At 29.8% G+C, this 144179-nt stretch overlaps 2 protein-coding genes and 1 long non-coding RNA gene across 20 annotated transcripts; 2 read left to right on the top strand and 1 right to left on the bottom strand.

Moving 5' to 3' along the window:
• Positions 1-11: 11 nt before the first annotated feature.
• Positions 12-53268, top strand: LOC107995727 (uncharacterized). Of its 8 annotated transcripts, XR_009831506.1 has the most exons (8): positions 7350-7740; positions 7819-7995; positions 21906-22114; positions 31582-31717; positions 39992-40125; positions 43287-43599; positions 45675-45949; positions 49041-51230. XR_009831506.1 is itself a non-coding variant. In XM_062080754.1 (7 exons), exons 1-7 carry the CDS (start codon positions 7737-7739, stop codon positions 51624-51626), a joined length of 924 nt encoding a protein of 307 aa, XP_061936738.1. In that variant the 5' UTR covers positions 7340-7736; the 3' UTR covers positions 51627-53268. The 8 variants fall into 8 exon arrangements, 6 of the variants coding, with proteins under 6 accessions (XP_061936736.1, XP_061936739.1, XP_061936738.1 ...); XR_009831508.1 differs by lacking the exons at positions 7350-7740; positions 7819-7995 and adding an exon at positions 20-564; XM_062080754.1 differs by lacking the exons at positions 45675-45949; positions 49041-51230 and adding an exon at positions 51514-53268 and having other exon boundaries at positions 7340-7740; positions 43449-43599.
• LOC114576916 (uncharacterized) lies at positions 3581-7274 on the bottom strand. Its single transcript, XR_003696456.2, has 3 exons — positions 6111-7274; positions 5694-5904; positions 3581-3710 (listed from the first exon to the last, which is right to left on the bottom strand). It is a non-coding gene; the product is annotated as an uncharacterized LOC114576916 (long non-coding RNA).
• Positions 53269-54386: 1118 nt separating the features above from the next.
• LOC107993057 (choline transporter-like protein 1) lies at positions 54387-142734 on the top strand. 11 transcript variants are annotated; one of them, XM_062080746.1, is made up of 21 exons: positions 54387-54684; positions 55544-55763; positions 58289-58480; positions 59297-59393; positions 59979-60522; positions 101395-101534; positions 133414-133527; positions 133674-133825; positions 136393-136461; positions 137012-137105; positions 137393-137456; positions 137541-137649; positions 137799-137907; positions 138280-138399; positions 139331-139456; positions 139519-139625; positions 140027-140283; positions 140382-140548; positions 140618-140710; positions 140904-140996; positions 141095-142734. In XM_062080746.1, the coding sequence occupies exons 6-21, from the start codon at positions 101484-101486 to the stop codon at positions 141155-141157; spliced, it is 1788 nt and encodes a 595-aa protein (XP_061936730.1). In that variant the 5' UTR covers positions 54387-54684; positions 55544-55763; positions 58289-58480; positions 59297-59393; positions 59979-60522; positions 101395-101483; the 3' UTR covers positions 141158-142734. The 11 variants fall into 11 exon arrangements, with proteins under 11 accessions (XP_061936730.1, XP_061936728.1, XP_061936724.1 ...); XM_062080745.1 differs by lacking the exon at positions 58289-58480 and adding an exon at positions 54747-54921 and having other exon boundaries at positions 54394-54684; XM_062080744.1 differs by lacking the exon at positions 58289-58480.
• Positions 142735-144179: the final 1445 nt, after the last annotated feature.

Below are 144179 nucleotides of genomic sequence, written 5' to 3'. Positions count from 1 at the left end.
GCGGAGAGATCGGTTGCGAGGCGCTTGCGCGCGCACTCGCACTCGCGCCGCTCCTCGACGTCGTTTTGCAAGGAAATTGATTCTGCGCGAAACGGCAGGCTACGAGGGAGCACCGCCAGAAGAGCCGGGCTCCGCAGACCGCGCACACACCGCACAGGGGGTTGCTCGCTCTCCACGCTCGCCTCCACGCTACCGCCGAGTACGAGACTCGCCGCCTCTCTACTACCCTTACCCGTCGGGGGCACCACGTCGGTCCGTTGCGCGACGCTCGCTATTATGTAAGGGGACGTCGTTTGGTTCGCGTCGTCGACACTGGGGTTAGAGGCAGGCCGGACAACGGTAAAGGACACGCACTGGACACGCGAAGGGGAGAGAAGCACGCGCTGGAAGGGCGACATGCGAAGAGACGCGTCGCGCCGGCCGCGTTACGACCACACACATCCGTGCCACCACGATTATCGTAGGGAGCGACGATCGCAGAAATAAGACGCAATTCGAGGATAGAGGATCGCGGAGGAGAGGCATCGATGGAACTGAAAATTCTGTTGTTCGTTCATGTTGTGGGTGAGTGATCGGTTTATTGTTATCCTTTGGCCCTCGTGGTGTAACGTGTTTCGTCTCGGATCGTTATTGTACTTTTTTCTTTTTTTCTTTTGGTAAATTGATACGGTCTTTCACGGTCACGTTTTGTAAGGGAGGGGAGATCTCCTGTTCGTGCTAGTCTCCCCTTAGAGGAGGTGACTTTCGTCATTCCATCCGCTTGACCCCTCTCGCCATCCTTGCGGACCGTTGCCCCGATGTCTCGAGTCTTGGACTATGGATTAGGCTGCTCCTCCAAGTAGAAGTAGGGGGGAAACGATAGTAATATTTGATGTGTGTTTATTCGTGAAAGTTTATTCATGGTCTAGACAAGTTTGTGTTTTTCTTCGTGCGAGGGATCTTGGATCCCCGGTTAAATTCAACCAATTCTCTTGCATCCCGGCGTGTATCGTCACGTCGATGCCCCTTCGTTTTGTGCCGGTGGTTTTCTCTTTGATAGCGCGAGATTGAAGCGAGCCGGAGGGTGGAAGGAACACCGGGGCTCCCGGATGAGATCAGAGGCATGAATTTTAAGTATGATTTCATGCACCGGAGCAACGGGGTTGTTTGCTTGAAAAGCGTGCGGTCGGCTCTTTGAAGGGATTGAAACGCGATTTAATTTCACCATGCCGCCAGTCAACTTTCTTTCGAGTAGTTTACGATAGTTTGTGTATTTTCTATTTTCCAGTCTTTTGTTGCCCGAGAAAATAACGTTTAAGAAGAATAGATGGGGAACTTGTAAAGAATTTTTTATACAGTGATGCATGAGAAATAAATGTGTGGTTACTAGTCAACTAGTCAAAGAAAGTGTATAAAAATTTCGGTGAAATCGCCGAGATCGGATTTCTAACGGATCGAATCGGTTCAATTAAAAATGAACGCTTGAAATCAAGCTGTTCGTACGTGGACACGAGAGGAAAAATAGTGGGAGAGAAAGAAAAAGAGTAACTCTCGTCGAAATATATTGACGCTTCCGTGAAATTTTGTAATTTCGCCTCGCTTCACGTGTCGCGACCGTGTGTATCGACCGACTCTTTGTTTAGGGAGTGGAAAAAGCATAAAAAAAAAGAAAAAAAAAAAAAAAAAGAAAAAAAGGAAAAAAGGGAAACAAGCGAGAAGAACGAAAAAGTGAATATATACACATGTATGCATATACCATATAAAAAAATACGCAGGGGAAGAGAGCGTAACAAAAAAAGAGTGCAAGGTTGAAAAAGAGTGAAAAAAAGGAAAAACTGCGGAGAAAACTCGGATGTCGAGATCGTTTTCGACGATACAACCGAGAGGGGTGAAGGGGAATGCGGTACTCTCGTCACCACGCGGTTAAAATATTTGTCCTCGCAACTATTTATTCGGCGAACGCGAATTGAGCAGTTCAATTGGCGAACGCGTTTACCAACGAATATCCCATCGACAAACAACGATATCGACTGTCAGGGGAAAAAAAATTACTTCGTAGAGATCCATGCTAAATCGAGATGCAAAAAAAAAAGAAAGAAAAAAAGAAAGAAAGAAAAGAAAAAGAAATTCAAGAAAAGAAAAAGGAGACGAAAAACGAAGATAAAGAAAAAAGAAATAGGGTTGAAATGGTGTATGAAGAAACGTAGACAAAGATGTAGATAAAGATATAGACGAAGACATGGACAAAGTACGAGATACGAGAGAGAATGGGAATCGAAAGGATTCTTATCCATCGGAGCATTGAACTCGCGAAAGGGGGTGGCTTGCGACGTCGAGACGCTGGTCGGCAGGGTCACTGCTCCGATAAAATGATCGAGCAGAGCAGTTTCTCTAATAGAAATTTAGCAAATTTGATGAATAATTGTGTCAATGGATAATTACGTTAAACCTGCTTGAATGGTTTCAGGATGTTCTCACTCTCTCTCTCTCCCTCGTATTTCATTCGGTACAACAAATCGCAATCTTTCCTCCGATTAGTTTGGCCTGATTCTCGACTAGCCACCTTCTGCCCCGTTCATCGTCGGCTTATTTCATTCCCATTTTATCGAGTTCTCCATCTTTTTCTTCCTACCTTCTTTCCTCGACCTCTTTCTCCTTCGTTTCAACCCCCTTCGCAGAAAGCTGAACGCGGAAAAACCGTATCGATGCCGCGGCTAATCGAATGTATCTGCCAGTTTTACGAGTTCACGCGGCGCGCGTATAGAAACGGGTAAGCTCACGAGAGAGTAACACGAACGATTCCAAGTCTCGTGTGGCTCTCAACCGCGAGAACATCCCTTTTCGTCGATCGCCGACGTGAAATACGATCGCGCGGCGTCGAAACGTCGATTCCATTGTAGCGATTCCATCGACATCGAGCTCTCTTCTCCTTCCTCTTTTTTCCGTTTAGTCTTTTTATTCTTTACCCACGCGGCGCCGCTAGATTGTTTTCCTTGCCCCTTCCAACCTTCCATCGTCCCATCCTATCACCTCCGCGCGCGCGCGTGTCTTTTCTTCCACGATTTCTTTCTACTTTTTCCTATTTGCCCCCTCTTTTTTTTTTTTTAATCATATCTCGGTAAGCCTCTCCCAATACACACGTGCACTTGCGTCAAGGCATGAAAGATGCAAGTCGGTCTGTTGGAACGTGTCACAACTTCGTTGCCCAGAGCTTTCTTTTATTTCTCCCCTGTTCTTTCTTTTTTTCTCTCTCCCCCCTTTTTCTCTCCCTCCCCTCACGATCTTATTCTCTCAGTACTGAACTCGGCTCCCTTTCCCTGTTACAGCTTTTTTCCTCTTACAACACAGTTTCTCCCTCTCTTTCTTACTATTTTTCCATTTCTTTCGCAACTATATCTATCGGTTTCTTTTCTTTCCTTTGGTGGTGGTCGGTTTCTTTTCCATCCTTTTTCCCAACCTCCACTAGAGGTTAACGAGTCACGACGATTGTCATCTTTCACGCGGCATCGCTTCCACGTTGGCCGACGTCGCGCTGCCAACAGAGTGAATAGCTCGCCACTCGTGGAACGCGAATCTGTGTTCCCTTTCCATCGTGGGGGAGCAATTCTTCCGGCGAGCAAGCGACCCGATTTATTCACATCCATCCGGTCGCCGCTTCTTATTCCGCTCTTACGCAATCGGCGATTCTTGGCGTGCGAGTGAGCTCTCTCTTACCCTATTTGTTTCGTTCACTGGAATGAGAAGAAAGAATTTTTTGATTCGATTGATTTGTTGAAATGGAAAGGATAGAAACGTGATTAATTATAGTGAAATCTTGATCGATTGATTTAATTGAAAGGTAAATAGGATAGATTAAGCCCATAATTGAGAAAGGAATATATGAAGAAAGGATTAACTTATTATTCGTGCTTTTTTTTTAATTCAATTTATCGATAAATCAAAAATGGAAAGTGAATTTTTAACAGAAATATAAAAATAATGAGATACGTATAGGGATCTAAAGCAGAAAAATTAGGAAATCAAATAACGAATTAAATGTTCTCAGTTTCTTAATAAAAAACATTTATACATATTTGTTTTTGGCATACAATTGTTTTTGGCATCAAATATATCTAACAAATTATTGCAAATGATATTATATTATACTATTATTATAAGATATATAATATACTATTATATATAGAAAAAATAATACTAACAAAAATGTGATTTCAAATGAAACAAATTCAATATGTCTTGAAAACAAATAAAATAGCAAAATTATTATAATAAAAATTTTTAATTTAAGTTTTTCATATCAATGGCAAATTGATTTTCTAATGTGACTTTTTCAAACGGTTATATTAATGTTAGCAAATTTTAGAACAAAAGCATTTAAATTCAATATTAAAGATTAATTCATCACATTCAATTTATTTTTCTATAATAAAATAATAATTGATTGAATACTATTCAAATCGTATTCAGTTGGCTTCAAGCTTTAAACTTGATGTAAATATTATTTAACAATACATTTAGTCAATAAATAATTTTATCATTATAATTATATTATTATTTAATATATAATATAGATATGAAGTCAATATTTTATATAATATAAAATAAGAAATAAGAAAATAAAAATAAAAAAATATTTTAATAAAATTGACAAACAAACGATAAAATAATTTGAAAAAATTGTTTAAATTCTCTATGGATTTTTAATCTTCTAACGAATAATTATTTAAAAATTAAATAAACAATTTAAATTTTTTATTTAAATAATATTCAAGCTTCCGAAATACTGATGATCAGATCACAAAATATACTTGTAGAAAAGAATACTTTCAGAATTGCATTTTCGGTTTGCGTCTCTCGGATGAGAGGACTGCCACAAGATAATCAAGTGAATGAGGAATGAAGGAACTTTGGGGATAGAAGAGGAAATAAGAGAAATCTTAAAAGGACAGATGGATAGATGAGAGAAATAATAAAGCAAAGGAAAAGCAAAAAACAAAGATTTGAAGGAGAGAAATTGCACTTAATAGGACCATTGACCTCTTAGCAAGAAATCATAAAACTCGTGTAACGAGTTTCAATTCAATATTGGAAAATCGTAATTTTAATAAAATTTAGCTTGTATTTTAACTTTACTAGATATCTTTAATATCTTAATATAACATAGCTAACAGAGTGTTGTAAAATAAGTAACTTAATAATTGTAAACTTAGTAGTGACCACTATTTTCAGAAAGGTTTCAGAAATTTTTTGTAAGTTGATTTGTATACAAATAAATATAAAGAAATAGAAGAGAAAGTTAGAAAATATAACTTGCTATTAGTAAAATGAACATTTCAAAAAATATTATATTTATATATTATTTTTTTTCTTATAAACGTAACTTTATTTTATAAACTCAATTTTAAATAATATTTAAAATAATCTTTCCTTCTGTTTTATTTAATTGTTGCTTCTCATATTGTTATATTGTAAATAACAAGATATATATTTAAATGATTATTTTAAAATAAAAAAAAAAGAGATGAAAAGTTATTTAAATATTCATATAAAAAATTATAAATTTTAATCAATTTTATATTATATATAATATGTATATATTCTTATAACAATAGAAATTAAACAGAGATTATATATTTTAATAAACAAAGTTTTTTCTTTTACACATTTCGTATCTTTCTTTTTTGTCACAAGAAAAATGAAGGAACTTTGGTTACCTGATATATTACAGTTCACGGTAACAAAACTGCCAAGATTTACCGTGATTGTAGTACTTAGTCTTGTCGTCGTTAAGACGCTGGGTTGTCGTAAATGCAACTCTCGCGACACCATCCACGCGATCTTGCTAATTTGCATTGGTGTTTATCATCCGGACTGGGTGAGAATTGCCAAGGGTACGTTCTCTCTCATGAAGGCACTACGAAAGATCTGTGTTTCAAGCCGAAAATCAGCGAGACATTCTCGTTGAACATTTAGTATCGCACCCGACAGAAGTAATTACAAGTATAATAGTTTCCGCAATGTGGCGACGTCGTAATAGGGATCAAGCAATCGAACATGTAAACTTCGATTGCTTGAATGAGCCAATTTACTGGAATCTGAGAAGATAAGGATTTCATGAAATTATACGTTACCTCTGGTTGAATTCATGTTGAAGATTGCAGAATGTCACCTGAATAGAATTCTAACTGCACTGCATCAATTGATGTTATTTGGTGCTTCAATTTTAATATAATTATGCAAAAGCCACTATACACTTCTCATAAGTTTATCACTGAGATTTCGAAATTTTATTTTTTACTTTTTATTTTCTATCAATTTTCTTATTGAAAGACTCGAACGCGTAAACTGATGCTAATCGACAAATTTAAAATTACATAGGGACTTCAACGCCCTCTATTTAAAAATATAGACTACTCAGCAGAGTTCTAATGTCACTATGAGAATTGGTGCTGCTATCTAGTTACTCGATTTAGCACTTCAGTATATTTAAAAAAAAAAAAAAAAAAAAAATAGGAAATAGAGAAAGATAAACTTCTCGTTTTTTAATTTGCATATATTTCTCGTCTATAAATTCTTCCATTTTGGTCAAGATTATCGAATAAATATAACGCCTGACTGATTTTATGATTTTGTAGTAACTATTATATTTTAATCTGTTATTGAAAAACGAAAACTGCTGTGTAAAACTTCTATTAGTGCAACGATTAATAAAGATATTCGATAATTTTATTTTATATATTTTTTTATTATAAAAATTGCTATAAATTTTTTTACGTAAGAATGAAAATTTCAAACATTTATCTGCTATCTTTCGTTAATTTATTTATACAAATATTCGAACATAATACGATTTCATGAAATTATATGTTATTTATGCTTGAATTTGTGTTAAAGATTGCAGAATGCAATCTGAACAAAATTCTAACTATGCTGCATCAATTGATATTGTTTGTTTCAATTTTAATATAATAATGCAAAAGACACTATACACAAATTCTTTTTCTCACAAGTTCATCACTGAGATTTCGAATTCTTATTTTTTACAATTTCTATTAATTTTCTTGTCGAAACACTCGAACGCGTAAACTGACACTAATCGACAAATTTAAAACTTCATAGGGATTTCAATGCCCTCTACTAAAAATATAGAATACTCAGCAAAGTTCTGATGTCACTATGAGAATTGGTGCTGCTACCTAGTTACTCGATTTAACAATTCGATATATTTTAAAAAATAATGAGTGATATATTTCTCGTCTTTCAATTTGTATTTATTTCTCGTTTTTGAATTCTTTCGCGTTTTCTGTCAAGATTTTTCGTCTGGCTGATTTCACGATTGTGATTTCACAATTTGCATATATTTCTCGTTTTTGCATTATTTCATAATTTTTGTCAAGATTCGAATAAGTATGACGCCTGGCCAATCTTGTAGTAATTATTGTACCTCAATTTTGGTTTCGTCTTTCATTAAAAAACGAAAAGTGCTATATAGAACATCTATTGTTAGTGCAATGATTAATAAATATATTTGATAACTTTATTTTTTTATATCTTTTTATTATGAAAGCTGCTGTAAATTGTTTTTATGCATGAATAAAATTTCAAACTTTTCTTTTCTATTTTTGGAATTTGTTTGTAAAAATACAGGAATACGACATACTGTCTGATCGTTTTCGTAATTGAATGACGACCATTTTGTTTCGATCTTTCGTTGGAAACTATAGAATACTCAGCAGAGTTCTGATATCACTAAGAAAATGGGTATTGTTATCTAGTTTCTTGATTTAGCACTTCAGTATATTTTAAAAAATAGTGGGTGATATACTTGTCTTCTTTCAGTTTGCATATATTTCTCGTTTTTGAATTTTTCCGCATTTTCTGACAAGACTCGAATAAGTATGATGTCTAATCGATTTCACGATCGTGTAGAAACTGTTATACCTCAACTTCGATTTGATCTTTCATTGAAAAAAGAAGTTTTGTATAGAACTATTGATAGTGCAACGATCAGTGAAGGTATTCGATAATTCTATTTTTTCATATCTTTTTATTATGAAAGTTGTTGTTAATTTTTTATGCATAAATAAAATTTCAAACTTTCATTTTCTATTCTTGATATTTATTTGTAAAAATAAACGAACATGATATAATGTCTCATTGTTTTCGTGATTGAATGACGATCATTTTGTTTCGATCTTTCGTTAGAAACTATAGAATACTCAGCAGAGTTCTATCACTAAGAGAATGATTAATAAAAAGTGCTGCTATTTAATTTCTTTCATTTAGCAATTCAGTATATTTAAAAAAATAGTGAGTGATGTACTTCTTGTCTTTAAATTTGCATTTATTTTTCGTTTTTGAATTCTTTCGTGGTTTTAGTTAAGATTCTCAAATATGAAAATATGACGTGTGATCGATTTCACGATCGCGTTGTAACTATTATATCTTAATTTCAGTTTAATCTTTCATTAAAAAACATAAAATTGTGTGTAGATTTTCTATTGTTAGTGCAACGATTATTAAAGATATTCGATAATTTTATATTTTTACATTTTTTTATTATGAAAGTTGTTGTAAATTTTTTATGCATGAATAAAATTTCAAACTTTTATTTTCTATTCTTGGTATTTATTTGAAAAATAAACGAACACGTAATATAATGTCTGATTGTTTTCGTGATTGAATGACGATTATTTTGTTTCTTTGAAAACTATAGAATACTCAACAGAGTTCTGATGTTACTATGAGATTTGGTGATCTTATCTAGTTTCTCGATTTAGCAATTCAATATATTTTAAAAAATAGTGAGTGATGTACTTTTCGTCTTTCAATTTGCATATATTTCTCGTTTTTGAATTCTTCTCGTTTTTTATCAAGATTCGAATAAGTATGATGCCCGATGTCACACTCTTGTAGTAATTATTATATCTTCGGCTTTATCTTTTATTGAAAAACAAAAAGTGATGTATGGAATGTCTATTGTTAGTGCAATGACTAGTAAAGGTATTTGATAATTCTATTTTTTCATATCTTTTTATTATGAAAGTTGCTGTAAATTTTTTATGCATGAATAAAATTTCAAACTTTTCTTTTCTATTCTTGGTATTTGTTTGTAAAAATACACGAATACAGTATAATGTCTGATCGTTTTCGTAATTGAATAACGACCATTTTGTTTCGATCTTTTAGAAACTATAGAATACTCAGGAGAGTTCTGATATCACTAAGAAAATGGGTATATTATTATCTAGTTTCTTGATTTAATACATCAGTATATTTTAAAAAATAGTGGGTGATATTCTTCTTGTCTTTGCATAATTTTATACTTATGATAAAATGCCTGACCGATTTAATGGCGATCATTTTGTTTCGATCTTTCATTGAAAACTATAGAATACTCAACAGAGTTCTGATGTCATTGTGAGATTTAGTGCTGCTATCTAGTTTCTTGATTTAGCAATTCAGTATATTTTAAAAAATAGTGGGTGATGTACTTTTCCTCTTTCAATTTGCATTTATTTCTTGTTTTTGAGTTCTTCCAAGATTTTTGTCAAGACTCGAATAAGTATGGTGCCGATTTCACGCTCTTGTAGTGACTATTATATCTTCGGTTTTATTTTTTATTGAAAAACAAAAGATGATGTATAGAACTTCTATTGTTAGCATAACGGTTAGTAACATATTCGATAATTTTATTTTATATATCTTTTTTTTTATTATGAAAGTTGCTGTAAATTTTTTATTCATGAATGAGATTTCATACTTTTGTCTTCCATGCTTCGTTAATTTATTTTTTAAAATACTTATGATAAAATGCCTGATCGATTTAATGGCGACCATTTTGTTTCGATCTTTCGTTGAAAACTATAGAATACTCAACAGAGTTCTGATGTTACTATGAGATTTGGTGCTGCTATCTAGTTTCTCGACTTAGCAATTCAGTATATTTTAAAAAATAGTAAATGGTGTACTTTTTGTCTTTCAATTTACATTTGTTTCTCATTTTTGAATTCTTCCGCGTTTTCTGTCAAGATTCGAATAAGTATGATGTTTGACCGATATCACGCTCTTGTAGTAATTATATCTTCGGTTTTATCTTTTATTGAAAAACAAAAAGTGATGATAAAACTTCTATTGTTAGTGCAACGATTAGTAAAGGTATTCGATAATTCTAATTTTTCATATCTTTTTATTATGAAAGTTGCTGTAAATTTTTTATGCATGAATAAAATTTCAAACTTTTCTTTTCTATTCTTGGTATTTGTTTGTAAAAATACACGAATACAGTATAATGTCTGATCGTTTTCGTAATTGAATAACGACCATTTTGTTTCGATCTTTTAGAAACTATAGAATACTCAGGAGAGTTCTGATATCACTAAGAAAATGGGTATATTATTATCTAGTTTCTTGATTTAACACATCAGTATATTTTAAAAAATAGTGGGTGATATTCTTCTTGTCTTTGCATAATTTTATACTTATGATAAAATGCCTGACCGATTTAATGGCGATCATTTTGTTTCGATCTTTCATTGAAAACTATAGAATACTCAACAGAGTTCTGATGTCATTGTGAGATTTAGTGCTGCTATCTAGTTTCTTGATTTAGCAATTCAGTATATTTTAAAAAATAGTGGGTGATGTACTTTTCCTCTTTCAATTTGCATTTATTTCTCGTTTTTGAGTTCTTCCGAGATTTTTGTCAAGACTCGAATAAGTATGGTGCCGATTTCACGCTCTTGTAGTGACTATTATATCTTCGATTTTCTTTTATTAAAAAACAAAAAGTGATGTATAGAACTTCTCTTATTAGCATAACGATTAGTAACATATTCGATAATTTTATTTTATATATCTTTTTTTTTGTTATGAAAGTTGCTGTAAATTTTTTATTCATGAATGAGATTTCATACTTTTGTCTTCCATGCTTCGTTAATTTATTTTTTAAAATACTTGTGATAAAATGCCTGATCGATTTAATGGCGACCATTTTGTTTCGATCTTTCGTTGAAAACTATAGAATACTCAACAGAGTTCTGATGTCACTATGAGATTTAGTGCTGCTATCTAGTTTCTCGATTTAGCAATTCAGTATATTTTAAAAAATAGTGGGTGGTGATATACTTTTCCTCTTTCAATTTGCATTTATTTCTCGTTTTTGAATTCTTCCGCGTTTTTTATCAAAATTCGAATAAGTATGATGCCCGATGTCACACTCTTGTAGTAATTATTATATCTTCGGTTTTATCTTTTATTGAAAAACAAAAAGTGATGTATAGAATGTCTATTGTTAGTGCAACGACTAGTAAAGTATTTGATAATTCTATTTTTTCATATCTTTTTACTATGAAAGTTGCTGTTAATTTTTTATACATGAATAAAATTTCAAACTTTTTTTTTCTATTTTTGGAATTTGTTTGTAAAAATACACGAATACAGTATAATGTCTGATCGTTTTCGTAATTGAATAACGACCATTTTGTTTCGATCTTTCGTTAGAAACTATAGAATACTCAGCAGAGTTCTGATATCACTAAGAAAATAGGTATATTATTATCTAGTTTCTTGATTTAACACATCAGTATATTTTAAAAAATAGTGGGTGATATTCTTCTTGTCTTTGCATAATTTTATACTTATGATAAAATGCCTGACCGATTTAATGGCGATCATTTTGTTTCGATCTTTCGTTGAAAACTATAGAATACTCAACAGAGTTCTGATGTCACTATGAGATTTAGTGCTGCTATCTAGTTTCTCGATTTAGCAATTCAGTATATTTTAAAAAATAGTGGGTGGTGATATACTTTTCCTCTTTCAATTTGCATTTATTTCTCGTTTTTGAATTCTTTCGTGTTTTCTTTCAAGGTTTTTGAATAAGTGTAATGCCTGGCCGATTTCACGATTGTGTAGTAACTATTATACCTTAACTTTGGTTTAATTTTTCAAAAATTTGAAAAATAAAAAGTTATGTGTAGATTTTCTATTGTTAGTGCAACGGTTAGTGAAGTTATTCGATAATTTTATTTTTTATTTTTTTATTATTGTAAATTTTTTACGCATGAATGAGATTTCAAACTTTTATCTTCTATGCTTTGTTAATTTATTTGTCAAAATACTCGAACACAATACGACGTCTGATCGATTTCGTGATTTAATGATATTTTGTTTCGATCTTTCATTGAAAAATGTAGAATACAGTATAGTATCTTGATTGTCACTACAGAAATTTGTTTCGCTATACAATGCTTTAATTTAAAAGCTTTGTTTGATTGTGAAAGCTACTATATTCTTCGCAATCTATGATCGAGTTTTCTAAGCTCTTTCTTTTATGGTTTCTCTCTTGGTCGAAATACTCGACATGTAAACTGATTTTGAATCGATGTAGTGGAGAATGGTACAGTCTGCTACATTTTAGTTCCGGTTTGATTCTGTAGTTAAAAATATAGAATAATATAAAATATAGAATATTTTAATTTAGAATCTCTCTTTTAATATAGACGATAAAATATTTTTTCTACATTTGTTTTTCGATTCTAACCAAACATGGAATGATGAATTAAATTATTGAAATCATATTTCATAAAAATTTTTAATATTTGATTTCTTTTTTTCACAAATTTAAATTTTTTCATTTTTTAAAATCTAAGGAATAATATTTAGGTTAGTACATAAAAATATTTTTCTTATTTAATAAAAAATATTCAATTAATCAGCATCACACTGTCTAATTATTAATTTAAGAAATTTTTTCGATAATATTCCAGGAGATTATTGAAATATTTGTGAGATTTCATTATAAGAAATATGATTCACTGAAATTCAGTTAAATTCGTCAGATTTCACCTTCATCTTATAATCGATTTATTCGAATGAAAATCAAGCTTAAATCTACTAATACTAAGGAAGATTGTTCTTTGGTCTTTTGATAACGTTATGAGTTATTGAAACCGCTCTAGCACTGATGATTTTCTCTGAACATACGAGCTTTCACAGACCCCAAGATTTAATCGTCGCCGCCTCGTAATGAATTCGCCAGGGTTTTCTTAAACGACCGGCACACCCGCCGCCAATTACATCGCCGATTAAATTACGACCGCCTGCTGGAAGGTGAGTTGGTGTCGCGAATGAAATTCCACCGAACCGACTGTTCTAGAAATCTTGATACTTTCGGATATTTGATCTTTAATCTGCTCTTTAATCTGCTGATAATTTAAATAGTTTTTATATTTTTCAAAAATATTTTTCTAAAATCTTTCTTTTTTAGTGTATCAAGTGATTTATTCAAAATAAATTATGAATTAAAAAAATTGAATAAAGTTGAATAATTGATAAAATCTCTCGTTTTTTCCATATAAATATAGTATATTATTAAATAATATTATTTATTGGTAAATCAATTGCACAATAAAATTAAACAGGTAATATTTTAGATTTCTTAAAAAAGAGAAGTCTTATATACTAATAACTAATAAGTTCTTATGACTAGTAATAAGTTCAAATACTATAATATTTTAACAGTATTTTTATGTTTCTCTAGATGAAACTATCCCTGGAAGACTAATTAAATTTCGTCTATTTGAGGTTCATAAAAAATACATTTTAAGATATAAAAACTGGCAAAGTAAAAGATGAATTTAATTATACATTTAATTCTTAAAAACTAATAAGTTTTGTTCGGCTCCATTTCTAATAACAGAAGAAAAATTTCTTCTAATTTCTTCCAATTTATTCATTATCAGGTAAAATGATTTTATCAATAAATATATTCTCTACAATAAATAATAAATCGTTTCTTCAATTAATGAATATAATCAAATTATTTTTTCAAAAATATTTTCTCATATATTTCATTTCATCCTTAAACAATTAAAATATTCCAATATCTAGTACACCATGCAAATTAAGTAACTTGTATGAACTATATTTCATGTCATATATTTCTCTCGGAGAAAATTCACTTCATCAATATCACTTTATCCTTAAACGATAGTAGGTACTACAAAATCTTTGATATACTGTTCAAGTTAACTAACATGGACTATATCTCATGTCAAACACCTTCTGCGTGAAATTCCATTCTCAAGATAAAATATATTTTTGCCAACTTGATGAACATCAAATAAATTACATTTTTCCTAAACAAATCTTTTTTTTTAAAAAAATCTATGAAATATTATCCAAGTTAGCTACCTGAACTATATTTTGTACTATATTCTTTCCTCAACAAATGAATGCTTTTTTGAATTAAGAATATGAAAGATTAATGAATGACATTGTGAAATTATTTGTCTAAAAATATTTTCATAAATTATCCTCATTATCTGATTCTATTTTAAATCAATTTAAATTCTTTTACAGAAAATATCATTCTAAAAAACAAATATATTTTTACAAATCATCAAATTATTGCTTCAATAATTTTATTAATAGACGCTTCAAATTTTCAGATATTTCAATTACTGCAAATTACATCTCGTGTAAAACACACTTCAACAAATTCCTCATTATTCACATTACTTCCTAAAACACGTGATCTCCTAATTACTTCCAACAACACTTCCTTTCGTCCATATCTTCAATCCTTCATCAGAATCCATCTCGTTCCTCCAAAAACATCCACTTACAAGGATACAAGCGTTCATTAAGAATCTTCTTTAAACAATCCCACCTGCGATCTACGATTAAGTTACGAGGGTAAAGGTGTGCAGAGGGTGAAGTCGCAAATGAAATTCCGACGAATGGAATCCGCCAGAAATCTTAACGATCCTCGCTATCTCTTTCGGACAGCATAGCACAGTGACTGGAAAGCGCGGTGGCTCAAGGAAGGGGGTGCAATTTAAATCTGTGCCCACCCGCGACGCCATCCTCTATCAAGCGGGGAACGAGACGTTTAAAATGCCTCTGTGTCCGATTAAATCTTAACAACCTAATTTCCCTGGCGCTCGCCTCTATTCGATGTTCCATCCTTCGATTCCTTCCCGACTATTTTTCATCGTTCCTTCCCTTCTTCCCAGTTTATCTTTCTCCTTTAACCCTCTTTTTCTTCGTCGATCCGTGGGTTACTTTTGATTTTCTTGAATTGAGAGTTGAATTGGAACGAACGAGTGAGAACGAGGGAGGAGGAGAACCTGGTTGTTGCAGTTCATTCAACTGTACGTTGAAAATCGCCTTCCTTTGAGGGTTGAAATGGACCGATTGTGGACACCTGTGGGCTGCGTTTGATTGAGTTAATAGAGAGACGTTCTTCTGAGGTTTCCATTCGCTTCTTGCGATCAAAGATAGAATGATATGGACATTGGTTTGTCAGTGGTAAGATCATGTTCAAAATTATTGAATTGTTTGGGAATTTTGTTCATAGCATGAATTCAGATAGCATGAATTATATAGAATAAGTTATTGATGGAGAAAAGGAGGAGATGTTTTTTTGTTTTTAAAGGAAGAATGACAATGGAAAATAGAAATTTGTATATTTTATTATTAATTTGATTGAAATGTTTGGTTTTGTTTTTTTTTTAATTTGTTTTTCTTAAAAAGAAAAATTAAGTAATTTTTAATAATTGATATTCATTGTTTTTAATTATTGATTATCGATTATTGATATAAACATGGTACTATATTTATATTGAAAATTATAAATTGTTGAGGAGTTATGTTTTCAAAAATAAAATGAGTTATGCTGTTGATTGGAGATATTAATTGATATCTTTTAGAGTTCTATTATTTTTTTTGTTTCCTAAAAATACAAATGGATTATTTTCACTAAGATATTTAATCATTAATTTCTACCGTTACTGTGATTATCTTCTAATCTTGTATCCAATAATTTATTTATCTTAATGTTATAAAATTGGTCATTTCTATTATTAAAATATTTTTTAAAAGTATACAAATTGAATTTGAACATTATTATATTAAATTTTATTATAGTTTAATAATTGAAACAATATTCAAACAATGTTAAAAATGTTAAAAATAAATGTTAAAACATAACAATAAAAATCTTTTCGATCAATTTCATATTTTAATTAAGTAATATTCAAACATGGAATATCCAATTGTTGACTTAATAATGGAAATTTATATATATATATATTACTATATTAGAAGAAATTATTTTATAACATAAAATTATATTACATGATAAATTAAAAATAATGAATACATTATTTTCCTCAATTATCAATTTACAATTTTTAAAATATAAATAATCATTATTGGAAATTGTAATTGTATATTTTAAAAGGAAAATTATAAATATTATAAATATTTATGAATTTATATTTGTTGCATATTTTGCTCCATTATCTAAATTATCATTTGTTTGAAAATTTATTTAAATGTTCTAAGATCTTCAATTTTTAATACAAGTTCTATATTTATACAAATAATTGTTGAAATAGTTAAAACACAACCATGTTTTCTTTATCATATAAAATATTTAATTAAAAATCAACGAATATATCGTTAAATATTTTTTTTTATAATTTATTTTATTATCTATTTTATTTTTCAATTTTATAAAAAAATAAATTTCAAATTCCCATTGTTAATCATTATTTTTTCGAGAGAATAGTTTTTGGGAAAATATTTGACCCATATTCTTTATATTAGTGACCATTTACACCTAGATAGTGAAAACAACTCTCAATGTTGTGGAAAAATAAATTCTCCAATAATTCTCGGGTATTATTCGTTTTGTAAAAAAATTATTTCAAAAATAATCATTTAACAAGTTTAGCTTAGCTGCATAATCCGTTTTTTTAAAATGTCCATTCATTGAAAAAAGTATATTAAAAAATGATATCCTTTTATTAATTTCTTTCGTGATAAACCATTTTTGCATAACTTTATTTACGCAAACTATACATCAATCTAAAAAAAAATATAGATGTTATAAAATTTTACGTTATTACGATATTGGAGTTTTAAACCAAATTAAAATATCGGAATTTTAAATTAAATTACAATATTGCATTTTGGAAGTTTAAGTGAAATTACAATTATTGAAATATCGGAATTTTAAATCAAAATTTCAAGCTGTTAAAATATCGAGGTATCATTACCTCGATTTAAAGTTTTATAATGAGTTGTGAAAATTGGAGAATGAAGATATATAAGAGAATTGTAGACATAATGTTTGTAGAAAGTCTGCATTAATTTTTCACTATTATTATTTGTTAAAAGTATCATAATTTATTACATGTATTGGTGAAAATGTTTACATAATTATGACTTCTGATATAGAAACAGTTTCAGGATAAAATTCTACAGAAAATCAATACTCATCCTTCCTTGAATAATTGCATCTGAAATCTGATTTAGATACTTAAGCAATCAAGATGAATCTTCGTTCATTGAAACTTCAATATCAAATGTCTTTGTAAATAATGCATATTCATCCAAATGCATGGATATGGGGACTATGTTCTAGATTTGCCTAGTTTCAGTCTAGATTCTACGTACTAGACAAAATTTAGTTGAAATCGATGGTCCCGCTACTATAACGTTTCCTTGGGATTTAGCGAAAATATATACTCGTCTTGTGTTAAACCAGTTAAGTTATACGAGAAATAAACTTATCAAACTAATTTCCAAGAATGCGAAAATTCTCGATTACTTCTCCTCTGTATAATTGAGAGGAGGGAAGTCTACAAGTGGCGAGATCTTTAATTTGAAGGAACTATGTATATCTAGTCTGAATGAAATTATAAATTTTAATAGAAAATTTTATATATTTTAAAAATATATTGATAATAAATTTATAAAAATTATATTTTAAAAATTGTAAAAATTAAAATTAGAAATATAAATCGTAAAATTAAAATCATTAAAAAATTAAGAAATTTAAATTTTGTTTAATATATATTATAAAATATATTATAAAAATGTTATATATAAAATTATATTATAAAGGAGTTTATAATATTATAGGAGTTCATGTTACAGTAATTAAAATCATATATATTCTTATATAACTTTTATAATTTCGATCATTTTATAAAATAAATTTAGTTTTTAATATAACGACTTTCATAAGAAAATAAGTTTAATAAATCGGTGAATAAATTTTATATGATTAAAAATAAAAATTAATATTACCAGATTAAACGCACAATTTATAAATGCTTGTAAATTAATAATAAAATTCCTCTAAATACATACGAATCCCCTGTTTTCTCGTAAAAAAAACTCGTAAAAAAAAAAAAAAAAAAAAGACTTCAATCGTTTCAATTTAACATTATTTCATTCCATGTTAAAAATGATCACGTTTGATTTTACATCGTAATACGATAATACATATTTCGATACGACCATAGTACGTGAAATGATTACGAGCATTTGAATACAATAACACAAAAGTAGGATAAATTATCGGAGAAAAAAAAAAGAAATACACGATTATGTATAAACAACGTGGCAATATTTTGGTGCTTTAAATATCTGGAAAAGATCGCGAAAAGATAGCCCGTAGGATATTAAATTCTGTTGGCCGTAATCAGCGAAATTCATTTCGCTCGGCTCATGCGGTATTTGTCTGTTGTGCTTTAAACTGCATTCAAAGTGGTGGATCTGCTCCGGACAGGTCGATTGAAGAGCCTCAAACCCTTTCACGATTTCCACTGATGACAAACATCGATCTTCCTTCAGTGTTGCACGCGAAGCGATGTTCTTCTCTTCTCCATAGACATCGATTATTGTTATGTCAGCTTTTATTGCAGTATTTGGGAAATCGTCTTCTGAAATAATAATTGAAAACTGGGCATTTCCTTCGTTTTTTTTTTCTTTTCTCTTCAGAGAATAAATATGATTAATAATCCAATCTTCTTTTGATAAAGATATTCATCATCGTTTGTTAAATGTAAAATTTAAATATAAATTCATTTATAATTTATTTCAAATAAGTGCAAAATGTATAATTGAGTTCTTATATTTTTAATTGAATTGAATTGCAAATCTTGAATCGAGAGAGATAGATTTAAAGTAATTTTTGGGTTAGTTTTTGAATTATTACATATAATGTAATTAAAAAAATAATTTCGCATCGTGCAGTATAAAGTAACATAAATGCAAACATCGATAAGAAGCTAGCGATTTATTACTTTTAAAGTGTTTCGTGTAATAAAGATGCAAATCCGGTTCCTCCCTTGCATTAAAACAGATTGTATTTGCTTTGATATTTTATATGTATTAAAAGCAATTTCAAATTTTAAAAATTTGCTCAAAATTAAAAGCATAACTTATCAACTAACTAATAATTATTTTTTGAAGAAATATATTTTTTCCATTAATGGTTTCTTTTTTAATGTTAAGTCAAGACAATTTTTTTTGTTAATTTTTCCAAAATTATTAGAAAAAGATGAATTAATTTAACTATTTCCATAATGTCAATATTATGCCTACTAATATCCATTAATATATTTATAAAATAGGATAAAAGTTTCATTGGAAATTAATGATAAAAATTTCAAAGAAGTTTAATTCGGTTATAAAACGATATATTGTTATAGCCTTCGAGTATAATTTAGAAATAAGAATATTAAAAATATATTTAAGAAAGGAGAAAATAGGAAATGTCTTCGATAAATATCCATTGCAAAATTCAACTTCTCTGTTTACCAGTTCGAAAACGTTGAGAAATATACGTAGCGAATGGGTTGACGTGCATTTTTCCAAATAAAGTATTCACGTCGGAATTTGTATTATTCAGCCGCATCGTGGCGGAAGTCGCAATTATCCCCAGAGAAACGCGAGTATCTTGAAGAACGTGGAACGGAAGGGGGTTGCATTTACAAAATTACGAACACGCAACCCGACGAAAAACTTCAACATTTTCAACCGTGTAACTCAATGAAACATATAATTCTCGTAGCGCAATGCATATACCCTGAAACTAAGCTTGCACTTGAATTTAACCTTAAAAAACAAAAAAAAAAAAAAAAGGAAAAAGAAGAGGAAAGAAAATTCAACCCTTGAGCTTCTTGCTTCCATGCCGAAACAAAACTCAACGATAAAATCTCATGCTTTCTTGTCGTTAAACGCATTGCCCTGATATGGATATATGTGTAAAAAATATTAGGATACTTAGAAGAAACGCGAAAAATCATTGGAATATTATTAAAATCTTTAAGAATCATTGTTTTGTTTGAAACTTAAGATTGTAAAAAATCTTACATTCCCTATTTTTATAATAATCTTAAATTGTGAGAAGAGAAATCTCATATTCAATATTATAATAAAAATTGTAAAAATTTAACAAAAGTTAATTTTATATTATAAAGGAAATTTTAAACTTTAAAGAGAATCTTTTCTAAAACAATTTGTTTTTATTTGTATAAAATTGAAGCACATCGTAAGTTTCGAGAGGTATCGAATTAACTATTGATCTTCATTGTTTATTACGTTTTGTTATTAGCTGCTGTTTCTAACAAGAGAATCAACAACATTGAATTTCATGAGTTGTCATCGAAGCGCGAATAAATCACGAATAAATTAGTTTTCCAACAAAATCCATATTCAAGCTTATAATAAAAATGTAAAATGGTAAAGAGAGAATTCATATATTTAATATTATGATAAAAATTAAAATTGTATAAATAATAAAATATTTATTCATATTCATATTAATGTGCATATTTAACATGTTAATAAAATATAATATCCATATTTAACATATGATATAATAAAAATTTCATTCTATTTATGTACACTTTGCACAATAAAATTAATTTCTTTTTTTTTTTTGCTTGTATGATTACTTATCGTCTTTCAATTAATTTTACAAAATTTATAATCTTCCATTCTATTTATTATTTATTTTTATAATAAATATTATAAATGATACCATTTTTATTAAATATACAATTGCAAATATAATTGCAAATATTGTAAATAGAAAAAGTTCTTAACTATCTATGTGAAAGATTCTTGTTTTATTTATATTTTTTTATATCTATTATTATACTATAAATATACTATCTTAATTTTTTATTATACAAAGGAATAGAAATAAAATTATTCATAATACATAGAATAATTAATTAAATTAAAAGTATTTCGTTATTATTATATATTGTATCTTTTTAATGAATTACATCAAAGTATTTTTGAAGAAGCACTAATAATAAAAGTTCCATTTATAAAGATAAATTTGGATTTATAGAGATCAGATAATTTTGAATTCGAATTACAAAAGATTATAAATCACATTTACAAAATAACACATCTATGTTAAATAATTCTTGTTAAATGAAATTTATATTTCGACTTTTGAAGATTTGTGTCCACATTCGTATTCGATATAGAAAATACGAACAATATTCTAGTTTTATAGCAATTTTCATATTAAATAATTCAAATTAAATAAAAATATTTCGATTTCCATAGGTTTCCACAATTCTGGGGAAAATATGAACAAAATTTAACTCTTATAGATATTTTCATAACTAATTCCAATTAAATTAATTTTTATTTTTCAAAGCTCAATAAGAACTGTGAAAATTTGAGCATATATATATCTTTAAATAATCAAATTAATTAAATGAAATTTATATTTCGACTTCCAGAAATTTCCACAATTCAATACGAACAAAATTCCATATCTTACAGATATTTCCGAATTATAAATATTTGATTCTATTTATAAACCAGAATACTTCTCCCTTCCTTCCTTTTTTTCTTTTTTCTCTCTTATTTCTTCAAAAGAGTACGCGAATAATATTCAAACTCGAACTCATCATCTCGAGCTCATTAATTCCTCGTTCAAGAGGGTCGACACTTTTCCACGAGAATCGATTCCCTCTAAAATAGAAAAAGAACCCGCGAATAACGCGCGCGTGTTCGAAAATCCGTGCACGTACAATATAGAAAGAAAAAGAGAAAGAAAGAAAGAAAAAAAACAACGTCGATTGTTTCTGTTCCAGGAATTTGCTCCGGTTTGCGAGAAGTCCGCATCCAGATACCGACGGCCGTGAAGAAAGGTGACTCTGCGATACTGAACTGCTGGTATGACACCGAGGGTGATCCTTTATACACCGTCAAGTGGTACAAAGGGGGTCGAGAGTTTTATCGCTATGCCCCGAACGAGATCCCGATCTTCAAGACTTTCCCCATCGGGAACTTGACGGTGAAGGTGAGCTTTTTTTGTCTATCTCCACGAGGCTCGACCTCGTGCCCCGTGAGCCTACTTTCGTCAAAAGTTTGTTGACCATTTAACAGCACGTGAACCGTGTCGGATAAATATCGAGAAATATTCAGATTTTTGTAAAGGGATATTCCCGAGGGTAATATTGGATCGCGTGGAAATGAATTGTTCAGTAGATATATAGTTCGCGTAGTATTAGTAAATTTCGAATTTGGGTTTATTTCGTGATGTAATGGTATCGTAGCTGTTATTTACTTTAGTTCTCTACGTTTAATTGTAATTAATTTAGTTCAGGATGTATATAAATTAGGGAATAAATGGCTATGATTTTAAATAATTTTTTATTTGCAAAGTATCGTCCAATGAATGAGGTTTTGCAAAGATTCCTCGAAAAGGATATTCTCAGAAAGATTAAAAATATTGATGTAGCAATACAAGATTATTTATATCGTTTTTTTTTTAATTAACTGTTCGTGGAAAAAAAATAAGAACATTTGAAAATAAGAAAATATAAAAATATTTGATCGAAGAAAAATATTCTATTGAAAATTAAATAAAAAAGAAGCTTTCTTTCTTCTTTTCAGTGCTTATTTATTAATACAATACTGATAAAATAAATAAGAAAAAAATATTTGAAATTAGAACGAAAGAGAGACGAATCATTTGGGAATTTATTTAAAGCTGCAGATGGTGGTTGGTTGGAACAATAAATGATCATTCTGAAATATGATGAGGGGATAAAACGTAAAACTTTGAGCCGTTTCTTTAATGAACAGAGAGAGAGACAACGGCTTCAATTCCACCGAAGAATTATTCGAATGTTCGTTTTTACGATCGTGTTCCTAAAAGAGGAGAAGGGTTCTTAAGGAATCGATATATTATCGCGACGTCTTTGCGATTATCCCTGGGGATATCGTAAACAGGGCTCGTTCTCGCCCCGTGTAACAGGGGTGCGTTAATGTTGAGAATAAACCGAGGCTTCTCTCACTCGTAAGAGGAATCCCGTTGAGATATTATTAGTCGTTTCTCTTTTCTTTTAGAGACATTATGTAAAGACATTCCTATATCCCAATTACATTAATGTTAATAAATAAACGTTCCATTTGCAATTTCTCCTTTTCGTATTGATTTTTTTAAAAATGTTTAAATTTTGAAATATATTCTGTTTTTAAATCGGGAGTTGTAAAAATTTGTCTACACGAATTTATACGAACGTTCGAAATACGTTATAATAAATTTTAAAAATAAATTTAAAATAATATTCGCGCAATGATGAACTATTCTTTTATCGATCCATACACGAATAAATATCGATATAATTAATTTCATACGAAAAATTTTAAATAATTTTTGTATTATTTGTGTTTGCATTACGTCTCTGATTTTAGATTTTTACCTGATTTTTATACAATTTCACGTTTCATTTAAAGAATCGTTCTATTGAATAAACACGATCTGCATATATCATTCCACTGTTTGCCTCTTAATGGATCAAATTAGTCGATGAAATTCTTTCTCTGGTGGTACAAGAAAATGAAAAAATATTGTTATTCGTCAGTGATTTTGATGAAACCTCGCTCGATTCCTAAGACGAAGGGGATTAAAGGGCCTTCGGCAAGGGCTCAATAGCTTAGAATATTCGGCGATAAAGGGGGTGTTTTATGCGGTAACGCGTAAAACAGCAACGAGGTGGAACTCCTTTCGAGTGGAATGGCGGTTTAATGGTCGTGGTCTTATAATCGTCTCTGCTCGAATTTTAATCCCGGCGGGATACACTTTTCCCTTTTCGACGGGCTCTTCTTCTCTCCTTCGAAAGCTGGACCGCCTGCAAAAGACTGATTAGATCTCATTTTTACCGTAGAATCCGAGGAAAATTCGTCTTCGTGGGTAAAACTAATAATACGAATTTCTTTCTTTTAATCTAATATACTTTTAAACGTTGAAAAATGCTGTGAAAATTAAAATTTCTCTTTTTATCAATATCGATTGAACGTGTATTTTCTGATTAATCTAATCGAACTGTTGAAAAGATGATTCGATTGTTAAATGAGATTTTATATCGTATAGCTAAAATTAATCGCTGAAAGGGTGTTGTCTTCTTAATTTTTTATTCTTTAAATATTCGATACAAATGAGATTTCGAAGAAGTCAATCGATTAATCGATCAATCACAAAAATATTCAACTACTTCAATTGCCAGTTTTTGAACTTTATTTATTACGTTTTATTTTTAAATTATTTTCTTCTTCTATTATTTTCCTATTTAAGTGTGAATAATACAAAATTTATTAAGAATAGATTTGTCCCTTTTCCTTAATAATATTTAACGATTTAATATTTTTATAGCACAGATCAATATTTCACGATTCTTCATTTTACTTAGGAAATTTTATGCAAAGAATATTCGTGGTTCCCTCGACCAACGTAATTCAACGTTGATAAAAGTAGATAACCAGGTGCTAAATGCAGCCTCCCATTGAAAATGTCGGATTTAATTTAATTCGAAGCATTAAATAGCCGCCATTTTCTGCCAAACGCGGAAATAAACGTTTGTTTAACACGCGGGGAGGGTTTGATCTTCGACCGAGACAATCGAATTAAAACCCTCCCGCCTCTCTTGAAAGTATAAAAAGGATGAAACGCTTTATACAAATATAAACCGGTGACGGCTCGTTGAAATCGAAATTAAATGGGCGAGGAGATTGCAGAATTATAATTTTATTGACACTCGGCCATTGTGTCAACCCTTATGTAAAATTGATTTATCTCGTCTCGATGGAGATCGAAATCAATGTAATTCTTTGAAATTAAATAAAACCACCGGGGAAATTCAATCCTCCGGCCTGTCACTCTTTCACAAACAAGGAATGCTCGCCATTTCGAAACGGAAAAAAAAAAAAAAAACGAATATTACCGCCGCTCTATCCACCCGTTTGCATTTCAAACTTTTTCGAACTATGTGCTATAGCGGGCTTACAACGGTTCCGCTAACTGAACAAATACATTTTAATCCTGTGCAGAGTGGCCTGTAACGTAGAAGTTACGCGTACCCGCATGTATATCTATATTTTTATATTCCTTCTTTTATTTGCTTAACACCGTAATACTGTTGTTTTTGTTATCGTATCGCTGAATCGTTATGCCAAGGAGTTTATTTACGACAATCGTTGCTAATGGCTTTGAATTTGAGTGTGAAAATTTCCATACACCGCATGGATGAGGGAAAAAGAAAGTGGGGAGGGGAGGAACGAGAGTAGATCAAATAGATTCGAATCCTCTGGAGTTTCGGGAAACGAAGTAAAATTGATGTAGAATCGAATGGTAATCGATTAAGTTTGGAACTTTATGCATCTTAATAGAAATTCTCCATTTGAATCAGTTTTCTTAACTTCATAGATTTGATCGGTTATCTTTCGATTTAATCTTTAGGAGAATACGAAATGAAGTTATGTTATCTATATTATTATTATATTATGAAAATTCTTCTTATAAAAAAATTTTTGTCGCGGAATTCGCATATTTTTTACTATAGTTATAAAGCTTAACACGAGCGATATTTAATTTTCAAAATTAAACGTTTACATTCCGATTTCAATGAAAAGTATTTGTGAAACATAATGACAATTGATGAACTGTGTGTATATTTCATTCTTTTTATGCGTTAATTCAATAAACACGTTGCTGAAATTGTTGAAATGCTTTACATTATCGTTAATGACAATATCGTGCTATGTAATACTCAAAAACGAGATAAATACGAGGAAATGATACGATGGAATTTTATTTTAAACGAAAGGCACTGTCATTTTGTTATTTTTTCCCTTCGTAATGTAAAACATAAAAGATTTTTATACCACTAATGACCATAAAAACTTCAAGATTCAAGAACGAAAACAAAAATGGAGAGGTCAGTCATTAACGTCTACACAGAATATTTCTCGACGAATATTTCAAAAACCATAAGCCACAAAAAAGAATAAAATTTTTTCCTCCGACTAATCCATATTAAATTAATCCTAATTTCACTATCTCACAGAGATCAAAGCGAGAAACAATAACCAATTAAAATGCTCTACCCGCGAGTTTCACAAAAAACTCGCAAACGAAAAAATAATACAGGAATAATCCTTTCCTCTAAACTCTAAAAGCAACGAATACTCAAAAATTTGGTATTCCACACTGTGTCATAAACGCAGGATTCATCAGTCCTGATTCTTTTTTCTCGCGGCTTTAAACTATGAAACGTATGACTCTCTAAAAGCAAAAAAAATTTTTATTAAAACTAATCCAATCCATAATTTTATTAGCTCCGAAAGATCAAAGTTTTATTTACGAGCTTCGCGAAAAACGTACGGAAAAAACCAGAGTTAAAAGTAACAAAAAACGAAACATTGCAAATAATTCAAAAAAATCTATTATAGTTATTATCAATATTCGAATTTTCAATATATGCAAAATTGCAAAATTATAATTAATGTACATATTGTGCATATTTTAATTATAAAAATCTGCCAATAATAAAAGATAATAAAAGGATAATCATTCTGTTTAAACTAAATTCCCAAAAAACAAGAAAATGACGTTAAAATTTCCATTAACATTCATCAACATCGCAACGTAACGCAATATAATTAACAATCGCAATTCAAAATTTATCCAATATCAAAGATCGAGAAACGAGAGAATAACAGTGACAAATTAAAACGTACTTAAAACCCGACGAAAATCTCCAAACATTGCCGAAAAAAATAATACGGGGACAATCGCTCTTCCTAAACTCGTTCCCAAAAATGCGACGGACGCGCCGCTGCTGAAATTTCGCATTCCACACCGCCATAAACACACGACGAACCAGCCCCGTTCCTTTTTTTTTTTATCAGACCCACTAAATCCGCCGGAAACCGCGTTCGCCGGTCGCGCCGCCATTTACCCCGACCGAATTCCCGCCGCGCGTTCGGCCTACAAGCTTACGCGCGAATAAATCGCGAGGTGTCGCGAAATTCCGCGTAACTGGCCGACGTACTGCGCCGTTACGAAGCGTAATGTCGCTCGTAAACTGAGCGAAAAGCCAACGTGCGGTTCCGCGGGGGTGTACAAGGGGATGGTTCGAAATCGATATCGCAAGGAGAAGGACTTTCACGTCGATCCATTGGTTGTCTGATCAACTTTTGCATCGCGTAGTTTCTTTTTCTAGTAGACTGAAAAAAAAAGTAGTCGATCTTTTGATTCATGCATGAAATAATATTTGATGTGTCAAAAGTGATCCATCTTGAATGGAGGAATACTTCATCTTTTTTGTAGGTTGATGTAGAGAGCAATTATTGTTGTCGATGGATTCCGCAGCAATTAAGCCGAGTTAAGCCGATGAAAAAGTATCGATTTGATGCAAATATTAAATATTATTCGTGCTGTCAAAAATGATCCATCTTGGATAGGATAAAGCTTGAATATCTCATCTTTTGTACATTGGTGATTACTGTTTCCCCGGTGGGTTCGAAAGTAACGTTGCGACTAATCCTCGAAAATAATTAATCAAAAAGTGAGCGATCCGGATCATTTTCATCGATTGTAGATATTATTCGTCGAAAATAATCCATCTTGAGTGGATGAGGATTAAATATCTCATCTTTTATAAAGTGCATTTTTGCCTCAGAAATAGAATTGGATATACGAAAAGAAAAACGTTTACGTGTATTTATGATTTATTGCATTTTCGAAATGCCCTTTATATCGAACGTTCAAAGGCGAATATTAAGTACGACCGTGGGCGATGCAAGAGCAAAGTGATGAGGAATAGGATGAGCGGAGAGGAAGAGGGATGCCTTGAATGTTGAATATGAAATCCTAGATCTTCTCGTATTTTTCTTTGCTTTTGAAGGCCAGAAATGGAATTGGACGCGCGTACAAAATATCGCATGTACTTGCAATTTGTGATTTGTGACACTAGCGAGATGCGCTTTGTCTCGTGCTTTGCTCCTAGTGTGGCAAAGTGAATGAGCAAGAGTTTTCTTGTTGGCAAAAATCTTGACTATGACTCTCATTCTCTCTTTCTCTCTCTCTCTCTCTCTCTCACACACACACACAGAACATCCTTCGACAAGGATCCTTCTCGCTTGTCCAGGGATGAAACAATGCTACGAGCTGACCGCTAGCCTTTGTCTTCCGGTCGATTGATCGATGCGGTTGGTTCCTCGTTGTTCTCTCTCTCTTTCTCTCCTCCCTTCTTTATTATTCTCTTTTTTTATGTTCGTTTTTTTTTGTACATAACGCAAGTTGTGTATGGACAGGTGAAGTCATAAATCCTCGACTGTCAGAGTCGATTCATAGGCATCGAAGATGCCGGACCGGCCGTGACAAAAGACTAGTCGCAGCGGGGAACATGGTTCTTTTTGTCGCGAATTGTTGGTTGACGAACGAGGTGGTGATATAGTGCGCACGTTTTTGCAACGATGATTAAGCTTGACGTGTTTTGCTTCCTCTTTGGGATTTCTGTTTTGACGGTGACTGGACTACGGATGCTTTTCCAAGCTCGCGCTTTTGTGAATATAAGTAAGGAAATGCTACAGTCACTCAGGTATGTCTTTGTACGTCGCATATAAAAAGGCGACTGTTATTAAAATAAATTATATGCGTAAAAATGATTCGTGTAACTGTTGTCACGATTTTAATGATTTTCTAATAAACTGAGAGGAAAATGTTTTGAATTAAAAAATTAGTTTTTCATCGATTATATGTTGCTATTTCGAAAAAAGAAAAGAAAAGAGAAAAGAATTAAGGTTATATCGGATTTTTTAAAAGATTGTCATTTATTTTTATCTCAAATTCATCAGAAGATTATTTAAAAGACTAAAGATTGATAATTACAAAAGGACACATTTTGAATAAAATTTATTTCTTAATACATAAAGAAATAATAATACAATTCTTATTGTACAATGAAACTTAAGATTTTATTTTAATAAAAGTACTTTTATATATATATAAAATGTACAAAAATTTTCTTACGTAATTTTATACAGATATTTATTTCACTTACTAAATATCGTAATTAGTACGTACTTTTCTTTAAAAGTCGAGTATCTCTTATCCATTCTTCTTTTGCATCTTTAACATTCTTATTAATTTAATTAACAACTCTCTCTCGGTAATGGTGACAACGAGAAGAACAATCCTTCTCGTCGTCTATTAAAAAAGAAAGATTGCACAGTGGCAATAAAACGAAGGGACGATTCTCTCGTTGGTATTAACTGGGGGCATTGGAGTGTGTATAAGGAGAGGAATGGAAGGAAGAAAGACGAGTTGTTCCATAATATTACGGTAAATAGCACTAGTCTGTAGTCTTGATGCGTGACAATGGAGACAAAAGACATTTGTCGTCATTGTTCTTGTCTGTTGCGCACCTGAGCCATCTGACTTGTCCAAACGGACAAGTCCAAATGAATAGAAATCAAACGTTGACAAATTTCTATCCTTCGTGACCGGATATATCACGGTGAAAACTCGCGTATAACGTTACCTCTGCTCGCGATTGGCTAGTCAGGAACAATGTTTAATATCTCTTGCAATATTTAATATCTGTTCGTTTATCTTAGACCTTGCAGTGGTAATGTTCTCGCGGATTAATTATACGCCCATCTCCTTTTGTTCTAAAACTCCTATTGAATTTTATGCTAAGCAGATGGACAAATTACAGTATTGTGCATAAGTCGTGAAGCACTTACGAGTCGGAAATGTTTTGTTTCCGTAAATGAATATACTTAAATATACTTGATATTATTTTAATTCTGTTTTCGTTTTGTCCAAGAAACGATTTAATCCAACGATTATTAATATTTTCCGTGACCTCGTTCCATCCAGAATCGTTATCGAATAATTTTTTAACAAATGTATTCCATATATCGTTTTATATCGTTTTATTGGAACGAATGAATTAAGGATACTCGGTATTATTTTAATTGGATTGTTATTCCTTGAGAGGAATTTAATTCAATTTAATTTTATCGATATTTTTTAATAAATGTATCTTATCCGTGATTTGCCTACTTTATTTATTTCTTTTTTTTCTGAATTTTCTTCAATTCTAACTAAATCTCTGAAATACGTATTTTGTAATGATAAATTTAGATAAGGATTCTATGGCAATATTTCAAAAAGATTTGTAAACCAGGAGAAACCATAAACGAACAACATCATAAAGAGAATATTTAAAGATTCATTTCCATACGAGAGTATGTTGAAACGGTTCCTAAATCTACCTTTAGTTACCATTAGTTACTCAGCAACGTAGATGGTCCGAGACTTTAATGTACGATCATATTCGCACAAGATCATATTCTCGTAGAGTCACTCACAAAAGATCTTGTATGTATCTTGCATAATAGTTATTTTTATTAAAGTAATTCCGTATAATAATATAATTATTTCTTGAACATAATTTTATCATTCTAAGAAATATTATTATTTCATGAAAATATTTGAATAGGACGATGAAATATCTTCTTGATTTTAAAAAATCATTTTTATTTGAAAAAAAAGACCACTTCTTTTACTTCTGAACAATGAGAAAAGTCATTATATAAGAAATATGTTATATAAAATTATAGTAGAATTTCATCCAAACAACAATTAAAGCAAACAATTTATAATTAAAGCTATATAATAAAAGTTCAAATAATAGTTCACGTTCAGATAAATGAATTTAATTGGCAGGATTCATTTAATTGGGTATTAATTAAAATTTTGTGAGAATAATGAAAATTCTACGCACATGGATATATTTATCTGTTTATGAATATGTGTATGTATTTTACATTTTCCTTCTTTTTTTAATAGAAGTCAAAATTGGCTTGGTTAACTAATAATTAGTTTTGGTTAATATTTTATGGAATTTTCACGGATAATAATTAACTTTTATCACTTTGAATTTTTAAAACATATGTTTCATTATTCTCTTCGAGGAATGAATTATTGTAACTTCAAATAAAAGATAGTTTAACATTTAGGAACGAAAATTATTAAACGATCTATTCTACAGATATTAGGAAATAATACGGAATTCTTGTAGATATTTTTAAAAAGTCTAATATATCAAAAAAAATCTTCACAAGCGACCACGTATTTCCATGTAAATAAATAAAATATTTCTTTCAAAATATTGCAAAAAAAAAAAAAAGAAAGGAAAACACAAGAAAAACAAAGCACGTTGCAATACAATTTTCGACCTACCAAATCCTTTATTCTGCAAGGAACAACCCCTTCAAGAATAAACACATCCCCCGAAACTATTTCCTGTGTATCCCTTTCCAAAAGAAACTTCCGTTCCACCAAGTTTTAAAAAAGCAGCCAAGAAAAGAACTCGGTGAAAGGGCGGAGTTGTAACCCTTGCGAAGCCATCAGGAAAGAAACAACCACCGATACACGGCTGACTAAACCGCGGGGTTGGCTCTTTGTTGCAGAAAAGCGAAAGCAACGCGACCCAAGTCGCCCTGACCAACCTGGAGTTGGACGCTGCGGGGGTGTACAGTTGCGAAGTCTCCGCGGATGCTCCTTCCTTCCAGACGGCCTGTGTCCAAGACACCATGAACATCGTAGGTAAGAGGGATGTGTTTATTAGTCCCGAGATGGGGGGATGCTTTATGCGCACCATCTGCGGCGATATTGTACATAGAAACTAAAGTCTTTCCTTGTGTGCACTTGTGTAGCATAAATTTTGTAACTTGACCATCTTAATTACCTTCTACTAATTTGTAACACGTAGGTTTAGGTAGAAGATTATTAAAATGGTGACATTTGATTTCTCCTATTCCTTTTTTAAACAAATGCACATATAGAGGATGGATTATCTAACTTGATCTAACAATTTAATTATCTTCAGTTGCATTATTACAGTGAATTAATGAAAAGAATATTATGTTCAGGATTTTTACTTGATCTTTTTTTAATTCTTTTTTTTTTTTTTTTGAATAAGTTTTCGTAAGATTAACTATTTTATGCATAATCGTATAATTTTGTACGTAGAATAGATTAGCTATGTTTTTGATAGTTTTTATTTCACCTTTTTTGTCTTTTTTTCTTCAAGTTCGAAGAAACAATTTCTTTTTTTTTTTGTGCAGCAATAGATCTCAACAATGCTCAACTTGTGCGTTACATATCTGAATAAATTAAACAATATATGTAATTCTTCAACTTGTGAAAATTTATACTTGAAGAATAACAATTGATAACAAGAGATCATTATACTTCAGATTATACATTGACTTTAAACTTCGATAAAACGCAATAATATTATATCGTCGTAAAATTAAAAATAGGAGAAGAAACGTTTCGTCCAGACGTCTTCAAACGGAATATTTGCACATTTTCGTGGGAGGGTGGCGATATGACCTTATTGATTCAGAATGACCAAACATACCGGCAAAGTTATTCCAGCTTCCACTTTCGAATACCTTCTCTGAAACACTCTGTATACACACGTGCGCGCACACACAAATACACGTTCATATAACAGAGACGTGTTCGTGTTAGCCCGCGAGCGTGCTTTCGAACTGCGAATTAATGCCAGCCACCGGCTCGGTGGACTTAAAGGCTTACGCGAATCGCTGTGGACCGAGCCGAAGATAATACTGCGGGTACACGCGGCGGAATGAACGGGAATTAGGTGTCTTAGGTGCCCTGGGAATGAAGCTACCCCGCGGTTAGGTTTTGCTCATCTCTTTCTTTCTTTCTTTTTTTTTTTTTTTCCCCTCCCCTCTCGAACCCTCGGCTGTGCAATTGGCCGCAGCTGTGAAAATTTATGTCGACGTTTTACCTTCGGTGATTTCCCTTTTCTTTTCTCTTCTCCTCTCTTCTATTATTTTTTACACCCCCTCCCTTCGTTTTATCTCCTCTCGAGGAATTCGCCAAGGGGGATTTTAAAAAGAGGGGGGGAAGGGGTTGGAGGGAACGTTTGTCAACACTTTGCAGCTCGTCGAGCGACAAATTGGAGAGTAACGGGTAACGAAGTTTCGAAAGGGTTGAACACGCTCTCTCTGGGTCGCGCGCGTGTTGCGGAACGGCAAATTTAAGGAACGGTTTCCGTTTGACGATGCATCCTCGCCTCGGATCGAAGGGTAAAGGGAGAGGAGGGGGGGAGAGGGGCGCTGGCGCGATAGCAGTTATCATTTTGCTCTGTGTCCCGCGCGGAAACTTGTTAAATGGTTTAATTGAGAGACTAACAAGACCGTGTCTAATGTTTTCGAAGGAATGTTAAACGACCGAATTGGAGTTTAACCCTTTCGCCGGGGGAATACGGAATACGCGCCTTTATGAAATAGTTGACTCGCGAATATATACGCTCATTGCTGTAAATCGAGCGCAACAATGTGAAAGTAGAAAATAATTGCGAGGAAATAATTCCATTATCCCGAAGTTGAATCTGCACCAATTTTTCTCAACTTTTTCGTCGCGTGACCTGATATTATGTTCAGTGGGAAAGTTTTCGTACGCTGTCCTACCAGGAAATTTATCTAAATCAAGAATCCTGATTTTAATGAAAGTTTTTGTATATAATGGATTGTATATGCTGCAATTTTTTTTATCGACAGGAAATCTCTTTAAGAGTAAGTAGTATCAACTCTCAAATTTTAACATTTTTTTTTTAGTGATAGTATAATAGAAATATCTAATTTTTTATTTAGAAAATATTTTGCACTATTGAAGGAAGATAAAAAGGAAATAATATAATATATATATTAAAAAACGTTAATCTATATTATAAAAATAATTGTTAACGATTATGAAATATTTCAGAGATTAATTTAGCATTGAATAATTAAAAAAAATTTATATAAACATATATTTTATTTAATTATACATACGAGATATAGCAAGTTTTATTATAATTTCGTTTTTAATTATTTGCAAAAGAGATGCTGAAAATGATTACTTTGCGTTTCAATGTTTGCATTTCATTGTTATTGATACAGTTAACTCTTTGATATTTGCGAAAAGCCTTGTTTAATTTTAAGTAGAAATATTTCAATATTTTCAATATACGTATACAATGTGAAGTAATGAAGTTTATTTCAAAAATATTTTCTTAATATTTAACGTTATTAAGAATATTTGATACTATAAATATGAATTATTTTATAAATTTATTATAATATAAAGAAAAGAAATTGTTGAAACACAAATTGTAAGCTGTTACAGTTATATTTCGTGTAGACATTTAGCTTTAGAATATAAAATTGTAATATGTTGAATCAGAATCACTAATTATAATACGAAATTTCAACTGTAATAATCTTTAATTTTAGATTCAAAAGCAAATGGTAGTAATATGGATCATCGTGATTTCAAGATATATACAATAATAATATTCAATGAAAATTCTTGTTGTATTATTTGTTGTAACGTTACAACATTTCACAAGTTACAGTTGTATATTTTCATTAGAATCTCTCTGCGCAATTAATGTTGTTAATGTTGTAACATAAAGTTTGTATGTACTTTTGTTCAACGAAGATTTAGAATAGTTTATTTTGCGATTAAAAAAAACTAAAAAACGTATTAGAATTATAATTTCAGTGATGGAATGTAACAATATGAGCATTTGTGCTCAAACAGTTCTTAAAAAAATTATTGTTAAAGAAAGTTTCAATTAATATTTTAAAAAGGACAAAATGCAAAAATTGTAATTTACAATTTTTTCTACACTTCCAGGATTGAATTAGTATTAGACATATAACGATTTTAATAATTTAGATTTCATATTCTCTCAATTTACAATCAGTTAATTTTAAAATAATAATAGAAATAAAAAAGAAATGAAAATTTGTCTTTTAAGGAAAATAAAAAAATTTCATGTGAAAGTTTTTCTTTTTAAATTATTTTTATATCTTAATTATTCTTAAAACTTCAACTATGTCGTTAAAAAATAGATATCTCATATTACTATTATTTTCTTAAAAACTATGAAATAACTAACTCGCCATATTACAATCCAATTTACAATTTCTTTACTCCCGTACGATCGAGTCAGACAATCGAAATTATCATTTTGATGCATTCATTTATACGTAATTACCGTCTGTTCGAGGAGAATTACAGTTTAACGAGCGTTTTACGACATCGTTAAATCTTCTCGTCCGGCATCAAGTGTAAAATTGCGAGGCCAGGCATTACCGAATTGCAAGGAAAACCCCTGCCAGAGTTGTCCGTATCAGGAAATATGATTAAAACACCGATCGAGGGAAAAGTAAAGCGGAGCAGCTAGTGAGCGTGGTCGAAAAAGGGGGTTGGTTAAAATCGGAATAAGGCTAATGAACTGCAACCTTCCCCGTTTAAGAGAACAAAACGTTTTCGAACTTTACCACGGTGAAGTTTCGTGCGTGCAAATTATTGAATTTTCATAAAGCCAATCTGTGTTTTTGATTCATTAACGATGGTCGATGACGATGGCGGTGTTGGATTGGAAAATTCGCGCGAGCGAAATAACGCAGTGCCATATCTGAATTTCATCCTGTCGCGAATTATCGAATTTCTTTCTTTATAAAAGGTATTTCGCGTTTAAGATGTGTAACTTTGCCAATTATAATTCTAAATGGATCTAAATAAGCAAAATTATAACATGTTTAAATAAACATTTTGCTTGTAGCTTGTTCAATGCTTTAATTAAAACGAAAATATGAAATAAGTTTCCAAGAGAATAATTATTTGCGCGTAGTTTTATATAAATTGTGTTCACTATTCGAAGTTGAATTAATTTTAATACTAAATACGTATATATATATTTTTTATAATATCGCATTAACTACATCTGTTAACAGTCCCTCTAGAATTCCATATTTTTATTTATAACATTTTTATCAAAGCATTTATGAAAATATAATTTATATAACATTTTTGTTTAAACATTTAAATATTAGCAAAGTTTCAAATGTCGTATCGCGCATCCTATTACGATTTATTTTATTGTATCCATCGATTATTTGTATCCAGCTCATTTCAACAAACCGTTTCGAAATCGAATTAGCCGGTGTTTTTCGAGAAACGATACTGTCGTTCGAATTACAAACACGCGAACCGCCGAAATGGTTCAAGAATGACGATTGTTTCGAGTTGCTTCGTGTTTGTATCGTGTGTTTTTTCGAATGTATAGTATATAGTATACGGGAAAATTCTTTGCACTCTTTGAAATTTTACCCGTATTTTTTATTTCCGGCGATTTCGAGGGTGGGATGGAAAAATATGTACGGCCAAATATTAGATTGTACCGTATAAAAGTGCGGTTTCTATGGATTAAAAAAAACACACAGTTGAAAATAATAATTTTTATTCGATTATATATTCATACTTTCAATGACTTTCTTTTTTCTTTTCGAGTTATTATGTAGTTGATATGTATGTATATTTTTTAATAAAAATTAAAGGCTTGTGAAATTAATAGAGGTATTCTTCTGAGAATCGTACAAACGTAAATCAAACTACTGGAGAATAGAAATGTGCATTAGAATTTTATATAACGCGAAAAATCGAAATTATTGTCGAATTTAAAGAAGGAAGGAAATTACAAAACTATTTCATATGTTAAAATTAAGGAAAATTTTGAAACCAGAAGTGAAATTCTTCTTCTAACAAAATAACACGAGAAAATTCTTCCGAAGCTGAAGAAAATTTGACCGACGAAAGAACTGGAGCAGCATGTAAAAAGAATGTTGATAGAGCTTAATTTTAAATGATTCTAACAGTGATTAGATTATAGTTTTATCTGCCTTTCTATTCATTCTATAATGAAAAAATTCTTGCTGTTTTTTTAAAATGAAATGCATATTATTTTCTTCTTATATTATATTATTATTTAAAAAAAAATTTATTTTATTTCAACTTTCTATGTTCCTGGTTTCGTATAACACGAAATCCATATAATACAGAATGTATTTTTTGCGTTATAGAGGATTTTGCTGTAACTATAATTTCACGTTATTTTAACTTACCTAGTAGATACAGTTTGAAGTTGAAAAACATGATACTAAAACTGGAAATATACAAATATATACAAATATGCGAGAGGAATTTTCTTTTTTAAATATTAATTTGTAAATATGAGTTTCCTGAAATATTTCCTATACAACTTACATTATGATTCTCAATTTTCCAATTACAGTTTTTTCGAGTATGAGATGAATTTTATTTTTTTAGCAATAGCTATAGATGAAAGGATGATAATCAATTGAAAAAGGATTCGGTGTAATGATGATTATAATAGAATTTCGTTCAATTAATTTTGTTATCGTCATTTGTATGTAATCATGCATTATAATGCAAATTATAGATTCATATCTATAATTAGTAAGATTTATTTTCCTCAATTTTTGACGTATAACTTGAATTTAATAATAATCGTTATTGATTTTCTTAATAAGAATAACGAGCTTTTCAGAATTTATTCTTATCAGAATCTTTTTTTTTTTTCTTTTTTTGGACACAATGATGGTTTCGATATACGTTCATTATTTTCATTAGCATCCATTGTCTTTTCACGAACAAAAGCGAAATTAATATTTTGGCATGCTTCAGCTGCACTCTAGGGTCTAATTTAAATTCATATAATCACAATATTATTCGTTTGCGAAAAATAATTAAACAATAACAGCTCAATAAATAAAAGAAGCTTAAGAGAAAAATACCAAAAAGATTTAGAATTATTTAGAATTCATCTCATAACATTTTTCCGTCATCCATATAATAAATTCATGAAAAAGAATTTCTCTTACGAAACTCTTATAAAATCGATACTTCATTATCAATAACCTATCGTTAGAGACTATATTAAATGTCTAAGTCTTCAAAAAAATACAAAAGAAGAAACTCGAGCAAACGTAATGCACGAGGAAAAATTCAGATCATTTAGAAGCGACTTAATAATCAGTTTATCGTGAATTCAAAAGTGAAAAATTTAATAAATTCATGAATTCTTACGAAACTCTCCTCGTTTCTATATTCATATTCCGCGTATTTTTATTAGAGACGTATTGAAAATAGTATGGATAGTTCGAGAAACGTCGATAAGATGCGCACATTCTAGGAACAAACGCTCTCGTTTCATTCTATTTTCCCCCGCAAAATCACGCGACGAAATTTTCGCAAGATACCCGTAGGGGAATATGAAATTTCGTTAGAGGTGAGAAAGAAGCTTTGATAGAACAGCTCACGCCCCCCTCGTTCCCATATCCGGCGAAACGTTTAACGAGTGTAACGAGAAACGTTTGCACGTGTGGAGAACGTGGGTTTTGGTATCCTTATGCGGGAGCCAAGGTTTTTTCCCAACTTTTTAATAAGTCCCAAAATTTCGAGAGGAACAGCAATAAAAGGCTCGGTGTACGTGTACAAGGTAAAAGAAAACTTTTTTATCAGCGACGAGTGTTCAACGTAGTCGAGGAAAGTTTCCCGGCGCTCTTCACATGTTTCGTTTCTCGACGAACGCTGGGGCTAGTCACTTGAATTCTTTCTGGCGGAATAACTAGAAAAAAGAGGGGGGAGGGGGGAGGAGGAATAAAAAGGAAGAATACGAAAAAAGACAGGGAAGAAAAGTAAAGACGAAAAATAAAAGGGAGAAAAAGAAATAACGCAACTCGAGAGGCTCTCGCAAATCAGGAAAACGATACGAAACAAAGAAGGGTAGGATAAGAGGGATAAAAAGAAGAGAAACACGCGAACAGGAGATCCCTATGCTTAAACGGTCCCGTTATATTCCGGATGGAAAAACGAAATTCGCGATATTCAAATCTCCTATAATAGTGCAACCGTGTGTACCTGCACGTATGTATATTCTCGTTCGTAAGTACGTGGCCAGTTTAATCGTAACAATTATCTGAAAGAAGTTAGAAAATCATTAGCGAGTTTCGTTTAATTTCATGTATTTACTTTATAATGCGTTGGAGAATATATTTTACCAACAATATATATGATATCTCGTAATGATGAAAAGTAATTAAGGTTTTTTTTTCATTGTTGGTATGTTAATTATATAATTTTAATACTTTTGAATATTTAACTTTTCGTTTCTCGTGCTTTCGAATTCGTTTAAATGGTAAAAAAGATAAAATTAATTTAAAATTATCAGGTACGTAGAATTTAATAATAAACGTTATTTTATAGTTAATAATATATATAATCATGTCATAAATCATACGGAAATTATTTTGATTTTATTCACATTTAGAAATTAATGTTCAAGAAAAGAATAATTTCGTATATTTTTATATTCTCCACTTTAATATCACCCTTAATTTCTAATAAATACATTGAAATATCTTATATACCACGAAATAATATGAAATTATAACATCCACTTTTCTATCGATTGGATTTGCACCATATGATTCTCAACCCCAATTAAAGATAAGCAACATACTTATGTAACCAGAACATACGTATCGCCATATACGTGGGTCTCCGTTATCACACGAAAATTATCAAACGCAGAACACTTCCCCGGGAAATATTTGGCACGCTCTACCCTGAAAATAGGGATCGGGATGACAATACCGTGCATCTCTCTTACGAATGCATTATTCCGATATCGAAACGCGAACGCGAATTGCCAGGCATAAAAGAAGAATTTTTCATCAGCACACGTTGGATCTATCGGCTCGTTCTATGCACACGTGAACACACTGGTTTGGTTGGCGCATCCGGGAATCTTGAAAAGTTCCCTCTACACCTATATCCAATCTCAATATATTATATATGTACGTGTGTATATACATATAATATATATATATAAAATACACATGTAGGAATGGTCGAACGTCAAAGCGGCGTTTCGAACATGCTTTGCATACTTCCGTGCCCCGTGTGTACCTGACGTCTCTTGTTCCGCAGAATTACCCTCTCAAGGGCCGTCGATACTCGGGTTAAGGAGGAAATACCGGATCGGCGATACGCTACGTTTGAACTGCACATCCGGACGGAGTAAACCCGCGGCCAATCTCACCTGGTACATCAACGACCGACAAGTACGGTTTGGTATACGAAATCGTTGAATAGCTAGACTAGAAATTCCTAAACCCCCTACTATCCTGTATGTCTTCCCGCCTTGCCCTCTCGCCGGTATATACCCCGGTTCTCTGGCTCCTGTAAGATGCAACTAGCCCGGTTCGGGAACACGATTTTCAACGGTGAATTGTGGAAGACTGCGTGAACCATTCAGACGCATCGGTGGGAGTTTGGGGAATAGGTGTCTGAGATTTTAGAGATCGAGTTAATTGTTACGGAGATGGGTGGAGGGAATGCCGCAGTTACGGAGTTCGATGGGTTAACACGTTCCTCTAACGAGAACCACGGCCACGGATACTCGAGCTATTATTGATTGCGCTAAATTCGTGGCTCGATTTCCTGGTTTTGTTTCAAGGAGCAGAAAGGGATTCGATTAAGAAAATTGAAATATATTTGTATGGTGCGAGGTGGACGAACGAATTACGATGTTTCGAATGGCGGTCTTGGCGATCTTTGTAACAATATCGCGAGTCTTTGATCTGGAGTTTCTATTTCTGCTCGATTCGATTTGCCTTGATAGGAGGTGAAACTTGGCGAGAGAATCGAATTAATTTCTACCAATTTCTTCTTTCTAACAAACTGGTTAAGCGATCATTAAGGTGATGGACTCGAAGGAAAAGCGATTTTTTAGGCGAAATTTTTAAAATGGAAAGTTCAGAGAAATAGAGAAATTTGTGTGTCTTTCGTATATTCAAAGAGAATTATATTTACGAAGATTTAAAAAATACAAAATAAAAGAATTTTTAGATTTTTATTATTTAGCGAATCAAAAATTATACGTAGTTTATCGTAAAGCAGTGACCTATGGATGGCTGCTCTTATTTTTAATCGATAAAAATTTTCTTATCTTATATACGGCATCACCGTTCAAAAAAAAATTCAAAAATACTGCTGTGAATTATATTAATCTAATTATAAGCTAATATTATAATTGAAATGAAACTTTGACGATATCGACAAAGGCATTAAATATTCATATATTTAGCAGTTCATTCTTCATAATGGATCCAGATGTATCCTCGCTTTCCCATGCCCTATTTCTATTTTTTGTCACCAAGAATTATTCAGCTGATCAAACTCGATAGATAGATTTAAATATCTAATCTCATCCAAACAATCTGTCTATTAATCTAAATATCTCGATCGAGCACATCAAATGTCATCTCTTATATATTATTACGAAACAAATAGAGACATCTATTGATCTAATCATCGAATTAATCCCAGTAATTGATTCATTATATTATAGATAATTTTCACAAATTAATAAAGACAGAAGATAGATTCGAGTTATATTTCCACGAAATACACGATTACTGGAACATTTTTCTCTTCTCCCCCCCCTCTCCCCCTCTTTTTTTATGAAACGCTTCGCAAGATATTTTATTTCGAATAGCTTTGTTCGAGATGAATACACGTGTCCCGATTGGAACGAGGCGCAGAAATTTGATTTCGCAATGAAACGTTACCTAACGAAACCTCATAAACGTGTTTTCCCGCTGTCTATTCCTTTCATGAATGACGTATTATGGAAAAGCAACGTTGCGAGCGTAGCAACGTTATGGAGAGAGAAAATACAAAAAAGGGGAGAAAAGCTGAAAAAGAGAAGAAAACAAAAAAAAAAGAAAACAAAGAGTAATTGAAGTTTCTTGGACGTGTAATGATGGCGTTATCGAAACACAGGGCCCTATTGAATCGGTTGTCTATCAATTCGTTGTTCCATGCGTCCCTATCGATAAAATCTCATTGTTCCTCGAAATACCGATACTTTTGACATGCACGATCCTCTTTATCGGCATTTTGGATCGACAGAAGTTGTTTCGCTTTGTCTTCTGATCTTTCGTAACATCGTGATTGAATTATCCTTCGTAGAAAATATTTACCCTTAAGAATTGAGATATATATATATATAGGTAAGAGGAGGAAAATAGATGTTCTCCTTTTATTGTTTTTCTTCGATAATTGAAAAGGAAAGGGTGTAGGAAGGAAGGAAGGAGTTTATTAATATCTTGGCGATCGAAGTAATACTTGTGCTCACGAAGAACATCTAAGTTTGGCCAAACATTAGCTATAAATGTTGTTATCGTTCGCAAGTGAAACATTTCCTGACATACAGAGGAGTGTGTACACTCGTGTAGCTGCGGCTTTTGTTCGATGCTTGCATTTTATCTTCTGTATTGCTCATTCTGTACCTTCCATGTATTATTGTTGTAGTAAAGGCTAAACATCTTATCCTTTTAAAAGTGATGGAAAGGAGATGTTGAAACGAAATAAATGATTCGAATGTTTCCAAAAATTTTTTTTTTTTAATTTTTCATTTTTTTTTTGTATTAATTCGATACTATTATATATTTTTGCTTGATTTGATAAATCCAATTGTGGGAATTAAATTCGATTTGAGAAAATTTTATTCTTTCAATAAAAAGATCAATTTTTGAAATCTCTAAATTTACAATTTATTTATCGTTTTTTCTAGATTTCTAAATTAAGTAGAAAATTTAGAAATACACGCAAATACAAATATATAAATTTATATATGCATGTGCTTACATTTTTCGAGTGGCTTGGATGAAAAAAAATATATTTAATCCACTATCGAAATCGAGATTCAAATTTATTTTTCGTTCTATTTATTTACACGTACTAGGGAAAAAACCGAAAAAGTAAAAAGAATCACGAAAACATATAATTTATATCCATTTTCGGAGTCATTTATTGAACTTTGATATCATTTTTTCCCTCGATATCAAATTTTCCATGCAAATAACATTCATTTTTCAGAAGACAAAATATTGCCAATATTGTTACGTCTTTGAAACTAATCGATCATCGAGATAACTTATCATAAACCATTAAATTTTACATTATCTCAAACTCATTAACCGGCCCTCGACAAACGACCACCAAGTATCCCCAAACTTCGTAGAAACCTTATTACCCGAAACGCTTGAAGCGATTAACGAATTCCTATGGTTGCGCCTAATTAATCGCCCCCGTATCCATCCTTTAAATCGATCCACCAAGTTTCGATTGATTCACCCATGTCCAAAAATCCCCGAGGAGCCAGAGAATTCTCACGTAACACGTTCCACCTGTTTAACCTCGGCGAATTGTCACACAGCCGCTGAAGCCGCATGTCCGCACGTACAGTCCTTTGGACACGAACGAGTCCGAGTGGCAGATTTCCCAGATCGGCCTTCAATTTCTCGTTACGCACGAGCATTTCGCCGGAGGCAAGTTGAAAATACGTTGCAGCGCCTCGATATACGATATTTACTGGCAGAGCACAGAGGTCAGCTTCGAGGAAGACAGGGCACCGCCGAAGGTGATACAATACCAGCCAGCTGCGACCATTGTGGGTATCGACTATCTACAACCACCACCCAACTTCCAGACCGGTCAGAAGAAACCTGATGGCCATGTTGGAGTGAAAGGTAAAAAACGAATCTTTGCATTTTTGGTTTTTTTTCTTTTTTTTTTAAGAGAAAGGAGAAGAAAAAGAAGAAAGTTTGAAAAAGATTCTTGTAGAGGGGGAAAAGGGGTGATGGTTGAATCTGATAATAGGCTTACCCGAGTTCGAGAGTTTTGGTGTCTTTAAGTTTCGAGGTGTTTACAAGAAGGGAGGGCTTTAATGGGGACTGTCTGTGTCAATTGATTGGACTTTTGATAGTGACGCCGTTAAGGGTTGTTTTTAGATATGCGGAGGTCGATTTGTTGTGTTGCTTTGGGGGATTTTTATCGGTTACTTCGAGAGATAAAAAACATCTTTAATGGTATATATTTTTAGATTAGAAGGATAACAACAGAAATGACAAATAACAATTTTTAGACGAAAAAGAGTAATTTTATTTAATCGTACGATTTCTAATTCTTTGAAAATCGAACTTATATATTAATTTATGATATGTATTTTTCTGATATTTAGGATCAATAAATATATTTATCGTTTATTTAATTTACAAGTTAAAATATTAAATGTGAAAGAAATTTTATTAATTTTTCTTTGATATTCTATCAAATATTAATATTTCATATGAGAATAGAATATAATTTTTCATGATACAAAGATAAAAATCGAATCCAAGTTACATATCTATTTAACTATTGTCGAATTAAAACCATTGTTCGAAGATTGAGATTAAAACGCGAGAATAAGTTTCCCAGATGTTAAGGTTGCTAAAAACTTTTAAATGAATATTTCAAAATTATGAAGTAAAACCTAATATGGGCATAAATCATGTTATTAAATTAACAAGGAGAAGAACCATTTTAATTCGAAATATCGAAAGCAGCTTTGATATTTTCCTTTGCACGTAACTCATGTGCATTTCCGATTCTGAATTAACACAATCAATTAGATATACTTAAGACACGCAATCCATAATGTCAAAGTGCAACGAGTTCATACTGTGTCATTTTCACGTATAAAGGTTAAATATTTGTTTAAAAATAAAGAGAGAATATTTTCAATCGTATTTAACATAAAATAATTATGAATTTTTCGTTAAAGGAAAAAAATCTCATCATTGATCCTGCATGAAAATATAATAAAACGCTGTAAATTTTAAAGAAATTTTAAATATATATTATATCTTAAATTGGGAACTTTGCAGCAAGAGGAAAGGCTAGATTTGACAGTTCCATTTTCGACAGTTCTATTTTCGACAGTTTTTGAATTATGGTATATAACGTACTAAAAAAAAAAAGATTTACATCGTGTGGTGTAGATTTTAGCAAGGAACAAGCGATTTAACAAATATTGGACTTTTTTAAAATACAAATATCCATCATTGCTATATATATATTGCTATATATATATATTTGTACAATGAGAATGCAAATTGATATTTTTATCAAACATATTATTGACTTATAGAAAAATGATAACTCGGTAAATTATACATATTTTATTATTTACTGTTAACGAAACGAACTTTTATTGACACTTTAATTAAAAATTCGTTAAAAATAGGAATAAAGAGTTATCAACATAAAACAATCAATTACTTCTATAAAAATATACTTCTTTTATTAATCTTTTTCTTTTCAACATTAAATGAAAGCAACATAAGCAATTTTCGTTCAATTTCTCTAAAATTGTTACAAATAAATCTACGCCTTTTAGTGGCCTCGATTGCGCTACGCTTTAACCATTGTTTCATTCGCGAACGAATCCACCCCAACGAAAGACTTCCGCTTTAACGAGTTAGTAATCCGTTTCAGACTGATTAAGTCCACCGATCGAAATTTCCCGATCTTTTTTTCCTTCCCTTTTATTTCTTTTTTTTCTTTCCCTCCCTATCTCTATCTCTATCTCTCCCCATTCACCTATAAACGAGTCGACATAACGGCCGAGCCATCCGCTTGTTTGTCCACCGTGCGCGGTTCGGATAATCTGACCGGTCGAATTATCCTGGTTAACGTCAAATAGCTCGGCACGCCATCAAATAATTCGTTTCACGCCAGCTAATCCGAGGCTGCGGCAAAGATAATTCCCGACGTATTCCAGGATTATTTGCTGCGGCTTTGGATTATTTGGCGCATCAAGTGAGCCGCACTTCAACGGCATGCACAAACGGCCCGCTCTCGAAAACACAACGATGCAGGTAGCAACAGCAGCAGCAGCAGCATCAGCAGCAGCAATAGCAACAGCAACAACAACAACGGCGGACAATCGGCCGACCACCAGCAATGAATGACAATGAAAAGACAGAGCGGAAACGAGGCGAAGAGAGGGAAGAGAGGGAGATGATATCGGTTTCCTCCGTTCCGTGATCACCGGGGGTTGGTTTATTGTATAATAACCCGGGCGTTGGTCACGATTCGATTGAAATCATATCATCGGGGCAAAAAAATACACGGTCGAATTCGTTGATCGTGGGGAGGCTCGCGAAAACTTCGTTTCGTTGTTTGAGCTAGCTGTCTCGTTATAGAGAAACTGGCTTTCGACTCCCTTCGTTCCATTCTGTCCCTTTTGTATTTTTCCTATCGATCCGTTGTAAAGCAAATTGTTTAATTGGGTTAATTTTATGACGATGAGAGACGGACTACTTTTTTCTCTCTCTCTTAAGATCGTTTATAATTGGCGGAGGAAACGAGTAAAGATTTTTGTTTATTGATATGATATGTCGAATGATATTATAATAACGTTCAATATAATAAAAATTGGTTTAACTAATTCAATTTAATTACACCATGGATTAATTTATTCGTATACGTGTTGAATGGATTTGCATTAAAAAGTATAGAATTTTTTAACAAAAATTCTACATTTATTGTAACAATACTTTATATTTTACAGGACTTTAATCATTAATCGTAATTATAACGTAATAAGAGTTGTCTTTCAGTTCTTTTATTGAGGATTATATTTTTACGTTTCAAGTAAATAAAATTGTAATCAAGAAATATCTATCATGCTCAAATTGAAAAGATGAAATTTCGCACAGCGCGATTTAATTAAATGAGCTTCTACTTGTAAATGCAATATGCACGGAACTGAAACAAATTACTAAATGTTATCTCGCAACTTACATAGATCGGTCCATCATCCACCCCTCAGGCTCCGTCTCATCCGAATTTATCCTAAATGAAATGCATGCTTGTTAGATCACGAATCGGTGATCTCACAAGCGCCAAAAACATGCGCCAGAAACCATCAGATAGTCAGATTTTGCGGCCGAGTTAACCCGCGCTTTAACCCATTCCGCGTAATTGCAACGGCAAATAACATTAACGTATAAATATTATAAACACGCGGAGGAGGGACATAGCATAGTTCACGTATAGTTTTAACAAAGTGCAACTATAATATAATATAATAGTAAACTCGACGAATATTAACGATAATTAATGCCAGCGTGCGAGATTCATGCCCGGCCATGCTACTTTATTTACCCTGCGGTTGCGTATACGCCCGATTTACGCAGCTTCGAACGCGTTCAGGTTTAAATTCGCTAAATTAACCGGGCACAAACGAGCATTGTAAAAGGTGGTAATACACGCGATTAACCGGTGTCATAATTAGGCGTCGTTTATGCGGATAGAATAGGAAATAAAGGGGGGCCCTGTATGAAACGGAGGGGAATGGGACAGAGAGAGAGAGAGAGAGAGGGAAAAGGGAGAGAGGGTTAACGTTACGGTCACGGTTCGCTCGCGGTTCGTTCAAATGTTATTCGAGGCCTCGAAGCGTGACTGGAGTGAGCCTAGGTTAGTTAATTCACAGTGGAGCATTGAATAATATTTGATCGAAGCCCCGTGACTGGATCGAATCGGTGTAAATCAAGTCAGCGATGGAGGTTAATTAGCGGATCGACACAAGTCCACCGATGATCGAACGGCGAAAATCACTTATGCTGTCGCGTTATTTATCGGAATGGGAGTCGAAGAAAAAAGGATAAAGAAAAAGAGGAGAGAGAGGAAATAAAAAAAGGAGGGGGAAGAGGAGAGATTTTTGTTCATTCACCAGTAGGAAAAATCCGTCATCCATCATCGTTCGAAAGGCGCGATCGAAATTCTATGACCTACATCCGGAGGCGGCTATTAAAGCATAAGCGTACCCTCAATTTGAATTTTTTTGCGTTATTATTCTCGGGAAGCGCGGTTTTATTACTTTCAATTCCCGGTGCTCAGCAACCGACATCGCTGACTACATGGGGATATATTAGCATGTAGAATGGCGCGAATTAATTCGGAAAGTTTCGCGCCTCCACGCAGGGAGGGCCTTGTGTTACACACCGTGGACGGATTTCGTCCCTTTTGTTCACGGTTGAAAAGAGGATCGGTTCGATGATACGATATCGATTGTTAACGTAATCCGTTGGTTTTCACTGGTAGATTCGAATCTCCGATTTTTTTTTTTTTGGAATTGAAAATTTTTCACGAACGTGGAATTTATTTAATTCTATTTCACGTAACGCGAAAAAATTAATATTAAAACGTTCGGTGAACGGGGGATGAAAATTGAATTTAATATAACGATTCCCAGAGGAAAAACATGCTGCGATAAAAAAAAATATTGCATTCTCTTAATTTCTGATGGATGGGATTTTCAAATAAATTTGTATGATTTATTTTTAAAAAGTGAAATCGTTTGTCCAGACGGTATGTTTCTAATATTAAACAGTTTTGATCGTAACACGATATTATTTTGCAAGAAAATATTATATTTTAATAATAACACACGACATTACCGAAGATAAATAGATACTTAAAATAAAAATAAAATAATTCACATATATTAAGGCATAAAAAATATATAATCGAATACAAGCAAAACAAAATTTCTTTACTTTTAAAGAAAAATAAAATTTGTTATAGTATAATAAATATACGACAGCCCGATATCTTATTTATCGATTTATCAAAGAATTGTACCTCTTTGCTCGCCACACCAACTATTCGAAACCTCTGCCATTCGCTAATAACCCATTTTCTCTATGATTACGTTCTCTAATTACCTCATTTATTTTCGAAAACAATCGCGAGAAACGTTTCGCCCGTCCGCTAATTTCGCTCATCCATTTGTCGAACAAAGTACCATGTTATTTTGTCGCATAAACAGAGACCACGTCGTAAAATACCCAATTTAACCTCCCCTCCCCCCCTATATATCGCTGGAAGGCAAAAATTTACAATATCCTCTGCTCAAATATGGTCGAGAATATACATTTTCCCAGTTCTCGATCCTCTCTCTTAAATTCGATTTCGTACGTTCTCCAAAAGCTGCGGTTCCAGGCCACGAATTCCCTTCCATCCACCTTATATAAATTCATTTATTCATCCCTTCGCGTTCCAAGCGGACACGATCGCCGCGAGCACGAAACGAAAACGACACAACCTCGAGTGCAACACCACCTGTGTTCTCTGTTTCCAGTTCTCGGCTCGTCCAGATCGGATGCAAGACTTCCTTTGGCGCGGCTGGTCCTGGGACTGTCCCTTTTGATCGCCATTCGTTAACCGTACCGCATTCAACTACGCGCGCTTTGGAGCTGTTTATATAAATCGACGTGCTTGTAAAGAAAAGTCCAGGCCGCTTTGTGTCACGTGATGATCGTCCTCCGGCGATAGAGAAAGGGCCACGTGGTTGCGCGCCCTTTTCTGGATTAGGAGGAAGGGAAGAGGAGACGCGTGGCTGGAGATCAAAAACAGAAAAAGAAAAAGAATGAAAGAAATGAGGGGGATGAAAAGAATTGCACGAGGCTTGTTTTCAGCCTTGGACGAGATCTAGACTAATGAAGGGAAAGGAGCAGCGAGGAATCAGACAATGGACAGGGGATATTCGAACGGGGTGAATCGCGAGGAACCGGAAACTACCACTTTGCTGCCATTTTGCGATGAACTGTTTATTTATTCAAATGATGATAACGAAAGAGTGAATTCGGTAGTCCATCAACTGCGAGATCAGTGAAAACGAGACGAAACGACGAAAATATCATATTTTATTATTAGATTTTATTTACTTCTTTTTGATCAGATCATGTGTTTGCAACGTTTAGTTTATAATATTGTGTTAAAAAAAGAAAATGATGTGCTTTCTTTTTCATATTTTTTTAAAATTTATGAAACAAGAATTAAATTATGGATATATGCGTTCATATATCATCTCTATCGTTCTCATTGCCATTCTCTCTCACTGCCATTCTCTCTCATTGCCATTTTTTATTTTTTGTCTTTTCACTTCATACGTCAATTCTAATTAGAAAGAGAGACGGTTCGATGATATCGCGCGATTCGCCTAAAACGAAGAAAAAAAGAAATAAGAGAGAAATAAGATAAATCGGAGAAACAGTGAGCGAGAAGATGTACCTGATGAATCGGATATTCGACGAATCACTTTGCGTTGCCACTTATCCAGTCTAATATTCTTGTAAAAGCGTGATTTAACGAACGAGGGAACCGTATATAACTACGCAGTTGCGCTTGAAACGTTCTTTCCCGCGCAAAAAAAATGTTCGTCGTTGAAACGCTCTCTAGCGGGAGAAATAGGCGAGAACGAAGAGAACAAAAGGGGAGAATAAAAAGAAGGAGACCGGCGAAAGAAGAATCTATATGTATTTACGATTGAGAGACAAAAAGAAAAAAAAGAGATGATCGTTTGTTATCCATTCCCTCTTCATCAATTGCGTTTCTATTCGTGTGTAATCCATGTGTAATTTCATCTCGAAGCTTATTATTACGTATTGGGTTTATTAAATTAATGCCATTTGCCGTTCAATTTAATGCGTTTCCCTTTTCCCCGATACATTTGTCAACCGCGTTTGACATACCTACGAATATAACGAATAATAAAACCGATTACACAGTCACGTTCTGTTTACAATGAATATCGAGCTTACTGTTCTCCCCCGGCCTGCTTCCGGTTAGAACGTTGTTTCCTGTTGCTCACGCTGGTGTATCGTTCGCCTCGAATCGGTACGCGCGCACAAATTGTATGTCTTGCGAGTTGTCGCTCGAAGATTTATTTATTTATTTTCTTATTTGTCGTTTCGCAATGACGGACGAGCAATCGAGCGAAAAAAAAAAGAAGAAACAAAAAGAATAAAAGAAAAAGTTGATAATGAAAAGAAAACAAGAGAATACGATGAAGTCGTATTATATGTATATGTATATGTATATTATGTATTAACGAGCGGTGTGTGCTAGTATTAGTTACGAATTATTGATTAAGGATCGCAACGACTGAATAATACTCTACATGATTTTCTAATTGTAATAAATATTTTTGAAACCGTCATCTCGTTTCTACGTAGTTAACACGAGCGAGTGTTCGATAGGGAAACGTGTTTCATTATAGCCAAAGAGAAAAAAAAAAGAAAAAAAAGAGAGAGAACTCGAGTAAAAGTGGTGTAATTAATATTTTCGAACGGATCTATATAAAGAAACAAATAAATGTAAAGTGTCAGAGATATCTCGCGTGTCTGCAGCATAGTTTCACGATTCTTTGTGTAATAGGAATGATGCTAGTCGAATTTTTGCCAATTTTTTGGTATCGATGCTCATTATGTTCCTCAGCTTGTCACGATACGAAAGAATATTTATGATAATAATAATGATATGACCACAATACCGTTTCATTTTATATCATACCATCGTACCGTCATTTCATTTCTTCCTTAATCCGTTCGAATCTTATCTTTATCGAAGAAAATTTTTAATATTATTTTTCTTTTCATTATAAATTTCTCCATATGATCTCGTTTCAAATAAATTAATTATTTTTCATGGTGCTTACTATATCCATAACTTTAGTTATTACAAAATGTTAATAAATATATACCATATGTAAGAAGAAGAATATGAAATATCCATACTTCTTTAACTATCTCATATTGTTTGATTTTCCACAGGAAATCAACCATTTCTTTCAAAGCCTGGGCAAAGGAACGCTTACAAGAAGAGAAAGAGGGGGAAAAAAAGTAATTTCTTCAGTTTCTCAATACCACTTAACCTTGTTTTTTAAATCCCTGCTTTATTCAGTACGATATAACATTATTCTCAATGACCGCTCATGAAAATTCACCATAAAACGGACCAAATATTCTGTGCACAAATTAACTGCAGCTTTACAGATCAGTAGAACGGGATAAGAGGTAATTTCGAGGAGCAATTTTTCCGGATGGCCATTCCTTTCGTTAAAATCGGGAACCCTTTTAACGAATCCCCCTATGAAAATCAACGGCCAAAGCGATCGGAATGTGCCGGCTAATAAATATTATTTTATCAAACGCTAGCTGATTGAATCGTGCTGCCACATTATTACTACATTTGTTTCCGCATCAACGGCAATAATGCTGATGAAATAATTCAATTACCAGTTTCGCATGCAATACAATCATCATGGCAGTGCAACACGGCCCTCTCGCCTAACTTCGTTTCTATTAATCCTCGAAGATGCGATATTCACAACCGGCTAATCCGTTTATTCTTTCAAATCCGAAATCCGATATCCCGTTCGAAAGGGCACGCTCTGGCGCGTCACGATTTTACTTACACGAGAGGCTTAAACGTTTCGGCTCTTCACTTTTTTTTTTTTTTAATTGTATATCCTGAACTGCCATTGAATAAAATTTGTTTAGTCTTGTCCTACAAATGGATTAATATTTTTTTCGTTTTTTTCGTTTTTTTTAAGGAGAAGGTAAAAAAGAGTCACTCAGGTTACGCATTGAATTTTTATATATATAGATTGAATGGAGAATATTTTGTGAATAAACTCGTATGTTTTAAATAATTCTGGATTTTTAACGTTCTAAAATTCATCTTAAAAAATTGAGATTAACAGTAGAATAAAATATATTTCTCTTTAAAGTGATTTATTAGATAATTAGAGATTTTGCCTGAAATTTTAAGTATTTTTAATTTAATTTGTAATTTGTAACCGAATTGCAGGTAAAGTGAAATAGGAATTTTTATATTTGTAATTTTGTAAAAATGTTTATTTATCATTGAGATAAATATTGTGACGTATTTAATTTGATGAAACTAGAGATATTTTATCTCTTGTTTTAATCAGTATATATTCACGTTATAAGTTATATAAGATTATACATATGCTGTTCTAGTTTGTGGAATTACATTGATAAGGAATTAGTTTTAGCGATGAAAGATTATGTTGATAAAAAATAAAAAAAAATAAGATTGTAATGTGTACATATATTAAAAATAAATATAATTTAGCTATTTTATCATTATTTAATAAATAAAATAAATAAAAAAATGAAGAAAATATCTTTCTAAAATTGTAAAAAATTGCATCAAAATATTGAACGATAAAAAATAAAATTTTAAAAACTTATTCATAAATATAAAAAATAGAAATTAGTTCTGTTCTATTTTTGTTATACTTTTGAATAATATCAATTGATCGAGATTAGTGTTTCTTATTGGAAATAATTATCAGTAAATTACATGTTTGCATTCGTAATAAACGATCGTGCAATATGTGGAATGCGTTTGAAACAGCAATGAATGGATGAATAAACAGTATTCAAAGTTTCTTGTTCAATAGATATAACACAATCAAAACGATTCGATAATTATTATCTACTAGTATTATTATATATATATACGAAGGTTATTATTTAAATAAAATAAAAATAAATACATCTAAAAATTGTATATTCATCAATTTCAATTTTTTTTCTTTTGTTTGATTTTACCATGAATATATTTTTAAATTTTTTAACACTTTCTCTCTTAAAAAAATTAATAAATACACTGTATTATTTTTATAAAAAATTCTTTTAAAAAATTGATAATTCTTTTTCAACAAATCTATATTAAATAAATAATATACCAATATTCTCTTTTATAGCGAATAAAATGAAATATAAAATATCGTTAAACATTTCAGATTTTTAAAGTTTAGTGATTGCAATTTAATAAAATTCCAATACAAAACCATCAGTTATTCGAACTAATAAAAGATCCGAATATTTGCATTTCACTAAATTCAGAGAGAAAGTAATAGCTTGATGTAAATTTTATAGATGAAATTCATTAAAAAAATAACATTGCAGTAATTGAAATTCAAATATTAAGAACTATAATATTCTATTAAAAAGAAAAAAATATTCATAATTATAATATTCATAAACTTTTAATATTTTAAGTATTATTTTGAAAAAAATATATTCTTAATTTATTATTAAAAGTAGATTTTTAATAATATCCGAGTTTCATACATTTATATTATTTCATACATTTTATATATATATATATATATATATATATATATAACATAAATTCTATTATAAAAAAAATTACGAAACATTTCAAAAAACTTTGATTCACAATTAATTTAATCATTTTTTTCAATCAAATCCTCCGTTTCTAGTTAATGTTGAACGTTTAAGAGAGGATGCAATATCCTAATCGGTCCGCTGCGTCTCATAACTAATCGAACGTTTTTAGCTGTTCTGCCCGATGTTCCGATTTTACAATCAAATTAAGCGTTAATGGAACATATCATCAAGCGTGCACGAGTCGGTTGGGATTGGTGAACAGATAATATAGGTCCATGCGCTCGTTGCCTAAAAGGCAATCGATGCTATTTCTCTGTATACGTCGGTATATGTACATCAAGCGCGTGTGCACTTGCACCAATGAGCAGAAAGTATCGATGTGTAGAGGAACATATACGTACACACACGAATGATCACGAGCCTCGGTTGCCTAGAGACGGGAAATACGGAGGAGCACGGCGAAAGACAGAAATTGGACTACAGTCCTGCTTCCATTTGAACGGCATACGGATTACGTCGAGAAACTTTTCATCGTCCCTTGATGATTAATAACGCGAAATTTATCGAAATTCGTATGTTGATTTTATCTCGCATCCTGCTTTCCAACTTTCGTTAAGAATGATGCAATCGTGCCACCAGCAATACGTGTTCTTCTTCCGATTGAATCGGGTAGTGCGTCATAACCTCTACATATTCGTGAATTTTCGTGATGGATCGATGTAAATTGCCGAATATCTGCGTTCAATCTATATAAAACGATTGGCAACGTACCGAGTCGTGAGTTAAATTTTCTCTGTCATGTATAGATAATTCAATTGGTTTAATTAGCATCTTTGTAGATGAAACGTGAGGTGTTCAGTGAACATTTACGAAATCGATAACGATTTTTCTCATGGAAACGATCACGGTGATCATCTATATCGAGATATGATTCTTTTTTATTCACACGCGTCACGTGGACAGTTTGGATGAACTGTGTTTCATATGCAGCAGCTGTGTAGCCACTGATGAAACGTGCGGCATTCTTTCTTTCTTTGTTCATCCTACTTTCGTTCTTTTTTCGCATTTTTCCTCTCGTTCTCTCTATTTTTCGTTCATGGGTATATTTTTATCTATATGCTTACCCACGTTTGTGCAATTGTAGCTCGTTACGATACACGAGTTCACGTTGTCAATTTCTCTGTAATGCGGACCAATTTCTTTCGTAATTATGATTGTTGCATTTATTATTACTACAAAGTTGCATATTGCAATGGGGTGTAGTGCGTGTGGAGGATTATTTTCGATAATTGTTTAACTTTCCTTTAGAGTAGTAGTAGAATTTCGTATGCAACACGAATATTGTACATATAATATTAAGAAATTAACTAAATAAAACTAATTTTTATTTTTTTTATGAAATTATTATTCGAAACGAAAATATTTTTTATATATTGTTCTTATTTATTCAAGAATTTGATTTTATCTTGATATCTTTGCAATATTTAATGTTTTATTTTATATTTTTATAACCTCTTTAAATATTAATATATCATAAATAATATTAAATTAACAATTTATAGATAAAATTTATAGATTATATTTTATGGCTTATAGTATATAGTTGTTTTTTATTAGAATATTTCACATTTTGTAGAAAAATACAAATCCTGATGCATGATCGTGATTAGATGCACTGAAAAAGTATACAGTTTGAAGTAGATGCGCATAAAGTTTGAAGTAGACCACAAAACAATTTGGCCTCGATCCAGTTAAACCGATGATATGCCGTACATTATTGGTGTCGTACGGATTTGAAAATTTGCCTACAAGATTTTTGGACTTTTGCCTGACTATGGAAATGATATCGATGGAAAGTAAGTTTCAGCAAGAAATCTGACTTTATATTCATCTTTATGTTAATTTTTAAAAACTACATATGCATATGTGTTTATAATAAAATGGATATTAAATATATAGTAAATATATCTTAAATTTGTATGCATAAATGGTAAATAGTAAAATAAAAATTAAGAAAATATAAGAGAAAAGTTCAATTTTGTCTATATTTATAATGTTTTATTTTCGAACTGGGTCATACTTAAGATAATAGCATCTTTAAATGTAGAAATCTCGTTACTCTATTATACGTAAACTTTGAAGCCGTCGCGCGGCTGGTAACGCTAACTCTTGCAAACTATCCAAGCAGAAATACGTAATGAGACTACATGTCAATGGATGGCACCACCGATGTATAAACTTGAGTAGCAGTCTCGTGCAGTCCCGAGGCATGTGCCGTTCCTGCAAACGTTGTACACAACCGCTGCTTACTTTGCTTAAAAACATTATCTATCCATGCATAATATACTCAATACCATGGGAAAATATTTCCATGTATCGAATAATTTGTCAGGAACATTTCAGAAATAATCTGTTCGCTTGTTATCGTGAAATATTGACCGCGCTTCATTATTGATTCAACCCGTCAAACACAAGCTGACAAAACATTCATGTTCTGTTTTCACGGTTGTGTATCAGACAGAGTATGCATCGTTTCTGTATATAGTCAATAACTTTTCTGATGTATTGATAATCTTCGTCGAAATAATTCGCATAGTCGTATGAAAGCAAGATATATAGAGTATATTAGATGGAGATACTAGTGAGCAGATAGAAAGGTGAATCAATAAATGCGTCTGGCTGGTTCATGTTTAATTTTTCAAACGTCGGCCTCTTTCGAAGAATTCACATTGTTATTCGGTAAAATGAGTCCTCTTCATAAATCGAAACTGATGGATTCTCGATTTTAATTCAACGATGATGTTATGCTTCCACGAATATTTATAACGCATATTAATTTTTTGCATGAATTATTCTTTTTCTAGTCAAATATCGATATTCATCGCGCAAGAAACTTGCATCACATTATACATATATATTATTACAACATCACGAAACTATCAATGTATAACGACAAATTATTAAAGTTCCGAGTTTGCTCATTGGGGGTCGCTGATTCATTGTGACAATTCCTATGTCGAAATATATATATATATATATCCGTGTAATGCGTAGAAATCACGCGTGCTCTGTGTAGTGAGAGTAATAAATTGTTACAATTTGAAACTTTTTAATGTAAAAGCATTATTGTATTGTATTTTTTAATGTAAAAGCACTTCAAATGCAGAACTGAGTGTAAATGTGATGTTCAAAAATTTTTTACGGATGTTCGATGATATTACATCATGGATATTATCGATAATAATTAATCTTGACTTGGAAGAATATGTATAAGGTTAGTGTATTGTAATTAATACAAAAATACGTATTATTAATAGCATTGAGACGTTATAGTTCTAGTTAAATTTTACGAAATTATATTTTTTTGCGGCAAGTTACTTCCGTGTTTGTTCGATATAATTTTCACCAATCGTCTGGCTAGTAGCCAGGTTAACTCTATGTGCGGGTGACGCGGTTTACTCGAAAATTTATATTTAGCAAATGAAAATTAGATTAAACATTTTTGTTTCGTGACCGTGTTATTAGTTTTATTGCTCTATAGACTATAGTATTATTCCATACTGAAAATATATTTCAATTTATCAGTTAATCGAAATCGATATTCCGATGATAAAAAGTTTGTAAAACCGACGCGGGTATCAACAAGTAGTATAACATTTCTCCCATATAAAATCAATATAAATAATTATATATATATGATTACGTACATGCAAAAAGGTTGCGTTTCAAGAAATATTTTTGTTTTAAAAGAATAGTATTATTGACATTTAATTACATAATTGCACGACACGTTTCATACCACGTGAGCTTAGACTAATTTCATTTTAATCGACAAGTTTGCATTCGCGTTTCGAGGTTGCAGTTTGTTAACTTCGTGTCGACATTGTATTCTATCTATGAATAAAGAATGTATAACGATTCAAGGCCTCTATTAATTGATCTGTATAAACAACATGCTCATCTAAGATTAATGATCTCTTATTTTTCGAAACGTAAAATTTTTATAAGTGTATTGAAAAATTTATTATATATACATTCAAAATATATTTGTAAAGATAGTATTTTATTTTATTAATTAAAACGATTATATTTGTTGATACATAAATTTTACTATTGTGTATTTTCCTGTCAGAACTAGTCAGGATTAATCGTATGAACTTTTTATCACGGAAGAAACATTATAAAAAATAAATTGTATTTGAGTTTCTGTTTCCACGCATCGTATCACTAGATCAACTCTCGCGTTAAATAAAATATAGCGACATATTTTTACGTTTAAATTGGAAACAATATATAAATGTCTCTCGTCGTTTCAGAGAATATCTTTTTTAAAAATTTTAAGAGAAAGATATTTCACTCTAATATTTTCACTTTATTGCAGAATTTCCAGTTGAACAATACTTAATGTTTAATCATTATAAAATTAAAATAAATTGTATGAAATGTATACGTACAAGAGAAATATCATGCAGCCGATATTCGATAAATATAGAAAAAAAAGATAAAAATGAACGAAAGAGATGATAATATTCTTCGGAAGAATAACAAGAGGAACTCCATTGAAAACTACCAGGTACATAATAGCCGCATTCGTCCAATCGACAAATTTCTCAGATGCAGTTGTAACGACAAATACAATAGCGATAAAAACAACAGTGTCTGGATCACTCTAGAATTAATTCAATGCGAATGGTGAATCAAAGGGCGAATGAAAACCAGGAGAATCTCGAGGACCACGGAAGACGTCATTAATTTCTTCGGACGAAAGATGCAAGATGCACAAATCTCGTTGGATGAAGCATCTTTTTCATTTGATGAAACGCTGAGTTTGTTCTATCACCACTCGAGGATAAAGTAGTTCCGAATTATATAGGCTAGATATTATTCGTCCTCGTCTCCGTGGCTATAAGTTTCTCGGACTCTATTTCATCACGGGACTGGCTTGAATTGCATCCGCGCGTCATCCATGCGATTTTTGAAAAGTTCCTTCGTCCGGCGGTTGTGTAATTAAAATAGACCGTATCTCGAACAAAGCGGAATTTTTAACGAGTTATTTTTACGAGATAACTCCAACTCCTCCGTTTTTCAATGTAGTGGCGAACTTCCCTTTAATGCATTATTCCATGATTCGAACGTATGAATTACGGTGAAAGCGGAGATTCGAAATACACCACTGTCTTAATTAACTAGCTACAAAGAAACGATCGTATATGGTAATGATCGAGTATATAAAGCTTACACGTAATGGATTGGATTCATAACGAAGCGTGAACTGAATAAAAATTTAAATTATTTTTATAATGTAAATTCTTCCTTTTTTTTTTTTCTCTCGAAATTGCCATACAAATTTATATCAATTTTGTAATTGCGAATGTGTTTCTCTTTTTAGATGTAATCTACGTACTTCGTGACATGTCGCGGTGCCTGCAGCTATGCAATCCTCATTACACCATGTATTGATACAAGTGAAAGTATTTCGCATAAAGGTAGTTACTTGTTTATTTCCATTTTATTTCCATATTTTATATTCCATTTATTATTACCATATTTTTAATACTTTATTAATACTTTAATAGCTAAAAAATTTTCTTATCTAATCCATATATCTATTAATTATAATATAATATTTTGAACTTGATAAAATGATTATTAATGCAAACACTTTTATCAAAAAAGAGTTCATTCTAAATCAGTTATAAAAGTATTCTTAAGCTGAAATTTTATTAAAAAAAAAATATTATTACATAATTCATTATACTCTATCTAACATTTACAAAGTTCCATTAAAAGTGGAATTTTTTATTGGTTTTGATAATACATTTTATTAGCCGTAACGTATATAAAGTGTACTTTTGTGAACCAACTGTAATTATCCACTCATTATTATCAGGCAATTCCACGTAACGATTACGCAATATCGTTTTCCCATTAACTTCGCCTCTTTCATCGAAATATGTATCTCAAATCAATATTCTCGATTCGTATCAAAACTAACTTCGACAAAAATACATTTCCCTAAAACCAAAAATGCATGACGACTCATGCGTTAGTGATCCCGCTTGTCGTTCAAGATACACGAGAACCATGAAACGGGCTCGAGAGTAACAGACAAAGAAGAACGTAGCCGCAATTTGAGGAACAAAGAGCGAGCTTGTGTACGCGACAACGAATACGGAGGAATAGTCGAGCAGAAAAGGAGGGATAACGGCACGGAGTATCGTTAACCGGTATACAAGAGAGTACACGTTCTCCAGCGTGCAAAAGTGGCGGTGAGGCATGAGTTAGTATCGCGAGCGAACTCGGTCGACACGCAACTCACGTCTCCTGTGTTCGTCGAACCATATGAATCGTTCGGTGTGGATCGTCTCGGGCGGGAAAATCTTCATGGAATGTTTCAAACAATCACGACGTGGACGCTGACATCGAACATCGGTATTCTATTTTTGTGCTCGCGCCGGTTGCTGGGCATATCTTTAGGCTAGAAGAACGACCAATATACGTTTAGTTGCCAGTGTTTGGAACACCAGTGAAAGGCTGAAAGAGTGTGTGCAACTCAAAGAGGAATCCACGGTGGATCGGCCCGTTAGTCGGCAGGAATCTAGATATAACAGAGAGGTACGTCGTCGTGCTCGGCGGAGTTTCAAGCTGAACTCGTTACGAACGAGTTTGTGCATCGGCCAGAGAATTTCTAAGTCCCATGAAACTTCGTCGCCGGAGTTTCGAGCAACAATGTTAATCGCGACGATGCGAAGTAACGTGACCGGGACACCGTGACCCGGGTCCACGGGTGTGTTGTGCATTTCGTCCCGATTGTCAGCGAGAAAGTATAGTATATTATCTTGTTTGGCGATCTCGTTTTATAGTTATCTGGATCGAGTTCAACGAGAATCGTCAATTTTCTTTTATTGCAGACTACGACACCACTCCATTCTAGTGGCTTTTCTTTCGGTAATTTCCTTCGACAGAAGTTTGACTTTACAGGTTTATTGACAAATTACGCGCTGTTTCTTAGATTTCGTCGTTTTTTCTTCTTTCTTCGTATTTTTTCCTTCCTTTTTTTTTTTTTTTAATAGGATCCAAGTGTTGTCTTCAAATTGAACTCCCGTTCTTTATAGACCATAAACCACTTTGCAAAGAATATCGACAGGTATGCTCGATTTCTCCGTACCATTGTTTGCGATGGGTACAGCTTGCTATCTCGATTGACATTGTTTATCGGTGGGAAAAGTTTGCACGTGCTTTTCGCACGTATTCTAGTTAAATTCAATCGATTGGGGAATACCTACGAGATTTTAACTCGAGTTTCATCGAGGTTTTTTCGTGGAAACCCGGCTTACTTAACTTATTTAACAACTATTTGAAAATACGCAGTAGAATGTGCTCGTTAATAAATCGTCATTGTCCTTGAACAAAGGAAGCCACGGATTATTATTGCAACGAGATTACGATCGAGCGAGCTCAGTTCAGTTATATTCTTTGAATCGTCAACACATACTGGCAACAAGAGTTTGGTTGATGCAAGAACATTGACACGCTGTGTTGATGACTCACGATGCCTGTTTTTATTGTGTCTGCTCTCTTTGTGGTTTCATTCGTGTACCGTGACTTGGATCTGCTACATAAAAATTACTAATCCTCCGGATCAACATCTGAGGTTTGCTTTGTCCGAAATTTTTAATAATAATAATGTTTGTATCAGTCGTATATACGTTATTAATTGATTATAGATGATAATAAACTGAACAGATTGTAGTTCAAACGTGTCTTTCATTAATCTCATTTTTCTCTTATGTAATTATCGTATGATGTTTCCAAGTAAAATGACTAATATGTGATAAAATAAAATTCTGTGTACAATATATTGTCTGTGGTTATTATAAATTTTTCTTTCTGTGAAAATTTAAATTAGATTTATAATAGATAGTGAAGTAATTTAATATTGATATCTATTTTACTTGAATTATATTTATATTTAATATTTAAAGTTAATGTTTAGAATAATTATTTGTAATTAATTACTAATCCAATTTTTAAAATAACTTGTATTTAATTCTAATATAACTATGCATTCAGTTTTAAAATGATTTGAATTTTGTGTAAATTGTTTAAAATTATTGAATAATTTAGCTTTTATTATTTTTAGTAACATTTATCGACAATTAATAATTTTTGAAAATGTCATCAATGATAATCTAGCAAATTGAGGTTTACTTTACAGTTTGAAATGTCCATCAACGAAACCAACATTGATACGTACGTGACACAAACATATCTGCTCGCTATATTTGCTCCAAAAATATACTAAATATTTTTCATGTGTGTAGTTATATTTACATTTTTTTTAAATTCAGGTAAAATGTTTTTTTTTAAATATATGTTATTTTACTTTACAACTAAGTGTTAAAATTATTTCATATAAGTTTAAATTTAAACAAAAGTCAAGTATTTTATAAACAAAATTTAATAAGTTTTAAACATTTCTAAAATAATAAAATATAATGCACAGCATATTAGCTCTACGTTAAATTCTACATTTAATCATGATTTTGCAATGTAATTATACAATCGATGCGTCATTCTGAAAATATAAAATAAAACATCTGTATCTCAGATTCAGAATCAAGTGGCAAATCATTTTCGTTTTAATGTGATATTTTATATCTTAAAAAATTTTTTACTCTTTTTAATTTTCAAAAAAATTTAGCCTGAGATTCTTTAATTTTCGATTGTAAAAATAATATTAAATTCTTGATATTTTCTTCATCTACTATATTAAATTTCCAAATGCATTTTCTACTATTTTAAAATCGCATAATATTCCTTAATTCCATGATTATATATAATATTTCATAGTTTTAAAGACATATCCGTTTAATCTATCTAGTCAAACAAAATATTAAATTAGAATCAAACGAGGAAATATGCTAGTAAATTTTGATTTTATTTCGTCTATCATCCAGAATTGGATATTTATTTACTTTTCTCAAAATTACAATACATTTCATTTGTTAACTCTTATCCTGATACTTTTAATGTATGAATTTAAATATTATTTTACTATCCACTATCGATACGAAAATAACTTAAAATAATGACTTATGAAATGATTTACTCCTATTTTAAATCATTAATAAAAAATTCTTCTTCTTTTTCGCAATTTTAATTAATTATCCTGATCCTAATAATACATATTTAATTAATATTAAATAGTTGTTTGATTGATTCGTCAAGTTTAAACAATAAGGAGATTCTTGAATACGTAAATCATCTTGAGAGAATAATAACTTCTAAATCCTAGTATAGTAACTTATACTAACTTCTAAATTCTCAGTTTGGTTCTTGAGTACAAAATTAAATCCACAATTCACTATCCACTATCGATCGAGAAATAATCTGGAACACTTATCGAACGATCCACGTTTACCTTTATCCCGACTTACCACAACCTCGCAGGAACTATTCCCGCATAAACGGTGGCCATCTTTATCGATATAACCTACGAAATAAGAAGAAAGCCAGAATGGTGCAGCAAGGACGCGCTGTTTCTGGTGCGTCGACAACTTTTGCCGGCCAATTGAGCCGACATAAAAGCCGGAGGAGGAATTGCAACCGCGGGTCAACGAATCGTCCACTTGCACGGATACAAAGGAACGATCCAAGCACAGAGCCGACTCTCTTTTCTATTCCTTCTGTGTGTATCTGTCATGTCCGATTCCTCGACCTCCTCCACGTTGTATTCTTCCACGAAACGCGTTATTCCTTCTCTTTTCGCGAAGTCGATTGTTTCTCTTCTTATATTTTTTCTCTTTCTTTCTTTTTTCTTTCTCGTGATAGAAAGCAGACGGCTTGGTCATAGTTCCGTTTACGATCGATTGCAATCAAATAGCCTCGTAAATAGTATTACCTGGCGCGACGGATGCTTCAATTTGATGGAACAACGTTTAACGATAGAGATATTGTTTTACTGGTCACGTTGTGCCTTTTTGGCGATTTTGCACGTATATACGTGTATATAGATTGCACGTGATTATGATGGATAGTTATTTCATACGGGTTGTATTGATAGTGGAATCATTTTAGCTTTTGATAGGGTTAGAATGCTTGGTAAACAATGGGACGAAGTATTAGATGATAAAACGAGATTGATGGATTTATAGTATAAATTGTGAAATTTATGAATTATATGTATTGTTATGTTATATTTAATGGTAAATCTATTACGAAATTTATTAAAAAGATCCTATTTAAAATCTATAGTATTCTTGGATAAATTATTTTGATATCGATTATGATTGTTTTAATTTAAATATATTAATCAAAAATATTATTTTTCGTTTTTGTTTTTTTTTTTTATTGTCTTTCGTTTTCGAAATATGTATCGTAATTAATATTTTTCGTGGAAATATCAAATATTATATCGTTTGATTTTTATTTGTGTAATAATTAAATATTACAGAATATGAAATTCCAAAAATTGAAATGATTACCAAGCATGTAAATAATATGTAAATAATATATTAATAGGAAAAAGAAAATTGTTATATGAGATATTAATTTAATTTGTATTTTTAAACTGTGAATTCATTAATTGTTGCATTAAGTATAATTTCACGGTTCCATCATATACAAATGTGTTATTTTCAGATTTTATGCGCCTTGAATTATTTTGATAAATATTTCTGTGAAAAGAGATTCATTCATATTTTTAAAACATCAAGAAATACTTAATTTCAAGAACTTGTGTATCATCATATATCTTTATATCTAATTATTGTAAATAGTCTGTAAATATTTAATCATTTGTATATAGTGCATGTATTTAAGTACACATACATATTATTGGTAATTGTAGTGAAAACAAAATATTGATACATCAAAGCACTAGCTTTATAATAGAATTAGAGGTGATCACTAGGTTCAAAATAATAAATTTTATCTACCATGTGGATAATGTAATACATGTACATCATTAGAATTTACTTCATTATATTATTAAAATAATTAGTGTTTAATTATTATTCATTATCAATAATGAATCTAAAATAAAAAATATTAATAACTATTTTTTAATAATTATTTTAATAATTAAAGTATAAAAATTTAATAAATTTATCAGAATATAATAATCACATTTAAAACAAATAATATTTTTTTTTCATCTGAATAGTTTGCAATAGCTTAATATAATATGTGATATAATATCGGGGAATTTAAGCATCTCTCTAATATTCATATTCTTTTAATTAAAATATGAAAACTTTTAATGAAATAATTATTATCTAAAATATAATATTATAATAAACACATAATTTAATATAAGTAAACTAGTATATTTTGTTAGATTAAAGTAGTTCAATGTAATATTAACAGATTCTTTCAAATATTTCCCATCATTTTGTTCATACAATTAATATCTATATGAAAATTGAATGTTATACATATCTATCAAAATATAATATTTTAATAAAATAATATCTCATTTCTGTAATTAAAATACAAAAATTTTTTAAATATTTCTATTGGAGAATAGAAATTTAAAAAACAAAAAATATTATCTATTCTATTTAAATTTATTTGTTGTGCATGATTCATATGTATAACAACAATATATTCTCTTAATTTATATCCTTTAAGGTTAATCCTTTATTCTTATATATGAATATAAATATCTAGAAATTGAAACGATATCACATCAATAACATGTACTATTATCAGACAAAGATTAATCTTTTGTAATTCTATGTCAAGCTTGATATTTCATTTCGTTCTATCTTTTCAATTTCTATAGTACATACTTCAAAGTACATTCTTTTTCGATAAAAACTTAACTTAATTTACCTTAATCTTTTCGTTATGAAGACTTTATTGTTTTTTATAAGATAAAATAATTTTTACATTCGTTCATATATTATACCTGTATAATTAATGACATATATATATATATATATATATATATATATATATTATCAAAGAAGTCCTTTGAAACGATATATGGACGAGGGATACTTTATTCCCTTGTTCACAGTCACGCGATGTTATATGATCTTATTTGTAGATGCGCCACTTCCGGTCGAAACACATGCCTATTTTCATAGCGTCTATAGAATGTTCGATCATCTTCTTATTGTTATCTTGTAACGCATGATTTTTAAATATTCAGATTCGCATATTAATAAAAATTACTTCGATTTTTAAATATTTATATAGAAAATTGTATAATAAAAATTTTTACTTATTTATTTCAATAGCTATACGAATAAATGGCTATGGGAATAAATAAAAGAGATTTATAACTCATGACACATATTGAAAAAGTATTAATGATTCACCGGGATGATAAATATTAAATAGATATTTTATATTTTTCTACGACATATTTTTAATATTCCACTGGTATTTTTACAACAGATTTTATACAAATGATCAAAGATAAAATATTTATTTTATCCTATCAAGAATACAATCTTACGCATCTTGTGAGGGATACCATAGTTTATTTAATTATTATAAAAGAGGGCCGTGTCACTGAAAGCATTGGGAAACACTGAGTTAAGGGAATGCAATCACGGTCCACTCGCGAAGTCGCATAAATAAATCCATAATGGCGTATAGATGATCCCCTTTCCTGTCGCTCCGCGTAGAATTACAAGCGATCGCGTTACGCGCCGTGTAAAAGTGGTTAGTCCAGATTCACGAATCGCGGTCGAAGAAATCGAGCGTTATTCCTTCTATCGGTTTCGACCGATTTCTCAAGGTAAACAGCCAGCGAAATTCAGCCTCGGTTGTTAAATCCATGAATAAACCGAGCACTCGCCGCTATGGAGTTATTGTAACCATTTAATATTAAGCGATATCTTTGACGCCCTTTCCATCCACGACCTACATTTCTCTTTTCATCAGCGGTGTTTATGCAGGCTATGTTTTTTCACGCCCTCTCGCGAGCCTTTCGTCCGATTTTTCTGCTATTCTGTTGTATATTCGGAATACCGAGTTTCTACCGGTTGAATTTCGGTGTTAAGTGGCGTTGGCCTCCTAAACTAGAAATAGGAACGGTTTTTTGTTTCCTCAATCGGGTCAGGTTTTCGACAATTTTTATTTTTTTATTTTTTTTATTTTTTCCATACGAGAGATCAAATTTCTTTCCTTGCACGGAAAGAGGATGCACGTGTTTGGCTCTGCTGCGTTCTCATTGCATGTATAGTATAGTGATTCACGAAAGTTGAATACTATCTTGTAGGGAAATTCATTTAAATTTCTAATAAAAGTTTGTGCATATGTAGAGCATAATAAGTTACACGTGATTTCATTGTCAACGAGAAATCTCATTAACGAAATGAAATCAACTCTTAAAAATTTCAATCTTTTCATATATTTTTTTCTGTTTTAAATATAATTTTGTTTAGAGGTTTTTTTTTTACAACAGAGCAATAGAATATTAAATTTTGAACATTTCGTAATTTAAAATTTTGCTTTATCTCGCACCATACACGTTTGATAATAATTAATTATGAAATCGAAATGCATTGAAATTTTAAACATTGATTTCCATTATTTTCCATAAAACGATATTTAATTAAAAAAAATTCCAAAATGTATGCTGTATAAACTCATAATAAAATAAAAACTCAAAATAAAATAATAAAAAATTGTTTATTAAAATTTCATTAAATTATTCATTAATATTTGATATATTTTTTTTATTTTAAAAAATAAAAAAAGTTTTTCGTGAATATATACATCTGTATCGTAATACGTAATAAATAGGGATTCATGTTGATTGGTTGTCTGCAATTGTGTATCTTGTTTAATAATAGTTCGGTCGTTCGTTTAGAATTTCGAGGTTTTCAAATTTTAGTAATTTTACTCTGCTGTCGAGTTTGTTAGAATTTATCACTCTTAATCTGTTTTGACCAAGGTCGTATATTTTTAATTAGACCCGAGTTATCGAGGTTGATAACTTCTATTCACGGTTCTTTTGTTATGGATGGAAATCTCGGTAATGCGAACGGATATGTTAATTATGTAAAATGTTTTTGTGAATTGGCATAACAGTTTGATACGTTTGATCGAGATTAATTTCTTTTTTCGATAATTCTTCTTCTATTTATAAATGTATGATATTAATTTATTTGTAACAACAAATTTTATAAAGAGTCAATTGTACGATTAACAATGTGTTTAATCTGAGTTATGTTTGTTTTTAAAAGAACGCAATTTTTCATTATGATTATACACGATTATTAACCAGGCAAATGTTATGAATCATGGATTTTTATGCGAAATCAAATTTTTACAGACATAACTGAAAAATAGAGCTTCAATTAGAGATATTCTTTAAATAGTTTGTTTGATTTTTTTTTGCATATCATGTTTATTCTATGGATTTTACATTCAATTTCGTAATTTAATCATTAGTTATTTTAACGATGTGTTAACACTTGTATTAATAGGTGATTCATAAAAAATTATAATTTTGTAATTAACAAGCAGCTATGAAGAGTTATAACGGATTTAGTAATAAGAATTTTATTAGTTGCTAAATAAAAAGACTTGTTAATTCAAATAATTTGATATTTATGTATATACTAATAAAATATATAAAAAAAATCAAACAATATCAGATTTAGAACAATCGTATTTAAAGAAAAAGCAAGGAGTTGATTATTAGAAGGAAAAATAAATTCATTCAAAATTTACAGTGATTTCATAGTGATTTCTTGATTTCAAATATTGTTATAAAATCAATTTCGTACAAACGATATTGATTTTAATTTTTTTAATTATACGAAAATGATTTATTTTTTATTTAAAAATAAATAATGCAATATTAACTCTTTATTAAAATCGCAATACGTGAAAATATTGGGGCATCGCAGTATCGAGCATGATTTAGCTGATGGCTGTTGACATTATCCTCATTTAAAATTAATAAGAAGAACGTTGTTTGTTAAGGGATAAATTGCTTCCTGGTTCATAACGATAACGTGATATTATATATTATGAAGTGCAAATAAAGTCACCCCTCTTTATTTTTTTTAAATTATATTTTTAAACGATTTTAAATAATTTCAATTAATTTCATCAATACGGTTTCATTGATTTCACATCGATTTCACACCGATTTGATCGTGAAAAGTGCTTGAATAACTTCACGAATGGTTAATCCTCTGGAAAAAAGATTAGGAAATCTGGAAAATCAAAATATTACAAAGCTTTGCATATAAATGAATGCAAATCAGTTAATGCAGAATAATAATAACAATTTTAGTATCAAAAAGTATTTTAAAATATCGAGTATCAAATCTTAATTTGATTATCAAAATGGTATTATCTATTATCAAATTCCATTTATTTAAATGTTGAATATCAAATCAGATATTTTTTCATACTTCATAGATTCAGATTATTTATCTAACTCTAATTATATTATTATTACTCTCGTGCTTCGAGAAATAGATAAGTAAAGTTATGTTTAATACCGTTCGTGAGAATAGACCTGGGACTATAGTCGCACGGCACAGGAATTCAAAACTAAAACCGATACCGAGAATTCAGACTACCCCCGTGCTGACTCTTGAAGATTCGAGAAGTTTATCATAACCCCTTCCTTTGAGCTCGTGACAAAAGCGCGATATGATATAGGCATCGTAGGAAACAAATCATACCATGCAAACGTGATCAAAGAGAGCAAGACGTTTGTAAAAAGACAGTAATAAAAATCTACATGCACGAAATCCAGCGAAATTCAGTTCTTTGAATCCTGTCCAACTTCATTTCTTATGATAAAAACTATGCTTGAGGATATTCAGTCTTCAAAAAATCCAAGAAATTTATTAATTTTTTGATTACGTTATATTAAATACTTAAAGTTTTCTTTAATAAAAATAAAAATTCGAGTAAAATTTCCTTTGAATTGTTAATAGCTCAATCGACGGAATATCAATATTAAAATTGCCAAATTCTTAGCTCTTGCAATTTACAATTCTTCTTATTGCAAATAAATCTTTCGCGAAATTAATTTGGAATTTTATTAAAATAAACACGGAAACAATTTTCAGATCAAAAAATAACGTTAATTTTTTTTTTCCAAAAGAGAGATATAAACAAATTTTTTTAATTTCTCTACGATATATCCATCGCTATTAGAGAAATATTTTAGAATCTAATTAATAATAAATTAATTTATATATAAATAATATTAAATTCTCATTATAAAGCAAGAATTTCAATATCATTATATTTGGAACATGAAATGTTAGATATTAAGTTCCGTATAAAAAAATTTCCGATAAAATGACTTCAATATTTTGCACGATTGAAGCATTGGATTTTACAGCACGAATCAGTAACAAGACAAAATAGGAATTGGTACATTATTTCGCGGTTAACGCTAATTTTCCGGCACGAGGCGAGGTCGTACCGCAATACAAAGCCTCAATCGCTTTGCACCTACGCGTGAAACGTGGGCGGAGATTATTAAAGTTCCACGGGATTGTAGTTTGAAGCTGCTTTGTGAAAAAATGACGAAACGGCGCGTATTGTCACAGCTCGTATTTATAAATGAAAAAAAAATACATTTTTTTTATATTTTTCGTTTAACAGAATTGACAATAAATATTTCTTCGTAATAAGAATATTGTTAACAACGGATTAAAATTGTAGTTACGTTCGAAATTGAATGAAAACACAAAGGTGAAAAAATGGCAAATGGTATTTGCAAATTATTATTATTTTTTTTTTTTGTATTGCAAACGAAACGTATTTTATTTTGATATTAATAATTAAAACTTTCTATCTTTTAAATTTGAGAGAAGATCGAAAACGAAGAAGATGAGCTGTTTCACTTTTTTCCTGAAATTAATTCACTTTATATCTTTCAATTTTATGCTCGTGTTCTTTCTTATAATTTTCTTTTTTTTTTTCTTTTTTTTTTCTAAATTAATAAGCAATAATGAATTTTTCAAAGTTTAACGAAATTCACTATCTCCTAAATGACGTATCGACTTTGCCATTTAACGATAAAACTATTTTAATAAAAAATTGATTTTTGATTCTCTTCTCCTCCATTTATAGACACTTATTACATAAATGGTTTCTAACCCCATAAAATTTTTTTTTTTAGAAAGGACGCTATTTTTATAATTAACTTTTAACCTTTTTTTATTCAAAGATAATTATTCAAAAAAAAATATAAAATCAATTATCTGAAAAAGAATCTTCCTCGTCGATTTTCACGATTTTTGGATATATTATAGAGGATATTTATAGAGGAAATTTTGGGCAATTTTATATATAATTGTATGTAATTGTACTTCGATTTTAGTTTTCAAGATATTTATAAAAAAAAGATTATCCATAAAATTTCATCAAATACTCATTTAATAGCGTATACAAGCATGCGATCATTATTTATTTTCTGTTAATACCTATAAATACATCACAGCAATGTGTAATTATTACGTATAACGGGTGAACGGTCAAAAAGCTCCTGCCTTATAAATTGTGATAGGCTTGAAATATGTCAACCCATACCGAGGATTCCACGGATTCTTTAAATCTTTTGGGTTTGTGGAATGCGAAAATAAAATATAAAACAATTCTTGGACAATCGAAATTATTATGAGAATCTCATACTAGTATTTATTGTTATAAAATCATTATCATAATTTTTTCATTTTATTTTTTATTTTCTTTTTGTGTTAAAAATTACGTTCAGATTAAATAAGACGATATTAGCTCACCCGTTATAGATTTTGGATACCGTAATGTATTATAACTGGTTGATAACTGGCAATTACATGCTAATGCACGCTTTATCACGGACATGGGTGTATATATAGATAAAATTCTATAATAGTGGCAATTTTTCTTTCTAAATATCTCGAAAACTAAATAAAAATAGTTACATATAAGAAAAAGTTATTTAAAATTCTGTTCTTTGTAACATTAAAAAATTATTAAAATTGAGATGTTTCTTTTTTAGATAATTATTCATTTTTTTTCAATTTTCTCTATTTGATATAAGGGAGGAAAGAATTATATATCCAAAGGATTTATAAAAATATAAAAATATAAGAAGAGCGTAGAAATAAGTTTGGACAATTTTTATGAAACGAGTGTATTGACTATGCTCTGTTCATGGTTAATACTTTTTCGAAACGAATGTCCCGAATTTTCTTTTTCCTCGACACATTTTCATGTTTGTGAATTGCAAGAGAAAAATATTGCAATGGGTTGCTAGTATTGTATAGGGCCCTTGGGTTTTTGGTGTTGCATGACGCCTTACATAAATTATTCAAATATTACAAAAGGGAATAGTAACTGGGAGAAAGATTGAAAAGCATCGCATTTACACCGTCAAGAAGCCTCGTTTCCGCGAAATTTCGATCTTGAGTTCCTCCTTAACCCCTTTAACGCTTTCACTTACAAAAGCTCGCCAATTACCCTCTTACATGATCGTTATATCGACAAACGTCCTTTGATCTCCGCCGTTAATCGAACGTGTTCGAAACTGGTTACACGTCGAATCGTGTCAAATTAAGTCATTTTCAATCACGCGTTTCCCAATAACGGAATGGTATAACGAGCCACTCGAAATAATTCGCGTCGTTTCATTTGATTAGCAATCAAACTATCGACCCTTTTCATCGACCGCCGTCTCGTCCATGTTTCCATAGAGCTCTATCCAAGCCAATTCGAGTAATCATATTTTTTTTTTTTTCTTTTTATCATTCGAAGATAACCATGGTGATATCAGGGAACTCTTTGCACAGCAAATAATAACGAAGCAGATTGCGCAACGGAACGATCGTTTCCGTTGCATTCGATTTTCGATAACACAGAAACTTATATTTTCGTGCATCATATATTTCTGTTCATGAATAATGTACGAATATTTTTTTATAATGGATTGACAAACAATTATTTATTGTAATCATTTATTATCATTTATTATATTCGATGTTATATTATCGTTTTAAATTTTTGCTAAAATATTTACAGATATATATTTAACAATGTCTAAAAAAAATAAATGCTTTAAATAATTGGTACAGTGTATCAATTATAGAGAAAAGTTCGAAGAAAACAATGAGCAAAATTAAAAAATACAAAATTAAAAAAGTTTATAAGAACTTTTATAAACTGAGTGGGAAAATATTAACTTTAAATTAATGGAAAAATTAGTGGCAAAGACTGCTTTTAATTTAAAAGTATTTTTAATTCAATTTTAATTTAAACGCAGTTAGAAGAGAAGAATTAATATATTGTAACGAGGCATTAAATGCATTATTGATAAAATATATTTTCCTACATAGTACGAAATAGATACATAAAATTGATTTAAATAAATATACAAGAATCTGCGAATTTATGATTTTTAATAAACTTTTCTTTAACGATATAATCGCTAAAGTATCCGCATTAAAGTATCTGCATACTTATGAACCGGAGTGTACGTGACAAGGATGTTATTGTGAAACATTTGTTATACTATACAAACGTCCTCGTTTCGCAATCACGGTTTTTACGTTGTTCGGAGATGGTAAAAAGTCGACCCGCGTCTTCTAGTTCTGGAAGTATGTATTTTGTAGCGAGGGGGGAACGTTTTATTGAAAATCTGCGCGAGGAACGATAGAAATTTAGAGGATCAAGGTAGGGGCTTTGCGCGCGGAATTCAACCTTTAAATTGGAAAGCTGTTTGAAAACGTATCAAAGGAGGGTGTATAAACTCCTTTCCATTTTACAGAACTTCATGTTTCGTTATTTATCAGCGGTCTTTATGCGCTCGCTTTCTAAATATGTTCTTGCATCAAGAGTATCGATTCTATTAAGATTTTATCAGAGAAGATGGGCGACCGTTTAGCGACTGTTGAATAAAATATTAACTTTTAAATTTTATTTCTTACTTTATTAATGCCGTTAAGAATCAGTGATTTGGTAAAACAACGATGTAAATTAATTTTTGATCGTTATGATAAATCAAAATGATACAAAATTAATTATTCGATTAATTATGAAACGATTTTTTTTCTCTTTTTCATGTTGGTTTTACAGTTTCCGGATTTTAAAAATTTTTAATAAGATATTGCATTTAATATTAGGAAAAGTGTATTTTAATTATTTTGTTTTTGTTAAATGATATATCTTAGTATATTTTTATATCGAGTAATTGTAATTTTGGTATTTTAATAACAGTTATTAGAAATAATTTTTGAAGATATTTCAGAATTGAAAGAATAATATTGATTCATAATTCCTGAAAAATGCATGCATTTCTTCTACTTTATTTCTTCATTCTTTCTACTTTCTACTTTATTGTTAAGAAATACATGCATTCTTTTTACTTTACCTGTCGTAAATAATAAGAATAACTGATCTACATCTTCATTCGGAATTCTTACACCTGCTGTTTTTAATAAAGATTCATTACCTGGTAAAAATTACGAAGTTTAAACCGTATTTATTATTTAGTAAAACCGTTGATATATCAGCACTGAACACCTTCCATGTAATTTAAAATATGGAATGAAATAACATTTTTCAATTATGTCATGTAATTTATTTATTAAGACAATGATTATATTATGTAATACATTTATTAAAATAACAATCATTGCGATGAGACGAAATCTAGTTATCAATAAAATTATCAATAATAAGTTGATAATATTTTCGATAATATTATTAAGATTGAAAGATATTAATTATATTGATAAATTGATTTTACGAAATGTATCTTTTATATTGATTTTTATGTTTAAAAAATTCAGATTACAAATTATCAACGATATGTCAGATTTATCAAATACAATAACCAAGGTTATATATATATATTTTTTAGATTTGGGAGAGATTATAATATATTCTTATAAAATTTTATTTTATAAGATTTGAAAATCACTAATATCTTCTTTTATCGTTATATTTTCAAAGTCATCTTCTTTGAAATTTCAAAATTATTAATTTTTTTTCATAATTTTATTAATTTAATTTAGTATTAATTTAAATTAATATCAAAATGAATTACGACATATACGATTTTGACAAAGAAAGAATAAAAAATTTAGAAATGTTAGGAATAATAAAATAATTATACAATAGGAGAAAAATTTATTTATTAATAAATATTCAAAATGTGTAAAGTCTATCAATTCCGTATAACCGAAGCTCTGTTTTATTTCCCGAGATATATGCGAAAATATTTTTAATATTGCATACAGTAAGCACTTATGCTTCGACGCTTATTTCCATATCATGTAAATCATTCATAAAATATCACACGATCACTGAATTCGATGGAACGAATTTTACATAAATAATTAACCACAGCTATTATTTTACTCCGAAATAATTTTTCTCTCCTTTGTATATCGATTTTTATCGATATCGAAAGACTCTTATCGATACCTTAAACTATTAAATACAATGTTGCATTAATTGAACATATAATTTTCAATTTTTCTTAAATAGATACATAATTGTACTATGTTTTTGATTGATAATTGTGATTTTGGAAATTTCGAGAATTTTTTAATCCGTTCATCATTATTTCTTTTTTTAGTTAATATTTAAAATGCTATGAAATTTCTAAAAATTTGAATTATTTAAAGTTATAGTAAAAATATTTTCATAAATTGTTAAAATATTTTTTGTGCTTTTATTTTGCGTATTGAATTCTCGCACAGCTTTTATTATTAAATTATTTACACTAAATATTTCAGAAAATTCAAAAAATTCCAAAAGCACAAATATTTTATTACAACAATTTTTTGACAAAATTTCTTTCATGCAATAAATATGTGCTTTAATGATTTTTTTTCTTTTTTCAGTAATATTACCGTAGATTTTCTTTTAAGCTTTATTTCGTTACTAAAAAAAAATTTCAATCGGCGAAGCTCGAAAAACTACATGGTACAATTTTTATTACGTAAATTGTTCTATTACTTAGTAAACATTACTAATAATGATCAATCAAAAAGCATTGAAATTCTTACGAAATTCTAACAAAAATTAAAATCTCCTTTATCCTATTTTTTTATTAATTTTTTTCTTACTCCAAAACTCGAAACATCGAGCGAGCAACAATGATTCGTTAAAATTTAACCAACCAATTGTTGTACGTGCACCGATAAATAATAAATAATCGCACAATGTGATAATTGCGTTATTCCATTAAGGATAAATAATTGAATTATTTTATGATTTAAATCTTACACTCTATATTTATATTTCTTCACGAGAACTCTTACTTTCCTCTTAATCTTTCATTTTTCAAGAAACACAACCGATTCCTTTCTAATCTTGAATCCTTCACGGTACGCATGGAGAATACAGCCAGAAATGAATCCAAGAACGGACAAACGGGCATGCTATCGTGCGTCATCCCACGGTCCCGTTCTATGGAGGCCTAGAACCTCACCTAGGGGCCCTTTATCCGGCCTACCGTCTATTGAATTGGAAAGGCATGGGGGGAGGGTTCGTTTAACTTGGAGTGCAGGTGCGTTCAACTCGCAAGTTAGTATACAGTTTACCTGCGGGAGCGTCTGCCAGTAAACATTCGTGCCTCGTTCCGTTTCGCGCAGAGATTTAGTTTAGATCGTTCGTTGTTTTCAAAAGTGATAATTAATCTTGGATGATTTATCTACGACAGGTACATGTGAGAATCGATCATTGATAATTTTTTCCTTGTATTATGATTTCTTTGGTGAACATCAGATTATTTTGTAAGCAGTATATTTTTGCAGTTTATTTTTGTAGTTGTTTGAATTATTGAAGAGATAACAACACTTAAAGCGATAATATATATAAGCGACAATTTTTTTAATAAAATTATTTTTTTTATTATTTGTTTTTTAGTGCAATGATATTAGATTATTTCACAAGTAGCATGTCTTATTTATTTATTTTGCTCTTCATTGTACGACATTTTCTTTTTTTTTTTTCTCTTCTGTTATGATCTTCTTTAATGAATATCAGATTATTCCGTAGCGTATCTTATTTATTTTACAGTTTGAGATATTGATCCTCCAGTTGATTATTAATCCTTTGTTCTCCGGAAATTCTTCAAAGTATTTTTGTTCACAAGGATGATAATAGTTTTTGAAATCAATGCACAAATAAATTCCAATATCTTATATATTAACATATATTATGTTTCATATTAATATTAGTTTAATATTATTTTAATATGAAAGTTAAGTTTTATGAAGCTTTTTCATAATAATAATCATCTTAGAATTGAACATTATGAATCTACAAGGAAAGAAATGAATATGGAGAATTATAAATAAATATTGTTAAAGTTTTCAATAATTAAAAACAGTCTTATAACTTTTGGAAAATATAAATTATGTAAGGGCTTCGTCTAAATGAAAAGAAAATATATTTATTACGACGTAAATCATATTACAAATGATGCTATAATACATGTCAAATAAGATTCGATACTATAAGTCGAAAAATTAATCAAAGAAATTGTTTTTTGTCAGGATTTCCATCAGACGCAATTTGAATATGTATCCAAATTAAATCGGTATATTAATAATTATTAAAGGAATGTTTATTAATACTGTCCCTTGTGTCAATATTATTTATGGAATATGAAATGTGTAAAAGAGCAATATCTGTATATCCCTTTATCACTTCTCAACAATATTCTTTATTTTGTAAATTTAATTATTTTCAGTTTTAAATTTTCTTATATCGTGTGAAAGTAATCTTCTTGAAAGTGTTATTTAAATCTAAAATAGGAAATGATTAAAATTTTAAGATGTAAATTAATTAAGAATTTTAATCAGATTCTTAAATACATTGAAAATTGTTTTCGCTAAATATGTAAATTATTCTAAACGAAATTTCACGTAAAAAGGTTAATTATTTATCGTTTCATCACATCGATTTTCCAATTATCGCATTATTGACACAAAGAGACAAATTAAATTAGGAAAATGAGAGACAAATATGAGGGTTAATTAATTATAATGAGGGTGTATCTATTTGCACATTTTTTTCCTTGTTAAATTCAATACTATATTACAGTGATACGTAATTACGTTTAAAAACATTCTTATGAATGTTATTATATATTTTGAATATTTTAAATTATTTCGAATCTTTAATGTTCTTAATAAAATTTAACTATAGTGTAATTTTTTCTATCATTTTCTTATTAGAACAAATATCTTTATAAAGTAAAAGCAGCAATTTCGAATTTTTCCTTTTATCTATCTTCAAAATGATCTCTCTTTTTAGGATGTTTACATTTCCACTATTAATTCGAAAATGAAGGATAATTATCTCCTAATGGAGAACGAAAACCATTAGCCAAGTTAGATCAATAAAAATTTTCCATAGAAGAACTAATATTTGTAATCTATTGATTCATCATCTATTGATATTCATCCTTCCTTCTTCGAATATCATTTTCGAATATCTATAACAATTGTATTTAAATTCTATATTCTTCTTATTTAAAATACTCTCCAATATTTTTTTACTTTTGTACATGAAAATATTTTAAATTCTATGTGCTTTTTAATATTTAATTTGAGTTAGAATACTCTATGTGTCTTTAAGATTGTTGAGACGAATTTCAAAATGAATCATTCAAAAATTAAATCGATGATCTCCATTTTATTATAGAATTTCTTTGTCAAAATAATTAATATCTGACTTTTTAAAAACCAAATAAAAAATGAATCTTGATGAAATATGACTCGAATACGCAATCATGATTTATTAATTCGACGCGTAATCATTATTCTTTACGGGACAACACAATACAGTTTAAAATGGTAGAGAAAGTAAACACAAAGAAAAGAAACGACAATAAAGAAGGACGCATATCGATCTAGTCCGCGCAAATGGCGGTTAATTTAAACTCCTCGATAAAAATCTCACTATGCTTATATTCTTCGTAACAAAGAATTCACAAAGTGAAAGAGATGAATTTCAATTTTTACACGCGTTTCGAAATGACGAATGAGGGAATTTTTTTTAAAGAAGATAGTATAGAACGCGACATTATTTCATATTTTTTACATATCGATGTTACGAGGTATCATTTTCGATTCGAATGCAAAAATGTCGGTCGTGGAATAAATCATAAGGTCATCGTTCGCTATTGAAGTGTGCCGCTCTTGGAATATTTTTGCACAAATTCACGCATATGCACGCGGTGAAAGTGCAACTGTTGTTGTTCTATCTTGTTGAATGCATACGGGGTGATATCGTGAAAGCGTGAGTGCTCGTTTTTAATACGCGCGTCCGATGAATATTTCAGGTGGAACTTTAATCACACAGGGGTCCGTGCTCGACAAGATAACGTTAGTTGCTTTTCTCGTTTTGTCGTTTCACGCGACGCCATTCCTTTTTTCTTCCTCTCCTTCTTTCTTTTGAAAACGACGAGCATTAAAATTTCTCGCGAAATAACATTACTCTAAACCCTTTTCTGCCCTGCGAAAACTCTTTCTGTAAAGTGCTCTGTTTCTGATTAGAAACTTTTTGGAAATGTCGAGAAATTATTTCTTCTTTAAGAAATTGATTCGATTAAGAATTTTATTAAATCGATTTTACGTTAATTTTTTAAAAATTGAATAATTTGATTTTGATCGATTTACCTTAGATTTATATTATATATTTATTTTGTTTCTATTATTAAATTTAAATATTCTATCTCTTGCTTTTGAGAAGTGATTTTTGGAAAATATCATCCGCGTGATTGTATAAATGAGCAAGACTTAAAAAAGAAGTTCGCCAATTTCGAAAAATTTCTTCGCAGAAATGAAGTTTTGCCGGTAACGAAATTTTTGTAGAGTTTCGAGTTTTTCTCAATTTTCAATCTGCAGAACTTTCTTTGTTGTTAATCGAATAACATGTTGTTATTAATTTATCATTATGTTAATAATTTTGTTAGTAAAATTTTGATTTTCTTTTAAAATGATATCGAATTAATTTATACTTCTAATATTTTGCGGGATTAAAAGTCAAGAATAAAACGATTAGAGAGTATATATATTGACAAGTGCCAGATGGTCCTTTTATTGGTAGAAAAAAAAAAGAGAATAGAATTAAATTTTTGCGTTCGATTCCACAGGATTTCTGAGGCTCTAATTTAATCGATGAATCTTTAATTAATAGAGTCTCTCGTGTGACACTTTCTCTTTTTTCCTATTTTTTTTTTTTTTTTGTACTTTAATTAATTCGATTATTCGAAATTCGCAGGCTACGAGAAATACTAAAGATATAGATAAAAGTGGCTGGTTATTCTACGATAATGTAATCTTTACCTTGTAAAGTATCAGCCACTTTGGTCTCTCCGGTTATATATTTCTCTTTCGTATTGCAATAAAGCTTTGTACCATTCACCATGCATTTTCCACTCGTTTCTCGTATTCCTTTTCAGTTACGCTGATTGAATTTTCTTTTAATCCTTTAAAAAAGAATCATCTACCCTTCTCTCGTATAGAAACATGCCACAGTAAAACGAGCAAAAACACGATTTCAACACTTTCATATAAATTTTCACCCTTTTATTAATGAAATTTTCTACTATCTATCAATCTTCCAATTGAACTTTTAATTGAATTGAAAAAAAGGAAAATAAAAAAAATAAAATAAAATAAAACAGTAGAAAATGATTTAAATACTTATCGTAAATTTAAAAATATTATATTTTTCAATCCTTTTCAACTTTTGATGTAAATTGATATTATTTTCTCATATCATATTTAAGATTAATTTGTCTATTTAAAATTGTTTGTATATTAAATTATTAAAAATTATTAAAAATTTCTTTTCGAGATAATCAATTTTGATTCAAATGGATTCAACATTGCTAAGAAAATTTAAGATATTCTCATAATCTTTGGTATCTCGAAAGTTTACTTCAGATCTGATGTTTCTCTTTAAGTTGTTAAACGATACATGTCCACAATTTTTTCAGCCAACTGATATTTTAATTTTATTTTATTTTTTAACCATAGATAAATACTATTTTTTCAAACATAAAAATTATTAAATAATATCTTTATTTCGTTCTTCAATCAATTTTTAGTCATATCCAAATAAATTTAACGTCGTTTATTAAATTTTTATTTTTAAAATTTAAAATATCTCATTTTGATCTCTTTCTAAGCTATTGCGAATATATTATAATATTACACGCTGCAAAATTTGAGATGTTTGAATATTATTCCAACTTCTTTGCAATTTCACAATATCACGTAATACTCCATTACAAAAATTTAAGATAACGAAATATCATATTACTCTCCTCCGCAATCTCATTGTATAAAACTGTACAGAAAATCCAAGGCGAATACTCGGAAATGCAAATGCAAATGCCCGAGGAAAGCAACAGAGTCGTTTCCACGCCGTAATACCTCCTAATCACACTTCCGCGAGTCATCCATCTCCATATTAATCGCCGCTAATAACCGCAAACACGCACGATCGATGCGCGATCTCCATAAACGAGCGCAGACAAGAAAAAAAAAAGAAGAAGAAAACCGACAGTGACGTTGAAATAAAAAAAAAATCAACGACTTTGAAAAAGAAATTAATTTTTTACTCGATCATCCCATCCCATCCCATCGATCCTTTTTCACGAGTTACTCAAAGTTGCTCTTGCAACTCTCTTCTCGTCTCTTCACGTAGCAAAAACCTTCTCCTTGAATCGATTAGAAATCACGACGATGTACGAACGTACACGAACGTTGGACGTTTTTTCACGATATTAAATGTTGCGTAAATCCCTGCTTCTTGTTTAGTCACGCCCAGCCATTGTTACTACTACGCGGGAGAGAGCGAGGGTCGTCGAGATCGTTCGAGAAAATCGCTCGACATCGACATCCACTTCGCCTTCCACCTTTCAATTACGCGCGGCCTGTTTACTCGCCGGGGTTGGAAGGATGGTAAACAGAGTCATACGTTTCTTTTTTAACGTTGCCTACCTCGCGGCTATCCCACCCCCTTCCCCTCCCCTCGTTAATTAGCAGTTTAATTAAATGAAGTTTGCGCTCTTCTCTTGCGAAGTCCCTTGCGAGGGATCGCGGAGATTTCGATACAAATTTTAGATTCCCCGAATCCAACCGGGGAAGATGTGTGTGTATATGTGTGTATATAAAAATGTATATATGTATGTTGTGTTTACAAGGATGCTCGATATTAAAGATTTAGCAAAGCCAACCGGCGGTGAGCACTGTGATTATTATTGGATCCGTAATGAAAATTCGTGCGATGATTGTATACGAAAAATGGACAGTGGAGGAGGGGTTGGTTTAATATTTGAGTAACGATAGGGATTACGTTTTAGGGATTATCGGATTTAATTTAGATTTTTTATTTTTGACAATTATCGTTTTGGATTTACAAAATAAATGAAAATAAATAAATTATATACGATTATATTTATATCTGTAAAAATCTTTTCAATGAATATAAAATGAGAAGTTTAAAGTTTATCATGTTGGTAGTCTCTTAAGATGAAGGATTTCAGGTCTTTCTTTCTTATTTAATCCTTTCAAGACTAAACTTTGTTAAAGGTAAGAGGAAAAAACCCTTTCAAGACTAAATATTTTTGAGGATAAGAGAAAAATTCTTTTTTTTTTTATAAATTATTTAGATATAGATAGAATAATTTTTTGCGGTACTTTTTTAGAAAAAGTATATTGCAATCGAAATATATTACATTTTCAAAAGAAATATATTTATTATTTAGTTATTTAAATAGGTGTAAATCAAGTATATTTTGTAAAAATATATAGATATTATCAGCAGCATTAATTTTAAATTTCATGACGTGTTTATATCTATCAGTTTATATTACATTATCGTATAGTATGTTTATGTATATATATCATCTGTAGTCAATTTTTAAGTATAAAACATATTGGAAGATATTGTTCGTTATTTCTCACTTGTTATTATCATTTGAGAATAATTTATTTCTCAAATGAATTTATTTATTATTCTATTAAAAATAATTATTTATCCTTTTTATTTATTATTTTCATATTTCTTAATTTTCATAATTTTTCAATCAAAAGATGAAATCTTATTATATTTCCTTTATATATATTTTATTTCGAGAAAGTAATTATTTACCCTCTTTAATTATCATTTTTAAAAATACTTTAGCCATTTACACGAAATAGTTTTCTCACAAAGAAAGTTAACCGAGATACAAAAATTAACCGAAAGAACGTTTTCGATTCGAGATGGCGAGAGTTTGTGCAAATAACTTTTGCTTTTGATAACAGTCCATTTGTTACTTACATTCCTCTCTTCTTTTCTGTTTCCTTTTTAATTCCAAACGGAAGAGAAATTAGTCATTAATAAAACGGTTTTTTCCTCATTTCGATTTCTCAACAACGATTTTAAATTCTCCCTCCCAAGTACATTTTTCTATACAATTCCTAACGAGATTTTAACGATCGTCAATCTAACTTCTAATAAATTTCTCCGACACTCCTCGAAACGAGGATGGCGACAAATAGCGTATCATAAAAGAAGCGTATCGAGTAATATGCTTTTTACCCGAGTTTATTACCCGACCTCGTCCGTTTCTCCCGACAATGAAGCGTTTGAAAGACTACATAAGCCAGTGGAAATATTGACCATGCAGTCGGTTAAGACCAGACCAACGTATCACGCTTTCCTTCGCCAAACGGTTCATCGCGAGGCAACCGTACGAAGTGTGCAAGAACGTAATTTTCCAGTGTATTATTCATGATGTGGGAAGAGATGCCGCGGAAAGTGAGCTCGATCCCGAATGAATAAACCGAGAGATATGAATAAGAGCCGCATATGTACGTGTATATTAAACTGAATCTATTACGATGCTAATCTTAAAATTCTCCGTCTCTTCTATCTTGACCCTTTAACTGTTAACCGCGTCGCTTAACTCTTTGACTGTGATTCCACTTTGTGCCCTTAGGCATTCCGATTTCTCTTTGTTCCGCGTACTCTCTCCTCTTGGACTCTTATTAAATGGAACTTCTCTAAATGGATTCTAATTAAATTCATTAAGTGTCCGATTCTGGCCAAATATTGTGTTTCTTTCCTTTATTTCCCGCAAATTATAATTAAACTCAATTTTTGTTTGTTTAAACTTTCTTTTTCCTTTTTTTTTTTTTTTTAATTGACACCGTAGCGTGACTTCTCTTTTATCTTTCTGATACGCTTTGCTAGGCTTTCAAACAGTCTGAAGATCTTCTCTGGATTGTTTATACTGATTTCTTTGTAATATATCTCTGATATATTTTTAAATCAATTGTTTAATTATTATGTAGAATGTAAAATAGAATCAATTTAATCTTTTTTCCATTAACGCTGTGACATCTTTTCTATTATGCGTTTATCTAGTAGAATGAATATTTCAAGATTCTCAATAATGTTGACAATATTAAGTATTTCTAAGCTTTCAAATATTTTGAAAAAGATCCACGTCATTTAGTAATTTTTTTTCTATCCTATAATCCAATCGGTTCTTCAAATAATTGTTTAAAAGCTTTTTTAAATTTATTTAACTTCTTAAGTGATGAATTCATTAAAACTAGAAAAAGTTAGTTATTTTGAATTTTCTCGTTTATGAATATTAAACGAGAATTTATTAAAAGATATTTAGAAATATTTAAAAAAATATATATCTTTATACATCTTTATTCATAAATGTTAATATCAAGATATTATTAACAAAATTTATTTATTAACAAAAATATGTAATAAATCTGAAAATCTTTGTGTCTTTAAATAATTATTTATTCTTTATCGAAGATACAAATATCCGCATGAATATACAATTTTGATCGATAAATAATTTCTCTGATAATCTGGATGGATTATAACGTTTTATATCGAGGGCCAGTACGTATCCTAATATTTATGAAAGAGGTAATACGTGATTATCTTTGCATCTTTCAAATTCATGTTTAAATTAACAAACCAAACATACACACATTTATGTCATTATCTTTCAAAAGATTAAAAGTGAAATGAATCCAACGATATTACATATAGTTAATCCTATCTTGCAATCCTATAAATTTTAATCAAACCTTGCACTCGATATATTTTGCTCAGGCATTGATTTACCTCCTTGTCGAAATTTCATTAAAATTTTCGAGCTAAAAACGAATCAAACGAATCAAATCCTCTGATTTTTTTCTTTTTTCTTTTCTTTTTATTTATTTACTTCTTTCTTTTTTTGATCCTGAATCAACGATTCTGTTTAAAGACCAACTCGGAAAACAAGGAGGAGCATTCATATCAGTCGTTTGCTCTCGGCTAAAATTCCTGGGCGCATTCCACGGATTCATTCAGACACATGTACCTACCTCCCTGGAAACAGATTCTCGCATCCCAAGTAGCCACTCAATCTCGTTCATGGTATCCCGAATACTTGTCATTTGTATCCAACCGAGACATTTATTCAAACACTTGAATGTGTATCCATCCCGGCCGGCTATAATGCGTAGTATAATTTACATTTACTCATGATTAATATGCTATCGTGACTGTTCGAAATAATTAAGGAGTGACGTATCTCATGATAACATCGTTTAATTAGTTCCACCAATTATTTTATGCGTTTGATCATCAAACCGGTTAGTAAGTCTGAGCATACTGCTATTAAAGTCAATTAGTAATTAAGAATAAGACTGGGGGCTCGTTACTCGCGATCATCCCGTGTATCCTATTCTATCTTTTTAAAAATTATCAAGTTATGCGAAATTGTAGTTAAGTATTTCTTGAAAAAAAGGGGATGAAAAATTGTTCGAGGAAAACAACATGCTATCATAGATCTTGTTCTTCTTCTTTGTTGCGTATATGATGTATCGTGTGCATTGTGATCGTATTTTTCATCATTTTGAGAAATCTATAATTGTTTGGAGTAGATATGAATAATCCAAAAGAGGTTACAAATAATTTTCACGTTGAGGATGGAAGAAGATTATGGAAATGGGATTGAATTAGGAATTGATTTGATATCGTTTAAAAATAATTCCATTAGTCTGGCAATCTTGGAATCTAACTGATTAATATATAACGACTTTTAAAAGTTTATTTTTAATTTTTTTGTTAGAAAAAAATGATGAGGCAATGAATTCCTTAATGATTTAAGGATTAAGAAATTGATCCGATATTAGTCCAGATTCTGATAATTTTAGAATTAAGAAATTTAATGTATATCTAAAAGAACATCGAGGAAAAAAGAAAACAAAGAAGAAACAATTTACATTTCCATCATTCTTATAGTTTATAATTCCAGATTAATATGGAGACAATATACAAGATATTAAAAAAAAATCCTTTTATTTTATTTCCTTTTATCAGAGAGTACAATATTATATTACAAAATATGATAAATCTAATTTTCAAAATAGAATTAATAACGTCTCAGTACATTGTCAATGGCATCAGAAAAATTATAACAACTAAAATCCGTATATAATATCCGTATATTACTTTGCGACATAATATCTTATTATCCTCTAAAGGATAAAAATAAGATTTCATAATCCAAGCATTTACCTGCACGTTGCATAAATATATATCCATATAACAATCCTTCACTTTGAGAATAAAAGAAGAAGCAATAAAAGAATTAACGAGCAACTCGAAGAAAGTAGCAAAGAATCTACCAAACATAATGGCGAGTGGTACAAAGTAGGCCTTCGGTCAGTATCTCAATTGGCAATCGAGAATTCGAGCGGGTTCTCGTTATTGGAGAATATCCTGACCCTGAGCTTCCTGAGATTTACAAAACGATCTCGACGATAAGCGCGATCTATGCTCGTTAATAAGTAGCGAGGTCACCGCGCTCCGAGGTTACCGGAAGTCGCGGGCATCCGACAATGGTGTCACGGCGAAGACTCTTGTTAACGCGTGGCGACTGAGTCACGATCCTCTGTTAATTCCTCTCGCGTACATCTTTCGAACGAGTTCACGGTGATTTCATGCACGTTTTATCATTGTTCGAGACTCGAGCTTGCTGGAAATAATAATGATAAATTATTCCGTAAAATATTTTCCAATTTCATATTATATGTAATATGTATTTAGTATTTTAAATTATTTGATAATTCTTTTATCCACTGTTATTTTTTCGAATCAATATCGGAATCTTCTTGAATTATTCGATAATTTCTTTGTTACTTTTTCCCCTTCGTCTTTTGTTATTTTTCTAACAGTTTTTTTTTAAGTTTGTATTAAGAAATTTATACATGTTATAATTTTTTCTCTCGAAATTTTCGAAGAAAGATATTGATTGTTTGAGAATAAGTGAAATAAATATAAAGAATAATTTTTTATTAAAATGTTTTATCGTAATATTTATCGAATGAAGTGTAATAAATGGGAAAACTATTTCAAAAAATCAAAAGAGAGAATTATTTAGTACGCAATAAATTACCATTCAATAATTATTCTATATGATAACTTTTCAAAAAACGATCTTTGGAGTTCGTTTTTAAAAAATTGATACATCATTATTCCTTAGAGTAAAATATTAAGTCATAAATTAAATACTCTCTGTTGAAACTGTTCATTGATTAATTATTTCAGATTTAAATGGCATTAATAACAGTTCTCATAAATAATATTAAATACCTTTTATCAACTTTGACTAATGTTGCCTGGCATCGATAATAATAATCAAAATTTTCGAGTAGTTAAAACTAAATTATCTTTCTCTTATTAATTAAATTAGAGTAATCAGATAAATCAACAATTTTCTAATAGTTTTTACAAATAATTTTTATCGATCTCATTTTTTCGTTTAATTATTGATTCATCAGATTAATTAAATACAAAAAATGGAGTTAGACTTTAAATAAATTCCGAAAAGAATATCATTCTTATTATAGGAATGAATTATTATTTCGAAATCAAATCTTGAAATCTTTTCCATTCTCTTTGTCGAATTCGAAAACAATTTTTATCGATTAAGCTCCATTCAATTTAGGATAACTATGTATTCCAATTAAAAATTTTAAATTATAATCTCATTATTTCGATTTACAATTTATTAGAACATTTATTCACATAATTAAATACATATAATGCACGATAAAAAGTAAAATTTAAAAAAAGTATTTGTGTTAATCGATCTCCTTCGAAAAATTCAGGATATTCAAGATTTCCAATCACAAAGAAAAATTTTTACATCGTTATAATGTTAATTGCAATTTATTTATTGTTCGATGATAAATGTAGAATGTGTGTATAGTAAAAAATGATTCATGTTTTAAAATTCATTTGAATCAAAGGATATAAATATCAAATATCAAAGAAGGTTATAAAATGTATAAGTAAATAATAAGAACTTTGGTCTCTTGAAAAATTAGAAGGAAAGAAAATAAATAAAAGAAAATTGATTTCTGAGTTTAGAATGAGTGTTTAAATATTCTACCATTTATATAACCTGATTCTTTATATTGAATTTTCTCCCTTTGTAGAAATTTCATAAGATTTCAGTAAATTGTTTGATTAAAAAAAGGAAGCTATTTCTATTATAGATTTCTTTATCTGATATCTACATAAAATACGATGCATAAAATTTGTTGTTAAAAGAGTTTGAGTTTATTAAGTTTTCAGAAACTAATTATTCCGATATATCTATTATATATTATAAATTTATTTCAAAAATAAATCGATGTGATGTAACATTTAAAAGTAGAATTGATTTAATTAACCGTCAAGAATAATCGTTTGTCCATTCTTGATTTATATGCAAGAACATTCTCGAAAATCTCAATTTTTATTTATTCCTTGCTATCTATTCACTTATGTAAATATTTCTTTCCTTCAGAGAATTATTTTATTCCTAGGTCAAAAATTGATCTTGAAATAAAGAATATACTTTAGATTTATCATATCGACTATTTTTTAATATTTTCAATATTTTTACAGATTTATTTCTTTCAATATTCTTTATATTTAGAATTCTTTTTATTATTATTATTATTATATCTATGATACAAAAGTTAATAAAAAAAAAGAAAAAGATAATTTTTATTAATATTTTTATCTCAAAATTGATTATACCATACGGTATTTTATATCTTTTATTAAATTTGCTTGTTCTTTCAAATATATTTTTTTTTTTTTTTGCTTTTATCTTTATTTGATAAAAATAAGAGAGAAGAAGTGATGAACGATGAAGAGGTTAACAAAGGACACTTGATTCGTAAAAGTTTTTTCTTGTATCGTAGTAATCACTCGAAATGAATCGAATCACGTTCGCGGTTTTCCAATCGTAATCGTTATGCGTCACCTATTATAGGAAGTTCGGATAAAGGAGAGTTGGCGATCATTGTTCGATTCTCTCTATGCGTTATCGTCGACATTACCCAGTCGTAACGATGCTAATCTACTTCGCGTTATTTGCGGTCACTTGACTATGTCGCGATGATAAACGCGCGGTAATATTGATTATTAATATCGAGTAATTGTTAATGACCCTGGAATGATCGAAAGACAATGTGTTGCGCAGCCGGTGATAAACGATTATCAACCGATGATTCAATTCTATTATTGCAATCGTGAATGAAGACAAAAATATCTTTGTACGAAGTTTTTTCTTTCTTTTTTTCTGTCTTTGTACGTCATTCTTCCTTTTTTGAATACATTTATATAAAAATTGAAAGGGAGATTTATTAAATTGGAGAAGAATATTAACCTTTTGATTTTTGATGCCACTTGAGTCTATTTTGTATAAAGGGAGAGGAGAAGATTTGTTTAATGTTAAGTTTTTAATTAAAAGAGTGGTCTTCTGGCGGTAAAAGAGTTCTTGAAAAACTTACATGAAGCTGTCGACCTAATTCATTTTTACATATATTCGTTTGAAAGAAGAATATCGTATTTAATAGTATAGAATACTGTATATTAGATTAAATAACGAATATTCTTTCGTTAAAAAGAATTTATTTAAATCGATATTATAATATAAGAAAATTTTATAAGATATTTTACAAATATTTGTTTGGAATAATTTAAATTAAAAATAAAATTAAGATATTGCAGAAGATATTGCACAAGTTATTTTAAAGTTTCCATTGTATTAATAATTCTTATAATATCATTATTATATCGAATAATTTACAGATTCATCATACCGAAAATCTATGCTCCATTCTTTCTAACAATTGGCGGTACTTAGCCTTGGCGAGATGGATTACAGTATGAAACTTTAAAAGTCCATAGATTCTCGAAATCCGCGGAGAAGCGTCTTAAAACTTTTAGAACTTTCACAGGATCATTTGCAGCATGCTGGTAATGACTTGAAAAGTTAAGCGATCCGAATTTTCCCGCGCAATGCCGGCAACTGGGTTTTGTCACGATGTTTGTTCCATTTGTTGATTATCTAATTAAAATTTTGATAAGATCGTACTCGAAAGAACTTTTACATTTTCCATTCTATAAAAATATCCTTGCTTCAATAAATGTTTCAACAAATTTTTCAATTCTTTTACGTTAAATATTCAGATCAATAAATTTTAAATCAAAATAAAATTATTGATTTTAAGGGAAAAACAGAATTCTGGATAGTCGAGTTAAAATTTTAATAAATTTTGAAGATAAAATATCTATTCTATGAAAATATAATCTCTTTTATTCGCAAGAGTTTCCATAAATGTTTCAATAAATTTTTCAAAACGACACTGTCGTAGACAGATATATGATTTAAAGGATGATTAATATGAAATTAAAATGAAATTCATAATTTTAAGAGCGAGATAGGATTTTGGATAATCGATTGGGGTAAGGCTACGATTTATCATTTCTGTTAATAAATTTCTATCATACCATTGTCCGTAAGTGCTGTTCTTTCATCCTGTCATCGCCATTAATCCCTCCTACAGTTCCTCCTGCAGTTAGAATCCTCTTCTTCTATCTGTCGTTCAGTTTGTGGTATAAGTATATAAATGTGGTATAAATCAACTGTAATCGACTTACACAAGTTTTATAATTAGGATTAATTCTCATTGGATTTAAATCGTCTACTCTTTCACTATTATCTTAAATTTGGATTATTAATTTCTAATGAATTTTTTTAAATAGTTTTAGAATATTTTAATATTTTAATATTAGTTATTCTTTTATATACGAAAATATTTTCGCTTAATATACGTTTCATATATTTTACATAATTTCATATAATAAAAAGTAATAGCTTAATATCGTACAATACATTAAACATTATGATCGTGGGATATTGCGTATCATTTATACCTAGAACACTACGTCTAGAATATTCAATACGAAAAAAGACGAAGAAGAATTTTAAAATTAATCTCGCAATATCGATTATAAACTATAAATATTAATACTTGAATTCTTTTGCATAATAATTCTCTAACGTTACTAGATTAATGAATAACGGTTCGTATTGATAATCACATATTGATTATACTTTTCTCTTCTCTATTTTTGTCTCTTGTCTTATTGAATAGAACAATTAACTGGATTGTAATACATTCTCGATATTTGCCTTATTCTATCATCGAATCCTATTACTGTAATAAAATAGACTTTATAAACAAATAATTTATAACTTGCTAAATAGAATGTTATCAAGTTAATATATATACATTCCTTGTATATCATATATTTTTCAAAAATTGATATATTATTATCCAATTGGCACGTTATTATTAAGATATTATTTATTGTATCAATTATATAGAAAATCATTAAAATTTGGGGATATTTTTAAAGACTATAGAATAACAGCATAGATAAATTTAAATAATTTATCTCTTTTTGTCCTCAATAAATTCCTTCCCAAACGGGAACGTTGACATTCGAAACAATATTCCCACAAGATCCCATAAATCTCAACCATCCACCATTCTAAACAATAACCATTCTCTCTTCGTTTCCATTATTTTCTAGTTCCAAGTCCGAAACCAATTTACCCAGCACACCGTACAAAGAATTAAATCGTTATCACGTTCTGCAATCATGGATCCACAATTAATCCACCTTTTATACACTGGCTCTTTTACGCGGCGATAAACAAACGGTGTGATTTTCTATAAGAACAGCAACGAACAAATGTTTGCCAACGTGCTCGATAAGAGAGTAACGAACGTAAACGGTGCTCATCCGAGGGTTGTTTCGTATGATCGTCGTTAAAACGAAATAATCGTGGATCTAGATTACAATAAATCTCGATAATCGAGAATTTATTAACGCGAAATAGAAACAAAATTCTTTTCTTTTTTTTCCTATTTATAACTTCTACAATTAAAAATTATTCATTCTCATTGATTTTATAAATTCTTGTTCACCAATATATAATAAATTTTTCTCATTATGTAAATATAATTTCGGATAAAGAGATTAAATCTATAATTAGGTTAGAGAAAATGTATATCATTTCACAGATATTTTTAATTTGTTTATATCACGCTTTATTTTATTCATTTTAAAATACTTATAAATTTACAATTGAACAAGAAAAGATATTTTAGTCGATAATTTGTTGAGAAAATATATTTAAGAGAATGTTAAAATTAAAACTTTTCTATTTTCATCTTATTAGACGTGAATCAAAATAAAAAATGAAGAATGGCATCAACACGTCCGATCGCAAGGCTTTAATAATAATGTGCAGAAATCAGTTGGATCAAGAATAGGGAATAATGCAAGCTATAATAGTCCCGTTGAATCGCGGACGTACAGTCGTGCACCAATTTGCAAATAATGCGAAATTTACCATTCGACAACTGTCATTTGCCTATAGAATATTTGATCGTTCTATCGAACGATTTTCTATCTCAACTATGGGGGATGGATAAAATATTCTGGGAGACGACGTATAGGCTCGATTATCGACACATATATATTTACGCGTATGAAGGATGTATTCTTGAATCGATGATTGAAAATTTCAAGAGGATAAACAATTCTTTTACATAAATCGATAGAGAGTATCGATAATTTTAATTACTTTGAATATCTCCGTTATTTTTAGCATGGAAAAACTTTATTTCATGAAGGTAACACATATATAATAATTTATATATATATATATAAATAATAATTTGAAATAATAACTCTTTCTTTCAAGAAGAAAAGAAGAAGAATTATATAGGAGGAAGTTATATCCTTAGTAAAGGAAAATATTTATTTATCATTATTTCTTTAATTATAAAAAATATGGATAAAGTTATGGAATGAATATTATACAAATTATTTAAATATTAGTTCTGAGACAAATTGAAAGCAGATAATCTGTTTTAGGTTAATTTACGAATAATTTATTTATGAATAGTATAATTTATGAATAGAACTTTTACAAATGACATGTTTTCTAATGTATAAATTTCAGACATTGCTTGGTTATCCGAAGTGGTTCAAACATTAAATGTTTTTTATGATGTGTTCATGATATATTATTTAGAAAGTTTGGAATCTTTAAGCATGACAGGCATGACACATCATTTTAAAGAATAGATATATTTATTAAGAATAAATAAAGGTTATGGAAGACGAGGATGCTTTAATAAGAGGAATATGATTGATTGCTCAATCATCAAGAAACAAACAGATTGACGAAAAAATTTTTAATAATTATGAAGAGAAGGAATTAATAAAAATTATGAACATTATAAAACTATTAAAAATATATAATCTAAAATAAGTTTCTCTTTTTTAATATCGAATTAAATTGCATTCCTTCTTCATATTTATGCTTCACTTTATTGCCTTTTCTTTTCTGGTTCAAAGCTCGGGTCTTGATCAATCAATGATAATTAGAGAGTTAAAATACTTTTATTTATTTTGAATATTTGTGATATGAACTAATTTCTAATGATTCTCTTTCTTTATGTACACGGAGGTTAAATTACAAATTTTGAAATTATTGTCGAAAATTATAGAAAAAGAAAAATTTAACTTGTTCGCGGAGAAAGATCGATGTCGTAAAATGTTTGTAAAGTATAATATTAGTTTCCGTATGGAAAACCAGTAGAAACGAAAGTTCTTCCTCTGGTAAGTAAACATGTGTGTAAACGACTGTTCCTATTTCACTATTATATTATATCAGATAGTTTGGCTTTATCGCGTTAGTTTCGAAACTTTGTGAACATTTAAATTACTCTTATAATTAAAAAATAAAAAAAGAAAAAGATGAATCTCTTGATATCAGTTTATTCTATATTCAAGTGAATCCTAATAATTTCTTGAATAAATCTCTTGGAGAAATAAACTGTAAGTAAGATGGATCACTGAAATAATTTTTAAAGTATCTGCTAAGATATAATAATTATTAATTTAATTATTTTTCATAAGTAAAAGTTTATTCAAGTTTATCGTATCAGACATTGCTAGTTTAAATTCCTTTTTATCGTCAACTAAAAAAATAAAGACATACTTGAACAACATAAATCATTTTCAAAAAAATATGATTTACTTCCAACATGACTTTTGAACTCTCCTGAATTGCAAATGTTAATCCATTTTCTTTAATAAAAACTGGTTCACCTTTACCTCAGAATTTCCCTAAGCTTCCTTTATCATTAAAAAGAAAAGAAAACAAAAGAAAGAAGAAAAAAACAAAGAAAAGTAAAAAAAAAAACAGCTCTCGAAGTAAAAGCAAATTCATTTCACAAATGAATCCAAGAAACTTTTTGCATCTTTATCGTCATGGCGGAACGTTGAACTATCAAACCTCTTAATCAACCAACTTCTAAAAACGAACAAACGTGATCCGGGGACGTTCGTTTCTCACGGGGAGATCCTTAATTTCGTGAAATTCGATCAAGATACACGATATTCGCGTGGCAGACGCATTCCACTCGTTATCAACGAAATTAATTCCAATTAATTCCAGATGACACGATCGCGATTCTCTCGAGCAAATCTTACTATCTATTCCATATATTTTCTCCTTCTAACTTTTTCCTCCGACCTTTTTCTTACCACGTTTCGTTTTTTTTTCGCCTTTTCCGCGATCCTTTCGTTCTTTCGCCTCTTATCGTATCCAATACACCAGGTATGTGTGTCGCTCGATAAGTTGTATTGTTCCTGGCTATGTTGGTTGGTTGCGTCGAGCTTATCGATCAAGAATGAAAAAGGAAGTAAGGCGAAATTCGTCGCGCCAATCGTTTTTCGACTACCTGAAATGCGCTCCCTGTGGATGATCGATCCTCGAAAAGAAAAGACTTCGCCTCCTATTTTTAATCATCGCGATTTAACTTTCTTTGTTTTCTGATTCTTGTATGTTTTTCTTGTTAATATTTTAAACGCTTATTAATTTTAGAAATCGATTTTTCCTTGCAGATAAAAATATCCTTGAGATTCAGATACCGTTCCTGTAAAACTTTTTAATTTTTATCTATCTATCAATATCTATCAATATCTATCTATCTATCATATGTATAATCATCCTTTTATGGATGATCTATAGTTATATTTCCGGGAACGTGGAATATTTTTATGAATGCGAATGTAAAATTTAAGGAACTTAAATATTACTTTTTTCACATTGAAACTTGTCTAAATATACTATTCTGCGTACAAATAATTGTAAAATAATGAAAATAAGCAAATACATGTAATTATATCTTTATTTCAATGAAATATATTCTCAATAATAAAAAATTTAATTTCATTTTAATGAATGATTTTGGTTATTCTAGCGTTAAGATTTTTTTTATTTTAATTTACCTTTTAACTTTCCTATTTTTTGGTTCTCCTCCTACGACCGATATAATTTATCTTTGAAACATTGTATTTTTAAAAATACAGTCAACCCTCTTAACGGTACTCTGAAAACGCGATAGAACAGGATAAAAATGGTGACAATCCTGCTATAACTTGATGTTATAACACGGTTTCCATATAGTAGAGCTTAATAAATTTGGACAACCCTCGTATAACACAAATTTTGGCCACACTATTTTCATTGACATTTCCTACGCATTTCTCTGATTTGTGTTACAGCCAACCCTCTTACAACGCGATAGAACATGGCTTAATAAACTTAGACAACCCTTATATAATTCGAATATTTTCATATTTTTTTTTGTGACACGTTCTTTTTATTTGTTTTTTATATCTCTGATTTCGATTGACGACTTCGATATAATACAGAACAAATTAATCATTTTATAAGAGGGTTGTAAATTTCGCTTAACACGGATACAACACGAAACGAATTAACCGTGCAGGGAGAGTTCACTGCATAATTTTTCCTTGAATGAGAACCTTAAGTAGGCCAATTGGTTCTTCGATTAAAATAAATTGAAATCTTCGTTGGTTTTCCATTTTTTACGTTTTTTATGCCATTTCTATTTTCGTCTTACACAGTTGATTTACATTTAAACCTATCATTTTAGTAAAATGTAATATTCTTCGTTTAAACTTAAAAAATAAACTTAAAAAATTTGGAGGAAATTAAAATATTTAGAACGCTACATTTCCAATTTGCATAATATGTTTCTATAAACTACCTGCAATATATTCTTTATATAAATTTTTCCAATTTTCTCTACCCAGATCAAAAATATTATTCTAAAGAAGTTGAAATACTTGAAATACTAACATACATTTTTTCCTAAACTTTCTTCAATTTTTGAAATCTCCAACTTGCGTAATAGGCTTCTACCTTCAATATCGTTCCAATAAATTTTTTCATGCATCAATATTTCACCGCACGATTCTCCTTTAAAAAAAAAAAAAAGAACATATTTCCAGACACAGTTATACGCAAACAAAATTATTCCGTGAAAATAGTTCTCTTGCAAATTAAAGAGACACGCGACGCGAAGCCGTGCGGCCATAACTCGAAGACACGCGAGATGAAATTATTCCGGGGCCCTGGAATTGTTCGTTGAAAACCACGTTCCGCGAATCTGTAATTTAATTTGTGGCCACTATTATCCCGCGTATGAATGTATTTCACAGCTTAGCCGGGTGTTATTTATTTTTCTAGGATAATTTTATATCGTACGCTCTTGTTCCTGTTTGGGGCGAGAACGTATTTGGCGCCTATCCTTTGGGATACTCGGAAATAGAAAGGGTGAAACGCGAGGATGGAGGCGGTTTACGAACGAAACTCGCACGATGCTCGATTTTTATCGCGGCCCCCTGTTGATCGACTCCCCCTCGCGTGAATTGCAGCTCGCCACGATGCGTCGAAACAGGTTCATGGATATATATTCCTTAATCGAACCGTCTTATATGGTTTATATCGTTCCAGTTTCCTAAGCTTTTGTAGCGGATCGTACAGAGTTCTGCAATTCTCTCTCGATAGATATTGGATCGGTTGAAATATTGTCTGCGTTTTTGTCAGTAAGCGATAGTCGCACAGTGCATCGGATGTCTTATTAAATGCGCAATGTAATTGAATGATTTTAGAAGCTAAAGCTGTTTCTGGTATTATTTAAGAAATAGGAATTTATAATAAAATTTCGAAATATTGAATACGTGGATATATTGTTGCAAATAATATCGATGCGATAAACTTTATCTTCTTCAAAATATTAGTTTTTCCTCGATTCGATAATTTAAACAATTTTTAAATACACGAATGCGAAGAATTATTTTTACAACTTACAAAAAAATCTAATATTCAGAGAGACTCGTGCAGATATGTTTATAACAGAAATTGCATAAATTATATTCGCGGATGATTTTTGGACGCGAGAGATGGAGGGAGATGGAGAAAGATAGAGAAAGATTTTACACAGTTAACTATAATCTTCCAAGTTTCAAACATTCCATATTTAATATTTAAATATTGGCTTTAATGGTGATTCGACGTTTGAAAAATATAACTCGCAGCAGACTCTGCAAGATTTATTTATCTTTCGCGTTTAATTAATAAACTGAGTCGTAAAAGACAAGCGTCTGGCTCGTCACCATATTTCAGAAAATGTTCGAAAAGGTTTAACAAACAATGCGCATGCTTATCATGAATAAATGACACAAACAACGCATTGATATTTCGTAACAAAAGGTTAACAAAGAACGCATCTACCGCACGCTTTGCTCCATTTTCGCTTTTCAATTATACCGATGTTGTTGTTTCATAACCACAATCCTGATGATTAATCGGGGCACAAAGTTTTAATAGGTTGTCTGCCCGGAAATTGTATCATCTCTTCTTCGTTGTAACGATATATTATAATGTTTCTCCCTTCTTTGTATTTTTCTCCCCCTTCTTTTTCCTTTTTTTTTTTTTGTAATATGAAATTACATGATTGCGCGTTGAGAATTATCATATTCACGTAAATGAATATTTTCAACAAATGTATACGATTTCTCTGTTATTTCTGAGAACAGAGAAATTTCTGAGAGTGGAATATTTATACAAAGGATTAAAGCTATTAAAGGAATATTCTTCCAAAAGTTATTTTGTAGAGAATGACATAGATATATTAATAATTTTTCTATAAATGGAAAGTTTCATATATATGTATTATGTAATTTATAATGCATCGATCGATACATTTCATTTTTTCTTATAAAATAACATTTTTTTTTGTACAAAATGACAATTTCCTCGATTATTGTGCATTGAAAGTTATATATAATTTAATTTAAAAAAAAGAAAAAAAGAAACCACCTTTCACATAACTTCCACAATCTATAGAAATCCATCTATAGAAAAGCTAAAGTAATTCAGCATGATGTATCTCTTTATATCGAACAATTTTTGTAAAAAAACAATTTTTTTATACTTTTATTCTTTTAGGAAATAGATATTTTACTAAAATTCGATAGAAAAATATTCGAGCCGTTGAAAACCGGAAGCCAACAACCCCAGAGCCTTATGTACTAGTCATTTTACCGTGGCGTGTAGGCTTATTCGATTAATCGATCGAAACTGACGTGACTCGCGTCGAGAGAGGATGTCCCGGGAAATATTAATGACACCAGACGGAGAGCTTAAAAAAAAAAAAAGAATAAAAGTATATTTTTCACGCTAAATTCTGTCTTCGTTGAAACGTTTCGTAACTGATGGTCCGCCATCTTGATCGTAATTAGTGGAATTATTGGATATGTCGGTTTATTTTATTATCTTATTCTATTGTCTCGATCTTAATTGGAAAGTGTTCGAAAGTTTCAGGCTTCCTTCCGGTATTAATTTTGTTATTTTTATCGTCTAACATATATCGTAATACCATGTTTATAAATATTTGCGGTTTGTGTTTGAAAAATAAAGTAAGAGAGAGAAGTTAGTTATATTGTGCGCGATATTTGTATATAAACTAGTTTAAATGGAATGCAATTTATTTTAGTTTGGTGAAAAGTAACTTTTGCTAAAAGCTGATGTTGGTATTTATTTTATTGCCTTGTTTTTATGTATAATCACTGGCCACGATTGGAAAATGAAATAGTAAAGAGAGGTTATTATATCGCGAGCAATATTTTTATACGTGTAAGACTGGTTTAAGCGGATGCAATTTATCAGCTTAGCTGAAAAGCAATTTTTTTTTTTTTTTGCTGAAAAGACTGTTTTTGCTACTGATATTTATTTTATTGCCTCGTTTTTTTCTATATTTATTTTGTGTTTACGATTGGGCAAAATTTGAGCAATATCGAGAGATATTTCTATAAACCTTTAAAATGAAATGTAACTAACTTAATTAACTAAGTATACTTGTCAAAATATTAATTTTATATTTATTATTGATATATTTTATTATTTTACTTATCCGTATCCATATGTTCACGATTCAGTAGGTGAAAAATAAGTCAGTAGGTAAAAATAAAATTGGCAAAGAGAGGTTAATGTATTCTCAGCAATGTATTCGTACATTTAAATCAAATGCAATTTATTAGTTTCACGGAAAAGTAACGTTACTTAAAAATCGTACAGAAGAGAGATGTGAATTTTTCTTTTTTTTAATTTTATGCCATTATGTTAATTTGATACGTTGCATGTGTAAGTTTAATGTAATATAGAGGAATATATACTTGTTAATCTGTACAATTTCGTAACCCAGTTTTTAAAGTCAGTGGATTCATAGTTACTCTTTTTTTATTACTCGTTTTCAAATATCGTGTTGAGCCAGTTTGGACAGCATCCACAGTTTCGAATTGGTTTAATCCACACGTAGAGCATATAGGTCAAAACGTCCCAAGGGAGTCCAACTTCCGTTGACGTTATATTACGATTAGTTTCACATTTGCTTCACTTGTCGCGTAATAAAATTCCACTTTATAACAGTATTCCATATCTCCGCCGCTTACTACCACTCAAATCCGTAAAACTTATTCAATAATTAATAATCATGTCGAAAAAGTAACAAGCAACAGGATGATCATTAATGCAGAAGGGATAACGCGGAAAATATTATTTTTTGAAACTGAGCTACGTATTCTTTGGAAGTAGAAAAAAGAAAAAAAACATCCAAATAATATTTGCAATATATCAAAAAAGAAAAATTAAAATGATCAGAGATATAATCGAATTGATATTATAACGAATATAATGAGCTAAGGAAATTTTGTAAATCAAAAGATTATCAGTGTTAATTAATCTTTTTGCATAATAATATTGTATGGTTGATAATAAAGCAAATTATAAAACCAAATTTCTAAAATTGTGGACCAGCTTCATTTAATTATTTTCATAATTAATTTTATTTGATACAAAAGAAGGATAATGTTTATGCAACAGGCTCTCCTTGCATGATAATTTGCCAATAAATAATTAGATTACGAATATTTGTACAAGTTTATGCTTTTTTTAGAAATGTAAGTAAAATGTAGATTTTTTTTGTTTTTTTTTTCTCTGTTAAATATCATATTGAATAATGTTTTTTTTTAATATTTTATATATTTTTGCACTTTTAAATTTCTCATAAATATATAAACGTTTGCAGTTTACTAATAATATTGAATTAGTGAATTGACAAGTGACATATTGCATTTCACGGAATTCTACGATACAAATAGTCTTTTTTATTAATTTTAAAATTTTAAAAACGAGGTATTCTATAACTTGTCACTTGTCAATTCAACAGTGTATTATTAATCACTTTTCCAGTATATATATAATTGTCAATTCAATGTATATCAATTTAAATTTGTACGAAATGAATTCCAAAACGGAAACGAAATCGATAAATATTAAAAATATATCAATGGTAAATTCGAAGCTCTTAAAGTTTCGAGAAACTTTAAGAATTATTACAAATCAAAATTTATTGAAAACATCCTACTTGACAAGATGGATATTTCTTAAAAAAAAAAAGGAAGGAAAAAATAAACGCGAATCGAAAAATCAACTTCTTTCGAACATTACAATTAATTACTTTTTTATACTCGTCATAAAACAAATCGATCATCTCTTATCACTCGCCATCTTATCTCTCTCCTCGTATCTATTCGAAGAATCACCTATCCATTCATATTTCTCAAACTTATAACATATCTTGCGAAACGCTTCGCGACTATACGCAAGAATACGACGCTGTTCCGCGGCCATTTTAAAGAACTTCCGTTTTAATTTATTCCCGGAAGCGGGCGCATCCGTGACACCGGCCAGTGCAGGACAGGATCAGGAGGAGCAGCACCCCGCCTATTTCCAAGGATTACCACGTTTCTCGAGGATGGGCTGTTGCTGCTGCACGGACGAGCCATCGTCCAAGGTGGAGCCTGGGGTAAGGATTATTTTTTACGATTACGCCCGTTGAAATTTCCGCCCGGGTATTTCAATATAAAACTTCTGGTCGCGTAGCGTTGCGGGGTGCGGTAAGTGAAACGGGTCAGGTCAACGTGTTTCGCTTTAAACTTCCCGCGTAAATTCTTGTCGCGTAATTGTGGAAGAGAGAAAAGTAATTATTCGTGGACACGTGTGTACGTAGTACGTATACGTTTTAATTATAGTTTGTATGCGCGTTGATGATAAATTATTCCAATATTGGGATGTTCGACGTACGTTTAACTTATATAATAAATATTATGGATGCATAATGGCACGTATAATGGTATATAGTTGATTTATCACTCGTAGAAAGAAAGTTCATTTTCTTTTATTCAGTAGTTGGATTAATAAAATTATGTTTTACAATAATTGTTAGAAATGAGAACTAAATAAAAGAATAGATGTTCTAAAGTCACGGTGACATTACAGTGAACATTCGTTTTTTGAAATCATCCCTTTTGATTCATAAAGATATCATATTACATATAAAACAGTATCTTCTCATTTGTATCCTGATATTTCTCATTTATTACTAATTCCTCTTGCCAGAAATATAATCATACTCGCTAAGCATTATAAGTTTTTCAATTACACTTTTTATTACGCTGTTTTCTTCATTACAAAGGAACATTTTTTTATATCATATTCATGAATACATGTATGAATTTCCCATTAATGAATCTTATCTTCTTCTTACTGCGCGTTATTTAAATTTTTCTTTACATGTACAAAGAACGCATTTATAAAAATGATAATATTTCGTGATCATCAACGAATGTGTATTAAAATATTTTAAATTTGATACAGTAAATTTTAAGATTAGGGTCAAGAATATAAAGTAACAAAAAAAAAAAAAGGAAAAAATTTCAAAGAAAATTGCGAATAAACGAAGAAATTCAGCTTCTGGAAAAGCTTTTTAACTTGTCTTGTTATTTTTATCTTGTTAGTCAGCAAATGAATAGAGATTTATTTTATTTAGAGATCTTTTTTAAGGATTTGACTCAAAGTAATGGCAGGATATTGCGACAGATTTCAATAATAATGTAGAGCAAAAATAAATAAATAAATAAATAAAAAACAATGGAGAATGAAATGGAGAATGTGTAAAATAAAATATTTGAAGAATTATGAATGTTCGACGAATTAAAATATAATTTTATCAATTCAATTATAAAAAAATTTGATAGGGAATCAATCGCCAATTTTAATTCTTAAGTCAATATTTAATATTTCGATATATTCATATAGACTCATTGTTTAGAGAATATAAAATATGTTTTATAAAAAAATTAGCAAAAAATTTTAAAAATCTTTACTATAATAATTCCTAACATTTAACAAAGCATAACATTTCATGAATCTATAAATAAAATATTTGAGGAATAATTATAAAGGCATTGTTTCTCGTATATTTAATCACTTTGATAATAAAAAGTTTTTAATTTAGATTAAATTTTTTAAATTGACTCACAACTGAATCGGATTGCATCATTTCTATTCTGAATTTTATTATTTTGTCACATTATTACAATCAATGACAATTTATATTTTTATAAGCAAACAAAATCTTTGTTACAGAAGATTAAATAACAATATATCTTTCTTTTCTCGAATTCTTGAATTACAGATATAAAATAAAAAAACCAATTCGAATAGCGAATGTCAGAATCAGTGCGCTTGTTAACTGTGCACTACGCGTTAACGCTTTCTTACGACGGTAAATGCAGATAAATGGTTTAATTATAATTGTTTGTTTCTCCAAAATGTAATTGAGCAAGGGATGGTCTTAAAGTAGTAATCACTAGCGTGCATGGAAATCGTGTATTCACAGTAACAGATGAAACTCTTGTTTTTCTGCTTACGTATTCTCTAATTATACGTATTCTCTAGTTGATGTACAAAATGGTACATAAATAACGAGTTCAAAACTTGATCGAAGTTCAAGTTTTAGTATGAAAAATCTCGACTCTCTTGAAACATAAGTGAAATAAATATTGGATATTTTGATCGATTTAATAATGTAGAAATAAATAAACACTCGATAATGACAGGATGTTCTCGTTATAGTGGCAATTATTGTTCTCTGTGATTATACCGTCACACTAACGAGAAATGCAAAAGCAATAATTATCTTTCGTACTTATATTGTAATTAGCAATTAAACAAACAATGAATTGTAAAGCAGTAAACTGATAAATAACTGTTATCTTGGTGATTATTTTCTTATCGGTGCATAGAAATTACAGGGAAAATAATTGATTGAAATGTTTTGAACACAAATAACACATCGCAATAACAAATAACGTTTTTGATACTAGTCAATATATAAATATCATTTATAAAGTAAATTTTTAAATGGGTATTTTGGAACAGTGGAAAGTATCAAGCAATTATAATGAAACGAATTATTATTCTAATAATGACGATGTGAGGTATGAATATAGGTATCAATGATTTACATTTCTAACAAGTTTTGTAAAAATACTAATACAATGAAAATAAATCTAATAAAGCTTATTTTCCAAACTTTTTCATAAGAAATTCATAATTCTACGTAGAAACACCTGTACGTACGTAGACAATACACTTAAATACACTTTATATAAACTAATATAAAAATAGCAGAGATTTTTCTAACAAGATTTTGAAAATTAAATTAAGCATCAATTAAAAAAAAATAAATTAAACAATTCATAAATCACACTAAAAATTATTCAAAATAAACATAAAATATTTAATTTTCTATCCTATATAAAAATCCATACGAGTCCATAAAATTAAATATAGAATTTTTTCCCCATCTAATAACTAATAATTAATATTCGTAATTTATTAAATTTTTATTTATGTAACATTAATAAATTTCGTTTTTCATCATATTCTCATATACTATACATTATTTCACATAATAATAAAATTTTCATTTGAAAGAAGGGTTCAGAGAAGGAAAAAAGGGGATGTCTTGCTGAAGTTTTTAATTTTGTTTGAGAAATTTACATAAAAAACACGCGTATTAGTTTCTCATGGTCGTTAAAGATTAACATATAGTATTGAACAAGTTTCTATACCGCTATTCTTTAAATAAACTTTTATTATAAAATTTCATAGCTTCCCTTTAAACTAGGCAAAATTAAAGGGATAACGTTTAGAAACGTTAATTTCAGAAAACAGAAAAACGTTAATTTCACATTAAAATATATTTGAAAACATAGAGAATAACATTTTTTCACATTGTTCCAATAAATGTCAATTTTTATCGCTCTATTCAAAAAATCATATTTTTCTTTTTCTGACAACTGTGATATTTTTTATCTCATATTTTATTATCTTATATTTTCACAAAAACAGACAGATATCATATAATTGATAAGCTCGAAAAGATTTGTTTTTTGTAACAATACATATTATCAACATATTATCTGATAGTTGTCAGAATAATATAAATGTATCAATAAATATGCATACAAAGAAATATATTTATATTCTATTTCATTATATTTAATAATGTATTAATATTTATTATTATTAAATTTGTAATTAACATTGTTCATCTTCAAAATCTCATGTCAATTTTATCACAGATAAAGCAGAATAGATACATCGTCCAATAAATCTTTATGTCATATATCCTGATGGCAATATTATCATCAATTTTAAAATCATATCCAATATTATGAATTCAGAATAGTATGAAATAATAGTGTCTAAAAGAAATATAATATTCATTTCTTTTATATAAAAATTATAATCACGTTCAATTTATATAATTAAAATTTATCCTTAATCATTGTTATTTATTTTTATATCGGATTTTCTCACAAGTGATTGACAGTTTGCTAAATTTTCTTTTATATATATTTTTATGTTTTTAGAAAAAAACAAGATATTTTACTTGATAAAATAGACAATATAAACTCGAAATTTTTGATTATTTAAATCCTTTTTTTTAATCTAAAATTTCTTGAATATTTTAATTTACTACATGTCGAAATCATATTAATTCAACTACAGATTTTATATCATTTCCAAAAATTTCGAAAATTTCGGAAATTTATTCGGAATATTATTTCCAAAAAAAAACCGAAATTCCTGGAAAAATTTCTCGAGCAACAATATCACTTTATGTTCTTCTAATACAAAATCCAATTTTCAAATAAAAATTTTTAGCCAAAGTTTTATGCTATATATGGATAAATTCTTTTTTATAAAAAATGCTAAGATACATCAACTGGATTATTAAAAAATGTATAATTTTATTTAAAAAAATAATATTCACTTTTATAAATCCTTTACGTTTTTATGTATAAAAAAATGAATAATAATAGGATGCATATTCCTGAAACTGTACAATTTTCATTTGAAATGTTTTTTAATATTTCCAAAAACGAGCGTAATATATCAGATAGTACTATTCGGACTATCTGATATATAATGTATTATATATGTAATTATAGATGTAATTATATCATGTAATCGGCTATTAAACACAATCCAGATATTTCAAATAATAAGGATATTTGAATATTTAAAAAATTTAAAAAATGATAAAAAACGATACTAAAAATATAAATGCACCAGAAGCAAAGATCTTGAACCGCACGCGCTTTCGACGCGAGCCCGCAAGGAGGGGCTCACCCTTGGAAACCGCCCTCTAACGCGATGATTGGTCCTTCCAATCCCCCCTCCCAGTGTGCACTTTTTCCCCAAAATAAAGATTGGAAAAGAAACCAAGACTATCCACAATCTTGCAGTTGAGTTAGAATAAAAATAGAAAACTAAGTAGATAGAACTCAGAGAGGATATAATTTATATAAAAATACACTTATTGCATTACAATTAGCAAAGACTTGAAATACCATAATTCGTTCATTCAGAGCACATAATATAAACGAATATATATATCAAATATTTTCAAGAATTTTAGAGATTCTGAGAATTTGACGTCATTTCTTGGAAAAATTTTTCGATCGACCTCCTATCATATCATGTTCTCCTAATACAAAGTGGAATTTTTGGACAAAAATTTTTCTATCGCTCAGGGAATTTCGATCTTAGCCTTTTTTCTTGAATATCTCGCTTATTCTTCAGAATATTAAAAAATGCTTGGAATAAAAGTTGAATAGCTTCGAAAGGACTACATTCTGGTGGCCTCAGTTTTTTCGTAGGTAGACCCATAAAAAAGTTACCAACGTCAATTGTATTTGCTTAAATGTAATGGTACATTTTTTAATGCATCAATCGATGCATCTATGTATTCTCTATAAAAAAGTATTAGGCCATATATAGCGAAAAATGATTAGTTTAAGAGATATTTAAAAAAATTTAAACTATAAGACCTCCTATCGTATCATGTTCTCCTAATACAAAATCGAATTTTTCGACAAAAATTTTTCTATCGCTGAGGGAATTTTGATCTCAGCCTTTTTTCTTGAATATCTCGCTTATTCTTCAGAATATTAAAAAATGCTTGGAATAAATGTTAAATGGCTTCGAAAGGACTACATTCTGGTGGCCTCAGTTTTTTCGTAGGTAGACCCATAAAAAAGTTACCAACGTCAATTGTATTTGCTTAAATGTAATGGTACATTTTTTAATGCATCAATCGATGCATCTATGTATTCTCTATAAAAAAGTATTAGACCATATATAGCGAAAAATGATTAGTTTAAGAGATATTTAAAAAAATTTAAACTATAAGACCTCCTATCGTATCATGTTCTCCTAATACAAAGTGGAATTTTTGGACAAAAATTTTTCTATCGCTCCGGAAATTTCGACCTTAGCCTTTTTTCTTGAATATCTCGCTTATTCTTCAGAATATTAAAAAATGCTTGGAATAAATGTTAAATGGCTTCGAAAGGGCTACATTCTGGTGACCTCAGTTTTTTCGTAGGTGGACCTGCAAAAAGTTATCAAGGAAAACTTTATTCTTTCAATTGGCAACATATATTTTTTAATAGCCCAATCTACGTGTCCAAACACTCTTTCTAAAAATGTATAGGACCTTTAATGGTAAAAAACCATTAGTTTAAAAGATATTTAATGAAAACTAATTATTTTCTATACTATAAGGTTTTTGCTATATAAGCCTTAATACTTTTTTATAGAGAATGCAAAGATACACCACCTGGAATATTAAAAAATGTACACTTCTGTTTAAAAAAACAACATTCACTCTTATAAATCCTTTACCCTTCTATATATAAAAAGATAAATAATGGTGGGACGTTCCTCCCACGAAATATTTCAACTTTTATTTGAAACATTTTTTAATATTCCCAAAAACAAGCGAGATATACCAAATAATATTAACCGGACACCGGGTGCATTATATTATGCAATTGCTCACTAAAAACGACCGACACATATCCAATAATAAAAATACGGCGCTCAAAGTAATTTCGAATTTTTAAAAAATTTATAAAAATGATAAAAAACGCACCGAAAGTACGAGGAGATATGCGTACAAGCAGTAAAAATGTAAATATATGTATAAATTGGGAAAAAGAATGGTTTAAAGCTCTAAAAAAATGGCTACGATAAGAGAAATGGTAAAAAAGTAAGCAGGAGTACGGTAAATGTACGACAAATGTGAAAAAACTCCTGTTAAATTATGTTCTCCTAGTAGAAAATCGAATTTTCGGCCGAAAGTATCGTTCTATTGTTCGAACAGTCGGAAATTTCCAAGAATTTGACGTCATTTCCAAGAAATTTAGAAATTCTAGGAACCGGGCCTCATTTCCAAGAATTTTAGAAATTCCGAGAATTTGACGTCATTTCTTGGAAAAATTTTTCGATCGACCTCCTATCGTATCATGTTCTCCTAATACAAAGTGGAATTTTTGGACAAAAATTTTTCTATCGCTCGGAAATTTCGACCTTAGCCTTTTTTCTTGAATATCTCGCTTATTCTTCAGAATATTAAAAAATGCTTGGAATAAATGTTAAATGGCTTCGAAAGGGCTACATTCTGGTGACCTCAGTTTTTTCGTAGGTGGACCCATAAAAAAGTTATCAAGGAAAACTTTATTCTTTCAATTGGCAACATATATTTTTTAATAGCCCAATCTACGTGTCCAAACACTCTTTCTAAAAATGTATAGGACCTTTAATGGTAAAAAACCATTAGTTTAAAAGATATTTAATGAAAACTAATTATTTTCTATACTATAAGGTTTTTGCTATATAAGCCTTAATACTTTTTTATAGAGAATGCAAAGATACACCACCTGGAATATTAAAAAATGTACACTTCTGTTTAAAAAAACAACATTCACTCTTATAAATCCTTTACCCTTCTATATATAAAAAGACAAATAATGGTGGGACGTTCCTCCCACGAAATATTTCAACTTTTATTTGAAACATTTTTTAATATTCCCAAAAACAAGCGAGATATACCAAATAATATTAACCGGACACCGGGTGCATTATATTATGCAATTGCTCACTAAAAACGACCGACACATATCCAATAATAAAAATACAGCGCTCAAAGTAATTTCGAATTTTTAAAAAATTTATAAAAATGATAAAAAACGCACCGAAAGTACGAGGAGATATGCGTACAAGCAGTAAAAATGTAAATATATGTATAAATTGGGAAAAAGAATGGTTTAAAGCTCTAAAAAAATGGCTACGATAAGAGAAATGGTAAAAAAGTAAGCAGGAGTACGGTAAATGTACGACAAATGTGAAAAAACTCCTGTTAAATTATGTTCTCCTAGTAGAAAATCGAATTTTCGGCCGAAAGTATCGTTCTATTGTTCGAACAGTCGGAAATTTCCAAGAATTTGACGTCATTTCCAAGAAATTTAGAAATTCTAGGAACCGGGCCTCATTTCCAAGAATTTTAGAAATTCCGAGAATTTGACGTCATTTCTTGGAAAAATTTTTCGATCGACCTCCTATCGTATCATGTTCTCCTAATACAAAGTGGAATTTTTGGACAAAAATTTTTCTATCGCTCCGGAAATTTCGACCTTAGCCTTTTTTCTTGAATATCTCGCTTATTCTTCAGAATATTAAAAAATGCTTGGAATAAATGTTAAATGGCTTCGAAAGGGCTACATTCTGGTGACCTCAGTTTTTTCGTAGGTGGACCCATAAAAAAGTTATCAAGGAAAACTTTATTCTTTCAATTGGCAACATATATTTTTTAATAGCCCAATCTACGTGTCCAAACACTCTTTCTAAAAATGTATAGGACCTTTAATGGTAAAAAACCATTAGTTTAAAAGATATTTAATGAAAACTAATTATTTTCTATACTATAAGGTTTTTGCTATATAAGCCTTAATACTTTTTTATAGAGAATGCAAAGATACACCACCTGGAATATTAAAAAATGTACACTTCTGTTTAAAAACAACATTCACTCTTATAAATCCTTTACCCTTCTATATATAAAAAGACAAATAATGGTGGGACGTTCCTCCCACGAAATATTTCAACTTTTATTTGAAACATTTTTTAATATTCCCAAAAACAAGCGAGATATACCAAATAATATTAACCGGACACCGGGTGCATTATATTATGCAATTGCTCACTAAAAACGACCGACACATATCCAATAATAAAAATACGGCGCTCAAAGTAATTTCGAATTTTAAAAAATTTATAAAAATGATAAAAAACGCACCGAAAGTACGAGGAGATATGCGTACAAGCAGTAAAAATGTAAATATATGTATAAATTGGGAAAAAGAATGGTTTAAAGCTCTAAAAAAATGGCTACGATAAGAGAAATGGTAAAAAAGTAAGCAGGAGTACGGTAAATGTACGACAAATGTGAAAAAACTCCTGTTAAATTATGTTCTCCTAGTAGAAAATCGAATTTTCGGCCGAAAGTATCGTTCTATTGTTCGAACAGTCGGAAATTTCCAAGAATTTGACGTCATTTCCAAGAAATTTAGAAATTCTAGGAACCGGGCCTCATTTCCAAGAATTTTAGAAATTCCGAGAATTTGACGTCATTTCTTGGAAAAATTTTTCGATCGACCTCCTATCGTATCATGTTCTCCTAATACAAAGTGGAATTTTTGGACAAAAATTTTTCTATCGCTCCGGAAATTTCGACCTTAGCCTTTTTTCTTGAATATCTCGCTTATTCTTCAGAATATTAAAAAATGCTTGGAATAAATGTTAAATGGCTTCGAAAGGGCTACATTCTGGTGACCTCAGTTTTTTCGTAGGTGGACCCATAAAAAAGTTATCAAGGAAAACTTTATTCTTTCAATTGGCAACATATATTTTTTAATAGCCCAATCTACGTGTCCAAACACTCTTTCTAAAAATGTATAGGACCTTTAATGGTAAAAAACCATTAGTTTAAAAGATATTTAATGAAAACTAATTATTTTCTATACTATAAGGTTTTTGCTATATAAGCCTTAATACTTTTTTATAGAGAATGCAAAGATACACCACCTGGAATATTAAAAAATGTACACTTCTGTTTAAAAAAACAACATTCACTCTTATAAATCCTTTACCCTTCTATATATAAAAAGACAAATAATGGTGGGACGTTCCTCCCACGAAATATTTCAACTTTTATTTGAAACATTTTTTAATATTCCCAAAAACAAGCGAGATATACCAAATAATATTAACCGGACACCGGGTGCATTATATTATGCAATTGCTCACTAAAAACGACCGACACATATCCAATAATAAAAATACGGCGCTCAAAGTAATTTCGAATTTTTAAAAAATTTATAAAAATGATAAAAAACGCACCGAAAGTACGAGGAGATATGCGTACAAGCAGTAAAAATGTAAATATATGTATAAATTGGGAAAAAGAATGGTTTAAAGCTCTAAAAAAATGGCTACGATAAGAGAAATGGTAAAAAAGTAAGCAGGAGTACGGTAAATGTACGACAAATGTGAAAAAACTCCTGTTAAATTATGTTCTCCTAGTAGAAAATCGAATTTTCGGCCGAAAGTATCGTTCTATTGTTCGAACAGTCGGAAATTTCCAAGAATTTGACGTCATTTCCAAGAAATTTAGAAATTCTAGGAACCGGGCCTCATTTCCAAGAATTTTAGAAATTCCGAGAATTTGACGTCATTTCTTGGAAAAATTTTTCGATCGACCTCCTATCGTATCATGTTCTCCTAATACAAAGTGGAATTTTTGGACAAAAATTTTTCTATCGCTCCGGAAATTTCGACCTTAGCCTTTTTTCTTGAATATCTCGCTTATTCTTCAGAATATTAAAAAATGCTTGGAATAAATGTTAAATGGCTTCGAAAGGGCTACATTCTGGTGACCTCAGTTTTTTCGTAGGTGGACCCATAAAAAGGTATCAAGGAAAACTTTATTCTTTCAATTGGCAACATATATTTTTTAATAGCCCAATCTACGTGTCCAAACACTCTTTCTAAAAATGTATAGGACCTTTAATGGTAAAAAACCATTAGTTTAAAAGATATTTAATGAAAACTAATTATTTTCTATACTATAAGGTTTTTGCTATATAAGCCTTAATACTTTTTTATAGAGAATGCAAAGATACACCACCTGGAATATTAAAAAATGTACACTTCTGTTTAAAAAAACAACATTCACTCTTATAAATCCTTTACCCTTCTATATATAAAAAGACAAATAATGGTGGGACGTTCCTCCCACGAAATATTTCAACTTTTATTTGAAACATTTTTTAATATTCCCAAAAACAAGCGAGATATACCAAATAATATTAACCGGACACCGGGTGCATTATATTATGCAATTGCTCACTAAAAACGACCGACACATATCCAATAATAAAAATACGGCGCTCAAAGTAATTTCGAATTTTTAAAAAATTTATAAAAATGATAAAAAACGCACCGAAAGTACGAGGAGATATGCGTACAAGCAGTAAAAATGTAAATATATGTATAAATTGGGAAAAAGAATGGTTTAAAGCTCTAAAAAATGGCTACGATAAGAGAAATGGTAAAAAGTAAGCAGGAGTACGGTAAATGTACGACAAATGTGAAAAACTCCTGTTAAATTATGTTCTCCTAGTAGAAAATCGAATTTTCGGCCGAAAGTATCGTTCTATTGTTCGAACAGTCGGAAATTTCCAAGAATTTGACGTCATTTCCAAGAAATTTAGAAATTCTAGGAACCGGGCCTCATTTCCAAGAATTTTAGAAATTCCGAGAATTTGACGTCATTTCTTGGAAAAATTTTTCGATCGACCTCCTATCGTATCATGTTCTCCTAATACAAAGTGGAATTTTTGGACAAAAATTTTTCTATCGCTCAGGAAATTTCGACCTTAGCCTTTTTTCTTGAATATCTCGCTTATTCTTCAGAATATTAAAAAATGCTTGGAATAAATGTTAAATGGCTTCGAAAGGGCTACATTCTGGTGACCTCAGTTTTTCGTAGGTGGACCCATAAAAAGTTATCAAGGAAAACTTTATTCTTTCAATTGGCAACATATATTTTTTAATAGCCCAATCTACGTGTCCAAACACTCTTTCTAAAAATGTATAGGACCTTTAATGGTAAAAAACCATTAGTTTAAAAGATATTTAATGAAAACTAATTATTTTCTATACTATAAGGTTTTTGCTATATAAGCCTTAATACTTTTTATAGAGAATGCAAAGATACACCACCTGGAATATTAAAAAATGTACACTTCTGTTTAAAAAAACAACATTCACTCTTATAAATCCTTTACCCTTCTATATATAAAAAGACAAATAATGGTGGGACGTTCCTCCCACGAAATATTTCAACTTTTATTTGAAACATTTTTTAATATTCCCAAAAACAAGCGAGATATACCAAATAATATTAACCGGACACCGGGTGCATTATATTATGCAATTGCTCACTAAAAACGACCGACACATATCCAATAATAAAAATACGGCGCTCAAAGTAATTTCGAATTTTTAAAAATTTATAAAAATGATAAAAAACGCACCGAAAGTACGAGGAGATATGCGTACAAGCAGTAAAAATGTAAATATATGTATAAATTGGGAAAAAGAATGGTTTAAAGCTCTAAAAAAATGGCTACGATAAGAGAAATGGTAAAAAGTAAGCAGGAGTACGGTAAATGTACGACAAATGTGAAAAAACTCCTGTTAAATTATGTTCTCCTAGTAGAAAATCGAATTTTCGGCCGAAAGTATCGTTCTATTGTTCGAACAGTCGGAAATTTCCAAGAATTTGACGTCATTTCCAAGAAATTTAGAAATTCTAGGAACCGGGCCTCATTTCCAAGAATTTTAGAAATTCCGAGAATTTGACGTCATTTCTTGGAAAAATTTTTCGATCGACCTCCTATCGTATCATGTTCTCCTAATACAAAGTGGAATTTTTGGACAAAAATTTTTCTATCGCTCCGGAAATTTCGACCTTAGCCTTTTTTCTTGAATATCTCGCTTATTCTTCAGAATATTAAAAAATGCTTGGAATAAATGTTAAATGGCTTCGAAAGGGCTACATTCTGGTGACCTCAGTTTTTTCGTAGGTGGACCCATAAAAAAGTTATCAAGGAAAACTTTATTCTTTCAATTGGCAACATATATTTTTTAATAGCCCAATCTACGTGTCCAAACACTCTTTCTAAAAATGTATAGGACCTTTAATGGTAAAAAACCATTAGTTTAAAAGATATTTAATGAAAACTAATTATTTTCTATACTATAAGGTTTTTGCTATATAAGCCTTAATACTTTTTATAGAGAATGCAAAGATACACCACCTGGAATATTAAAAATGTACACTTCTGTTTAAAAACAACATTCACTCTTATAAATCCTTTACCCTTCTATATATAAAAAGACAAATAATGGTGGGACGTTCCTCCCACGAAATATTTCAACTTTTATTTGAAACATTTTTTAATATTCCCAAAAACAAGCGAGATATACCAAATAATATTAACCGGACACCGGGTGCATTATATTATGCAATTGCTCACTAAAAACGACCGACACATATCCAATAATAAAAATACGGCGCTCAAAGTAATTTCGAATTTTTAAAAAATTTATAAAATGATAAAAACGCACCGAAAGTACGAGGAGATATGCGTACAAGCAGTAAAAATGTAAATATATGTATAAATTGGGAAAAAGAATGGTTTAAAGCTCTAAAAAATGGCTACGATAAGAGAAATGGTAAAAAAGTAAGCAGGAGTACGGTAAATGTACGACAAATGTGAAAAAACTCCTGTTAAATTATGTTCTCCTAGTAGAAAATCGAATTTTCGGCCGAAAGTATCGTTCTATTGTTCGAACAGTCGGAAATTTCCAAGAATTTGACGTCATTTCCAAGAAATTTAGAAATTCTAGGAACCGGGCCTCATTTCCAAGAATTTTAGAAATTCCGAGAATTTGACGTCATTTCTTGGAAAAATTTTTCGATCGACCTCCTATCGTATCATGTTCTCCTAATACAAAGTGGAATTTTTGGACAAAAATTTTTCTATCGCTCCGGAAATTTCGACCTTAGCCTTTTTTCTTGAATATCTCGCTTATTCTTCAGAATATTAAAAAATGCTTGGAATAAATGTTAAATGGCTTCGAAAGGGCTACATTCTGGTGACCTCAGTTTTTTCGTAGGTGGACCCATAAAAAGTTATCAAGGAAAACTTTATTCTTTCAATTGGCAACATATATTTTTTAATAGCCCAATCTACGTGTCCAAACACTCTTTCTAAAAATGTATAGGACCTTTAATGGTAAAAAACCATTAGTTTAAAAGATATTTAATGAAAACTAATTATTTTCTATACTATAAGGTTTTTGCTATATAAGCCTTAATACTTTTTATAGAGAATGCAAAGATACACCACCTGGAATATTAAAAAATGTACACTTCTGTTTAAAAAAACAACATTCACTCTTATAAATCCTTTACCCTTCTATATATAAAAAGACAAATAATGGTGGGACGTTCCTCCCACGAAATATTTCAACTTTTATTTGAAACATTTTTAATATTCCCAAAAACAAGCGAGATATACCAAATAATATTAACTGACACCGGGTGCATTATATTATGCAATTGCTCACTAAAAACGACCGACACATATCCAATAATAAAAATACGGCGCTCAAAGTAATTTCGAATTTTTAAAAATTTATAAAAATGATAAAAACGCACCGAAAGTACGAGGAGATATGCGTACAAGCAGTAAAAATGTAAATATATGTATAAATTGGGAAAAAGAATGGTTTAAAGCTCTAAAAAAATGGCTACGATAAGAGAAATGGTAAAAAAGTAAGCAGGAGTACGGTAAATGTACGACAAATGTGAAAAAACTCCTGTTAAATTATGTTCTCCTAGTAGAAAATCGAATTTTCGGCCGAAAGTATCGTTCTATTGTTCGAACAGTCGGAAATTTCCAAGAATTTGACGTCATTTCCAAGAAATTTAGAAATTCTAGGAACCGGGCCTCATTTCCAAGAATTTTAGAAATTCCGAGAATTTGACGTCATTTCTTGGAAAAATTTTTCGATCGACCTCCTATCGTATCATGTTCTCCTAATACAAAGTGGAATTTTTGGACAAAAATTTTTCTATCGCTCCGGAAATTTCGACCTTAGCCTTTTTTCTTGAATATCTCGCTTATTCTTCAGAATATTAAAAAATGCTTGGAATAAATGTTAAATGGCTTCGAAAGGGCTACATTCTGGTGACCTCAGTTTTTTCGTAGGTGGACCCATAAAAAAGTTATCAAGGAAAACTTTATTCTTTCAATTGGCAACATATATTTTTTAATAGCCCAATCTACGTGTCCAAACACTCTTTCTAAAAATGTATAGGACCTTTAATGGTAAAAAACCATTAGTTTAAAAGATATTTAATGAAAACTAATTATTTTCTATACTATAAGGTTTTTGCTATATAAGCCTTAATACTTTTTTATAGAGAATGCAAAGATACACCACCTGGAATATTAAAAATGTACACTTCTGTTTAAAAACAACATTCACTCTTATAAATCCTTTACCCTTCTATATATAAAAAGACAAATAATGGTGGGACGTTCCTCCCACGAAATATTTCAACTTTTATTTGAAACATTTTTTAATATTCCCAAAAACAAGCGAGATATACCAAATAATATTAACCGGACACCGGGTGCATTATATTATGCAATTGCTCACTAAAAACGACCGACACATATCCAATAATAAAAATACGGCGCTCAAAGTAATTTCGAATTTTTAAAAAATTTATAAAAATGATAAAAAACGCACCGAAAGTACGAGGAGATATGCGTACAAGCAGTAAAAATGTAAATATATGTATAAATTGGGAAAAAGAATGGTTTAAAGCTCTAAAAAAATGGCTACGATAAGAGAAATGGTAAAAAAGTAAGCAGGAGTACGGTAAATGTACGACAAATGTGAAAAAACTCCTGTTAAATTATGTTCTCCTAGTAGAAAATCGAATTTTCGGCCGAAAGTATCGTTCTATTGTTCGAACAGTCGGAAATTTCCAAGAATTTGACGTCATTTCCAAGAAATTTAGAAATTCTAGGAACCGGGCCTCATTTCCAAGAATTTTAGAAATTCCGAGAATTTGACGTCATTTCTTGGAAAAATTTTTCGATCGACCTCCTATCGTATCATGTTCTCCTAATACAAAGTGGAATTTTTGGACAAAAATTTTTCTATCGCTCCGGAAATTTCGACCTTAGCCTTTTTTCTTGAATATCTCGCTTATTCTTCAGAATATTAAAAAATGCTTGGAATAAATGTTAAATGGCTTCGAAAGGGCTACATTCTGGTGACCTCAGTTTTTCGTAGGTGGACCCATAAAAAAGTTATCAAGGAAAACTTTATTCTTTCAATTGGCAACATATATTTTTTAATAGCCCAATCTACGTGTCCAAACACTCTTTCTAAAAATGTATAGGACCTTTAATGGTAAAAAACCATTAGTTTAAAAGATATTTAATGAAAACTAATTATTTTCTATACTATAAGGTTTTTGCTATATAAGCCTTAATACTTTTTTATAGAGAATGCAAAGATACACCACCTGGAATATTAAAAAATGTACACTTCTGTTTAAAAACAACATTCACTCTTATAAATCCTTTACCCTTCTATATATAAAAGATAAATAATGGTGGGACGTTCCTCCCACGAAATATTTCAACTTTTATTTGAAACATTTTTTAATATTCCCAAAAACAAGCGAGATATACCAAATAATATTAACCGGACACCGGGTGCATTATATTATGCAATTGCTCACTAAAAACGACCGACACATATCCAATAATAAAAATACGGCGCTCAAAGTAATTTCGAATTTTTAAAAATTTATAAAAATGATAAAAAACGCACCGAAAGTACGAGGAGATATGCGTACAAGCAGTAAAAATGTAAATATATGTATAAATTGGGAAAAAGAATGGTTTAAAGCTCTAAAAAAATGGCTACGATAAGAGAAATGGTAAAAAAGTAAGCAGGAGTACGGTAAATGTACGACAAATGTGAAAAAACTCCTGTTAAATTATGTTCTCCTAGTAGAAAATCGAATTTTCGGCCGAAAGTATCGTTCTATTGTTCGAACAGTCGGAAATTTCCAAGAATTTGACGTCATTTCCAAGAAATTTAGAAATTCTAGGAACCGGGCCTCATTTCCAAGAATTTTAGAAATTCCGAGAATTTGACGTCATTTCTTGGAAAAATTTTTCGATCGACCTCCTATCGTATCATGTTCTCCTAATACAAAGTGGAATTTTTGGACAAAAATTTTTCTATCGCTCCGGAAATTTCGACCTTAGCCTTTTTTCTTGAATATCTCGCTTATTCTTCAGAATATTAAAAAATGCTTGGAATAAATGTTAAATGGCTTCGAAAGGGCTACATTCTGGTGACCTCAGTTTTTTCGTAGGTGGACCCATAAAAAAGTTATCAAGGAAAACTTTATTCTTTCAATTGGCAACATATATTTTTTAATAGCCCAATCTACGTGTCCAAACACTCTTTCTAAAAATGTATAGGACCTTTAATGGTAAAAAACCATTAGTTTAAAAGATATTTAATGAAAACTAATTATTTTCTATACTATAAGGTTTTTGCTATATAAGCCTTAATACTTTTTTATAGAGAATGCAAAGATACACCACCTGGAATATTAAAAAATGTACACTTCTGTTTAAAAAAACATTCACTCTTATAAATCCTTTACCCTTCTATATATAAAAGACAAATAATGGTGGGACGTTCCTCCCACGAAATATTTCAACTTTTATTTGAAACATTTTTTAATATTCCCAAAAACAAGCGAGATATACCAAATAATATTAACCGGACACCGGGTGCATTATATTATGCAATTGCTCACTAAAAACGACCGACACATATCCAATAATAAAAATACGGCGCTCAAAGTAATTTCGAATTTTTAAAAAATTTATAAAATGATAAAAACGCACCGAAAGTACGAGGAGATATGCGTACAAGCAGTAAAAATGTAAATATATGTATAAATTGGGAAAAAGAATGGTTTAAAGCTCTAAAAAAATGGCTACGATAAGAGAAATGGTAAAAAAGTAAGCAGGAGTACGGTAAATGTACGACAAATGTGAAAAACTCCTGTTAAATTATGTTCTCCTAGTAGAAAATCGAATTTTCGGCCGAAAGTATCGTTCTATTGTTCGAACAGTCGGAAATTTCCAAGAATTTGACGTCATTTCCAAGAAATTTAGAAATTCTAGGAACCGGGCCTCATTTCCAAGAATTTTAGAAATTCCGAGAATTTGACGTCATTTCTTGGAAAAATTTTTCGATCGACCTCCTATCGTATCATGTTCTCCTAATACAAAGTGGAATTTTTGGACAAAAATTTTTCTATCGCTCCGGAAATTTCGACCTTAGCCTTTTTCTTGAATATCTCGCTTATTCTTCAGAATATTAAAAATGCTTGGAATAAATGTTAAATGGCTTCGAAAGGGCTACATTCTGGTGACCTCAGTTTTTTCGTAGGTGGACCCATAAAAGTTATCAAGGAAAACTTTATTCTTTCAATTGGCAACATATATTTTTAATAGCCCAATCTACGTGTCCAAACACTCTTTCTAAAAATGTATAGGACCTTTAATGGTAAAAAACCATTAGTTTAAAAGATATTTAATGAAAACTAATTATTTTCTATACTATAAGGTTTTTGCTATATAAGCCTTAATACTTTTTATAGAGAATGCAAAGATACACCACCTGGAATATTAAAAATGTACACTTCTGTTTAAAAACAACATTCACTCTTATAAATCCTTTACCCTTCTATATATAAAAAGACAAATAATGGTGGGACGTTCCTCCCACGAAATATTTCAACTTTTATTTGAAACATTTTAATATTCCCAAAAACAAGCGAGATATACCAAATAATATTAACTGACACCGGGTGCATTATATTATGCAATTGCTCACTAAAAACGACCGACACATATCCAATAATAAAAATACAGCGCTCAAAGTAATTTCGAATTTTTAAAAAATTTATAAAAATGATAAAAAACGCACCGAAAGTACGAGGAGATATGCGTACAAGCAGTAAAAATGTAAATATATGTATAAATTGGGAAAAAGAATGGTTTAAAGCTCTAAAAAAATGGCTACGATAAGAGAAATGGTAAAAAAGTAAGCAGGAGTACGGTAAATGTACGACAAATGTGAAAAAACTCCTGTTAAATTATGTTCTCCTAGTAGAAAATCGAATTTTCGGCCGAAAGTATCGTTCTATTGTTCGAACAGTCGGAAATTTCCAAGAATTTGACGTCATTTCCAAGAAATTTAGAAATTCTAGGAACCGGGCCTCATTTCCAAGAATTTTAGAAATTCCGAGAATTTGACGTCATTTCTTGGAAAAATTTTTCGATCGACCTCCTATCGTATCATGTTCTCCTAATACAAAGTGGAATTTTTGGACAAAAATTTTTCTATCGCTCCGGAAATTTCGACCTTAGCCTTTTTTCTTGAATATCTCGCTTATTCTTCAGAATATTAAAAAATGCTTGGAATAAATGTTAAATGGCTTCGAAAGGGCTACATTCTGGTGACCTCAGTTTTTTCGTAGGTGGACCCATAAAAAAGTTATCAAGGAAAACTTTATTCTTTCAATTGGCAACATATATTTTTTAATAGCCCAATCTACGTGTCCAAACACTCTTTCTAAAAATGTATAGGACCTTTAATGGTAAAAAACCATTAGTTTAAAAGATATTTAATGAAAACTAATTATTTTCTATACTATAAGGTTTTTGCTATATAAGCCTTAATACTTTTTATAGAGAATGCAAAGATACACCACCTGGAATATTAAAAATGTACACTTCTGTTTAAAAACAACATTCACTCTTATAAATCCTTTACCCTTCTATATATAAAAAGACAAATAATGGTGGGACGTTCCTCCCACGAAATATTTCAACTTTTATTTGAAACATTTTTTAATATTCCCAAAAACAAGCGAGATATACCAAATAATATTAACCGGACACCGGGTGCATTATATTATGCAATTGCTCACTAAAAACGACCGACACATATCCAATAATAAAAATACGGCGCTCAAAGTAATTTCGAATTTTTAAAAAATTTATAAAAATGATAAAAAACGCACCGAAAGTACGAGGAGATATGCGTACAAGCAGTAAAAATGTAAATATATGTATAAATTGGGAAAAAGAATGGTTTAAAGCTCTAAAAAAATGGCTACGATAAGAGAAATGGTAAAAAAGTAAGCAGGAGTACGGTAAATGTACGACAAATGTGAAAAAACTCCTGTTAAATTATGTTCTCCTAGTAGAAAATCGAATTTTCGGCCGAAAGTATCGTTCTATTGTTCGAACAGTCGGAAATTTCCAAGAATTTGACGTCATTTCCAAGAAATTTAGAAATTCTAGGAACCGGGCCTCATTTCCAAGAATTTTAGAAATTCCGAGAATTTGACGTCATTTCTTGGAAAAATTTTTCGATCGACCTCCTATCGTATCATGTTCTCCTAATACAAAGTGGAATTTTTGGACAAAAATTTTTCTATCGCTCCGGAAATTTCGACCTTAGCCTTTTTTCTTGAATATCTCGCTTATTCTTCAGAATATTAAAAAATGCTTGGAATAAATGTTAAATGGCTTCGAAAGGGCTACATTCTGGTGACCTCAGTTTTTTCGTAGGTGGACCCATAAAAAAGTTATCAAGGAAAACTTTATTCTTTCAATTGGCAACATATATTTTTTAATAGCCCAATCTACGTGTCCAAACACTCTTTCTAAAAATGTATAGGACCTTTAATGGTAAAAAACCATTAGTTTAAAAGATATTTAATGAAAACTAATTATTTTCTATACTATAAGGTTTTTGCTATATAAGCCTTAATACTTTTTTATAGAGAATGCAAAGATACACCACCTGGAATATTAAAAAATGTACACTTCTGTTTAAAAACAACATTCACTCTTATAAATCCTTTACCCTTCTATATATAAAAAGACAAATAATGGTGGGACGTTCCTCCCACGAAATATTTCAACTTTTATTTGAAACATTTTTTAATATTCCCAAAAACAAGCGAGATATACCAAATAATATTAACCGGACACCGGGTGCATTATATTATGCAATTGCTCACTAAAAACGACCGACACATATCCAATAATAAAAATACAGCGCTCAAAGTAATTTCGAATTTTTAAAAATTTATAAAAATGATAAAAAACGCACCGAAAGTACGAGGAGATATGCGTACAAGCAGTAAAAATGTAAATATATGTATAAATTGGGAAAAAGAATGCTTTAAAGCTCTAAAAAAATGGCTACGATAAGAGAAATGGTAAAAAAGTAAGCAGGAGTACGGTAAATGTACGACAAATGTGAAAAAACTCCTGTTAAATTATGTTCTCCTAGTAGAAAATCGAATTTTCGGCCGAAAGTATCGTTCTATTGTTCGAACAGTCGGAAATTTCCAAGAATTTGACGTCATTTCCAAGAAATTTAGAAATTCTAGGAACCGGGCCTCATTTCCAAGAATTTTAGAAATTCCGAGAATTTGACGTCATTTCTTGGAAAAATTTTTCGATCGACCTCCTATCGTATCATGTTCTCCTAATACAAAGTGGAATTTTTGGACAAAAATTTTTCTATCGCTCCGGAAATTTCGACCTTAGCCTTTTTTCTTGAATATCTCGCTTATTCTTCGGAATATTAAAAAATGCTTGGAATAAATGTTAAATGGCTTCGAAAGGGCTACATTCTGGTGACCTCAGTTTTTTCGTAGGTGGACCCATAAAAAAGTTATCAAGGAAAACTTTATTCTTTCAATTGGCAACATATATTTTTTAATAGCCCAATCTACGTGTCCAAACACTCTTTCTAAAAATGTATAGGACCTTTAATGGTAAAAAACCATTAGTTTAAAAGATATTTAATGAAAACTAATTATTTTCTATACTATAAGGTTTTTGCTATATAAGCCTTAATACTTTTTTATAGAGAATGCAAAGATACACCACCTGGAATATTAAAAAATGTACACTTCTGTTTAAAAAAACAACATTCACTCTTATAAATCCTTTACCCTTCTATATATAAAAAGACAAATAATGGTGGGACGTTCCTCCCACGAAATATTTCAACTTTTATTTGAAACATTTTTTAATATTCCCAAAAACAAGCGAGATATACCAAATAATATTAACCGGACACCGGGTGCATTATATTATGCAATTGCTCACTAAAAACGACCGACACATATCCAATAATAAAAATACGGCGCTCAAAGTAATTTCGAATTTTTAAAAAATTTATAAAAATGATAAAAAACGCACCGAAAGTACGAGGAGATATGCGTACAAGCAGTAAAAATGTAAATATATGTATAAATTGGGAAAAAGAATGCTTTAAAGCTCTAAAAAAATGGCTACGATAAGAGAAATGGTAAAAAAGTAAGCAGGAGTACGGTAAATGTACGACAAATGTGAAAAAACTCCTGTTAAATTATGTTCTCCTAGTAGAAAATCGAATTTTCGGCCGAAAGTATCGTTCTATTGTTCGAACAGTCGGAAATTTCCAAGAATTTGACGTCATTTCCAAGAAATTTAGAAATTCTAGGAACCGGGCCTCATTTCCAAGAATTTTAGAAATTCCGAGAATTTGACGTCATTTCTTGGAAAAATTTTTCGATCGACCTCCTATCGTATCATGTTCTCCTAATACAAAGTGGAATTTTTGGACAAAAATTTTTCTATCGCTCCGGAAATTTCGACCTTAGCCTTTTTTCTTGAATATCTCGCTTATTCTTCAGAATATTAAAAAATGCTTGGAATAAAAGTTGAATGGCTTCGAAAGGGCTACATTCTGGCGATCTCAGTTTTTTCGTAGGTCGACCCATAAAAAAGTTATCAACGTCAATTGTATTTGCTTAAATGTAATGGTATATTTTTTAATGCATCAATCGATGCATCTATGTATTCTCTATAAAAAAGTATCAGGCCATATATAGCGAAAAACGATTAGTTTAAGAGATATTTAAAAAAGTTTAAACTATAAGACCTCCTATCGTATCATGTTCTCCTAATACAAAGTGGAATTTTTGGACAAAAATTTTTCTATCGCTCAGGGAATTTCGATCTTAGCCTTTTTTCTTGAATATCTCGCTTATTCTTCAGAATATTAAAAAATGCTTGGAATAAAAATTGAATGGCTTCGAAAGGGCTACATTCTGGCGACCTCAGTTGTTTCGTAGGTCGACCCATAAAAAAGTTATCAACGTCAATTGTATTTGTTTAAATGTAATGGTATATTTTTTAATGCATCAATCGATGCATCTATGTATTCTCTATAAAAAAGTATTAGGCCATATATAGCGAAAAACGATTAGTTTAAGAGATATTTAAAAAAGTTTAAACTATAAGACCTCCTATCGTATCATATTCTCCTAATACAAAGTGGAATTTTTGGACAAAAATTTTTCTATCGCTCAGGAAATTTCGATCTTAGCCTTTTTTCTTGAATATCTCGCTTATTTTTCAGAATATTAAAAAATGCTTGGAATAAAAATTGAATGGCTTCGAAAGGGCTACATTCTGGCGATCTCAGTTTTTTCGTAGGTAGACCCATAAAAAAGTTATCAACGTCAATTGTATTTGCTTAAATGTAATGGTATATTTTTTAATGCATCAATCGATGCATCTATGTATTCTCTATAAAAAAGTATTAGGCCATATATAGCGAAAAACGATTAGTTTAAGAGATATTTAAAAAAGTTTAAACTATAAGACCTCCTATCGTATCATATTCTCCTAATACAAAGTGGAATTTTTGGACAAAAATTTTTCTATCGCTCAGGGAATTTCGATCTTAGCCTTTTTTCTTGAATATCTCGCTTATTCTTCAGAATATTAAAAAATGCTTGGAATAAAAGTTGAATGGCTTCGAAAGGGCTACATTCTGGCGACCTCAGTTTTTTCGTAGGTCGACCCATAAAAAAGTTATCAACGTCAATTGTATTTGCTTAAATGTAATGGTATATTTTTTAATGCATCAATCGATGCATCTATGTATTCTCTATAAAAAAGTATTAGGCCATATATAGCGAAAAACGATTAGTTTAAGAGATATTTAAAAAAGTTTAAACTGTAAGACCTCCTATCGTATCATATTCTCCTAATACAAAGTAGAATTTTTGGACAAAAATTTTTCTATCGCTCAGGAAATTTCGACCTTAGCCTTTTTTCTTGAATATCTCGCTTATTCTTCGGAATATTAAAAAATGCTTGAAATAAATGTTAAATGACTTCGAAATGGCTCTCTTCTCGTGTTCTCAGTTTTTTCGTAGGTGGATCCATAAAAAACTTATCAACGTCAATTTTATTTCTTTACGTGTAATCATATAATTTTTAATGCATTAGTCGATGTACTATGACATTTTCTAGAAAAAGGTGTTGAGCCATATATAGTAAAAAACCATTGGTTTAAAAGATATTTAATTAAATTTAAGTATTGTTTAAAATATAAGTTTTTTCCTATATATGCCTTAATCCTTTTTTATTAGACAATGCCAAGATACATCAACTGGACTATTACAAAGTATATTGTTCTATTTATAGAAATAACATTCACTCTTGTAAATCCTTTCCCCTTCTGTAAGTAAAAAAATAAATCTTAAAATAACTCTTCTCGAAATCATTTAATTTTTATTTAAAATACTTTTCAATTTGATTCTTTTAATTATATTATATTATTTTAATAATTATACTTCATTATTTTTAAGATCAATGAAATATTCCATATAATAAAAATACAGGGTTTAGTGTGTTTTTTAATTATTTAAAAATTATTAGAATGACTAAAATCGCACGAGAAATTTCTGTATTGATGACAGAAAATAAGTGATAAGGAATTAAATATGGATTTTTGTGTGTGGTAAGAAATATTTTAAATCTCTGAAAAAATGGCAACATTAAAATAAATGGTAAAAAAGTAAGTATGAGAACAATAAGTATATTCATTAGTTATAATTTGAAAATATTCATTTTAACATCAATTCCATTTCCGTAGATTTCAAGAAAGTGTGCTTATTTTCAAAAAGTATCGGAAGTCTTCCTGTTAACTAGTTGAAAGAAGAATTATTTAATTTTTACCAAAATATGAAAGTACTGAAATAATAATATGGTAAATATTTAAATTATAAATGTTTCTAATATTTTATAAATTTAACAAATTTTTAGTTAACAATGGACAATAGCTATAAAAAAAGGGAAGTATGTGGATGATAAGTAGAGGTAAGTATTTCTAGAATTAAAAAAACTGTTGAAAAATATTTAATACCGCAGAAAACAGTAGATCTAAAAAAGTAAGTATAAAATATAAAATATATACTCCTATTATCCATATTTCTCCATCCTGCATATTCCTGTCTTCTTATACTTCTATTATCCATATTCCTTAATCCTGAATATTCCTGTCTTCTTATACTTCTATTATCCATATTCCTTAATCCTGAATATTCCTGTGTTTCCATATTCCTATTGTCCATATTCCTTCATCCTAAATATTCCTGGATTCCTATACTCCTATTATACATATTCCTTAATCCTGTATATTCTCCTCTTGCTATATTCCTGTTATCCATATTCCTTAATTCTGTGTATTCCTGTATTCCTATATTCCTTTAGAATTAAGAAAACTGTTGAAAAACAATTAATTAAGTAGCTGTAAAAAGGTAAGTAATAAAAGGTAAGTAAAGGTAAGTATTTTACAAACGATTTTTGAAAATTTTCGAAAATTTTATGTATAAAAAACATTGGAAATGTAAATAAACAGACCAATGTTTGTAAAACCGAAATTTTAATGCCAAACCTTTAAAATTTCGAAAATTTCGAAAATTTTATGTATATAAACATTAGAAATGTAAATAAACAAAGCGAGAATGTAAATAAACATTGGAAATGTAAATAAACAGACCAATGTTTATAAACAAACCGAAATTTTATGTAAATAAACATTGGAAATGTAAATAAACAAATCGAGAATATAAATAAACATTGAAAATGTAAATAAACAGTCCAATGTTTATAAACAAACCGAAATTTTATGTAAATAAACATTGGAAATGTAAATAAACAAACCGAGAATGTAAATAAACATTGAAAATGTAAATAAACAGTCCAATGTTTATAAACAAACCGAAATTTTATGTAAATAAACATTGGAAATGTAAATAAACAAACCGAGAATGTAAATAAACATTGAAAATGTAAATAAACAGTCCAATGTTTATAAACAAACCGAAATTTTATGTAAATAAACATTGGAAATGTAAATAAACAAGCCGAGAATGTAAATAAACATTGGAAATGTAAATAAACAGTCCAATGTTTATAAACAAACCGAAATTTTATGTAAATAAACATTGGAAATGTAAATAAACAAACCGAGAATGTAAATAAACATTGAAAATGTAAATAAACAGTCCAATGTTTATAAACAAACCGAAATTTTATGTAAATAAACATTGAAAATGTAAATAAACAGTCCAATGTTTATAAACAAACCGAAATTTTATGTAAATAAACATTGGAAATGTAAATAAACAAACCGAGAATGTAAATAAACATTGAAAATGTAAATAAATAAACCGAGAATGTAAATAAACATTGGAAATATAAATAAACAGACCAATGTTTGTAAACAAACCGAAATTTTAACACCAGGCCTTTAAAATTTCGAAAATTTTATGTAAATAAACGTTGGAAATATAAATAAACACAGCAAGAATGTATATAAACATTGAAAATGTAAATAAACAGACCAATGTTTGTAAAGAAACCGAAATTTTAACACCAGGCCTTTAAAATTTCGAAAATTTTGAAAATTTTATGTAAATAAACTTTTTAATAAAAAAATGAAATTGAAAAAGGAAATTATACTTACCTTATACTTACCTTTTACTTACCTTTTACTTACCTTTTACATATTTATCTTGCGTAATTTTTATGTTTCTAATAATTATTTTTTAACATTTTACTTAAATCTAAAGGATTTGAAGGAATATAGGATTAGGAACAAATATTTTTTAAATAAAAAACTCATTTATTATTCTAAAATAATGTTTATTGAATATAATTTACAATTAATAATTACATATTTTCTAAATTTAACAATTTAGTTACATTTGGATTTGTACTTATATAATATAATATAATATAATATGTTAAAAATAAAATTATACTTACGTTTTTTTTGTACTTAATACTTAATTTACTTAAATCTAAAGGACTGGAAGGAATATAAGGTTAGGAATAAATGTTGAAAAAAAAACTCGTTTATTTATTGAAAAAATAATATTTATTGAATTAATTTACAATTAATAGTTACATATTTTCTAATTAACATTTGATTTACGTATGGACTTGTATCTGTAATATAATATATTAAAACTATACTTACATTCTTTTATACTCTCTTATGTGTTAGAAACAAAAAATTTTTTAACCATCTTACTTGTTTGTAATTTTGGAATTTGATATACTTAGTTTATATATTAATTTGTTTTTTGACAATTACACGATCTGAAAAATACAAAAATATAATATATAAAATGTTAGGTATTAATATATTTGTGAAAAACTTTGGAGAGTGAATTATAGAAATCACAACAAGTTAGTGCATAAAAATGTCGGTTGAAACGTATTTATTAGATTATAAACAATTTAAGATTGTATTATATAGTATGAAATAAAATCAACAAAACAAAAGCTCTATTTCTGTATTGATGTATCGCTGTGTTATGTCGATCTATTTTCATTTCATATTAAACACAAATTTAAATTGCTTGTAATTAAATAAATAAAACCGACATTTTTAACTAACTTTTATATTTGTCTTCTTCAGAAATCTTGCAAAAATATTAATATTATACTCGTAATGTAAAATATATATAAAATATAGAAATCTAATAATATATATTTTCCTTTTATATAGAAAATCTAATAGACATATATATAATATATATTTAAAACATATGTATATATATCCTACTGATATTTTTATATATCAATTCTTGTATTTGTTGGCCATCGATCTTTTTAAAGATATTTGAGGAATATTCTGTAGAATATAAAAAAATATACAGAAATAAATTTTTATGATATAAAAAAAAATGTTTACTATTTGTTTTGATTTTATTCATTCTAATTATTGAATTGAATATAATTTCTAAATTTCTAAATCATGAATAATATTATATAATTGAAAGCACATTAAAATCATGATTTCATGCATGGTCAATAATTCAAAGTATTGAATCCATAATCCTATAAAATAATAAACCTATCCTGCATCTTTTCTATGATTTTAAAAATTATTTATATTCTGCTTTATATTATATTCTATTTTAAAATATTTATTTCAACATTAATCAGATATTTGTTTAACTTTTCGCAATTAATAAATTTTAATGTCTGTTTTATGTGTAACAATATTTTAACAAATTATTGACCGATCATGAATGTATATTCTTGTTTGCACAAACATCATTTTACGTAATTATGAAAATAGAAAATTGTTATAACATTGTTATTACATCATTATAACATTGTTAATTATGTTAGATTGTGCTCTCAAAATTATATAGAAATTATATCGAAATATTTATATATTTATATATTTTATATATAAATATTTGATTAAAAATAAAAATTTTTCTGGAATAAAATTATTTTGAAATAACGAAATTAAAAAGAAAAAGAAAAAGAAAAAGCTATATATTATTTTGATTAAATGTACAATTAAATGTATTTCAAATTTAACATCTTTAATGTAAAGTTTAAATGAAATTTTATTCAACAAAGCGAGATTTCATGATTGATTAGATCCAAATTCATTGAAAGAATTAAACGAACGAAGTAATTTTGAAAAAGAAATAAAACATATTTATTTAAAAGAAATTCTATAAAAACACTGAAATTTCGATTTCCTGTGAAAAAAGTTATTCGATTTGTCTTATACATTTGAAAAAAATCATGAAATTTCAATACAATACAATCAGCTACGCGACGAATTTTCACACAACAAATTAATAAAAAGAATTTATTTTCTCATCAAATTTAATTTGAACGTTTGACCAAAGTATAACCTATTATAAAACGTTATTATAAAACAAATGGCGTGAATTTTGCACCTTTCTTAACTTATAGCGATTAGAGATAGAATTAATTTTAATATGTACTCAGAATTATACTTTAAAACACATTAGTTAAAACACACTAAAATAAATTTTAAAAAATAATTTTTTATAATAATTGACAAATCTTTTATTATTATATTCATAATATTCCATCACTAAATCATTCGTTTATAATAATTATTATTTCTTAAATTCTTAGAGAAATGTTTTTCATAAGACGTTCTATTTTTTTTTATTATTTAAAAAAAATTTTCATTTGTAATATGATAGAATTTGTTAAAATAAATTTACGTCCCATTACATGAGGTCATTCAGTATAATGAAAATTATAAATTAAGTAAATCACATAGTGAGATTTTTAAAAATTAGGTCAACGTAAATTACAAGTTAGATAATTCCTACCAAAGCTTTTTGCTTTTAACAAGCATAAATTTTTTAAAAAATTAAACAATCCTTTAATGAAACCTAAAAGCTTAATCAACTCGAAAACCGGAAAAGAAAACCGGAAAGTACAAGGAATTAACAAGGAAAAATTAAATAAGTCAAAGAAAAAAAATAATTGTTTATCTTTGAACTTATGTTTTAGCAAAATTGTAAAAATTTGTAATGTTCCTATGAGAAGGAAATATATCTAATATTTCATATAACATTGATTATATAATTAAAATAGAATTACCACATATTTTGTACCATGAATGAAAACTCTAAAATCGAAAAATTTTTGGAATAGAATTTTGGAATAAACCAAAGGAACTAAGAAATATATATATATATATATATATATATATATATATATACATATTTGCAGTTAAAAATACATATTACTTTTTTGAGAATTAATATTATAAAATATTTTTATAAAAGAGAATAAATTGCTGTAAATATCGAATATATCTCATAGAGAACTATTCTAGAAAAGAAATACAAAATGATCGATTTTTTCTCCATCAAATGAACATAGTCAAGATTTAATAACACGATATAAACAACAGAATAATATTATTTAATATCTAAAAATTTATTTTACTTATTATTAAATACACGCTCCAATTCAATTCGAAGAAAAATCAAAGTTATAAGGAATATATACGATAAAACTCTCGTGAATTATCGACATTTATTTTCCAAAGCACATTGCAATAAGAATATAATACATCAGTATCGCATCCTCCAACGAAAAAAATCTATTAATAACCTTAATATGTCCCCTTATTGAATTTGCATTTGCAATCGGAAATCACCACCATAAATCAATATAAACAACGAAATTTTTTTATTCGAATGTGAAGGCGGATTCATGTTTGCCCCGTCAAGATCGCAATTAACGGTGAGAACAAAGCGTAAATAAGAAATGTTGACGGTGTGGTGTAGGAGGAGTATCTCGTCAGATGATGTTATCAATGGAATGTAATGGCGCACCTTTAATAAGACGGACCAAGAGTGTAAGAGGGCAGGATTTAATTACTGGCGGCACGCTAATGCAAGGTCACCGTCGAACAGTCTAATTAATTTAGGGGTGGTGGCTGCACGATCGTTCGACTTGTAACAGGGTTACTCCCCCTGTTACTCTCGTTGTGCCGTTGAAACGGCGCGGATTCCCGCTGAAAGCGTTTAACCACGCTCGATTTCACGGAGCTGAAAATTTACCGGAATGCTGACCGCGGCCAATAGATTCCATGCTTTCGATCGTTACAGGGAAAGACGTTTCTCGTTCGATTGATCGATCCCACACTTTTTCCCTCTATTCTCTGATTTTTGAATGGAAACTTTTGTGTATATTCGAGGGAGAGGAGGAGAAAAAAGGGATTTATATGTAAAAACGTTGAATTTAACTGTGAAATGGATGATTTTTGAATGTAATGAAACATTTTTTTGGAGGTTATAGGATAATGGAAAACTGATTTGGAATTATTTGGTGATAAGATCAAAAAGAATGAGAATATAAGAAAAATTAGAATGGGAATGAGAATGTAAAATAATATTAAATTTAATATTATATGAAATGTTAATAGAAGATTTTTTGAATATTTATTATAGAAATATGGGATATATAAAAATATTAAATTCAATTTTGAAATGGATGATATTTTTTTAAATATCTGTTACCAAATAATTAAAATATATATGTAATATATAAATAATATATAAACAATAATAAACTAATTACGAATATGCAATAAATTATTTACTTTGTTGATTATCACACAATTTTTAATGTATTTCAATGTAATGATATTTATAATAATTCTATTTATCATTATGTGATAAATTATTATTATATTGTTAAATATCTATTATATTTATATATTTGAAAATATATGCATTATTAAATGAAAGTATGCTATACATTTAAAAATTAAAATTATAAAATAAATTATTATTTCATTATTATTCATTTTCATTTCATTCATTAGAAAATCAAATTTAACTTATTTTTAATTTTTTTGTAATTCATAAATTTTTTTCAATTTAATCATATCTCTATAAAAATATTCTAATTTTAATAAAAATGCACGTATTATTTCTTTAATTATGAAATTTTTGTAAAATTAAACAATTTCTTTTGATGAGATATAAAAATTTAATCAATTCGAAAAAGAAATAAACAGACATTTTCATCTCTGATTTTTGGATTATCAATCAATTCATCTATTTAAAAATTACCCATTTTCGATAATCCATCATCGATTGATTGTAATATGAAAAATTAAAAAAGAAAACGAAAAATTTTTAATTATATTTTTAAAAGATTATTTTAACAAAAATAAGCTATTTTTCTATATTAAAATTAAATTAAAATTAAATAATTTTTCAATGAAACATATTCTTGAATAATTCTTATTATTAAATTAATAAAAATTATTATTAAGTTAATTGAATATTTTCATGTCTCATTTTTATTTCCATAAAAATTCATCTAATAGATATTAAATTTCCATATATATTTATACAATATAAAAAAAGATAATTCACTATTTAAACATTTCATTATAACCAGAAGTGAAACCGGAAAACTTACACTCACCTGGAATTTGATTTACCTGTTTGTCAACAGATATTACAACTTTTTTACCTGGGAGGGGGGAAAAAAGTGAAGCTTGACACGATTTTCGGTAAAACAGTCACGATCCTCGTATGCTTTCCGTTTCAGACACCGGAAAACGAAGGGATGTCGTCGAGGCACTCGGACCAGATTTTCGTCACCGATCGATCCTGCACTGATATCCTCACTTTGATCATTCTGATCGGTCTGATCATCGGTTTTGTACGTTTCCTTTTTATATACGTATATATGTATGTGTATGTGTGTATCTTCTATTCTCTCTTTCTCCTAAATTTCGTTTTCACACAATCGAAACGCACGATACAATACCGGCAGAAAATGCACACAACGTTTTCTTGTTGCAACAGGGTTTCCTGTTGAGCATCGTTGTTCAGAAAGGAGACGTTTACCGCATTATAAATGGCTACGATGACTGCGGGAATGTTTGCGGCCGTGTCACTCCATCTCATCCCGAATTCCAATGTCTGGATGGTAAGAATGGTGACAACACAAAGAATCCGTAAGTATTACAACTTATAATCTCTTCGATGATCGATATATACATGTGTGACGCGAAGTGTGATGTGATGTGAATGATGGTAAAGGAGAGAGGGAAAAAAAAAGGAAGGAAAGAAGGAAAGAAGTATACCATTATTGAATTTGTTCTTTTGGAAACGGTGTTAGGGCGACGTGTCGTCACTGGTGCGGCTAACTTCATCAGGTGTCAAGGGATCCACTGATACCGGGGATAATGAAGTTAGCCGCAATGGCGAAACGTCGGCACGCTTTCTACAAAATAGCTTACAGCCTGGAGCTTCGATGATACAAATATACAAGGTGTTTCGTTTATCTGGAATTTCGACATCGGATACAAGGATAATTAAAATATATTTTATCTATATTTCAAAATATAAATGAAAACTATATAATTTTTATTATCTTGTTTGAGACTTACCCTATTGATTTGAAGAAACTGTATAATGGAGTTTAAAGAATGTATAGAACTTAAAATATTTCAATATAAGTTGAAGAGTAAAAAAGAATGTTTTATTTTAGTTAAAAGAGTGCAGAAAGAAACATGATGGTATACTTGTTAATTTAAAAGAAACTTAACACAATTATTTATTTCATTAAGAATTTTCTTGTGTTCTAATCTTTTACTTTAAGAGAAAAAAGAACTTACAAATTTATAATAAATATCTATGAAATTTAAATTTTTATCTCTTTAAAATGAAAGACACAGAAAAATTATAAAATATGCTATTTCTTAATCTTATTTAAACTCATTACGATTTTCGATAGATCATTTAAGATTATTTGAAAATTTATCGTAACAAATACTTGAGATTTATTCTTTATAATAATGATAATAATGATAATAATAATGATAAATATGTAAATGATTTTAAAAAATGACATTATGGTACTGAATTATGGTACTTTTCGTTTAAATATCGAAGAATCCATATGAATGAAACATATCGGTTATGCATATATGCTATCATACTGTAAGAGTCTCATATTTTCGATAAAGACATTAATGGTTGGATCCATTCACTGTTCAAAAAAGGATGTAGAAAACTTGATCAAATTTGGAATTTTTCTAACATCTAAAATTTTAATATAATATTTCTCATTGCACGTATAAATTATAAGAAATTATAAAAATAGGAAAGCAGATAATATTTATTAATGATGTAGTTATATGTATTGATTATATTTTCTATGGTTATTAATTTTTAATAGAATGAAAATATTTTTATTCATTATATAAAAATTCTTTCTTTTTCAAAATAAAATAAATTATATGTATCTAAATTATTTACTCCAAATAATAGAATATTAAAATAAACCACTCATAATTCTTTCACTTTAAATAATTATTTTATATTAATTCACAAACCTCAATCACTTCGCTGAAACGACAGAAAACGAGGACTTTTTATCCTGATTATCAATTTTAATTTCAACTTGTTTCTATAAAAAAAAAAATTAAAATTACGCCATAAAAATCTACAATTATATACGAATTATTTTTCCTTTCATAGAAAACACATTCTTGCACGACAATCGAAATTAATATCAACTACTCACCACTGATTTCCAATCCATTCTATCCTCATAAACATTAACGATAGTATCTATAATACCAACAACAATCTATCGAAATATCCGCGCATACCACTGCCGAGTGGATACATTCACGATATCCAAACCTTTACGTAGAGAGCCATCGTTCCCAAAGGATTAATAATTCGTCGGCGCATTAACATCGAACTTCATAACCCCGACAACAATGCAGGATTCAATATTCCATGTCGACGGCCAAATGAATGAAACAAGTTCACGACAATAGGATCCGCTAACGATATTAATAATTCCTCGACCGCGAGGTGTCGCGATGGTGTTTCGAGCGCGCAAATACGTGAAATTATAGATATGCATGCCTCGATTAGTGATGGAATTAAGTTCAATAAATAAATCTTTTTTAAATCTAAAACAAAACGTAATGCAAAAAATTAAATTCATTTTATAAGATTGTTATTAATTAATACAGATAGCGATGTATTTCTGAAACATATTCTTTGATGGTCTAATTTAAAAAAAAAAGTCAAGACAAATAAAATATCGGTTGGGGTTTGTTTATTAATTTATAAGCAATTAAATGTTTTATTTTATCTATTTTATCTCAGTTTATTAGTATAAAAATGAGGATTTATTATTATATTATATTAGTATAAAAATGAGGATTTATTTTATTCCTTTTTTTTCAAAATACGTATAAATAATTCGTACTTGATTTGATATGATATTCGAATCTATTTACGATTAAAAATCAGAACTAACCCTTATCGAGTCTATCCTGTCCCATCTTTTTTCACCCACGGCCTCGTTCATTATCCGTAAAATCTCGACGGGGAACTTAGCCGTGTGAAATAATGCGGTTAATTAGCATGAACGTTGCATATAAATTCGATACAGAATGGAAAATACATACCGACTGGTGACTTTCCAATTTCCAGAGACACTTTTCGCTGTGGTCGTTCGTTAACACCCGTTTGCTCATTCATTATTCATTTCCCACAGGTACTTGAAGATCACCATGGATGGAAGCGGTGTGAAAAAACGCGAGTGCACAAATAATTGCACCGATCAGTTAGTATTTCATGATTTATATAGTAAAATGTGAAAGAATATTGATCATCACTCGAAAAAGTTTGTTTAAAACTGATCTCGTTTCGTCAAAGTTTTATTAAATTTTTTTTTTTATACATTTAGTGTACAGAATTCTCGATCCTTTCTTTATTCCTTTATTTAGAATATCCTCTTTAAATAATTTTTTATTTCCATTAACTCCAAAGAATTCATTATTCATTCATTTAAATTTAAATATGCATTAAATGTATCTATATATATATATATATATTTAAATAAAGATTACTATTAATCTTCAGATTTGGAGGAGATGAAACTTTTTATTAGATTGTGGATATTTATGCAAATTTACATTTTTTGTTAACAAAACTATAGAAATGAAAATGAATAATAATATTAAAAAAAAGAATTGATCAATATTCGATTAATATTCCTTCTTCTATTTTTTTTTAATCGTAAAAAAAATTATTTCATTAAAATAAATGACTAGTAAAATAATAAATTAAGATTTAAAATTATTTTCACATGATTCTTATTCCTTATATTTTAGACATATAATGTTCCTGAACCGTTGTGTGCCTAAGGATATATCTGAAACAATCACTTCTCTGATCAATAAACTCGGTTTGGATAATTTTTACAAGGTCCGTACATTTCTTTCTATTTGAATAAAATTAAAAATTAAATTAATAATTTTACATCATCAATTATTAATTAAACGTTCATTTCTTTAACATGGAATAAAAAATGAATAAATATCGAATTATTTAAACTTCCAATGGGAAAATTAATATAAGAAATGTATCTATGTATTAGATAAATTAAAGAACTTACGTGAACTTAATAAGAACAATTCTAAAAAACTTTATCAAACTTTATCTCTTAGCCTTAAATTAATTTCCTGAAATATTTTCACAAAAATAAATTTCAGGAGGCTTGCAGAGATCTTACTGTCGCTTGGAGGGAGATCGTTTACTTATTGTTGATCGCTTTAGGTACAAGTTTCATTTTTTCTTATTTCTTATTTCTTATTAAAATTTCTTTTTTAAGAAACCCATTTTTCTTAAATTCGTCTTTAGGCATTTCAGTGGCTATATTGGTTGCCTTCCGTTATTTAGTACAATGGGTCGTTTACATGGTTCTAATTGGTGTTATTCTAGTTTGCATCGGTGGTTCAACGTATCTCTGGTAAGATTTATTTATTTTCAATTATTTTTTAGATTTATTTAGAAATAGATAGAGTATAAGGCAATCAATATTTATTTCTGATAGAAGAAGATTCATAATTGAGAATTGTATTACCGATAGATTTTGAATGAAAAATGTTATTTATACAGGTTAGCCTGGTACGCAGAAAAAAAAGCGGTGGAAGCGCACAAAATAGCAGAAGAAGATTCGAGTGAACAGTCTTACTTCATTTATGCAATAACATTGACTGTTATTACGGTAAGAAATATTGTTCAAAAAAGATATATTAAAAATTGCATTTTTTATTAAATTTTTATTAATTTTAAAATTTCAATTAGTAAACTTACAAATTAGACAAATATCAACTGTTCCTTTTTTCTCAATCTTTGAAGATTTATATAACATATAACATTTTGCCCATAATGACCAAAAAATTTAAGATACTTTGTACATTAAGAAATATTTTTTAAAATATTATATAAATTTAAAATATTATTTTGAAAAAATTTGAAATAAATTAATGATCATTATTTAAGATTCTGTTCAAAGTAAATTTAAAAATCTTTCATTCCTAATTTTTAAAACTTAAATAATATAATATTGATGTAATTGATTTAACATAATTTACAGGTCATCACACTTTTGATCGTTTTAGTGATGAGAAAAAGAATCGCTCTCGTAATGCAACTGTTCCGTGAAGCAGGAAAAGCTGTTTACGCAATGCCAGTCCTCCTTCTCCAGCCTATATACGTAAATATTTGATAAGACTAGTATACACAGGGGCGAGACAACATTTTTGTCCATTTTGATGCATTTCCTTGATAAATTCCTAACACATCGATGAATCCAAAACTGTTGATAAGATTTTTTTCTCTTCTTCGTATACGTGAAATATATTTGAATTATTATTTTTATATACTGTATTTTCTTATCTTTATTTTATCTTACGTGTACGATTTTATTGCCATGTTATGGAAACTGGTAGTTCATATTTCTGTCAATTTTTATTTTATTCTTTTCTTCTTTGAATCCTCGTGACATGTGACAAAGAAATAAAACCTGATGTTGTAATCGAATATTATTGGAAAAATGGTTTAAGGAATCTTGGGAGATACTAAATTCTAATGCTAAAAATAAAAATTCCGTCAAACATTGAATCTTTTATTCTTTTATCACTGCTATAATATATCTTCCATAACATAGTACTATAATTATTTTTTATAGTATTATAGTTATTATAAAATAGATAGTTATTTTGATAAAATATCTCCAAAGAGAAATACATAGAAAATCACATAAATTCAAAATTGTGTAGTGGCATATTCAAATTAATCATTTATATAAGTTATTAAAGCGACACGCGATTTTTCAGCCATATAACAAAAGTTATTAATCAAAATTTATCCGTCAAGTAAATAACAATAATAAATATTTTAAAAATATATGGAGAAAATATAATTTATTAGTGAAAACTGTCCACTCTATTAATATATTTCTCTTTCATAACAAGAATTTCTTCGATAACAAAACACTATAAATAAAGAAAAGTATTACCTTTCTAAATTTTATTTTCAATTTAGTGGAAAAATGATTTTAAATTATTTTTATTGATACCTTTTTTTTTAATCTTCTAGAATTAATTAATTCAAAAGAATATTTAAAACATAAAATTATTTTTCAGACTTATCTCTTGATCGGTATCACTGTATGTGCCTGGATTTATTGCATGCTTTGGATAGAAAGCGCAGGAAATATTTACAAGAACAAGAAGAATCACATCCATTTCCGAAAAGATAGCATTGTGATTGTAAGTGATTATGAATTAAAATTTTATAAAAACAGAAATAATAGAAAGATAATATTTTGCAGGCAAGTAGATGGTACAATATCTTTTTCTTCTTTGTCACCTGTGAATTCCTTCTAGGCTGCCAGCATATGGTTGTTGCCCTCGCTGTTGCACGTTGGTTCTTTACCAGGTGACACAATGATCGATATTATGGTTCACACGTGAATTGTTCTCTATCTGATTATACAATGGAAATTTCCGTGTTCTTTTTTTTTATCCATTTATATTTGACTAGATATTTTCATTAGATTTTTATAGTGCAATTAAATTATAAAGAATATATAATCAAATTTTAATTAATCATCATTTTGATGAAGACTCTAAGTCTTTTTTAAATTAAATTGTTCATTGTAATAGTTTTAATAAGAGATACAGTGTCTGATAAACAAAAATTATTACGATAATAAGCTTCAGAAAAGAATAAGAAAGGAAAATGTGATTTCGTAGAATATATTTTCGATAGAAACCAATTCTAATCGTGTATAAATCGTATATCTCATTAAATTAAAAACAAAAAATTTCTTTGAACAGAAACAAGAACCAACTCTCTCTGCCAGTTGCTCGAGGTTTTTGCTATCTTACACGATATCACTTGGGCACGGTCGCATTTGGTGCACTGATTATTGGTATAGTTCGATTGATAAGAGCTATTATTTTATTCGTGCAAAATCGTCTGAAACATTACGATAATGATCTCGTACGGGTAATATTATGGTGCTGCCATTGTTGTTTCTGGCTTTTCGAGTGCGTTTTAAAGTTTCTCACTAGGAACGCTTATATCGAAACAGGTATTGTACATAAAATTAAATAATAATACTTCTTTATTGATAAATATTTAATAAATTTTCTTAAATTTTATCGATATATTTTATTAATTTTTTTTCAGCAATATACGGATGTAATTTTTGTAGAGGGGGTAAAAAGGCTTTCCAAGCTTTGTCCAGCAATATATTAAGAGTTGCAGCTATTAATAGTGTTGGAGATTTCGTCCTGTTTTTAGGAAAAGTGTTAGTAGTTACGTTAACAGTTGTTTCAGGAATTTATTTAATTCAGGTATATCGATGTTCATTCGTAATCTTTTATTTTATTAACGTAGATTTGTTAATTTTATTTTGTGTTTAGAAGAAAGAAGGACTCCATTATCCATGGATACCAATTGCATTGGCAGGAGTTTTTGCTTTCATAGTGGCGCATTGCTTTATTTCCATCTATGAGGTAATTTTTTAAATAAAATTTTTAAAAATAATAATAATGTAAAATATAATCTAATATGATTTGAAATTAAATTAAAAACAAAATTTGAGAATTTTCTTTATCTTTAATTCTCTTGAAGAAATAATTAATTTTAATTTTAATTATATAAAATAATGTATAATTGTGAAATTTATTTATGTATTTTTTTCTATAGATGATCATAGATACGATATTCATTTGTTTCTGCGAAGACTGCGAGAAGAATGATGGCATCAATAGGCCTTACTTCATGAGCCGTGGACTGATGGTGATTAACTTTTATTTTCAATTTGAATTTCTTTTTTTTTTTTTGTATTATATTATATTTTTATTTGCGATTTTTATTTCTATCTATTTTTATTTTAGGAATTTGTTGAAAATAGCAAAAAAGCACTTCAATATGCGAACCATCATGCTGCTGAGTCATAAAGATTCGATTGCTCTTCAAAAGTTTATTAAACATTTGGGAAATGCAAGGATCTTCAGATTTACTATGGCTATAAAACACACGAAAATATCTGGCGAATGAACGTCAATTACACTAATCTTGAACATTTCTTTTAGCCATAGGCATCAGCGAATTTTCCAAAAATGAACCAAATGTTTTTCATTTCTATTTTTAATTACAAGTACAGTATTACAGGAAAGAATGATATATAATCTTTGTTATAAATCTGTTCAAAATTAATATTAACATATAAAGAAGCTTGTTATATAAGTATAAAAATGAATAATAATATAAATTGTTAATATTTTCCTATTTCTAAAATATAGAATATGTAAGGTTACATATTTAGAAATATGAATGAGCATATTACTGCCATCAGAAGCTATTTCATTTGTAAATTATATTTCTTATACGTTTCTAAATGTGAAAATATTTATATGAATTGATGATTGATTATATGACAATGAAAAAAAAATTATAAACAGATATATAATAAGGCTGTTAAATAATTTTAAAATGAAATATATTTATAAATATATTTAAATATAATATTGTGAGGAAAAACTTTGAATAAGCTAAGAATCGATTTTAAATAAAACTATATAAGTATAGAGAAAGAAGAAGTCTGTAATTTAACTGCAATTTCCACGTAATACTGTACATGTATTTTACCGATAAATCCAGTGTACGCACATATATTCAAGTTCTTCCATTACCAAGGATGAACAGAATTATTGTCATTGTCACTCTGTTATGAATTACCTCGAGCTTTCGTCATCCAAAAACTCTGTGTCTCAATATAAGCACAGGATATTAAATTGACTGCAATATCTGCAGCTTGTTACATAGCTCTGAAGATTGTTATATGAACGAACAAATCGAACATTCCGGTTCCTACATGATTATCAAGAAATCGAATATTTTTTTATTTTTATTCGTTATCAAGTCAATCGTTTTTCCATGACTTGTTTTAGAAACAAATCGTTCATATGCATTTACTCGTGTTGATAATACATCGTATTAGCTTTTGTATCGAATAAACTATCTCAAGTTTGTATCATACATGCGTATAAATAATAATACTCGGATAGTTCGAGCAATGAGTGATCACATTAACATTGTGAAATAGGCGGTGTGAAACGTCTTGGAACACAATTTCGAATCTTGGAACTACGTTGCCAAGAGTCACATTTAAACGTGTGCCAGCAAGCCCAAAATTGATCAAAAGGTAATATTGCAAGCGGAAGTGCGCTGGTGCGGTCGCTTAGCTATCCGAGTAATTGTAGTCGCATCGACCATGTTCGTATGTATATATACATATATATATATATTTTTTTTGTGTGACGAAACCGCCCATTGATGACACGCATATCTGAGGCGTCACACCATTCGATGATCGATTGTTGACAATGAACAAGTACAATGTTATTTTTAAATGTGGTCACAGCTTTAAGTTATATGATCCCCGCGAAAGACGATTATAATTTTAGACGATTAATAAAATTCCTACTTTATGAATATTCTTGATGATAAATATAAATTTTATCCGATTTTAAAAGACATGATTTTTTATCTTTTATCCCATGTCAAGCCTCATTGATGTTAATTAATTAATTTGATTTCAAGTCTCTTGAATTTAAGTAATTTTAAGTTAAGTTTTTAACGATATACGAACGTTTTATTTTATATTAAAGCATAGAACAGAATTATTGAAAATATAGCATTATAATTTGATGATGTTTCATTCAATCATATTGGCAAAAATCATTAAACATTCGAAAGCAGATTGCTTGAATTCAAGACACTCTTTTCATTAATCTAAACGAGGCTTTCCAAGCTAAAAATGTCGGCTACTCAAGGCCATTCCTCCCATACATTATTCTAAATACGATTCTTGCTTCTTCATCTCTGTATGTATAAAAACAAAAAAAAGAATAATTACCAAGGAAAGGTGCCAAGCTCCCCATACTGTTTTTTTTTTAAACAGCATAAATATCACAGAAGACATCAATGAACGAGTAAAGATGTCTTTTAAGAATTGGTGAGAGGAAACGGTGGTTCAATGGCCTTGAGCAATCGCAATCTTTATTCTCTCTATGATAATATTTAACTATCTCCTGCTGCTATTTGGAAAGTATAAAAAGAAATTCTCAGGGAAAGGAAAATCAACGTGGAAGAAACTTAGACACAACATCAGCAGAGACTCGCTCCTCGTGGTTCATTGTTATTTTTTTTTTTTTCATTTATTCGTTTCGGGCACACAGTTTATTGCATGAATGATTATGCGTTTCCGGCACATTGCAACAATGACGACACGCGTCGTCTTTATTACCGGCTCACGCAAATAGATCTTTATACTTTTTTTTTTTTATTTCTTTGTTACACTCAGCTGGCAGTAAGTTTGACATTTACGAAATCTAAAGCGGACACTTTTCTTAATATGTATATACTCTCTTTTATTTTTCTTTTCTTTCTTTCTCTTTTTTTTTCTTCGCGTTTTTATCCTCGCTTAAAATCGAGACACGGGCGATTGATGGATGTGTACAGCATCGGTGGAAAAAAGGAGGGGATACTTTATGTTCACTTATACAAAAATCACCACGGGGACATTGTACTCTATGCGTATCGTTGTCCAGGGACAACTTTGACGGGACTAGCGAACGAGAATTAATGTGAAACGACGCTTCGTCAATTTGTACGAAGCGGCATCTCCTTGGCAACCCTTTCGACCGAATCCTCGTTATCATTTATTATCGTGCTCTCTTTCTTTCTCTTTTCTTTCACCTTTTTTACAACGCATCGGAATGGGTGCATCGCCGCTAATGGATTTATTTTTATAACACGAAAATATCTCTTATTTATCATAAATAGCGTCCGCTTTGGGACAACATGGCGTCGCGCAGGAAATTTTTTTCGAGCGGATAACTCGATGCAAGAATCGCTAAGTTACTTGCAGCTGCAGGCATACATTCAACGATTTTTTTTTTAATTTATTTATTTTCT

This window comes from Apis cerana, linkage group LG10 (genome assembly GCF_029169275.1).
Source record: "Apis cerana isolate GH-2021 linkage group LG10, AcerK_1.0, whole genome shotgun sequence".
Taxonomy (NCBI): domain Eukaryota; kingdom Metazoa; phylum Arthropoda; class Insecta; order Hymenoptera; family Apidae; genus Apis; species Apis cerana.
Note: the sequence above shows the minus strand (reverse complement) of the source record. Positions and strands in the feature narration are given on the sequence as shown.

What these genes read in the sequence shown, in the direction of transcription:
- LOC107995727 (XM_062080750.1), top strand. An exon ending in AGACACCATGAACATCGTAG is followed by an intron (nt 31,718 to 39,991) that starts GTAAGAGGGATG and finishes CTTGTTCCGCAG; the next exon opens with AATTACCCTCTCAAGGGCCG. An exon ending in TGGCCATGTTGGAGTGAAAG is followed by an intron (nt 43,600 to 51,513) that starts GTAAAAAACGAA and finishes GATTTTCCACAG; the next exon opens with GAAATCAACCATTTCTTTCA.
- LOC107993057 (XM_062080740.1), top strand. Translation starts at nt 101,484, where the DNA reads ATGGGCTGTTGCTGCTGCACGGACGAGCCATCGTCCAAGGTGGAGCCT. An exon ending in GTTTGGATAATTTTTACAAG is followed by an intron (nt 137,106 to 137,392) that starts GTCCGTACATTT and finishes AATAAATTTCAG; the next exon opens with GAGGCTTGCAGAGATCTTAC. An exon ending in GAAAAGATAGCATTGTGATT is followed by an intron (nt 139,457 to 139,518) that starts GTAAGTGATTAT and finishes AATATTTTGCAG; the next exon opens with GCAAGTAGATGGTACAATAT.